We start from the raw sequence: 144,179 nt of genomic DNA, 5'->3' as shown, positions 1-144,179 counted from the left end.
ATTTGAACCTAAACTATTCCAATCGCCACCATGTGGCCATACCATGCCATTACACCATTAAGCGAAACACATAAACGGCTCCGGAATCCCGACGGTGTTACGCATCACTCCCAAAATTAAAGTTTCTTCCTTGGGTCATGTCTGACCTGCCCTGAAAATGTCATCGAAATCCATCCATTAGTTTTTTAGTTATCTTGCTAAAAAACAGAAACAGACAGACAGACAAACAAACAAACAAGACAAACAAACATATGCCGGTCCCCGATGAAAACATAACCTCCTTGGCGGAGGTAATAACATGCAAAGAGCATCAGTGGCCTGCATGCCAATCAACAGCAACTCCCAGAGCATGACACTGTAGACTTTCGTCTTGCCTTTGATGTTCTCAGTGTAGGGCTTTGACTTTTGGCCAAAAATCGTATTCGAAGTTTGTTTGGTTATTAATATCAAACTTCGAATGTATTCGAATATTTGTTAATAATATTTTGACCATTATTTATGCTATTGGAAAAACACGCAGCATTCATTAAGCTGAATTTCCTTTTCCTGCTCTCCCTCCGTCTCTCTCTCTCTCACACAAACATACACACACACACACACACGTACACAGCCCCTCCACTCCGTGCAGACCGCGTCTGTCTCCATGAAAACAAGATCCCTGGAAGCTGCACCGACATAACGCTGTTCAGGTGGAGGCACTATGCATACAACTTTACCAAACAGTATAGCCTATAAGTAGCCTAAACTCATTCTCCATGGCCCGCTTTCTCTAATGGACACCCGTCCCTCGACATGCATCCTAAACATTCACAATCGTGAAAGCAATGACGCATAGAAGACAACAAGCTAAATTATCCGGTTAGCATGATTAGCATGCTGCACAGATTAAAACTCTTGCATTCAAGTTGATTGACCATCTCAATACCAATGTCTTCCAACTCCAAGACTCAATGAGGAAGTTACTATTAGCTTACCTTGAAACGTACACACACGTGGGGAAACTGAATAGGCTAGTCAAACCACTTGCTAACATCACCTACAGGAGCCGAGATGAGTAAGCCTAATAGCCTTGCTAATGAGCTCATGATTCACAACTTTACCAGATGTGAGAAAGCCGCTGAATCTGAAAACAACGTTTGCATGCAAACACATGTACAAAAAAAATAATGTTCATAACAGGTTCGAATATTAAGAGCTGCCTAAAATTCGTTCGAATATCATATATTTTTCAAAAATTCGAATTATATTCGAATAACGAAGTTCGGAGTCAAAGCCCTATCTCAGTGTAATTGATAAGTATGTTGCAGGTTAAACATTGCACATGGTTCCTATTTTTACCAATGAAAGAATCACTGGAGAATTGTGTCAAGACTATCTTGTATAGAATCAAAGTAAAGCACTCCCCAACATTACAAATTCTCAAATTAACAGTCATGTGGCTCTTAATGAAAACATATTTTGGTCTTTGGTATCTATGGCTCTATAGCTATAGCTATAGCTATATATACATATATATCAGGGATGGAAATTAGCCACCCGCCACCCGCCAAATGCGTGCAATTTTGCGTGCTGGCGGGTGAAATATGTCAACACACCCGCCACTGTGGCGGGTAAGCACAGCTACTTCTACTTTAAGTTGTTTATTTCATCAGAATATTAACAGTCGCCACAGATAAGAACACACGCCTTGTATCAATATCCTCAACATCGATAGATAGCATGGACATGACGATCACAACAAACACTCTGGGACGGATAGAAGGTTGGCTCTCATCATTGCGTCAGTATCCATAAGAGCCTAGCCTACGCTTCCAGTTAAGGTGGCAGCTAGATAGCCTACAACCATTCACTGTATAAATTTACAACGAGGCTACCGGTTAATACGTTTAGGTAGGAAATACATTGGATTATATACCAAACTCCGAGTCATGGTACCTAAGTTAAGCACCCAGCCAATTACACATGACCAAGGAAAAAATGATCGGGACAACTCACAAATCCATATCACAGTAGCCTAACCTACCTAAATCATAGAAGTTAACATTGCAAGACACTTATCTTTTCTATGACGCCAGAAATATTTTCCTTGCCCTCTTAGTTTTTTGAACATTCATGTTATTTAATGAAAACATGTATCCTTGAACTACGCGTGACTTAAAACCGGATGAAACCTAATTATGTTCACTTCTTAAAGTGACAGGCACTCAAATAGAACTACACACCACCCCTGTAATATCATTAAAGACAAGTGTAATCAATATGAAGAAGCCTATTCAAATTACTGAATATTCTGAGTAATTATGCAGATCCTAAAATGCTATAAATTGTTAAAATATATAAATTGTATGAATTCAAATATGAAATAGAAACAAGACAAGCCATCTTCTGTGTGTGTGGAGGGTTGAGCAGAGACTAGGATTCCCACTGTCTGAATGATCTGTATCCCGCTTAAGGCAATAAGGTTTTGCCTATATTTTTGTAATGTAATAGACACGGTCACACTTTTTAAAAACTATTTCAGCTTGTGTAGGCCTATCGGTGCTTTCTTAACATATTGAACACAATACCACGATAATACCAAAAACAGGGATAATTTTGGTCACTATAACCATGGGGCTACATTTTCATACCGTTACATCTCTACTTGGCAGTATAATGTATGGAACGGTTGAATATATTTTGGCAGGTAAAAATTTTGAATGGCTGGTAGATTTTAAAATCTACCTGCCACAGTGGCAGATGGACAAAAAAGTTAATATAACACTGCCACTGATCAAGTGCAATGATATACTCAACGTTGGATGGTTTTAACAAGTCAGCTGTTCTCGTGTTCCCGTGTTAAAGTTAGTTTTGTTAGTTCCTTCTCCTTTAACTGAGGCCATGCAAGAAAACGTAATGGAGGGAAAACGTCATACGTTCAAATGTACAAAGTTAACAAACAATAAACAAGCAGGTAATACGCTCCTCACATTAACGAACACGGGACAACATGAGGTTCGAACAGTAACGTTAACGTAACTCAATGAATTAATTTCTGATTGAATAGCCCGTTAAGTTAGCGGTTAGTTTGCTTAAAAAGCCTGTAACGTAAACGCTTATCTAGAGTTTTAGTTTGATTGCTGGTTAATGCAAAGTAAAGTGTTTATCCTCACTAACTGGAATGTCAATTAAATAATGAAGATACAACCGTGTGTTTTCCGCGCCCCACACTGCCAACCATTAGAACTACGTTAGTAGATCTAGCAGTAAGTTAAGCAAGCAGTAACGTTAACGTAGCTGCTATGGTTCTGACATGACAAATGGCGCAGACAATTAATCTTTGCTAACGTTAGCAAATGTAAGTTGAAGGTAACGTTCCACTTTAGAAATTACGTTAACGTTACTGCTAGGAAGACTAAGGAAAATAACTAACTAAGTAAGATGCAAACCATGCTTATCATTAGCGAATATGATTATCCACGCAGCTTTGATAACATTTTCTTCGGTAACGTTAACTAGTGCTACACGTTTACGTTAGGTCAAAATAGTTGGTTGTTAAAACGTTGCCGTTGTACATTTGACACAAATGTGTAGAACATCGTCTCTTATTGTTAAGTTAGCCTGTTTATACCAAAAAGCATGATGAAGAGTGCTATACAACAACCAGTCCCTTTTGTGACCATGATCGTAATCCACGACATTTATTTGCTGCTCTAGCGTTACGCTAACGTCAACTCCCATGTTAACGCTAACAACATGGAGAAGAAATATTCGTGTTACTGTTAACGTAAAACCACCGTCGCTTTCAGTTTTAACAACAATGATATATACATGTTGGACAATTCAACGTGTTCACTAAACAAACATTAATGTGCTTACCTGATGTACACTCTGTAGCTGTAAATAAGTAGAGGGGAAAACGTAACCTTTACACGACAGATTTCATACTCTTATCTTCAATACAACTAACGGTAACGTTCCCCCTTGACAGGGTAAACCTAAACCTACCGGGTTCTGTGATGGCGCGAAGCTCTTTGATTGGCCCTGATACTGGTCATTTTAAATTATGTTTATTCCCTGATTGGTCTATATAGGATTCCAGCTGAGCCGTGATTGGTCTTTATGGGGTGACATCAGGTGAAATACGTCAACGCGTCCGCCATATGTCCGCCATGTTCCTGATGGCCCGTCTCGCAGGGTGCATCTCAACCTCTCTCCTCGATTCTCGGTCCTCCAGGCTCGTTCCCACTGATCTTTAACTAACACTGGATTGACTATCCCATTGTTGCCGCCCCATCATTCTTAATCTAGAGAAGTGGGAACGAGGACCGAGGAAGGAGGGAGGATGTATAAAATGAGGAATGAGAGGCAGTCGCTGGAGTAACTGGTAGGCAGTGTTTTGAGAGGGAAATCCCCCTATATGGTCATCTCACTATCGCCCTCTACTGGTTTCGTTCCTAACGCCTAGCGCAGTGGTCTCAAACTGGCCTGATGGGGTGTGATCTCTTCACCTCACAAATGAAGGAGATGAGAGAGTGTGCAAGGCCCTTTTGTTTTCAGATTATTATATTACTATTACTAGGGCCTACTGAAGGGCGCAAGGCCTTATGGAAGGATTATTATTATTATTATTATTATTATTAACAGAGCGTTTTCCTTTTCTGAGGTGGTAAACATAGTGGAAAAGTCTTAACATTTTGTGCATACTGTACATCAGGTGTCAAATAAAGCAGTTCAGAGCTTGGCCCCGGACATTGCATTAGCCACACCCACAGGAAGTAAGGTAATTGGGATTTTATTTGCATTGTGCATAGGCTATGATTAATCTAAATATATCCTGGTTAGCATAATAGTTTCACCTACACAAACTTGGTAGGTGCTTGTAACTCTCCAGGACGAACAACTTTTATTGTACATTGCATAGCCAAACCCAAAAGGAAGTGAGATATTTGGGATTTTGTGTGTTTTGACACATAAGCATTTCAACATACCTCTCATATAAAAATATGGTATACAGGTTTTCAAGGTGTTGCTGATTCAACATTTTTAAGCTTAATTTGTTGTAATTTGATGAGATGGCGAACATATGAATTTAATACCCTGCCACGTAAACAGTAAATGTGTCATAAATTCACCAGGTATTGATTGCAATGGCTTAAATTTCACAGGTGATTGAATACCATTAGGCTAGTGACAATGCCCCCAATTTTTTTTAGATACCCCTACCGGAGGTAGAACTAAACCCAACAATGTTTTTCCTCATCTCTAAGGTCTCCCATACATTAAATGGATTCTTGGCTAAAAGTATTTTACTGCTAAGATATATATACAGCCCGGAGTGATTATTTGCACCCGGGTGTAAATAGTGGAATGGAGGCATTTTCTTATTTGCACCCAAACCTGAAATCCAACATAGTGGGACCATCTTGGCAGGAGATGGCCAACCTAAATCCTAAATCTAACAAGTTAGGATTATTAAAACAATATTTTAGATGGTAAAGTGGTGCTAAATTTCCATAAACCTTGTTCAGTGAACGGGTAAAGCCGTCCGTTTGTAAGCAAAATCAAGAAATACGATCTTTTAGTTTGTTTACCGTTACCTAGCAACCATAACACGTCATTCAAAGATTAGTAGTATCAGAGAGGGTTAAAGCGGAGCGACCATTTCCGCGTTCTGTTATTGCAAGGGGGTTGGGAGGGAATCCCCCTTTATGCAGACCAGAGTACGCCCTCGCTGCATTAATGTCAATGGGAGACTTGTGGAATGTTATCAATAAATTGGTCATTATGGCTTTCTGGATTTGTTGACGGTATTTTGGAATATTTTGTCATAATCTGTAAGTTTTTCCGATCATTTCAAGCCTAATAGTGTAATTTTTAGTGAATGGGTTTGTTAAGAAAATAACTTAATATCAGACCATGCTGCTGCTGGTTACTCTCTGGTTGCTAGCTAGCTAGCTAGCCGCCTACCTAAGGTAACATCCTTCGGACTCCACGTCCATTGTAATGGACATGATGTTTAATTGGGTCTAAACCAATACAAATCTGTCATTTCACCATTTGAAAGATTATGTGTTACTGATTGGATACTGATGATCCAATCAGAATGCAGTTTTGACCTGTAACTTGATCTGAGAGCACTTCAGACATCAGATAAGACAAGCATGCCACTGAAGCTTGACAGGAGGAGGGGTAAGCGTGTTTTAACCCTCATAATTATGAATTTATGTGTATGCTAGCCTAATAATTTTGGACTCATTATACTTTTAACCATGTTGAGTGATGATATATGAAGTAAATTTGAAAATATTTCATAACAGTGTAGTACAGGATTTTTTTAAAGTTGAATGTCCATTGCAATCAGGTGCTTGGAGATGTTAGCCAACACCTAGTTACCTAGTTGTTTTCGTATGAGTCATTTTCTGTCAAGGATTCCTGGGACACTGAAAGACCAGGGTGCACTAAACTTGGTGGGCATGTAGGCCCACAAGGATAGCATGGAACCATAGTTTTTTGTTTTGATGCGTGGCCCCCCTGCCGGACTGGACCCCCCAAAATGAGGGTAGGGCGGACATGGTTTTCTGTGAATATCTTGAGCCCCGTAGGATGTAGGAGGACCATATTTTTTTACATTTTGGTCTTAAGAGGTCATGTCAAACCATCTCATAACCACTAATTTCATGTATAGGGCAACCTACTTTAAAATGATAAAGCAAAATTGAGATGTTGAATCTGAATGCATGCCAAGGTTCATGGAACTCCGTTCATGGGGGGCCATATAATAAATGAATTTATGTGTACATTTAGTGACTGTACACCAACTGGCCTATATATGGCCAGACACAGTTTTCTGTGAATATCTCCAAAACCATAGGGCCTAGGGGCCATGTCAACCCATCCCATAACAACTAATTTCATGTATAGCGCCACCTAGTCAAAATTGAGAAAGTAAAACGAGGCATTGTAATCGCAGGCACAGTATCTTTGGTTGACAGGTTCCAAATAGCATGAAATTTAACATGTAGGATCATTATGAGACCCTCTGCATGTATGCCAAGTTTGGTGCAATTTGGTTCACGGGGGACCATGTAGTGTGCATGTAGCGACTGCACATTACACACACACACGCATACACACACACACACACACACACACACATATAAAGATACATGCACACACATGTAGGCACACACACACACACACAGATACAGAACCACACATAAACACACACACACACACACACACACACACATACACACACACACACAGACAAGCACAGACACACAGGCACACACACACACACACACACACACACACACACACAGACACACACATACTTGATCACACAGCTATCCTGATTGTTTCCTAAGAAACTACAGGGTCTCAGCTTTCCAAAGAGGTCATTTGATGGGCCAAAGTATGTAGGAGCAGTGTTGGTCATCTTACTTTTAAAAAGTAATTAGTTACCGTTACAAATTACTTCTGCCAAAAAAATAATTGAGTTAGTAACTCAGTTACCACACTGTAAAAGTAATTAGTTACTCAGCAAAGTAACTGACGTGAATTTTATGTTCTATAACGCTATTACATTCTATATCTTTAACGTCAAACATATTTATTATAGCCTAACTGATTGAAGAATAAAAACAATTATTCGGTACAATTAGTGGGTGGAAGTCAGAACGTGCGCATGGCATCCGCCCACGCAGCCCAGGCCCGGGGTGGCTATCGGGAGATGCGGGAGGATTCCCGGTGGGCCGTTAACGTTTTGGGCCGGTCTGATTATTGTGAGCTTAAATATATTGTTTCTGGCGATTTGCTGCGCTCTTGCGGTACTTCAGCAGCCAGGGCTGTGCGGTCGTGGCCCCTTACTCGCAGTTTCCCAAATATTAACAAAGTAGCACTCACAAAACTGTCCGGAAGTCGCAACCAAGTCTATATTTGCAATCTACAGGAGTAAATGAACAACCCCTTCTCCAGGTGAACGGCCCTGACGAAATGTAGGCTATGCAGCAGAGACGTGTAATAGGCTAATAATTAATTTTACTGTAAGGTAACCCCCGATATCAAAAGCCCTCAAAAATAAAATAGGCTATCTTTAAAATGTATAGGGTCCTCCTTTGAAGATAACGTTCAGTTTCAGTGAAGTAGCCCTGTGAGAAACTACAGAAATCCGACAGACAGAGAAAGTGCACATTTACTTGTCACTATTATGCCTATAACCTATCGTGGCAAGTTCGCTACATATGTGCAAATTAAATGGCTTGGATTTGGTGAGTAGCCTATTCAAGTCTTTTTTCCCCTCCTGAAGTTGGAAGTGGGCCTATAACAGGGGTATTCAATTAAAATTCAAAGAGGTCCAGTTACTAAAATGTCCTCCCGGCAAAGGTCCGAATCTTAAATTGTCACTGAAAATAGTGTAGGCTACCCTGAAGTTAATAAAATCAATAACGCATGTACATTTCTAGGCCTATTTAATTTATTGTTACATTTCAAGTGTTTTCAAAGTAATATGCTTGTAACATACCAAAAAGTCTTAACTTGAATGGTACTTGAATGCAAAACAATACTGTAGGCTAGTTGTCTTTAGGCCTACATTTCAAGAAAGACAGACAACAGACACTGAATTTATTCTGAATAGAATAAATATAAAGTGCAAAATAACTTTGAGCAGCCTGAACTTAGGGCCTATTTCAAGCAGCCTAGGCCTAATGTAAAACATTCCGAATCTTTTGAATAAAATAAAAGTGGATCTTTAAGAAAAGAAAAAAAGACCTTTGCATACTGCGTTCTAGTATCCTCTGCTAATAGTTCAGATGTTCTTGAATCTTGTTGTTGAAGCTGACAATGGGATCTGTAAAGTTTCTGCAGCCGCATTAAGCACTCATTCACAGCTGCTGTCCCATCGCTAAATGCTCTCTTGTGTTGCATCAAAATCCACGCCATCTTTAACGAACACTAATTTGCCTGTACATGCATGCGTGATCACACGAGTAGACCTGTCATAGTGTGCTTTCAATTTGATAATTATTATCCTACCTCCGCCGAGGAAAGTAATGTTTTCATCGGGGTTTGCGTTTGTTTGTCTGTTAGCTCTCGGAGTGCTGTTCAAGTTTTACTTGCCCTCACTGCGGACTTCTGCGTGTACCTTTCCTCTAACGACCCGTGTTTGATCTCAGTGACGCACGCTAACGTCGCCACAGTTTCACAGCGCATATTTACAGCAACACGAACGTACACTCTAAAAAATGCTGGGTTATTTTTTCAACCCAACCGCTGGGTTGAGGCTGCTGGGTCATTTTATTGGGTTGTTTTAACTCGTATTGGGTCATTTCTGTAACCCAGCTTGTTGGGTTGATAGTACAGCGCTGCTGGGTTGACCATTTAGGACTGTGCCCCTCTTCTACCCCACCTGATGTGGACCACACTACCCAGCACCTGGGTGACTTTAACACAGCTGCATAGTTATTTGAGAGGTTGAAGAAAAAAATCGGTAGACATAATTATTTCAACCGTCCAGTCCAACAGCTGCTGCCAACAAATGCAATGGAAATCAGGCGATTTTGGAAGGTATGTATCTGTTTTTAACTTCTGCATTTTAAAAAGAAATCCAGACGGATTTTAAAAGTCCACCCAGAGACATACCCTTTGTGATATGAATGAATATTCTGCCTGACGATTTCATTCAGCCTCAAGCATGGCAGCTATATTAGCTAAGCTAAGTTAACATTAACAACAATATCTGTTCATGTGTTAAATCTACAAAAAGACAGACTCATAAAAACACAGTTCTGTGTTCACTGGGTCGCTGAACAGAAACAAAACGAACTTTTACAACGAACTAAAATTAGCATAACAGCTGTAGGTAATGTTAGCAGACAAGTAACACAATTATGCTTTGTGGTGCAGCTGAGGTCTATCAGCTAGCAGCTAATGTTAGCTAATACAGCGAAGTAGTCTCTGCCCAACACACGTAACTGACGGTAATAATCATGGCAAACAACATCTTATTAACTAATTTAGGGTAGCTTCATATTATAGCCATGTTACTTATTGGGTGTATTTTGGTAGTAGCGTTACAAACACCTTGGATCCAATGACTGAATAACGTGCTAACATTGGCTAGCTAACGTTAGCATCGCCACTACTGAAATTACGTTTATTAGCCTGCTTGCCAGCTCATCTCCAAACTCACGTTTTGTATTACCTGTATTAGGTTTAAAACAACGCCATAATATTACGTCTCCTGTGGGGTGTCCTACGAAGCTCGATTAGTGGCTTAGCGAGGTATGTTGCGCTCAAGTTCCTACGTCACAGTCCTCCGCCATATTGGAATTGGGGAAAGAACATCGTCTCCGCCATAGGAACCCATTCAATTTAGCGTCAAAAGGTAGTAGTCAAACTTTTAATTAACGTGTCATTTTTTAACTTTGAGTCATTATCTGGAGAGACTAAGGCCTGATATATACACAAATCGATGTCAGGTTCATGGCCGCAGCCAAATTGAAATGGGGGAAACAAAACATCTACGCCATGCAGCGCCATAGGAACCCATTCATTTTTTAGTGAAGATCCACCGGTCTTCACGTACCTCGTACGGGCATCTCGTATAATCCAAACCTACCTAATTCGATTTGTGTATATATCAGGCCTTAGTCTCTCCAGCTAATGACTCAAATTATAAAAATGACACGTTAATTAAAAGTTTGACTACTACCTTTTGACGCTAAATTGAATGGGTTCCTATGGCGGAGACGATGTTCTTTCCCCAATTCCAATATGGCGGAGGACTGTGACGTAGGAACCTGACATCGAGAATGCTGTCATACGAAAGTGGATTTGTTTTAGCGTCGCTGTATTACCATGGTATCTTATGCTCGCAACCAAACCTGCTCCGGAGCGGGTTATGTGCTTAGTTATAGCTCAAATCGTGAAATATCACCGCCCTCTGACCAATTCTAACCAATCCATTATCTTGAACAACGAAGTTATCTCACGTGTGCTAATCTGTCATCTTTGAACAGGTTCGGCCCCGCCTTTGCAAACAATTTGAATCTCGAAGGCGCTTTTAACTATGTTGTGCGTGCAAATATGTCACTACTATGGACATGCATGCCATACAATATCTGATGACCATCGACTTTTTGATGTTATAGGTTAGACACTAAAAAAGACCACCCTAGATTTCGCTACCGCTCATAAATGCGGAAGTAATCGTTTTTAAACCTAGGCTGTCTTGTGCGTCTCCACGTTTCCCGATTGGTCAAAATCACCCCAACCACGAGAACGCGCACAGATCTGAGCTGAAAGCCTAGTTTGACAAATTTATCACATACCTGCTGTCGTAGGATCACTTAACTTAATACCCGAGTTGAGGCTTTGTGCAGCCTCGATATGTCTAGATAACCTAGATTTGTCTAACTTGCTTCGTAGGACACCCCACTGGTGGATTTTTAATGTTTGTCAACATCATTCATTGATAATGGTTAATGGAAGTCTTGATATAAAGCTCTGTAAATAACTGATTTTTTTTTTTTCTTTGATTGACAGGGCTGACCCCCGAAACGGACCGTGGAATCTGCCTGCCTTCATGGAAGTAGGCTATCAATCACAGACTGTTCAAAAATAAAGAAAAGTATAAAATAAATAATCATGTCTGTTTTATTTCATTGCATGGTTATTCTTGCCCATTTCTCATATAATATATTGTCTGTATCCAAGCTGTCAACAAAATGTGTGACTTTAAGTTTGGCTATTTAAGTGAAGTGTTTTAAAAAATGAACCAGTGGATTTTTTTGGGATTTGGTTTCAAATATAACCCAAACATTATGTAAATTTAACTAAACATTCGTGTCAAAATAACCCAACACATTGGTTAAAATATCAACCCATCCGCTGGGTTAAATGTAATAACCCAATTTGCTGGGTTGAGATAACCCAATGCTATGTTGGACCCCATTTTACTCAGCAGTTGGGTTGAAAATAACTAAATTTGGGTTGTTTTTAACCCAGCATTTTTTAGAGTGTATTGGTCCGTCCGTCCATTCATCTTTAAAAGTTCGGTTTTCACCATAATTTTTGAGCAAGCCATTTTCTCTCATCTCCTCTCTCTCCCGCTAGGCCTATTCTCTGTTGCTGAAAGGTAAACAATCGAGTTGATTGGCTTGGCTACGGACGATGCTCTTTGATAATATTAGGCCGACAATTTCAACGGGTCCGGACAGCACCGTCACTGGGTCCGGACCCGGACCGCGGTCCGCCATTTGGTGATGCCTGGCCTATAATTTCCAGATTCCACTCTGATGTACAGTATCTTGGTAGCTATGCCTAGTCTGTCAAGGGTGATTAGGCTAATATACATTTATTTATTAGCTCAGGGGAGGGTATTCCATCCTATAGGCTATGATCCTATCCAGTGAACGCGCTTCATTCAGCCAAATTGTAGTAATGCGATGCTTCAAATTCTCAGTAACGATAACGGCGTTGCAACGATGAGAAAAGTAATTAATTAGATTACTTCGTTACTGACAAATTAACGCCGTTAGTAACGCCGTTATACTTAAACGCCATATGGGTTCCCTGTCAGCAACGTTGTGCATCAGCACTGACTTACCCCCCGGCAGCGTCCTGTGAGCCGAGATCCAGCCGGTTTTTGATGCTGAAGAAAGTAGTCCGGCAAGTTGCTGGGGTCACGAAAGTAAAGTGTTTTTCTTCTCAAAACCATATGCGTTCAAAAGAGTGATATATTTGCACCACAAAAACGTTGTCCAGGAAAAATTCAAACCTCGTTATCACTTGGCACTATTTTTCTCGATTCCTATCACTGCACGCTACTGACAGCTGGACAACGTTTTTGTGGTGCAAATATATCACTCTTTGGAACGCATATGGTTTTGAGAAGAAAAACACTTTACTTTCGTGACCCCAGCAACTTGCCGGACTACTTTCTTCAGCTTCAAAAACGATCAAAAACCGTCTGGATCTCGGCTCATGACGCTGTCGGGGGTTAAAGGGATATTCCGCCATTTCTGGAAATACGCTCATTTTCCACCTCCCCTCGAGCAAAACAATCGATATTTACCTTGTTCCCATTCATCCAGCCATTCTGTGAGTCTGGCGATACAACTTTTAGCTTCAGCCTAGCATAGATCATTGAATTGGATTAGACCATTAGCTTCTCGCCTGCTAGCTTCATGTTTAAAAGTGACTAAGATTTCTGGTAATTTTCTCATTTGAAACGTGTCTCCTCTCAAGTTAGAAAGTGCAATGAGACCAACTGAAAATGAAACCTGGCGTTTTTCTAGGCTGATTTGACATGGAACTACACTCTCATCTGGCGTAATAATCAAGGCAACTTGCACACTACTGGCACTACTACTGCTTGGTGTCTATGGGGACTATTTTCAGATGCTGCGTACGATATCACTGCGCCTATGGTACGTTTGCAAGTTGCCTCGATTATTACGCCAGATGAGAGTGTAGTTCCATGTCAAATCAGCCTAGAAAAACGCCAGGTTTCATTTTCAGTTGGTCTTATTGCACTTTCTAACTTGAGAGGAGACACGTTTTAAATGGGAAAATTACCAGAAATCTTAGTCACTTTTAAACATGAAGCTAGCAGGCGAGAAGCTAATGGTCTAATCCGATTCAATGATCTATGCTAGGCTGAAGCTAAAAGTTGTATCGCCAGACTCACAGAATGGCTGGATGAACGGGAACAAGGTAAATATCGATTGTTTTGCTCGAGGGGAGGTGGAAAATGAGCGTATTTCCAAAAATGGCGGAATATCCCTTTAAGTCAGTGCTGATGCACAACGTTGCTGACAGGGAACCCATATAACTTTGTGTCTTAAAACCCGAACTATCCCTTTAATTTGGTTAAGTTTAGTGTTTATTTGTAAATGTTAGTTGTCTGTATGGGTCACACCCATGTGGAGAGAAGTCTATCCACAATGAATTGAAGCGAAACAGTTCTGCTCTATTTGTTTCGTATTTCACTGATTCTTGAGAATTTGCCTAAAACGGGTTTTAATTTTGAAAAAAAAAAGTTAGTTAAATTACAAAATCTGAAGGTATGTCATTATAGACCAAGGTCTTAGCTGTTCAGCAATGTACCGGTGCAACCTCCCCTTTTTGTATTTTTTTCATAAAATAGGCATTTTTCCAGTACTTATACAACATTTTTTTAGGCCTAAATAGAAAAAGTATGCTTTTTTAATCCAACAACCATATTTTTGAAATAAAACAGACTATTACTTTAATAACTACACCACTGAAGAAACATATTGTAAGCATATTTATTTAAAACAAATGAAAAATGAATCTGACGGTGTGACACTAATCTGACGGTGTTGACAGTGGTTTCATTACAACATAAAATTCCAAAATGAATACCACTCAAGTCTTGCTTGACAACTTTATTTAACTATTTGGTCCAAAAAGCCTCCGTTGAGGACCATTTGGAGGCTTTTTTCACCACCGTTAAGCAGAAAACCTGACGGAGGGTGACATCTGACGGTGGTGACAAAAATCTACTCTTTCACATGATATGCATGAATTGTTCACATTATCCACCCTGTTTGCATCCTATTGCTGGCTACTTCAAACCTCTTCTTAAAAAGTATACATTTATTTTATAATCTAATCTAATATTTTGTATACAAAAGAGACAGTGTTGACATGTTATGGTTGTGACAGTAGCAGTGTCCAAAAATATGAACAACTTTAAGAGAAAATAGCAAACTAATGGGAGCTTGAGTGATCTTAAAGCATGCAGTACGGCTGAAGGTTTGAAAGTGAGGTCCTCAAGAATGTAGTTGACCTTGTAGTTGCCTGATTTTATTGCCTTTTATAAATATCTGACGGTGGTGACAAAAATGTGGGACACATTTTGAGCAGCCACAAAATAATAGTAAATATTGCTCAAAACGTACTGTTTGGAGTTTCTAATACATAATACAATGTACTCGTTCATGTGGTAAAGATATCATTAAATTAAATGATTGCTTTTAGTGTTTTTAATCAAGTCAAAATGATTATCTCCTATTCGAGGACAACTGATTTTGTAGGGTATGGGCCAGCATATAATCATTAAATTAATACAAAAATAAAATAAACCTTTAAAAGAACCTCACATTTGTGCAAAGGACCCCCTGATTATAACCTTGATTATTTTTGTTCATGGAAATGGCATTAATTTCCAACAGAATCAGCACTTTTCTTAGTGAGACATGTTTTAGGCAAATTCTCAAGAATCAGTGATTTGTTTATTTATTTATTTTTGTAATTCCTTCAATGGATTTATTTGTTCAGGCTACTCTATTATGTCTATGTCCACACTTTCACTTCCATTATTGCTTTACAGTAGTTTGATATGGCCAATGAACAACAATTTTCAATGTAATATGTAGCCTAAAAACAGGGTTTTATTCAGAAAAAGTAAACACAAGGTAAAGCAGAGCCTAAATGTAATGTCCTCATATGAGGACGCAGGGTCTCAGGAGGTTAATGCTGTTCATGGTGCTTTCTGCCCCTTGTTTGCGCGCGCATGTTTTCGAGAAATCTATGTATATATACAGTATAATTCTGTTCCAAATTATTATGCAAATCACATTTTTCTCAGATTTTCCTAAATAGTTGATGCAAAAGCCAGTCAGTCTAATTATACAGTCATCAACCGTTAGAGAAAAAAAAACATATTTTATTGAACAAACCTCCCAATGATAGCAGTGTTTTTAAATAAATAAATAAATAAATAAAAAACTCAAAATACACTGTTCCTAATTATTATGCACAATTATTAGACATTTTACAGATCAGTAATAAGTGGGTAATGTTATGGTAATATATATATGCAATTTCATGGAAATAATATTTTTATTTCTCATTTCTAGACAATTACTGTGTAATTACCAACAGCAATGCAAATAACTTGGGTAAAATAAAATGGTAATAACTGCTATAAATATGTACTTACTGAAGCAATAAATATTTAGGATTTACTTATTGCGACATAATATTTCTGTAATTATACCAACATGATGGTGCTATGAAGGACTAGTAACTTTTAAGTCTTATGGCACAATTACCCAATGGTCAAAGTTTTTGTAGTAGTTAGTTTGATGGTAAAATGTGACCTGTATGATGAAATAAATAAGGTAATTTCACAATAACTATATGATATCAGGGCTGTAAAATACTGTTTTGTCTTTTTGAAAGGATTTCAACAACTCCCCACCATACAGAAAACCTTTGGTAACACTTTACATTACAGATCGGTAATAAGTGGGTAATGTTATGGTAATATGCATGCAATTTAATGGTAATAATATTTTTAAACCACATATTACTAATAATTAATGTGTAATTTCTAGACAATTACTGTGCAATTACAACAACAATGCAAATAACTTGGGTTTAAGGGTAAAATAAAATGGTAATAACTGCTGTAAATATGTACTTTCTGAAGCAATAAATATTTAAGATTTACTTATTGTGACATAATATGTGACCTGTTATCTGTTGTTATGATGAAATAAATGAGGTAATTTCACAATAACTATATGGTATCAGGGCTGTAAAATACTGTTTTGTCTTTTCGAAAGGTTTCTGTACGGTGGGGAGTTGTTGAAATCCTTTCGAAAAGACAAAACAGTATTTTACAGCCCTGATACCATATAGTTATTGTGAAATTACCTTATTTATTTCATCATTATAACAGATAACAGGTCACATTTTACCATCAAACTAACTACCACAAAAATGTCGACCACTGTGTAATTCTGCCATAACACTTAGAAGTTACGTATTATGTCACAATAAGTAAATCCTAAATATTTATTGCTTCGGTAAGTATATTTACAGCAGTTATTACCATTTTATTTGACCCTTAAACCCAAGTTATTTGCATTGTTGTTGTATGGTAATTGCACAGTAATTGTCTAGAAATTACACATTAATTATTTGTAATATGTGGTTTAAAAATATTGTTACCATTTAGTAAATTTCATACATATTACCATAACATTACCCACTTATTACCGATCTGTAATGTAAAGTGATGTAATGTAAAACTAAAAATTAAGTAATTTCAGCATTGCAGGTGATGTAAATTAAATCAAAAGTTATTTCAATCAAAAACATCTTAACAGGACAAGTTCCATTTTATCATAGGACCCCTTCATTGATATCACTTTCACAATTCATGCATCCATTGAACTTGTGAGTTCTTGGAAAGTTTATGCTTTAATGACTTTGCAGAATAGCCTGAGCTGCCTGAATGTCAGAATAGCCTCCCAGAGCTGCTGCTTGGATGTGAACTGCCTCCCACCCTCATAGATCTTTTGCTTGATGATGCTCCAAATGTTCTCAATAGGGTTGAGGTCAGGGGAAGATGGGGGCCACACCATGAGATTCTCTCCTTTTCCTGCCCATAGCAGCCAATGACCCTGAGGTATTCTTTGCAGCATTTGTCATGCATGATTTTGCTACGGAAGGCACGGTTCTTCATTTTGTAACACGGAAGAAAGTGTCAGTCACAAACTCTACTCTCATTTTCACAACATCAGAGACCCCATGATTCCGGCCCAAAACATGACTCCGCCACCTCCTTGCTGATGTCTCAGCCTTGCTGGCACATGGTGGCCATTCACCAACCATCCATAACTCCATCCATCTGAGTTTGCCAGGTAAGCCCAATCAAAGGAAAGCTTCGTAAAAGGTATGTTCCAAATTATTAAGCAAGCCACAGGTTTCAAGCAATATGCGAAAAAAAAGGATATCTCTGCTGCTGAAAACCATGAAATTGTGCACTACCTTGGACAAGGTGAAATCATTGCATATTTCCTGAAAACTTAAGCTTGATCTGTACTGTAAAGAAATCTGTTGCTGATTCATAGCACAGGCAGATTGGTGCAGACAAAGGCATAATAAGGAAGGCTTCTGCCAGACAAATTCATAGGATTAAGAGAGCAACTGCTAAAAATGCCATTGCAAAGCAGCAAACAGGTATTTGCAGAGGTTTGCAAGTGTGCATAAACCCACTATCGCCCACTCCTAAACAATGCTCACAAGCAGAAACAGTTGCAGTGGGCCCAAGAATACATTTCTTAGTCAGATTGAGTTAATTGATTACATGTACACCCTCCAGCATCCATACATCCCACCTTCTTGCGATTCAGCCATTCAGCGCAGGTTTTTTGGAACTTTTGATTGTGTGGCAGCGACATCAAAGAGTAGGATATGGCTCTGGGTATAATGTCTAGGGCATGAGCTGGAGGACAGAGGAAGCATGCCAATAGACATACTGTCAGAGCCCATTTAGGGAAAGCCGGTTCACTCATTAACTCCATTGTAACAGCATTTTACCTGCAATTTGTTACAGTTCCGTGAGGGCCGATTGCGAGTAAAGCCTACCTTACATTGACAGACTTTGCAAAGATTTTGAAAAGATTTTTTGAAAGACTACAGTCTCAGACCCTCTCACATCTAAAGACAATTCATTGAGTTTTTAGTCACAGCCTAGTCACAGGCCAGTCTCAGATTAGGATTTTGCACAGACTGTGGGTCACTATTTACAAGACTGCTTCTAGATTCCTTCAAATTATTTCTATCGTGCACTAGGCTCGACGTCATCATCAACAGGAACTCACATGATAGCCTACTCATATCAAAGTCATTTTTTCGCGTTTCTGCAGCATTGTTTGATGTGTGACATCACTACAGATATAGAGTTGTTCTGTCACGTAGAATAGCCGACTAATAAATTATAAGAAATGAAATAACAAATAATCATATAGGCTACAGCTGTCGCCTATTTTGCCCCTTCCTGTTTCGTGTTCGACCTAGGTCACTATTGGTTTTTAATGTTCACGTCACTATTTGCATGAGCCACGACTGAAAAGACTTCCGATAATATCAAACATGTTTGATATTGTCGTAACGGCAAAACTAGAAAGACTGACTCCGACGGACTTAAAACCGCTAAGATTGGACCGCGATTTTGGAAATTTAGTCGCCGACTGTTAAAACAGACCAAAATCGTGCAATGTAAGCCAGCCTTAAGTGCAAAAACAATGGGGGTCTATGGGGCAACTAAATTGGTCTATTTAACCTCATTGTCACTGAAAAATCGAAGATTGGATTTTAGACCCCGTTTACATAACGACGCAGGGCGTTTTTGTCTTCACCGCTTTCACACCTTTAACGATACCGGTCAAAAAAACATTCGCGTTTAGACACAGAGGTGAAAACGCCAAGTTGCCCAGTGGGGTATAGGCTACTACGAATCTCGATTAGTGGGTTAGCGAGGTATGTTGCGCTCAAAGCCAAAGTCAATCTCGCGTGTGTTAATCTGTCATACTTCGAACAGGTTCAGCCCCGCCTCTGCAAACATTTTGAATCTCGAAAGGCGCTTTTAACTATGTTGCGCGTGCAAATATGTCACTACTATGGACGTGCATAGGCTACCATGCAATATTTGATGACCATCGATTTTTTGTTGTTATGGGTTAGACACTAAAAAAGACCACCCTAGATTTCTCGGCCGCTCATAAATGCGGAAGTAATCGTTGGTTAACCTAGTCTGTCTTGTGCGTCTCCACCATGGAGGTATTATAAGAACTGGAGAAAGTGAACAAGTCCCGCCCCCATTCATTTCAATGAGAATGCTAGGCTAGTGAAAATTGCCAAAATTGAATGATTTTTTCAGGCTTCAACATGGCGTTTCAAGGGGCTTGTTTCCGGTGCCGTTTTACTTGAATGAAGTGCCAGGTTACTGATTGACGTAAGGTACAGAAGGAGAGCTCGTGCCCACACTAAGCTCGTGCATGAGCTGAGAGTGGAACAGCCACCAATCAACATGAGGAAAACGCAGGGAAAACGGCACCGGACATGATGTATTTCTGGAAAATGGCGACGAGGAAGTGCCTTGCTAATCGGCGAAGCTAATCAGTCAAATCCTGACCCCCTGGTCTCCACGTTTCCCGGTCAAAATCACCACAACCACGAGAACGCGCACAGATCTGAGCTGAAAGCCTACAGTAGTTTGATAAATTCATCAGTGAGTGAGTTTCGTAATACCACTCAACTCTGATAGCGACTTTCGTTTTTAGCGATCCAGGTTATCCAAAGAAAGCCTGGTTATGTTCAGCGAGATTCGTAGGCTAGCATACCCCACAGAAGAAGCACGCCAGTGGGTGTTCCCAACAGTAGCTATGCAAATACCTTTCCTCGTCATTCAATGAGCGCGCTCAAAAAAGCGACTCTAATCGGAGCTGTCAAGTGTCACGCTTTGACAGCAACTTTCGCCGGATGGACTCTCACGCTTGCCATGTTATGAAACTTGGCAGCCCTTTATGTCAAGCACACTCTACATCGTGGATGTTTGCACAACCATTGAGAGCTAATGTACAGGATTGCTTTTCAGTTTCTGTCTTGTAATGTTATTGTATATGCCCCCCTAGCAGTGGTGGACAGTAACGAAGTACATGTAATTCGTTACAATACTTAAGTAGCATATTGATGTATCTGTACTTTACTTAAGTATTTATATTTGGTGAGACTTTGTACTTTGACTTCACTACATTTTTAAGTGAAAATTCGTACTTTTACTCCGTTACGTTTATGAAAACCCTCTCGTTCCATTTTGGCAAAGCGAATCACGTGTCCAAACTGCGTCCTGCACGCACTTCAGTGCGGCCCGTCGAGCATGCATTAGTTGTGGTTAACATTACTGCAAACTAACACTCTTCTTAGAGAACGTTTACATTTACAATGTCAATATCAATGTTACATAGAGATGAAAGCCTACTCTTTCAAATCTCTATTGCAGCAAATCTAATTTACGTGTTTGTTACTCATAACGTTACTTATAACGTAATTACATTGCATGTAAATGCAATGTACTGTTATCCCTGTTCTTCTTATAGTTTTTATTCTTCTTCCGACCAAAATCAACGATCAAAGGCTCTAAAACCACTGAACCGTTTGACGTCATTCAAACACTCCTACATAGGTCTTGTAACGGAGATTTGTTCTATGATTTTTCAAATGTGTGAATGTCACGACCACCGGGCTCAAGGTAGCTGTGACATTAAAGATGGGGACACACTGTAGCTAAAGGTTTTAAATAGAGTATATTTTATTATAACATTAAAAGAGTAAAGTCAGTATATGATAAAGAAAAGTGTAATGCAAAGTGTCTAGGGGTGATCAAACAAAGAGTGTAAAACCGCGACGTCTATGTGCAAAGCTGGCAACGGGTTGCGGCTCTCCCCAGAGGAGCAGCCATGGAGCGCAGAGAGCAGGCCCAAGCGAATGAGCAGAGAGCAGCGCCAAGATCAGAGAGCCAGAGAGAACGCGTCCATTCCTCCTTCGTCGTTATATAGCACCACCCATTACTCCAAACACCAATGGGGTCCTTTGCTCTGCAAATCAGGGAATGAGATTCAAGGGGCAGAGCCCACACAGGCATTAGACCAGAGGGCGCAACCCCAGGACTGACCAGCAGGGTCTTAACATTCCCCCTCCCTTAAAGACAGAGACCCACCTAAGTGGGACTCTGTAAAGTACCACCAAACACCCAAGTCAACCTTACTGTGTTAACTGGCGCAACTGTCCTGTGCCACCTAACACAGCTAAACATCACGTTTGAAATATTTCTAAAATTCATCATTTTATTTAAGACTATTAAAAACCATGACTAGCATAACAATGTAACAACATTTGAATTGGCATAATTCTATTAAACCCACAATTCCCATTTTTAGCAGTGTGCAAACCACCAACCACAACCCTCATCCAGCCATAGGTCTTATGGACTGTTATGTCCAATCACACCAACCACCACCAAGTGAAAATGCCCCATCTCAATTTCCCCACCACCCCTCCCAAACCTCTACTCCTGCTCCACCGGCAATCCAGGTACCTTGGAAAGCATATTTAAGGAAAAGATAACAGGAGAAAAGGGAAGAAAAGGAACAGAGGAAATCAAAACAGAACACTACTCGGTGATCCAGGAGTTAACTGGTGTCCACAACAAAGCGGACGCTGGATATTACCATCAGCCTGCTGCAGCACTGCCCCAGCACCCATCTGAAGTTGGACTGGCCTGTCCAGCCAGGGCTGCCGGCACAGGTGCAGTGCTGGAGTGATTTAATGACAAAACCCGTTTCCATTTAACCGCCCTACCCAATCTTACCCCCCCTTCCAGGAGGTTTGTGAGCAGACAAACCAAAAGTACTACAGCACCCAAAACCTTATTTTTATCTGGCCCCACGCGATTGAAATGCTGGCGAAATGGCAAGGCCTCACCACCATATTTGATGAGATCCGTGCACCTCAGCGTGTCTAACAGAACAGAGATAGTCAAAATCAGAGCCTTGAGCTCCTCAACTTGATCTGATGGAAGATGGTTTGTCAAAGTATCCAAGTTTGCCAACACTGCAAACTTATCAAGCCTTGGCTGCAGCACAGAGTCATCAGGGCCACACTCCCCAACCCCTGCTGCCACCAAAGGTTGACAAGAGGGCCCTGTGTCAACGGCAACCACTGCAACAGGTGACCCCTCCCCACCTCCCTGAGTAGGGCTAGGGTTTTGCAAATAGTAAGGCCTCAGCAAAGTAATGCGACACAGTTGGTTTGACGTCTTCCAATCAGGGGCATCTAACAGGTAGTCATAGGCAGACACTCGCCAAGCAACAGAGTAGGTACAGTTCAGTACACTCACATGGGCCTTAACCTCCTCTAACCAGTCCTTTAACAGAAACAAAGGACTACAGACTTCATTCTGTGCTGCCACAATCTCCTCACAGGAAAAAGTAGGTAGTAACAGAGGCAAATTTAAACTGGCACAGTCTTTTACAGACTCCAATTCCTGCTCCCCTCCCTGGGTATGACTTGCACCAGTCACCACACAGGGGGTGAGCACTTCAGGAAAATCAGACTCAGGCAAATCAGATGCTGTATTTACTATAGGAGGCGGTAATCTCTCAGGCCACACACGCCCACCTACCAAGTTATTACCCAAAATCACATCTACACCCTCTATAGGTAGAGACTGACGTACCGCCAAAATAACTTCACCGCTTACAAGTTCTGACTCCAAAACCAGCCGATGCAACGGAACAGAAATGGTGTACATTCCGATACCCCGGATAAGGACACATGTCCCCGTGTCAGACACTTGTGAGAAAGGCAGAAGAGATTTTAAAACAAACGATTCAGATGATCCAGTGTCACGCAGAATGCGCACTGGCACCTTCTGGTCATTTCCAACCAATGACACATAACCAGATGTAATGAAGGGACTATAGCCATCACTGGCACACACTTGTGACTGCTCTAAAGGAAGCTCCTCTATGCAAAGATCAGTGCTCTCACTCACTGAACTCAACGAGAAGTCTTCTCCAGCATTACAATTAGCTATACCCTTTTGACAAACAGAAGGCACAATTCTGGCAGCACAACCCACACTCTTGATTGTACTCTTTCCACATCGCTTCTCCTTTAACTTAGGGCAAGAGTTTTTCCAATGCCCAGACTCCCCACAATAGTTACAAAGATCCTCTGGATCAAGTTGTTTATCAGTAAAAACATGCCCAGTATCATATTTAGTTGCTGAATAGGGTTTTCTTCCCGCACTAGAATCATGCCTAGATGTTCTGGAGTCATATTTAAAAGGATTAAAACGACGGGAACAATAATCTTCATCATTTGCACGGACACTATGCTTATGAGTCAAGATATATTTATCGGCCAACACAGCAGCAGCCGCTGCAGTTCCAACCTCATGCTCATTTATGTAAGTGGTAATATGAGCAGGTAAGATGCTCTTAAATTGTTCTAATAACACCAAGTCACACAATTGAGCAAAGGTTTTGACACCCTCAGCTGCACGCCAGCGATTAAAGAGACTAGACAATTCGCGCACTAGCTCCAAGTGTGTTTGTTTCTCCTGTTTGCGCCAGTTTCGAAATTTCTGTCTATAGGCTTCTGGAATCAATTCATACGCTTTGAGAATTGTCTGTTTCACAATATCATATTTTCTACAGTCTGAATCGTCTAAAGATATATATGCCTGTTGTGCTTTTCCTGTAATTACACTTTGTAGCAATAGAACACAATCTGAATCAGACCATTGATAGTCTCTTGCCAATCTCTCAAAAAGACAGAAAAACAAGTCAGGGTCACGTTCATCAAACTTAGGTAAAAGCTTAACCATGTGTGAAATTTTTGGCTGTGAGGGGGGGCCTCCAGGATTATCGCCCAGTGCTCGTCCCTCTCTCGCCAATTTCAGACGGTCTTCCTCTAGTTCAATTTTTTTGTATTCCAGCTCACGGTCTTTTTCTCGCTGTAGTCGATGTTCTTCTCTCTCTAGCCGTTCACGTTCATGCTCTTTTTCTAGCTCCAACTGTTTGCGTTCACGCTCTATGCGTTCTCGTTCGTGCTCCTTTTCTCGCTCTAACCGTTCTCGTTCGTGCCCCTTTTCTCGCTCTAACCATTCTCGTTCGCGTTCTTTTGCTAAAAACTCATCTCTTTTTTGTTGCATTTCAAGCAATTTCATTTGTTGTTCAAAAGACAAAACTGAACTTTCACTAGGTGATGCTGCCATAGCACCAAGAGTGCCAAGGGGAGTTGACGACTGAGTTGGGCCCTCAACGTCTGGTGCTGGGTCTAAAGAAAAAATCTCTCTTTCACCCAATTTCTCCATAATGAACTGTAACAAATCGTCTTTTGTAATGCTTTTCGAGATAGCGGAATGAATATTATAGTGCTCGGCTACTTTAAAAAGTTGTTTTTTATTTAAAGTTTTTAATCCACCTAATGAAGGTGCAGCCAAAAACGTACTAACATCCATTCAAACACGATACAAATGCTCAACAGCGAAAAATCAGACTAGGCCTACTATTCAATCAAATTATGCCAGAACACATTACCATTTGACTACAAACGCTAAAACAGTCTACTCCATCTAAACACGGTAGACTACAAATTTCGTCAATGTAATGCCAAAACAGTCAGCACGCTACAAACAGTAGGCTACAAATATTTTATACAAAAATCTGGCAATCCAAATGCACTTACCTATTCAAAGGCCTACGTATGTGCCAAACAAAACAGCCTGCTGAAACGGAACAGGTGTAACCAAACAAGCACTCGCTCAAATTCTCTCAGCTACAAACAACAAACATTTGCGTTACGCGCAGATCAGACAATATAACGTGGCTCTCAATGCAACGAAGGGCTAAAATTTAGACCTAGAGCTCCCCGCATCTAAAACCCCCAAAAGAAAAAACCTATGTCCACAACCTAAGTCTTCACGTGTCGTAGCGATTAGGCTTCACAGCCCCCCCGCGTTTGACACGCAAACTTAACAAATAAGCTGTAAAGGAAACAAAAAACTTTTGAGCGGTCTCACCTACGGCAGGGTGTTCACGTTGCTCCAGTTGTCCAAATTGTTCTATTTTTTCTCTTCGCTGCATCAAAAAACCACAAAATTCTCTAATCCACAGAACATGCACTCAAAATGTTTGTCGAAGTTCAAAGCGGAAACGAAGCGCTTTTCAGACGACGCGTCACTACTAAAATTACCCAATAGCTACAGGGATTCCCCCAATTACACCATTAGCTGAGCCTATGCAATGAATGAAACGCTTAGACTCACCAAAATAGCAGCCAATACTGCGTGCGACGGCACAATTGCACAAAGTTAGACTGGCGATATCAATCACGGCGTCTATCACTGAAGTATTCTAGGAAAATCGAACGAAAACTCCTAAATCCAATTTTAAACCGGCGAAAAAACCGGACGAGTCGCCCACATGTCACGACCACCGGGCTCAAGGTAGCTGTGACATTAAAGATGGGGACACACTGTAGCTAAAGGTTTTAAATAGAGTATATTTTATTATAACATTAAAAGAGTAAAGTCAGTATATGATAAAGAAAAGTGTAATGCAAAGTGTCTAGGGGTGATCAAACAAAGAGTGTAAAACCGCGACGTCTATGTGCAAAGCTGGCAACGGGTTGCGGCTCTCCCCAGAGGAGCAGCCATGGAGCGCAGAGAGCAGGCCCAAGCGAATGAGCAGAGAGCAGCGCCAAGATCAGAGAGCCAGAGAGAACGCGTCCATTCCTCCTTCGTCGTTATATAGCACCACCCATTACTCCAAACACCAATGGGGTCCTTTGCTCTGCAAATCAGGGAATGAGATTCAAGGGGCAGAGCCCACACAGGCATTAGACCAGAGGGCGCAACCCCAGGACTGACCAGCAGGGTCTTAACAGTGAACTTTATACTTTTTGAGATATTTACGATAAAAGAAATTAAAATTCCCATAGAGTTTACATTGAGACCCTTTGGCGGCAAAGATTAACTGTTACGTCAGTGCTCAGCTGTCAGTAGCCTAATCAAGGATCTCTGATCCAAAGCCATGCCACCGCCGCTGCGCTGAACCAGGCTAAACGTGAATGTTACGTTACGTCTACTCATTAAGCTGTAACAGCTGCAGCTGTTGTAAACCAGGACGTTATCGTCTTGTCTCCTGTTAGGCCACTCCTTACTTGATTTGTTTATATCGTAACAGTAGCCTCCGGTTTGCTCTCGGTAACGTTATCAACAGCTAAAGACAATCTAACCTAACGTCAACGTAAACACTGTATTTAGCTAACGACAACCAAACTTCCTCCAGGCTAACGTTTAACGTCGGGGTAGGCTGCCAGGCGAACAGGGCTTACACAAGGGCTTTTAGCCATCTCGACAGAGCAGCGTTTTAAGTGAAGTCCAACCAGTTGCACCATTTAGGTTCAAGCCTTCTTCTCAGTCGCTTATTGTACATTCCTATTAGGACAATCACACTCACACACCTGGAAACGGTTTCGAAGAACATACTAGCTCATCCTGTAATATGTGTAGCCTACATAAAATATTCTACTGTAAGCTAACGTTACATTTGCTAGATATCCTACCTGTTGCTGCATCATCGTTGATTGGCGTTGTTTGAGATTGTATTCCGTATTCCAATGGTGTCTATAGCCTACTTTTAACCTGCATTAATGTAGATATGAAGGCTATGTAAGCTATCCTACCAGTCGTTTCACTGTAGGCTACTAAAGTCAGCTCTTGCAACTCGTTTGAAGTTGGCAACTTCATTCAGTCTTTTAAATTCTAATGAAGAGTTAGTTTCCAAAATAGCCTATATCCACAATTTTGATGCATTTTCATAAATCACTTTTTAAATGTGACTTTCCAAGTTGGAATTGCAATTGGGTAATTGTTATTTATCTATTCTTCAGTTTAGCCTAGTTGTCTTTTTAACTATAGGCCTAATATGTTTTACGCAGCTAACAACCTTTTTGCATACATGCAATGGTAATTCCTTCCATGGAATTACATGTTCTAGTTGGGAACGTGTGAGCGCGCATGAAAGGGAAAGAGTGCATTGATAACTGATATCTCCGCTTCATAAACTAGAAGGCAGCCACTGAGTGGAGCCGACAAGTCTTAAAGTGACAGTGTACCATTTATAAATGAATCAAACAGTATCATAGTTCTTAACAAATGTATTTTCTACAACAAAATTACTTTGTCATTATAATGGGAGGGGGGGCTAAGGACACCAATTCTCTTTGTGATTGAAGAATGTATCGTAAATAAATAAATGTTCTTCCTAAATGCTAGGGGGAGGGAAGTATTTGACCCCCTATGTAACCCTATGGGAATTTAACACAGGGGCCGGTAGATTTTTATTTTTAAAGGACAGCTATTTCATGGATCCAGGATATGCATCCTGATAAAGTTCCCTTGGCCGTTGGAATTAAAATAGCCCCACATCATCATACCCTTCACCACAGCTAGAGATTGGCATGGTGCTTTTTCCAGTATAGGCCTATTAGCCTGTTTGATTTGCATTGAGCTCAATGAGCATCAAACAGGCTAATAGGCCTACTGGAAAAAGCACCATGGCAATCTGTTTGTTAGCAGTTTGATTTTTACTCATTTTTTGAATTAAGGCATTAAGATCAATTGTCAAATGATGATTTTATATTTCTCTTTTTAGGCAACTTTAGCGGTATCAAATACATGTTCTCCCCACTGTAGATAGCTTCTAATGCTTTGTGCTTATACTCTTTTAAATAGACAAATGTAAGAAAGTATTTGAAGAGTGGCATTAGTATTTCACCTTATATAAGCTGATTTAGCAGGAGCTTTGATGTGAAAATGATAAATTATAATTATAATTAAGCCATTAGAACCATAATTCATTGAAGTACTTTTACTTTTAATACTTAAGTATATGTGAAGGCAAATATTTTTATACTTCTACTTAAGTAAAAATTCAAAGTGGGTACTTTCACTTTTACTCAAGTAATATTTGACACAAGGTATCTATACTTTCACTTAAGTACATAATCAATGTACTTCGTCCACCACTGCCCCCTAGAATAATATTAAATGTCTATCAGAACTGCCCGCCGCCAAACACATATGGGGAAACATATAAAAACTGACATGCGGTATGGTATCTAACTTAGGATGACTGCATGACATATAGGGTTTCCCCCCAGCGCTTTAGGCGCGGCGTTGACAGTAGCCTACAACACCTCCCGCATTGACTACGTCCCCGGAAAATAAATATATAAAACTGCCCAAAGCCAGCAGTTTTCATAGATATAAGTCCATTCTTCTCTGTCTCATTATTCGCGGACTAAGTGGAACTAAATTAAGTTATTATTTTGCTGTCACTTCGTCTGTTTTATGGCCTAGAAGGTTGTATTTGGTATCTGTGGATAGCTCTAGCTCTCCTCTTTTATCTGACGTGCAAGCCATATCCTTTTGACCACGGTTTCACGAGTAAATCAAACGAAAGTAGCGGTAGCCGAAGCTATATGACATTCTTATTTGTTTGTCACTTTGTCTGTTTTATAACGATAAAGGATCAATATGTTTGGTATCAATGGAAAGCTCTGTTTCTCCTCTTTCATTTGATATGTGTGTCATGTCTGTGTGATGCCTGGTCCCGGAGTAATTCAAGTGAGAGCAGTGGCTGCGTGGGTGAACGCAGAGCAATATAGACTGTAAATATGCTATTATATACTTTGATTTAAATTCATGATTTTATTTTATTTTCATACTTTATCGTACAAACACGTGTCTATCTCGTTAGAAAGCCCCGGTTCTGCTCTTTCATGCAATATAGGTCTCATCTCAATAATCCCGGAGCAATGTAACAGAGAAGAATGGGTGTGTTTTTTGGCGCACTTTGCGTCCGTCGGGTCCGTTAAATTGACTTGGAAAAAATATAGGATTTGTAAACTGTCGGAATGGGGGTACTAAAATGTGTCGGATTGGCAGCATGTCTAAATTGCAGCATGTCGAAATAGAGGCATGTCTAAATGGAAGCATGTCGTAGTGGTGGCATGTCTGAGTGGCAGCATGTAACCCTCCTGCGCAAACAAAATGTGTGCTTGTAGGCTCTGCATTAAGTTGATTACGACTACGTGTTCATGAACTCTTCTAGCAGGGGGAGGTGGTGGATTTAAAAGTAGCCTAGAGACTATTTTGGTGCAGGTTATTGTTAATGCGTTGTCGCTGGTCGTCGAAATCATGCAGAATTGCAACGTTTTGTTCCAGCATTGTCAACAAAATGCAGCAGTGTAGCAGCACACACACGGCTCCGTGATCCAGCATTGTTGTTGTTCTGTCAAGGGTCTAGTCAGGTGAGGTCAAGCGCGGGGGGCTGGACTAGAGGTTCAAGGTGGGGCTATGTCGTCATAAAAACCAGGGGCGCACCTTGCCGACAGGCATGGCAAGCAACTGCTTGGAGCCCCGAGCCGTTAGGGGGCCCCGAGACCTCAGAGCGTTTACTGGTGCCAGGGGCGCACCTTGCCGACAGGCATGGCAAGCAACTGCTTGGAGCCCCGAGCCGTTAGGGGGCCCCGAGACCTCAGAGCGTTTACTGGTGCGACAAGCGAGAATTTCGTCAATAGAGATTGAATGGTGGGTTACGTGATTTTGTGTGCTCCTGTCCTGTCCTGTCTTACAAATAGTAGCCTACATGTATGCTATCGGCTTATAAACAGTGGATCTGTGTCCAAAAGAGTGCAAACAATCCACACATATTGAGCCCGACTAGCGCAAAGTGCATCAAAAAAACACACCCATTCTTCACTGTTAACATTGCTCCGCAATTATTAGTCGCAGCGAGATGAGACCTGTATTGCACGAAAGAGCAGAAGCGGGGCTTTCCAACGAGACTAGGCACTTGTCTGTACGATCAAGTATGAAAGTCATGAAGTTAAATCAAAGTATATCATATTTACAGTCTATATTGCTCTGCATACACCCGCACATCCAGTCTCGCTTGAATTACTGGCAAACCCGGCATCGCACAGAGATGCTACGCATATCAGATGAAAGAGGGGAAACAGAGCTTTCCATTGATACCAAATACATCGATCCTTTTGTGTTATAAAAACAGACGAAGTGACAAACAAATAATAATGTCATATACTAGCTCTCGTTTGATTTACTCGTGAAATCGCGATCAGAAAGATGACACGCATGTCAGATGAAAGAGGAGAGCTAGAGCTATCCACACAGATACCAAATACAACCTTTTAAGTTATAAAACAGACCAAGTGACAGCAAAATAATAACTTCATTTAGCTCCACTTACCCTATGTTTTTGTGTGCGATAATAGCTGTTCATAATCCAACGTTATCATGTGTTTCTCTATGGCAAGGCACGTTCATAATAGCATACGGTTTTGAGATCCTATAGGCTATAGCAAACTCCTGTATGGTAGCCTATCCAATTCAAGACTCATATTGCATCCAAATTTGTTTGACAAATAAACACTTTTTTGCCTTTACTTTGTTCATTGCAATGCAGTAAAATAAATATTATAGAGAATCATCATGTGTGCACGTCATGTGTGCTACAACGCAAACAAGTCAGGTCAGATCAACTTATTTCTGGAAGGTAGGCCTACACACCACATATTTCTGTAAATTGCTCAGACCCGTATCCCTCCATCATGGTTCTTGCCATTTACAGAGCAGTCAGGCCTATACAACCAAGTCATGTCGAGCTGCTTGCTGTGGTGAGATACACGTCAAAATGTAAGAATTTGTATAGTAGCCTGCTTTTTGAATTTGTATTATTTACAAATCTAAAATAAATCAATGCAAGTATTTATGCATGATATTGTGGCAGATCTGGGTAGCCTAGACTGTGCTGAAAAAAAAACAGTATGTAGCATGCAGTGGTGGTTCTAGACTGAATTACTCCCCAGGCGAGATCCTCCACGAGCGCCCCCATGAGTGTTTTTTGACGCACTTTGCGTCAGTCGGGCTCATAGGGTTAAGCGCTCGTGCCGCCCCATACAAGATGCCGCCCCGGGCGACCGCCCGGTTCGCCCGTACCTAAAACCGCCACTGGTAGCATGTGTGAATGGCACTTGCAATGAATGATAAATGCTTGGCATAGGGCTAGCAACATGTTAAAAACAAGTTTTTTTTTTTGGGGGGGGGGGGGGGGGTTGTGTAAGTAGGGCCCCCTAGAATTTTTTGCTTAGGGCCCCCACAGACTCTAGAATCGCCTCTGATAAAAACCCCAGATGTGCCTTTACACGGCAAAACGAAAACAGGGTTTTCAAAAACCTCCACCCTAGAAGCAGTTTTCAAAAACCATCGTTTTCAGCCGCCGAAACGGCGTCGTCGTGTAAACGAAAGGCCTAACTGATGAAAAAAACTCAGTTTTTGAAAAAAACGTTGTCGTGTAAACAGCACCTTAGTCTCTGCTAGCTCAATATGGATTATAGGTTGAAAGTTGAATGAACAAGTTCTTGTGGCCCTTTAGTTTCTTACAGGATTAGGCGTTGCCCATAACACATTAGCATCCTGCTAATGAATGACGTCATTGACACGTTTGAAAGGCTTTTTAGAACAATTAAGTGACTTAAAAAAATCTAAAAATCTATTTTCTTTGACCCCCCCTTTTGCATGCAATATTCCGATTTCAACACAAAAAATGATATCCAGAGAAAAGTGGATTTTAGGAGTACAACTCCATTCACCTCCATTCATTCTCCACTTGCTCGCGATCGCCCTCTCGTTGCAGTACCATCCGGAAGTATTTTGAGAGTGGCGGTTCTCTCCCTATTAAACATTCTCTGATACTGTGTTGTCTCTCATTCCCACCCTAAACTTAAAACCGCACCTCACAATGTTATGTCACTTCCTTCCAATGTTATAACGCCTCATCCTCTCCGAATGCTACAGTATATCAATTAGCAACGTCTTTGTGCATTAATGCTTGGAGGGTAAGGGTGAGGTTGATTGTGCACAGACTACCATCTATTGATTTGTCACAAATTGGCCAGTTATGATGAGCATAAGATTAAGATGCTTGTGAATACAGGCCCTGATATTTAAAGGAGACTTTTGTTCAATGCAACCTACAAAGGCATTGGACATGGGATACAATTGCTTGGAAAGTAACAATAGTAACCACTGTACCATACATATTTATATTTATCATACAGTGCTATTGAGAACAAACCTCAATGTCTCAGTCTCAATGTGATTTTCAGAGCCCAAGGAGAAAGCCCAAGGCCAAACACAGCCTACTGATTCCCTTCTGTTGAAACGTTGGTAATCCATTCACAAACACTGACTGGTGCCATATATTTACTTTGAATCAGTTCCAAAGGAGGGATGTCAAAGGCAGAGAGCCAAGTCTACGAGCCATATCCAGCATATTAACTTTCTGAAACAGTTCTTTCTTTTGCAGATCGGTCTTTTACACTATGATGTAATTTCTTCTCCTTTTGGCACACAAACCACAATTTCGTAGAACCCTGTCATAATTCTCTAGGCACTGTGACATTACAGGGGTGTGTTGCTTCATGATGAATTTGGATAAATTACCAGCCTCAGGGGAAAGATGGTTCCAAAAGAAGAAAACAGTCAAGACATTAGGTTAAGAGCAAGGAAATCAAAGGTCTGAAATAATAGGGTCCGGGCAGGGAATTTGATTAAATAGCCATTTATTAGCTAACTTAGATATCAAAAGTATAATTTCATTGATATCACAGTTCACTGTTGTGGATTATATTTCTTTCCTAGGGTCATGAGGCTCATCACATGGCTGCCCATTTTGGTTCTCTGGGGAATAAATGCAGCTGAAAGCTGTCCTGATAATTGCCGGTGTACTCAGAAAACTAGTCCTGAAAGGTCTGAAGTCAACTGCCACAAGAGAGGATTTTCTACTTTTCCGTCCAATCTCCCTATGGATACATGGGTTTTGAAAATGGGTAAGATAATGTGTTTTATATCATGGTAAATGAGTGATAAAATAAATTAAATGTTAAATAAAATTTAGATGTAAATTAAATCAGACACATTCTTCCATTATTTGTTATAGTCTTAGCCCATTATATGCCTCAAGGAGATGAATACATTATTTGAATGATCTATTTAGGTCTGCCGCAAGTAAAATCTCAGCTTTTGTTTTATTTGTTCCCAAGGGGAAAATCGATTGGAAGATATTCGTCCTAATATTCTTAGTGTGACTCCAAATATTGAGAGTGTAAACCTTGAACGCAATGTGATCAAATCAATACATCCTCAAGCTTTCGCTGGTGGGAGGAAATTGATGCTTCTGAACTTGTATGGAAATCAGATCAGCAAACTGCCATCAAAAGGTTTCAAAGACCTCCTCAGTTTACGCTTCCTTCTTTTGGGACAGAATCAGATAGCTACTATCAAATCAGATATGTTCACTGGTATGAGAAACCTATCAGATCTTGACCTTCCTCTTAACTCTCTAACAACACTCCCCCCAAATGGATTCAAACCGTTAATTGCCCTCAAGGTACTGGACTTGGCTTTGAATAAGATTCAAAAAATGTCCCGCAAAGCTTTTGTTGGCCTCCAAGAGCTACTCTTCCTGAACTTAGACAACAACAACCTGAAGAACATCCCTGTTGGAACTTTCAAGCCATTGACTGGGCTGGAGATGCTAGTTCTGGATAATAATCATCTCACAGCACTCACATCCTCCACATTCGAAGGCCTGCACAATCTGCAAGAGCTGTACCTCAGGAACAACGAGATAGACAAGCTGCCAGCAGATGTGTTTAGACACATACCAAAGCTCATGCAGGTGGCTCTGAGCGGGAACAGGATGCAAACTATTGATGGTAATATGCTAGCCAATCTGCAGGGTAAGTGATGTCTTCAAGGTAGTATACTGTACACTATATTGCCGTTAACACCTATTAGTTCATGGGTTGGTAGGGGGACAAATTCTACACTAACTTCATACTGTTTTTTTTTTTGTCAGGTCTGAAGGAAGTATATCTCCATGATAATCCTTGGATGTGTGACTGCAATATTAATTCTCTGGTACAATGGATAGCTCAAGCAAAGGTCAACCAGTCTCCTTTAGAAAAATTACATTGTGCTGGCCCAGAGGACTTTCGTGAAAAACCACTCCACACTCTGACATCTCAGAGCCTTCACTGTACAGTTTAGAGAACCTATGTGCAGTTTCATAGTTTGCATAACTCCTAAACACAAATATAGAGGTGTTGTGACCTTTGATTTATTACTGGTTACTTTGCTTTATCTGCAATTACCTCCTTTACAATGGGATGTTAGAATGTCATTTACCTTGTTTTTGCTTGTTTGAATTGATTTAGCTATTTTTATATAGTTATATATATACAGTATTTATATATACATATATCACTGTCTCCCTTTGTGTTTTTGTAAAACCTGCTTGAAATTAGTTATATCTATAACATCTGGATCTCTGTATTGGCTTGCTAGTGACATTAGTGAGATGTTATTGTTTGTATTTTTAGGCAGCACTTTAGGACATCTTGACATGACATGACTTTCTTATTATCTAATATCTTGAAGGGAGTGAAGAAGGGGTAACCCATCGTATTCTCCCTGCTGCTTTTTTTTTTTTTTTTTTGGCTTCACAGCATGTAAGGGGAAATATCGCATAGGATTGACAGTACTGAATAAGCTTCCCTTGTAATTCCCTGTCATTCCACCTCTAAATTCCACAAAGGGGAGTAGGTTACTGTGGTGGGTGGTGATTATGTGTTATAAAGAGAGGAGAACCTTTCTACTTGGTTCTAAAATAATATAGAGGTTGATTAAGGCTTTTTCCATGAATACGACCTACAATAGCCTGTTATCAGATAACACTTTTGGACTAATTATTTAGATTCATATAGTTTAGAAATTCAACAGGCAAGACTAGCGAGTGACGATATTTTCCTCAATTTTGTGAAAACATGTTGAGTCCATTTGGTCGTGGCAACAGTAAAAGTAGCCTAACTTGTAATTAAAAACATTATGCATCAAAACATGTTGGCTCATTTAATTTAATGGAGTTATGAACTCCTGATTGGAATAAAAAGCAATGTAAGCACTATCTCCAGAAGTTTCAGTAACATTTATTGTAAATATAATGAAATATACGAACACTGTCGATAATAACATAGCATACTGGAAGACCTGTTATTCTTTGTCTGGGAATAGACTGTTTAATACAACACTTATAAATAGTAAGCAAATTTGTACTTAAAAAATTGTAGTAAACATTGTCCATAATTAAGCCAGGGTTCTAACATGAAACTCCACAAAACACTAATAATCACAAAAAAAAAAATCCATGGCTCCACAGTACCACAGACTACAATTATTCAAAAATGATTTGGCACAAAATAGTCATGGACAAAAGCCATTCATTCACACTCCTGTACTCCACACATGCATATAGGCTACTGTTGGACATGGGTTAGGGTTAGTGCAACATTCGTATTTCAAGTGGGACACATCTACATTGTTTCAACAAGCTGATCATTATCTCCACAAATGGTCAGCATTACAGATGCCATGGCCAATGTGAATGTGTAGTTCTCTAGACAACCAATATTTCTGTGTGAACAACAGTGATAGCAGCACCAGCAACACATAATTAGGCCTCTCTGATTTCTTCATGTAAGTTGCTACTGGGACTATATTCATTATGTTGTGCCAGAGACACAAAGAACTCCAGCCAGTCGTTGTAAATTGTCTTCCTGAAATATTCAAGGTCTTCAGAAAAAAAGGCAATGGCCCTCATTTATCAATCGAGAATAACCTCGTCCTTCAACACATACAGTTGGGAGGACATGTATTTGATACCATGCTAAAGTTGCCTAAAAAGGGGATATAAAATCTCTTTTCATTTGACAATTGATCTTATGCTTATTGAGCTCAATGCCAATCAAACAGGCTAATAGGCCAACTGGAAAAAAACACCATGCCAATCTCTAGCTATGGTGAAGGGTATGTGATGATGTGGGGCTATTTTAATTTCAAAGACCAAGGGAACTTTATCAGGATGCATAACATCCTGGATCCATGAAATAGCTGGCCTTTAAAAATAAAAACATAAAAAATCCTCCTGCTCCAATGGGAATTTAACAGGGGTCAAATACTTATGCCCCGTAGCATTTAAAGAAGAACATTTATCTATTTACGATACATTTTTCACAAAGAAAATTGGTGTCCTTAGCGGTTTGATTTTTACTCATTTTTTTTAATTAAGGCATTAAGATCAAATGTCAACTGATTATTTTATATTCCCCTTTTTAGGCGACTTTAGCATGGTATCAAATACATGTCCTCCCCACTGTATTTCCATATTTTTTGATTGTCTGCAAAAGTACTTTGTAGGTGGACCTAGATTGTTTACTAGATGTTTGTTAAAATAAGCATTACTTGCTGCATTAGTCTGCAATCATTTCACTATACTCTTCATTTAATTTTGAGTTAGCAAATGCAAATGTCATCACAGGCTCACACTTAATAATTACTTGCTGAGTTACTCTTATGTTCCTGCTACATATTAATCAATGTAGTCACTATAACTGTTACCCAAACAAATCAAAGATGCCCAGATATTGCTTTTCCGGTCACATAGCATAACATAATAATAATAATTTGTTGACATGCGATGAATTTGTTCATTCATTTTAAAACAAAAATAGATGGAAAAATATAAAGATTCCAGTTCATCAATCAATCAACAAAAATGGATGTTGTCCATGTCCATGTAGTATTTCCATTGCTTGTACAATACTTGAATTTCAGAAAACAATCCCTGATGTCAAGTTCCTTTGGTGGGGAGTGATTTTCTGTTATGATGGGACCAGAGAGTAGATCATACTGTGAGAAAATAAGAGAAGAATTCATCATCCACAGTGAAGTCTTCTGTCACAGTCTAGAATGAAAATGCAATGTTTGTTACGTACACGTCTAGTTGAAAGTTTGGAATCATGGACAATAAATATTTGAATTAAACATTTTTTTACAGATTAGAAAGACATTGCTGATATTGATAATGTAAATGACTATTACAGCAAAAAAAAGTTCATTTTGAATGGATGATTTAATTCCTATTAGGGCTATATTCAAAATGTGTACTGATTACTGCACATGAAACCCTTTGTGTAGAAGCATAATCTTGGTGTTAATGAAAGTTAGCAGTCTGAGGTTTCTTGTAGACCATTTGGATTGTCTGTCAGATATAGAATGGTTGTGGTTGTGTATCATTATGATACCCTCTGAATGGATGCCAAGTTTTGTGTAATTTGGTTCATAAGGGACCATACATAAATCAATATGCATATAGGGATTGTACACTACGCACACGCATGCACACACACATATAAAGATACATGCACACATGTGCAGACACACACACACACACACACACACACAAACAACACACACACACACACACACACACACACACACACACACACACACACACACACACACACACACACACACACACGGTGTGAAGGATCAAAATGAAAAACAATGGTTCCGTGTCATACTTGCGGGGCTACATGCCCACCAAGTTTCATGCACCTAGGTCTTTCAGTGTCCTGGGAATCCTTGACGGAAAGTTACTGAGGAAAAAAAATAAGAAAAAAACTGACTAAGCTTATTAAGACCACCGCTTCGCTGTGTGGTGGTCATAATAATAAAAAGGAAAAAAAAAAGTTAGATCTTCCATGTGAGGAGGGCACACATTTTAATAACTTTCTATGAGATCTGGGATTATTACAGTACCTAACAGTAGGCCTAAAATGAATAATTATCAGCCTTCACGTCTACCCTGCACACATGCAAGTTCATCAGAGAGGAGAAGGGGTTGCTTGTACTTACCTTAAAGATTGCAAATATAGACTTCCAAACAGTTTTTTTGTGAGTGCTAGCCTACTTTTTTAATATTTGGGAAACTGCAAGTAGGGGCTGCTACAGCCACACACAGCCAAGGCTGATGAAGTGCTGCGAGGGCAACAATATATTTAAAGGAACACTTCACCATTTTTTCATATTAAATGATGTTATTCCCTTAACTAAGACGAGTTGATACATACCTCTCACGTTTCAATGTGTGCACTCACTGGCAGTTCCCTCATCAGTTCTGGAAAGTAGGGTTTACTTAAAGCGTAAGTTTGGCGGAAATTGAAAAAACTTTGTTTTTCTGAATGAAAATACATCAACTAAGCCATGGAAGAAGCATTTTTCGTTGATCAGGCAGTACCGAGCTAGCACGGGCAAGAGCTCCAGCCCAAAATAGCAAACAGAGGGTTAGCATAGGGCCTACAGCCATACGCTTTCAAATTCGCATTTTTAAGCCACTAATATTGCTCAAAACAGCGCCAAACCTCGTCAGCAACTTGCCCTAGGTGTCTACACATAAAAAAGAAGCACCAATCAGTCTGTAGGTGACTAGGCTACTAGGGATTTCTGTTGGCATTTCCGAAAGCTCCGAAATATACTATATGGGCTGGGCCACTTAGAGGTTGCTTCCTGGCCGCCTATTGAATGAGTAGAGCTGGGCTTCAGTATCAATCACACCGCAGCAATGCTACAGCGGACTGTACTGCCACCTCGTGGCGGTAAGTTGTAATGCAGCTGTAATACATTTCACGCAGAGCGTGAATCAGGCAACGCGTGAGGGAAATGGCCATTCTCAAGTAACGCTTACTTATTACTTATTCATCCATCCATCTGTAGGCTACATCTGTCTACAGTTAAATTTTGATTTAATTTCACTTATAGAGTCCCAAAACATTACACATGTCTACATCAAGAAATTCATCCATCCATTCATCTATTTGTCTATCAACATCAGGGGCGCACCTTGGGGGGAATTCTCCCCTTCGCACGTAAATAGCGCTTAAGCTTTTGGTACACGTGGCTGTTGCGCACCAATGTTTTACGCGCATTCTGCCGTCCCAGTTTATGACACACCCACATAGCGTAAATTCCAAATCAAGGTGGCCTTATGAAAGAGGTGTGATTTATTTTAAAAAATAACCAGACTTATCAGCCTAAATTAAGGAGGTGGTAGATATGAAAACGTGGAACGTGGACTTTGTCATTGACCTTCTGAATGCCATTTAAATGCAGAAAGAACACCAACCAGTCTTTGAAAACATATGCAAGGTGAACTGAATAAAGAACTGCCTACAGTAAAATGGTGTCATCACATAGCTTAACAAAGAAATTACTTAACGAAATTTCACTTTTGCTTTGACGTTTGTTTATAGAGTCAAGACGTGCTTGAGCTGTGTAGATTTATAATTCAAAAACTCACGGTTGACAAAAAGGTTTTGCTGACAGCTGCCTCGCATAATATAAATTTATCTATGCTAAGAAATATGTAGACTGATATCTGCAGCTTCGAACACAGTAGAGAGACTGGCATAACGAAAAGACGACAGAATAAACTATGCTGCTCCACTATAGTGCAGACGTCTGTGCAAATGTATGGATGACTTCGGTGAAGTTGGAAAGAAACGGACAGATTCGAACGAAGTATACTATGGGATTATGACTTCTCGTCAAGTTAAAACTGAAGATGCATAATCGGTAAGCTCCAATACTGAAAGTGGGTGATTGTCACGGGAATTTCACTATTCAACAATGTAGCCTATGAAGCCAGTGAAGGTAATGGCGTGAAATATGCCACCGTGTGACACTGTAATGCGGAAAACATGAAGCTGTATCAGCTTATAAGCATCACATTTGATACTTTAATGTCAATTTGTAAATTCCGTGTTGCCTATATGTATTTAGAACTAGGCCTTCTGCCGACATGAGCAATATGCTGTTTCACCTTGTAGTGGCGCTCGACCTTATTCCAGCCCTCCAGAGTGCATAGCAGGAAAAGTTGCTTAAGCCATGGCAGAATGCGCGCAAGAGTTGTATATATAAGAAACGCCCAGATTTTGGGGTTGCTCCACCCAAAACGCGCAACTCTCTCTACCACGCGTAAATGGGCGATTTCAGTGTATGGCAGAATCCGCTTAGAGGGAAATGCGCGTAGTTGCGCGTTTTTTTGGACTTACACACCCTTACGCGCATGGGAGAATTTCCCCCCTTGTCAACAGCCAAGGCAGGCAACTGCTTGGAGCCCCGAGCCACTAGGGGGCCCCGAGACCTCAGAGCGTTTGCCGGTGGGACAAGCGAGAATTTCGTCCATATAGATTGAATGATGGATTACGTGCGCTATGCCCTTATAAACGGCGGATCTGTGTCCAAAAGAGTTCAAACAATCCACACATATTTAGGCTACTGTGGTAAACGTCAATCGAGGGTGCAAAGTGATAACGGATCAACATCGGAGTTTGGCATGGACTCAACAAAGTAATAGGCTGATGTTAATTGGCAGAAAGATTGGTTTGTGACATCTACTGTCCAGTATGTCCTGTATGTCCAGTTAATATGTTTACGAGAAATGTGTTTGTTTATTCTGTGTTCTGGTGAGTCAAAGACAACTTTCCACCCAGGTGGACAATTAAAGACTTATTCTATTCTATTCTATTACAATAAACCTGAACTAGCTAGCGACAGTTAGGCTACAACTAGTTAAGCAAGGAGATGGTTACATTATGATTGTTTTAGGGCTGTCAGCCGTAACGCGATTACCATGGGTCGGCATCAGGCGGCCAAAGCTGACCCACACTGAAATTATTTGGCTCAGCCAAATTATTCTGGCAGTCCAGTTTTTAAAAATCACCAATCAGTGAGTGCTTTAACAAATAAGAGAAAGAACGCCAGAACTCACTGGAGCTGCATATAGCCTTAGCTCTTTATAATATGCCTATTTTCTATTGTTGGTTGGTTTGCTGTTGGCAAAAGTCGTTGTCCTACACCATGGGTCTCCAACACATTGATCTCAAGAAATCGTGCATAACCTAATTTTAAAAAAGAAACTCAATTTAGGTTACTTGGCTACGCAATAGCACACCGCACATAAACGAATGAATGAAAACTGCTTGTCTCGCTATAACAGCTGGTGGTAACCACTCGGTGAATTGCACATTTTTTAAAACGAACGTTTAGGGGTGTTTTAAGGACCGAATCATCTTGGCCCATAGAGAGCAGTGCTGAAGCCATACAGAGAACATTCTAAAGCAGCCAAATTGCAGCAACAGGATCAATCTTCGAGATTTCTGTGTCAACCACTCGTTTGCATCCTAGGCAATACAGAAAATGGGCTTAAAGTGTAAAATACCGAAGTATGCCTTTAATGAGTTCTCAATTTCTGCATAAATGTGAAATAAAAAATAATTCCAAATTATAAGAGAGAACTAGAAATGCAATTCCAAGGAATTACCAGTGCATGAAAATGCAAAAAAAAATAGATATGGTTACTAAGGTGTAGCTAGGGTAAACATGGTGGTTGCATAGTTTAAAGAGAGTTGATAGTGTTAAGGTAGACATTTTAAAGCTTAAACAATCCTGTTCTAACTTAACTAATACTTTCTAAGGTCAAGGTATTCTAAAATGTTAACTATGCTAACAATGCTAACCAGGTTGATAAGTTAACTTAGCTGATGATTTCTAGCAGTAATGCTAAAAATGCTAACTATGCTAACATTGCTAACTATGTTAACAATGCTAACCACATTGATTAGCAAACTTAGCTAATCATTTTAGCAGTTGTGCTAAAAATGCTAAGTATGCTAACAATGCTAACTATGCTAACAATGCTAACCAGCTTGATTAGCTAACTTAGCTAATCATTTTAGCAGTTGTGCTAAAAATGCTAACTATGCTAACAATGCTAACTATGCTAACCATGTTAACAATGCTAACTTGCTAGTGAGGACTTTTATTTTGAAACAGTAGTTGCTAGGGTATCCATGGTGCCCACTATCAGGAATAAAGAAGTTAATGTAGTATAATCATGTTGGTTGCTATGGAAACTGTCAAAAACGCTTAAATTTAATGGTTGCTATATTGGTTGCTAGGTACATGGAGGTTTCATTTAGTTGACTGGAGGCATAGTTGATGATAACTGACAGTTGGAATGGTTGAACAGTTAAATAGTTGAGTAGTTTCAGTGGTTAAATGATTTAATAGTGTATTATTGCAGTGAGGACTTTTATTTGAAACAGTTGTGGAAAGAGGAAACAGTTAACAGGATATGTAGTCTTCACAGAGAGATTGTATGCTTAAAGCCTGAGAGAGAGAGGGCTGCAGCAGCTGGGGCTGGCCACCTGGCATAAGATTCTAATTGCTTAATGATCCGATTGTGATGTCATAGAGGCCAATGTTAAGTCTATGGGGAAATTTGTAATAGTTTTTAATTTATAGTTTAAAAAGTATAAAAGTTACAAAGTTGAAAAATACATAGCAGCCTTCCCCTATTTAAGACCTACGTTGCGACGTTTGAATGAAGTTTCTAAGTTAAACGGTTCAAGCTGAATAGAAAAAATGAATTTGATCAGCGGAATAATAATAAGAAGAAGAAGCCTTGGAAGAACAGTACAGTGCATTTTCATGCACTGTAATAAGGAACCCTCTGCAAAGCAACAGGGGTTCAGAAAACAGGACATGCAGAGTGGGAAGGAAACAGGTTGTCGACAGATTTCCAACATCACTGGGGATAAGGCTAATGTGAAAACATAGCAGGGGAGCACAGTGAAGGCAAATAGTGAAGGCTGTTGTAAGGGGGTGAGCTTGGCTCAGACTGGAGAAAGGTGTCAGAGTAAACAAAATACCTCACTATTACCACTGGAGCATCAAATCACAACTCAGGTCCAGTAAACACTAATAAAACAAATCAATCAATCCATAAATTAAAAACCTGAGTGTGTGGAGACTACACAAGATAGTAAGATAAAAGCTACAATATTTTCTGATTTGGATTCACACATCTATAAAGTTTTATGTGGGACACAAAACACTGGTCATAGAAGACAAAATAAGACCACCCACCAGTATAGATAGTAGAAAAAGGAAAGCACAAAGAAGGACATCTTGCACCATGCCTCTTTTTGGCAAAACTTCAGTGTGTCTCCATTCATGACAGAGGCAGGGTCATAGAGAACTTCTTTTGTGTCCGTTGGACTATGGAAGTACCTGTCAAAGAGGAAAATATACTGAGTACAGTAATTAAAATGGGTAAAGTAATCAAACAAGAACAGAATGCCCGCTGTCACATAATAGCTATAGCCTAGAAATCTAGACGCACCCTAGCGGCCAAAAACATTTTTGCCTAGCGGGATGGTCTAGGGTCGCACCGTTGAGGCCAAGCCTGCGTTCGACTCCAGGCCAGCCTATCCAATCATAACGCTCATCTGTGTACAGAGTCCTTGAGCCCGCCTTAGCATGGTGACGACAGAGCTGCGAGGCACCTTCGGCTTCCGATATTGACGCCAAGGGGCTTGACCATGCGTCCTCGTTCGACGAGTTGGGTGTGAGACCGTGTAGCAACAACCATAGAGAACAACAAAAGATAGATGAGGCTAAGGAAGCGAGCTCATTTGTATCGGCTTGGGAAGAGTTAGACTTGGGCTTTTCTTTTTTAAGGTTGAGCAGAAAGTCATTAGTTTTAAAGAAGGATGTATTTGCCGTTTTGCCGACCGGCTACGATTGGTCACAAGTGCTGGCCTATTACGTGCAGAGTAGTTTGAAAGACACCGGTTCATCCCACCTACAGGCTTCAGCTCTGTGAATAGTCCGACCCCAGACTATACATTTCTGTATAGTTTGGCTTGCTAGGCTATAATAGCTAATAGACAGGTCATTTGCTCAACTTTTTGGACCTAGTTTTCTGTCAAAGTTTTCTCAATGGATTCCTGGTCAGAACCCCTATTGAAACAGATTAAGACTTGGGGCATGTTAAATTTTGTCCATAAATTCAAGATGGCCGCCGTATGGGCAATTCCATATCAGTTGGAACAGGTCCAACACCATGGTCCTAAGTTTTTCCTGATTTTTGGTCAAAATGTTCCTCCATGTCTCATTAGAGGAAAACCAAAATTTTAGCTTGGTGTCTTGTTTAGTTTCTGAGATATGGCTCTTCAAATGTGGATAGACGTGTCCTAAAAAAAGGCTGAAAATGCCTGTATTTAATGAGCACCACTTTTTTTAAAACCCCTCTACCATATTATTTTCTAAAAATTTGAACACTGGGGTAGTACCCTGTTTAGTTGTCCAATATCACAAAGGAATTATAGTCCTTCCCACCATTGAAGACTTATTCATCGAAACAAACCCATATTTTTTTAAAGCAATGAAAAACAAAAAAACTGTTTTTGTTCTCTTATGGTCATGAATGGATAGCACTCACATTTTTAAAACTTTACATATATATAGTCCATGAGTAAGAGAACATGTTGAAAAAAAATTGAAATGGCAAGTTTTCGTATTTCGAGGCTATGGGCCTTCAAAGATGGCCAAAATGGTGTTTTTTCCTAAAAATGCCAATTTCATTGCCTTTTTTCAAGGACAAGATGAAATGCAAATCCAACAGTTCTTTTCTCCTGCAATAGTATGCCACTTTGTAGACCATGTGAATGTGGTAGATCCGACCTGTCCATTTTAATATCCCCTCAGTACATGTCTGAAGTTAGAAAAGATGAAAAATTGTCTTGGCTAAAGGAGGTGTTGGTTCGATTTTTATGAACCTCTTAGAAGGACAATATGGGGTTTAAACCCATTTTTTCTGTTTGAGGGATCGGAATGCCATCCTATAAACAGGATAAAAATGTTATATCCCATTTTTACTCTTTATTGACCCCTTAGAATATGTCCAAAAGTTGTAAAAAATGGCCAAGTGGATCAAGTCACACAAGGCTAAAAATGTAATATAAGACAGATGAGATACTGAGGGAGAACACTGTGAAATGTATAACCCCTGTTATGATGGCTTTTGAACCCACTGTGTTAACTGAGGTTAAGGGCTAAAAACCACCAACCACCGATCTGGTGGTCTCCAACTTTTTCATATCTCTTGATAGAAAATTTGAGACTTGAAACTCATACATGTGTTCATCTCTTCAAAGCGGCTTTTTGAGACCATCTATGACTTCCTGTGATAACCGGAAGTTGGTTTAAAACAGGAAGTACACTTTAAAAAGGCTGTATCTCTGGGGGAAAAAAAACTAAAAAGCTGTTGAGGCCTAAACTTTTAAACCCTAAGGGCGATTTTTTAAATGTCATACAAAGAGGGTACCACTCAACTCCAAATGGTCTGAAACATACTCCTACACAATCTCTCACACCATGATTTTGGCCTCAACACTTTGGCCCCAACTGCTTTTTTTTTTTTTTTTGGCAGTCTCTCAAAAATACGAAACAAAGTGCGTTCCGTATCAGTTCAATACAGAACAAGACTTTTATGTGTCAAATACGGGACGGTTGGCAACCCTAGTCGGTTTCTTCCATAGCATGACAGCTTGGCGACAGCTGCTATCAACTCCATTCCTGAGCTGGGCTTGGCCCCCTTAGTTCCAGTGAAAGGAACTCTGAATGCTTCAGCATCAACCAAGATATTTTGGACAATTCCATTGTCTGGGAATGGCCCCTTCCTATTCCAACATTGCTGTGCATCGGTACACAAAGCAAGGTCCGTAAAGACATGAATGTCAGAGTTTGGTGTGGATGAACTTGAATGGCCTGTACAGAGTCCTGACCTCAACCCCATAGAACACCTTTGGGATGATTTAGAGTGGAGACTGAGAGCCAGTCTCCTCGTCCAACATCAGTGAGTGACCTCACAAATGCACTTCTGAAAGAATGGTCATGAAATCCCATAAACACACTCCTAAACCTGATGGAAAGCCTTCCCAGAAGAGCTGAAGCAGTTAAAGCTTCAAAGGCTGGACCAACATCATATTAAACCCTTTTGGCAATTTAGTGTATTTGAAAAAATATGAGTAAAAACATTTTTGTGTGGCAGGGCACCTTTAATAAAATAAATTAATGGAACTTTTCAACTGAATATAAGCTCCACCCTCACCAAACAAGCCCCGACAACCTCCCCCACTGATCTCCATTTCACCCCTGCATTAAGGATGCAATACAATTCACAGCAGCTTTCAGAAATGTTCATGTCATTATATAGTTTACCTCCATGTATTGTAGAACAAGAGAGGGATATTGAGTCCCACTGTCAGCCACTCCTGAGCACAAAGGAACATGATGCAAAAAAGGCTATGAATGGCAAACTCTGGGAGGACCAGCTGGAACAAACAAGCAAAAAAGCTTTTACTTGGATCCATAAGCAAAAGCAGTAAGACAAGATCCAAATACTTTGAGAACAGTCACTGTCAATGTTACAGGTTTTCATGACTATTATATTTGTACTAATACATTCTGAATGTTACCACTTACAACACAGAGCAATGGTACTGTAGTATCTAGGCTAATGAATGTATGCTGTAAAGGATAGCAGCTGCCGGGGTGTCCCGATACACAGAATAGAGATCGAGAACGGGTCTGAGGGACCTTACATTTATTCCCTATTTCCAAGTGGCGCAACTAGAAGTGAAATTCAGCTGATATTGGTACACTGAACTCTTACCAAAGTGGAAGTACAGCAAATGCATCCTTTTTGTAAATTATTTTTTCAAACGTTGCAACGTTGTGTATTCCAAATTCCAAATGAAATAAATGTCCATAGTTTACCACTGACGACATCAACACAGTCATTGGTTGAGTTGAACAGCACTGATAACTGTACTCTGTCCGTCATCATGCATCATAAGCAGTTTTCATTCCTAGTTCTGAATTTACTGATTCTTAAGTTTTTGGTGAAGGTCTAGACCTACAGAACAATTTCAAATTTGTTACCAGATTTGTCTGGGCTAACCAAGGCTAGAGGCAAAGGAATCCACAACACTTCCGCCAAGATCATTAATTCTGTTTATTGGGACACCTTGAAGGTTGTTATCCTGCTTACACTCTGCCACTCGTGCATGTAAAAATAGGCATGCATGTATAGCACACAAGGAAACCATGGTTTAGTGTGAAAAACATGCTGACCCGTTTAGTTTGTTGTCTTAAGTCACAGACAATGATGATGGGTAGTTTGGTTACAGTACCCAGTAACCAGCTAAAAGGGTAATGATTCCACAAGATCAATAATGTTACAGTGCAAATCACAGAAGCACATTGGCAATATCAGAGAGTTCATTCTCCATAGGATTCTTGTGTAGCATCAAAATTAGTTTAAAGTTGTTATTTAAGGTGATCTAAGCGATGTTGGGCGACGTCACTTCTGTTGACGCTCAAACAAAACAGAGAGCTAGCTTACTACTCCCTCCCCCTCTATCCTGTGCAATGTAAACTCTCCTAAACACGCATCTCACTGCCTATTGGCTGTAACAGTTTGTTATGTTTTTATGGTCCAAGCTGGACCAAGTAGTTTTTGTTGTAATTTTTGGAGCCTGGGCTGTCCAAAGAGACTGTGTTTTTTATAGTGTATTCAGGGCACAAGTAGCTAACGGATGGTGAGGTGATGTTCGCCATATGTGGTAAAAAAAAATGGTTTAGCTTAGAAACCAACATTGCTTAGAGCAACTTTAAAATTTGGAAGTGACCTCCATCAGAGGATTCACATTTTGCATGATTTGGTTCAAAAGAAATACCACTTTATAATAAGGTGTGTTAACAAACCATTTACAATCTATTTCTAAATGGTTAGTTAGATATTGACTATTCATTAGATAATGAAGAGTTTGATTCCAAAATGCTACATCCTCCATTTCAACGAATTTTCATACATATTATTTTTTACATTTTGTTTTCCAGGTAATTTCAGTATCCTGTAATTAAAGTGCATGAAAATGCACTCAACTGGTCTTCGAAGTCTTCTTATTGCATTGAATGTAAAAGCATTTTTTTTTTGACTGGTTAACATTAGTTGTTATGTTAGTAAACACAGTTAATTAAATACATCTCTTCAAATGGTTCTAGTGATCAGTTAGCTGTATCGATTGCTATTTCAAATTAATGTTTGAATTTTTCTGAATAAAATTGATATACCATGAAAGTGTTTACCATGAAAGTGTTACTTTGAGGCCTTATGGCCTGTAAAAACGACACAACTTTTTTGTCTTTCAGGATTATCTTTTATGATTGACCATGTCAGACTAGGCGATCAGAGAAACACAAAATTGTGCAGCGTCGTGGCCGCAAGAGTGGCCACATTACAAGATCATCTATCGTAGCCTTCTCGTCGTGTGTCGTCACAGTACAGTGTCAACACAGGAGTTGTAGGAGATTCCCCAAAAATTCTGACATGCTAGACTTTTGGTCGTAACGTCGTAGAATGTCGCAGACAATAAATCGCGGGTCGTTGAACATGTCGAATTACAAGACGCTTCCTCCTTCGAACGTCGTTCCTGACTTAATATTCGGACCCGACAATGGCAATGTGTCGGCCACGAAACAATCGTGGCAAAATCGGGCTGAAATCGTGTCGTCTGCACAGGCCATTAAAGAGACACATTCATACCAAAAAACACAGTAATAAATATATTACACAGGTGTTTCAAAAAACATGTAATCAATGTGAATAAGTTATTAATCTGTGCAATAATATGTTTTTAACTTTTTAAAACACTTAAATTAATTTGTCACAAAATAATCTAAAGCATAACTCTTGCTAAAATGCATCCTAGGGAGTTTTTGTGAATGTACCTGAATCAAACTTTTGTTTAAAAGCATAATTACATTGGAAGCGCCACTTTTAAGCTTGCATAGTTTACTAAAAAGGACAACTGGACAACTCACTCCTTGACTGGCAAGATGGCGGCAAGCAGAAACACCAACTGAGTTGTTCAAAACTCTGCGTACACAAACAATGTTCTCAATGTTCGAGTTCATGTGTAGAGACACTGATGATACTTTAAATCAAAGTTTCATGTTGTGTCGAACCTTCTTAGTGCTTGCAAATAGTTGATGATTTTTACACAACCATGTATTTAAATAGAAGTGCCCCTTCCATTCCGGACAAAAATGTGTGATTGTTTCTATCTCTGTCATGGGTCAATTTGAATTATAAGCCATCAGGATTATATTTGGTGACTATCCTATAGCTTTTGTGGGCGTTTGCCATCCACCACCTGCCACTCCCGATGCACTCTGTAATTTATGTGAACAGTTGACATCTTTGCTTGGTTCTGAAGCAGTCATCTTATGGCGGCCTTACATGGTACGGTTTTGGTCTGTTTTCACAGACGGTGACTAAATTTCCAAAGTTTGACAGAAATCATGGGAGTTGTACTGGAATCGCAGCATGCTCCTGTCAAATAGATCGATGTTAGATGTAAGATTTAGTGTAGGGTGCCAATCTTAGCGGTTGAAGTCAGTCGAGTCAGTATGTTTCTAGTTTTGTTGTTACAACAATATCAAACAAGTTTGATATTATCACAAGTCTTTTAGTCGTGGCTCATGCAAATTGTGACTTGAACAACATAAAAACCAATAGTGCCACCAAACAGCAAAGGGCAAAGTAGGCGACAGCACAGTAGCCATATGATTATTTGTTATTTAATTTCTTATAAATTATTAGTCGCCTATTTTACGTGACAGAACAACTTTATATCTGTTAGGGATGAAACAATGCTGCAGAAACATGAAAAAACGACTGATATGAGTAGGCTATTGTATGAGTTCCTTTTCATAGTGCACGAAGGAAATAATTTAAAAGAATCTAGTAGCAGTCTTGTAAATAGTGACCCTGCATGATCCCTAGTTCTGTCAGGTCCATACATCAAGAACAACACAGACAATAAATATCTTAGGCAATTTAAATTAATATACTACGAATTAAATTTGGCGGTATGGCTCTGTTCAGAGGAGTACCCAGACCTTTCATGAGCACCATGAAAGAGCAGAGAGTCTGGGGGACAGCAGCAGTATTAGGGGGCGCTCACACAGTTTAAGACTGAGCGAGCTAAACTATTCCCCTATATGAACAGAGCGGCAACTATGACATAAAGCCTATGCCATGTTATACACGACAGGGTGGAGCAGGGGAGGAGGTGGGTTGCATAAAGCGAGCAGCAAGCAGTAAGGAACAACTAAGCAGCTTTAAATAAGGCGCCCTGTTTGGATCTAGCCATTTAGAAGAGAGGGGAGTTGACCAGCTGATGTGCTGATGCCCACAGCGGTTAGCAGCGTCTTGACTACTTGCCTGCCAGAATTGACGCTGACGCTCAATTTGTTGCAAAATCATAGTCTGTGAATGAGCAGACATCTTTGCATGATCTACTGTACTGTACATGCCAGTGATCTTGCAACTTTGATTTTTCAAATGCTGACCTGGCATTAGAGTGTTTCTTGTCTGTCTTCAACATCTTAGCATATAAACACGCTCCACTTCAAAAGTTAAAGATGAAGAACAGATACAACCCCTGGTTTAACTGAGGTAAAAGAGATTACTGTATGTCTCAGAGGAACAAAGCTTGGCCACTTGCTAGATTCACTGATAATGATGGGGATTGGCAAACTTGCAGACATCTTAGAAATGCACACAGTTACATGGTAAAAAAGGGGCTACATCCACTTTTTAAATGGTTAAATAACTTAATCACTCCTTCATCTACACTCCCCAACAGATTATGGTGGATTCTAAAGTTTTAAATTAAACAGATGAAATTTGCAATGCCTTTCATAATCATTTTATCTAATGTAGTACCCTGTTTGATCAACAAAGCAATAGGCCTACGGATGTTACATTAGAGATTGAATCTGAGGAGAGTTTTCATTTTCCAATAGGCCTAACTCTTCCTTTTCATTCAGAGTCAGACCATTAAATCAAGGTCCTCTTTGCACTATACCATTCAAAGTGCATGAAAAGTTCAGTGGGTGCAGATGAGTAAGCGTGCGTTCACACCGCGGGCGACTTGAGCTTCCAAAGATTCCGGAAGTCATTAATTTTCAAAGGAAGCCGGCTTCTCTCAGCTGCCAGCAGCGACCAATCCGTCGGCGTCGCATTTTGGCCGTCTTGAGCGACTAGAGAAAGTTGAAAGTGGCTCAACTTTATGGTAATGAGCTATGACGCGGTTCAGCGACCAAACAACCAGCAACGAACATAGAATGCTACTACGTCAGAGCGGCCAAAGCGGCCAAGCTTCCCACGGCATCCTTGACAGGGCGTCCAGAGCGATTTTGGAAGCTCAAGTCGCTCTCGGTCTGAACACACAGTTAGACCCCCATTTCTGAAAGCTATCTGCCCCTATCATTGCTGAACCTGACTCATATCTTTAAGTTTGGAAAGTCCCTTACATAAAAGGGGAGAAGCAAATGATTTAAACAACTACAGACCCATCTCCAAAGTTCCATGCTTATCAAAATTGTTAGAATCCTTTGCAAATTAATAACTTTGTACCTTTCTTTCCTCTAATTCCATTTTAAATCCACATTTACTGGTTGCACTATAGCAATGATATCTGTGTATCACAAGACCAAAGTCCATTTTTATGCATATGATACAATTCTGTATACTTGTGCAACATCTATAGAGCAAGCAGTATCATGTCTTTAATGTGCTTTTGACCATGTCCAGAACTCCTTGAAAATCCTTAGATTGGTTCTAAAATAATCTAAATCAAGAAAATCAAAAATCAATGTCAGTGGTAGACTATGGTTATGTTTTATATGTGCATGCAGCCCCTTCCACATTGAAATCACTTGATAAGGTTCATCACCGTGCTTTACAATTTTTACTGGTGATGGTTTCAGAACTCATCATTGTATACTTTACCAGAATGTGGGGTGGTCTTCTCTCTATAATAGGAGAAAAAGACACTGTGTCCTTTTTATTTACAGTATAAGGCATTACAAGGGAAACTACCATCATATCTTACCTCACATCTAAAAATGAAACATAGTACTCATAACACACAACTACAGGGTTTTATGTCCTTAGAAACCTCTGTAGTTAAGTCTGAAGTTGGTAAAATAGCCAGTGGCATCATGCCCATTGAAGTAAAGGGGGCACGTGCCCCCTCTGATTTTTCGTCCCTGTTTTTTTTTTTAATCATAACTTTCCGATCATGCTCCATAATAATCAATTCTAGCGCCTATAACGACTCAAATGTATTCTTCTGGATGTGTAATAAACATATAGCTAAAGACCGGCCATCAGCCCTTTTCCTAAAATTGGTTTCTGTAGCATAGCCTACTATGTTCCCGTAGAAACGCACACGCACTTTGAGCGCGCATTGTTGTGTTTATGTTGAACTGTTACAGTTAACGTTAGGCTAATTAACTGCACAGTTTGGACAGCTACAGTCAATGGTGTTGAAGTGGTAAGTAGGCTGGCTATGCAATAAATCAACATTACATTCGGATGATATCAAAAAGTAGCGGAATTATTTGTGGACCTGGAAATGTTGGTGATGATCACAAAGTTCACCAAACGCTCCAAAATCGCATTTAGGGAAGCCGGCTTCTCAGGGAGTGAATGGGCAGTGGGATGTAGCCCGCCAGGACAAACTGGTTGATCTACCACTTCAAACGTGGCTAGAACTCGTTGTGATTGAAAGCTGTCGCGATTGGAGAGGAAAAGTTTCAAGTTCAGGGATGCGTTGACGTTACGTTAGTGTTGGCAGGTGAAGTCAAAGCCAAGGCAAGTTCAAATTCTCGTAGGCTACACTACAGTATATTTGTGAGCAATAGGCCTACAGTCGGTTCCTATTTATCCTAGGCCTACTGTAAATGAAACCGTAATGTGGAATTAGGTTCTACAGAGTTTTTGACTTTTGTTTCAGTTGCGTATAGCTCGCTATATCTAGGCTAACGACTGACAAGGCTATGTTTACTTGAATTTTAAAAGCCATTTGATAGTCTTCCCCAACAGGAGAGATTCAAAATAGAACAGCAAGGCAGGTGAACGTAGTAGCCACAGAGAAATAACTAAAGCCTACCAAATAGCCTATTCTATTCAAAGGTAGCCTATTAGTCTATTCTGGGATTTTGGGATCTTTATACTAATATAGCAAGCTCAATATGTATCTAATAATTGACCCCCCCCCCCCGTCGGAAAATTATTGCAACGTCGCTGATTGTGCCCCCTAAGAATTTTGCCTTGCATGACGCCTCTGTTCAACTTAAAGTGCATTTGAACAGCAAAACACCTTTTCCCTTCATCCCCTCTCTTAAAACCCCAAATAAAGCATTATCTCATAAATCAATCATTGAGTCCGTATCTGAGAGGTGGTCTGATTTCACGGCCCCTAGAGGTCACTCTGGTGGTCCCGCCAGATGGAGTAGGCCGTGCCGGTGTCCTCTGTAAGGTCTCTGGAGCAGTGGGCCCCAGTGATGCTCCGTCATCCCTGGTGACCAGCACAGGTCGTGGACTGTCCACTGGCTGTGGCTGTGGCTGTGGCTCTGCAGGCTCGGTGGTCTCAGGAAGAGCCTGAAGGTGCCTTCTATTGCGCCGCAACACTGCACCATTGGCCATCCGGACCATGTAGGAACGTGGTTCCGCCGCCTCTCCCACCACCTCAGCAGGGGTCTTCCACCCCTTGTCCGTGTCCAGCTTAACTCGCACGGCCTGGCCTGTGAGCAACCCTGGAAGAGGGTGGGCAAAGTGTCGGCGGTTGTAGAAATACTCGTAGGATCTCTTGGCTTTAGAGTCATTCATTCGGACTTGGTCATGGCTTATTGGAGTTGCTTGCAAATTTTCCTCCAATGTGGGGACTGTGGTCCGAATCTGTCGTCCCATCATCAATTGAGCTGGACTGGCCCCTGTTGCAGCAATGGGTGTTGCCTGGTAACACATCAGGGCGAGGTATGGGTCCGGTTGCTTCAGGAACCTTTTAGCAGTCTGGACTGCTCGCTCAGCTGTCCCGTTCGCCTGCGGATAGTGGGGGCTCGAGGTTGTATGTGTGAACCCATACTCACAGCTAAAGTCAGTGAATTCAGCTGAAGAGAACTGTAGGCCATTATCGCTGACTAGTTCCAGAGGGACACCCCATCTGCTGAAGATACCTTTGAGGCGAGTGATGACCTGCAGGCTTGATGTAGAAGGTAAGTGGGCCACTTTGATGTAACGGGAATAGTAGTCCACTACTATCAAATACTTCCCTTCTAACTCGCATAAATCAGCAGCGATTCTCCGCCAGGGCCCCTCTGGCAAGGCCGTAGTGATGAGAGGCTCCCGCCTCTGCTTGGGTTTATGCTCTATGCAGAACCTGCACTGCATCACTGTTGCTTTGATGTCACCACCAATGCCGGGCCACCAGACGGACATTCTGGCTCTCTCACGGCACTTTGTCAGACCCTGGTGACCTGTGTGTATTTTTTTCAGAACATCTGCTCTCAACTGTTTGGGAATCACAATTCTATCCTGAAATAGAACTAGCCCCTTTGCTACGGACAGATGATGCCTGGCGGAGTAGAATGCAGTGAAAGTGGGAAAATCATAAGTCTTACGCCAGCCATTCCGAACACAGGCAATGACCACCTGCAGGTCTGAGTCTGTCAGCGTCACTTCTCTTATCTCCCTGAGCTTGTCTAGTGACATGGGCTTGTTTGCTATGACTGCATCAACGTACACCTTGACATGGCGGTCCGTCTCTGACTCTGTGTCGTGGCTCAGAGGACTCCTGGACAATGCATCAGCCACTAACAGCTGTTTACCTGGAACATGGACAGCAGTCGCATTAAACCGCATAAGGCTCATTAACAGTCTCTGGCACCGCACTGGTGCTTTGTCCAGGTCACATGCATTAATTAATGGGACTAGCGGCTTGTGGTCTGTTTGGAGGCAAAAACTGTCCAGCCCCTGTACATAACGCACAAACCGTTCACAAGACCACACCGCCGCCAAACACTCCTTTTCAATTTGGGAGTATCGTTTCTCAGACTCGGTTAGAGTGCGTGAGCAGAAAGCAACCGGCCTCAGCTCTCCGCTGTGCTCCTGTAGTAGTGTGGCGCCCAGGCCGTAACTACTGGCGTCCACGCTGACAACTGTGCGGCGGTTGGAATCATAGTAGACCAGTGCTGGAGCCGATGAGAGCATGTCTTTGGCTTTCTGTAGCGCTCGTTCTTGGAGGTCACCCCATGCCCACTCACTGTCTTTCTTGAGTAGGTCAGTAACTGGGTGCAGCACAGTTGAGAGGCCTGACAGGAACCTTCCCAAGTAGTTGATCATTCCAAGACTTGGCACAGCTCTCCCACATTAGTTGGGCTGGGCATCTCTGTGATAGCTCTCACCTTGCTTTTGTCCGGTTTTATGCTGTCCGCACTGATTATGTGTCCAAAGTAGCCAATCTCTGTCTTGCTGAAACAACACTTTGCTATGTTTAGTTTTAATCCGGACTGTCTGATTGTCTCTAGGACTGCATTCAATCTTCTGTCGTGTTCCTCCTCAGTTGACCCGTACACCAGCACATCATCCATCACGACGACGACTCCATCGTGACTCCTAAGCAGATCAGTCATCAGTCTCTGGAAAATTTCAGGGGCTGAAGAAATCCCAAATGGGAGCCTCCTGAAGCAGAACCTGCCCATGGGTGTAATGAAGGTGGCCAGTTTTTGGCTGGCGGGGTCAAGGGGAATTTGCCAAAAGCCACTAGAGGCATCTAATGTGGAAAATACTTTGGCTCCAGCTAACTTGGGAGTAATGTCCTCCAGTGTAGGCAGTATGTATCTTTCCCGCTTGACGGCTTTGTTAAGGCGCTTAAGGTCAACGCACACTCTGACCTGATCCTTATTCTTCTTCTCTACTGGCACCATAGGTGCACACCAATCAGTGGCTTCCACCTTGGGCAGGAGGGGGAATGGTACTCGGTGGGGCGTTGTGGTGGCGTAGGGCTCAGCATCGGGCTTTAGTTCTATCCGAACAGGATCACACTTTAAGAGCCCTATTTCCCCAAATATGTCATTAGTGCAGACTGCATTTAGTCTTTTAACTAGGCCCATTCTTTTAGCTACTTCGCCCCCCAGTAGATTCTGTGCAAATTGTCCTTTAATGACCGTCACCCAGAAGGCATACTTTTGTCCCTTGTGCAGACTAGAGGCCAGGAATTTGCCAATACACTCTACTTCACCACCTGGGCTGGTGGCACTGACTGTAGTCTTGGCTAATTGGGGATTACGTGGCAGCTTATTGTATGTTTTCTTAGTCATAACAGTAATGTCTGCCCCAGTGTCTATCTTAAAATCAACTAGACTGCCATTTACTGGTAGTGTGGCATGCCGGTCATCATTAAAATCCGGCTGCTCAATGACTGTGCGGGCATAATTTGTCACTGCTCCAATGAAGAAAGTTTGATCATCATCATCATATATTTCTTCTTGTGTCAAAGCCATTAATTCTTTAGGCATCCTAGTTTTGCATAAAACTTCAAAATGTCCCATTTTATCACACCTGCGACATTGCTTATCGCATGCAGGGCAAGTGTCACCTCTTTCATGTGTTCTTACACACCGCGAGCATCCATTTTGTTTACTGTACTCCTCTCGTTTTTGGCCACGTTGTCCCTGTCGCTGCTGTCTGCCCTTGTCATACTTCCAATCTGACTGTTTCGGATCCTTATGCCTCACAGCATTCACTGAGCACTCGCCTCGTATGTCCACACTCTGCTTTTTGACCTGTTCACTCCGTCAAGCTAGCTGTATTGCTTTCTCCAGTGTAAGGTTAGCCTCCAGCTGCAACTTTTGCGAGACATCTTCGTCTTGTATGCCAATGACGAGTCGGTCTCTTATCTGCTCATCTTTTGTTATGCCAAATTCACAATATTGGGCTAACTCATATAGGCTTCTCACGAAAGATTCTACCGTTTCGCCCGGCTTCTGTACACGTTTGTGGAAGCAAGCTCGGTCATGAATTATGTTGCGTTTAGGCACAAAGTGTTCGTCAAACTTCGCTACAACCATCTTGTAGTCTAATTCTGGATGTTCTGCCTCTTCCGCATACACAAAAGATTCATAAATTGGCTCCGCGTCCTTCCCCATCGAATATAGAAGGGAGTTAACTTGTACCTCACCGCTCTCTCTGTTGAGCTTGGAAGCCACTAGAAACCGGTCAAATCGGTGCTTCCACACTGGCCATTCCGCTGGCTGGGTAAAGTTAAACTGTTCGGGCGGTCCAAACTTTGCCATCTTCGGTTTCGGCGTTCAGTCCTTGACTTCTGACACCATGTCACGTTACACACACACACCGGGTTCTTGATAACGTGGAGTTTTATTAAATCACTCAAGCTGATAACCAACACACGTCACACCTTTTCTACTACGTCATCACTAACATATTGGGCACGTTCGTGCATCTCACTACAAAGGCAAAATAGGCTATTTTGCCTACAGGCAACACCGTACCATAGGGCAGTGTGGACAACGGGAATGACTGCTAATGTGTTGAATATTCACCGGGTTTAACCCTTTGTTGACGAACCACGTAAATATCGTTCCTCCAGGAACGATGACGTTGAGTCTAATAACTCCGCCATACCTCAACTGATTTTATTAATGAAAACTTCCTCATAAACGTCACATCATAAGCTTTACAGTGATATGATTGGTTAAGGGATTTGTGGCGCGAAACTGTTTCACTACTTGAAGAGAAAACAAGAAGTTGAAATGTCCCTCTGCCTGCTGCATCTGAAGGAGCAACGCTAGCTGTCACCATACATCAGACAGGATAACGTCGTTTGAAGGACAAACTGGTGGATGAACTGAGGTAAAACAGTCTTTTTATGTGTTGTTATTGTACCTATCCACGTTATTACTTCAAAATCGTTTTTATTTAGCTATTTTATCAGTAATTGCACCGTGAGTGTGTGACCGTAAGTGTTTAGTTCAGCTCGCAATTTGCGGGTGTTTTAGCAAACTGTTATCTTTAGTAAAATGTTGTTATTTTCAATGATTTTTGGGGGGTAACTATATGTAAAACATGATGAATCAACTACTAGGACTGTCACCTTAGTTATTTATTCAATTTGAACGAAATAGCCTGTCATGTAATGCTACAGCAACTCATAACGTTAGCTGTAAGTTAGGTAGCTAGAGCTTCTCGCTCCAGAAATATTTTGCCCACGACGCGTCCTCCTGTCCTGACCAGTGTCTCTCAAATTCTCTATCTATATCATCTTATGTGAAGGACACCTGATTGGTAGGCTATTTTATTCCCAAATAAACCAGTTATTTCGTCGTTATTATTTAGCCATTTTACTAGTAATTGCACCGTGTGTATATGACCATTTTGCGTGTGTTCACATCAGCTGGTTGCTGGTGTTTTAGCAAACTGTTGTCTTTAGTAAACTGTTACTATTTTCAATGATTTATTGGGGGGTAACATGGAAAACATGGAAAGCTAACTACTAGGACTGTTACTTTAGAGATGTATTCAAGTTTGAACGAAATAGCTTGTCAGGTAATACTACAGCAATCATTACCGTTAGCACGCTAGCTGTACATTTCCAGCTCCAGATATATTTTTGGTTCGACATGCCCGGGACGCGCCCTCCTGTCCTTATCAGTTTCGCTCAAATGCTCTATCTATATCACCTTATGTGAAGGACATCTATTGGTAGGCTATTTTATTCTCAAATAAACCAGTTATTTCGTCGAAATATGTACCACATTTTACAGTTATATGCAGCCAAGTTGGTTAGCTTGCTAGATATGATCTGTCAAACATGAAAGGTACGTGCTAATGTATCCAAAAGTGATGATTGTGCCAGGGGTCTAACGCAAGGATTTCGTTTATTGTCGGCTACTTTTGCATATGAAGACGTGTAGTAAATGTGTCATAGCTATTGCTTAGGTCGTAGACTATAATTTTCTTGATCAAGGTTATGGCGATACTTGCCAACTAACGTTAACATGTTGTGAACTCAAGTGGGTATTTTCTCTACTCCACGTCGAGACGCAATATTTCGTCTTTACGCTGCCACGAAATAACACGGTGTGTGTGTGCATACATGTGCTCTCTAGATGGTTTCTGTCTTATTTTCTTGCTTAGTTGTCTTATATCAGTGTTGGTTTGCAAGCTGGTCTGTAATGTTTAGTCAAGGATTTAATACTAAATTGCTTCAAGTGAGTTCACAGGCTAATGTTATTTCTCCAAATCATCAGTCAGCCTTCCAGTGACTGATGAAAAAGGACATAGTTAGAGGTGATTCAGATTGTATTGTAACAACCAAGTAAATTATTTACAGGCTTATCTTTTTTCTCCTCATTATTTTAGATGGAGGGGGAGAAGAGCCAGTATGCACGGTTGATGGAGTCTCTCAGGGACTGGAGACAACTGATCGCAGAGGAGCTCCAAGTCATCGGTGAGCATCAACTACAGGATCATGAAGGGATGGACACTGAGTACGTGGATAGCCAGCTACTGAGTGAAGAGGATGTGGAAGAAGAGGAGGAGAGTGATCTCCCATCATCCTCAGCTGGGTAACTAAATGTTTGTGTGTGTGTGTTATTTCTCCAAGTCATCAGTCAGCCTTCCAGTGACCGTGTCAGTGAAAAAGGACATAGTTTGAGGTGATTCAGATTGTATTGTAACAACCTAGTAAGTTATTTACAGGCCTATCTTTTTTCTCCTCATTATTTTAGATGGAGGGGGAGAAGAGCCAGTATGCACGGTTGATGGTCTCTCAGGGAAAGGAGACAACTGACTGCTGAGGAGCTCCAGGTCATCAACTACAGGATCATGCAGGGATGGACATGGGGGAGTACCTGGATAGCCAGCTACTGAGTGAAGAGGATGTGGAAGAAGAGGAGGAGGAGGGGAGTGATCTCCCATCATCCTCAGCTGAGTAACAGTGTTTTTGTTTGTGTGTGCGCTTGCGCAACTGCGCATGTGCACAATTTTTATCGTTACAAGAGCATTACTTGTTATAATAATGACAGGAATAGTGGTAATAGTTTCATTACATTTATATTTACATTTCTACTAATTAACATTCTTATGACAATCTATTTTGGGTTTGGTTAGCCATTCCCTGACAGGCCCATGTCAGGTAGAAAGCGTAGACGCTTGTTACAGTGTTGTCTTCTTACTCTTGTAGTTCTAGTACTGCTTGTTTGTAAATGTTTAAGTGTTATACCTGGGTTCTTAAAGATTTAATATAATTTATCCATTTTAAAATAAAATGAACTATATTTTTTCCATTAGAAATCGTGTGTCAGTGTCTTTTCTCTATTCTTGTTTTCGTAACAGAATGATCCATAGAGAGGAGCATTCTCAATCAGCTAGTCTTTACTTCATCTTTAGTCTTTCCTCACTCACAAAGGTTATTGGCTCTTAAGGCAAGGTAAAACATGCCACATTTAGCTATACAACTTAGATGGTTAAATACACTTATATTTATTACATGACCAACATACAGTATATCTGTGTATTTTGGAGTTGAATTTTAAATCAGGGAATGAAAGCATTCTACTTTTAAAAAATTCTACTCGTCACTTCAACTTGCAGTTATGAGTAAATTGATCATAACTTTTGAACCAAAGGTAATACATTGATTCTGTTGCTTTCACTGAAGAGAGCACAACATTGTCTATAACTCACACACTACAGTGGGTACGGGTTGAGAATGCACCTTCTCCCGCGGGACTCCCGAAGAGATCCCGCAGGCCGTCAAGCCGATTTTTTTCGAGGCTAAGGCAATGTACCCAAACAACCACCAGGTGGCAGAAAGTTTCATCCCGCATTTCAAAATGATGAAGATCGCATATCCGTCAATAGTCGACTCCTTAATCTCATTTAATCATTACAATGAAGGTGATGACTGGCGAAATTATTCAAACGACGTTTCAATGAACCATTGTTGAAATGAATGAAAATGGTTATAGAAAATCGCCTACAGCCTAACGCCGACACAGCTGATTCTTTGATTGATTCTAAGCTGTTTTGATGTAGGGGATGGGTAAACTGGCGCGCTACAAACATGCTACCAATCAAATGTAATATTAGTAGGACTAGCCTACTTAGACACTTTAGTCATAGGCAACGTTGCCATGTTAATTTGGGCTAGAAGTGCTTGCTTGTGGTGGCGCTCCTGTCCGCTGCTTCTCCCGAATTGTGTGGCAAATTTGTCAGCAATCAGCTTAAATGTCAAATCATATTTATTTCTCTTTGTCGCCATGGTATTGGGGGAAACGCGGAGAAACGAGATGGTCAGTGTATTTTTTCTTTGCGTTTCGTTATAAGAAATATATAAGTAATAGTTAGTCTTCTTCCGTATTGAACAGATACGGGACGCTCTTTGTTCCGTATTTTAAGGAACTACTCAATGCACACACACTACAATGAAAAACACACAAAGAAATCACTAAACATATAGCCTACAACCTAATGACACTTTAATGCAGCGTTTCTCAAACTATGGGCCGCGAAACGTGGAGACTGCTGCTGGTCCGCGAGACATGGAGTGAAATTAGGTCCGGTGATCTGATAATTTGCTGCGCAATTGACCAAGCGGACCGACAGAAAAAGAAAGCAAACGTTGCTGCGGAAATGCTTGCTAATTTGATGTGTTTAAACATAGAGCCATACAATTAGGTGTGTCTGTTATTATGACAATTTTCGAGCATAACTGCGTGTCCATAGCTCAGTGACAGGTGTTAATAGCCTTGCCATAAGCACTGCTGCAGGTGCTTCTTTTATTATGCGGTTAGAGCATAAGCGCTTACTCATATAGACTATAACTCAGGGACAGGTGCAAAACCACCAACTGGGATGGATCGAAGGGCAAGCAAGCACTGCCACACAACGTGTCAACACTAAACAGAAAGTTTCCTATGGGGAGAAGTGGCCGCAAGGACTGCATCGATAAGATCAACGAATAGGCTACAGTAATGTTTGACATATCCCCACTCGGATGTAGGCAGCTATGTTTAGAGCGAACGTTTCAACTATGTTTGCCATGGTAGACAAAAACACTCAAATAAAACAATAGCCTAACAAATAACTGCATGCGTAATGGACACGGCTCTATATCCTAAATAATTTTCGAGGTTCGCCATTTGGTAATATGACCTATCCTTACTGACAATAATTTAGATTGAGCACAACTAAAGTTGCACGAAGGCAAAATACAGTCCTAAAAGCCTATTCTATATAGCCTGGCCAATATTGTAGATGTGCAAAAGCAGCATTTGCGTGCGTGCTTGCCGGTGAGGTGTAGCCTACAAAAATGAGCATAACATCTGATTATTAAAGTATGGCTATAGGATATAGGCTAGAGAAGAGTTGGTTTAAATTTCAAGTGTAGTAAAAACGTTTGTGCACATCCCCGGTCAAGGTGCAGAACAAGACTAGGCTAAATCATAAAAAAATGGAAAAAGGTTCGCACACTTGAAATCCTTCTTTTTTGATTTGATTTTATTTTCTTTATCACAAAGGAATGACGTTTCGACCGTGTGGTCTTCTTCAGATTAAAATTCAAGTACGTGCGCTATTTAACCCCTCGAGACCGACTGCAGTCTGCTGACACAGCCAGACGACTCTCCCAACCCATTCATTCGTTTTGGCCGATATAACCCATTCATTCGTTTTGTGCGTATATAGATTCCTGCATGCTGCATTACCGTGACCCTTAGCCTACCTTGTGGATGATTTTTTCTCATTGGAATACAGCAGGACAGAATGCCTTTTATCTAACAAACGCAAAAGCTGAGATTGTTGCAAGGACTAGGCTACTCAACAAACTTGTTTTTCGTTTCTGGGAGATCTCGTTATCGTTCATTCGTATCGTATCATTTTTATACTTATTGTTTGGACTTATGGACAATGAACTTTGAGGGGTGGTTGTTAGTGCTTTACAAAGCTTTGTGTTAATAAGTGTCGGTCCTCCTATCCTTCAGCTCACTGCGCGATGCAGTTGCGCATAGTGGCCACGAAGTCATTAACTGTTTATGACACAATACATGATATTTGTGTTTTTCGTTTATTAGATTTAATGCATGTTTGAAATGTAAACAGGCCTTCAGTCCGTTAACTTAAGGCCTTCTTTTGCATGGGGTTGCTCGCATGTAACCTAGGCTATTATGTGCGTAGTGGCTGCATACTCTTTATTATAATAAGAGGCAAATTGTTACAGGACAACTTAAACTGACTTCCCCAATGCTTCCCCGCAGCACATTACATTTTAATATAGGCTAATATAGGATGAACAAAGTCTATGCTTGCTATATTAAATCCAGTAGCCTAATAATTCTATGTGCCACGTCTTTTCACGATTTCGCAAGTGATGTAGTAGGCTTTAAACATCGACAAACGTCTGTGAGACTACCCATTTCATGAAGAGCAATTGTCTTGTGCGATCATTCCCCCTCCCCCACACTTGTCTAACCAGTTCACTAGACATTATAGCCTACCTATATGCGGCATTGAGGACGATTGCCCCCCTTCCCCCTCTCTCTAGACAGACACTTCCTGACACTAGGGCTCGGGATCATGACATCAAAACTTCGCGGGCACAGCCACATTGGCAGCTTCACTCCTTAGTTTACTATGGATTACTATGGATTTACTCCCGCCTTTTAGTGTGTTCCTGTTACTTAGTTTTTGCCTTCTTGGTAGTATGTTGCTGTGTAGTGGGGTGTAACAGTGCAACCCACGATCGCACGAGGAAAAGAATAAATCGCTACTATATTTCTGCTTCTTGTCTTGTGCATCTGAATGAATGGATATTACGTTCAGTGCGCTACCAAATGGCGGCGATAGGCTATTCCTAGAATGCAAGGCGTGTGCCCGAGTCCTATTATGTAGGCTAAATGTAAAATGTGTGTGTGTGTGTGTGTGTGTGTGTGTGTGTGTGTGTGTGTGTGTGTGTGTGTGTGCGCTGAACCACGAATTCACATATTAACTTTTCTTTTCAGCAGACATCGCAATCATAAAAAAATCGCAAAACGTTTTAATAAAATAAAGCCTCTTGTCTTAATGGGTTCCGGAGGTTCGTAGAGCGAGTTTTGAACCCCGGTCGCTGACGTATGATTAAGATGCTTCAACCAGTTACGCCACAGTTCGAGTGTCAATCTCTTCGCACTCAGCCAACAAATATAAAGGATTCAGTCAGTCGAGTTCATTTATTCGCGGCATGCACTTGAAACGCCGATCAAAAGTTCTGACATGTTAAACTGACGTTAGTCATTAATTCACCACATGATAAAATGCTGTTATATTGACGCACAGTAGCCCACGGTAGTCTATGTCTATCTCTGAATCAACATGAACATGCATACCGAGATCCATATATTCTAAGTTGCTAGAAACTTCTTTTGCGGAGCTAGGCCTACTAGTCGATGGTTAATGAATCACCCTCACTGCCCTATCGCATATCTGACCATTGTTACAATGTTGCAAAATGCGCGATCTTCTCCATGCATGTAGCCTACGGTTATAAGTAAAGTGACATGATAGGCATGTAGGCCTATTAAAGATATTTCTGTTAAATACATTTTATTTTCAGTTGTCAAAAGTGGTGGGGACAAAATCTGTGATAAAGTGCTGAGTAGCCTAAGCTACCCAGCGTCGCCGGTTAAAATGAACATGCCTCCGTTTTAAAATAGCCTATAGGCCTACACATTTCTAAGTATTCCTTGCATAAATGTAGCCTAAATGTCTATCTTGTCCATCTCTTTCGTCTTCGCCTTGACAATAATAGCCTATTCACGGAAATGCGGTCTTGTAACCGTAATGAATTAATGAATTAATCTAAGGTTGCCTATATCGAGTCTTTCAGGTTGAATTGAAGGCTTCTAAAACCATTTTCATTAACTTCAACAATGGTTTATTCAAACGTCGTTTGATTATAATTTCGCCAGTCATCACCTTCATTTTAATGATTAAATGAGACGGATATGCGGAGCATTTCTCTCCCTCTCCATTGACCAAAACGTTGCTCTGGCATCTCTGCTGGACTGACTGAGTTATAGGCTACGTCGAGTGAGAGAGCCAGCTGTGCGGTACGCTGTAAAACATTCGAAAACTCTGAAACTGCAATCTGACATGCCGAGCGTGATGTCTCTGTTCTCCGCTTGTCGCCAGCGCGGTGTCTTCGGGTTTTTCCGTGTTTTCCGGTATGAGCCGAACCTTCATTTTATTAAGGCGGTCTTATGTTGCCCCCTTGCGGTTGCAGTTTTAATTAAAGTCCCGATGCTTCGGGAGTCCCGATGTGCGGGAAAGAAAGGAGCATTCTCAACCCGTACCATCTGTATATCTGCGATAGCTATTAGGTAAAACATAAGATTTATCTTGACAAATATATGTTTTTGTGTTTTTTAAGGTTGAATTTGAAGGTATTGTTTAAAAACAATGTATGTTACACTTAAACTTATTAACCATGATGTATACCATTTTAAAGGGCTAGTTCTTCTGATCACAATGATGGATATACTATATCTCTAGCATCTAGCATATCCACACAACAAGCCTTTTTGTGTCACGGGGGCATCAAGTATGAAAAACGGAATGTTTAGTGCCATCTGCAAAGGTCCAATAAATTTATCATAACATTTGAACAAAAGGTGACAGATTGGTTCTGTTTTTTTCAGTGAATAGAGGACAAAATTGTGAATCCTGAACATGCTCTAGGCTCTCCTGAACATGCTCTAGAGGACAAAATTGTGAATCCTGAACATGCTCCTGAACATGCTCTATGCTCTCTAACATTTCTCTACCTACAACAGAAATTGGGGGAAAAATGAGATTAATCTTGACTAATTGATATTTTCGTGTTTTTTGGGGTTGAATTTTGAAGATATATTTTACAAATATGTATGTTCTCTTCAAAGATATTAGCTATATTTTATACCATTTGAAAGCCCTGTTTCTTCTGATTACAGTGGTGGGTATATTGTATCTCTGCCATGTAGCATAATCACACAATACACCTTTTTGTGCCATGAGGCCATTGAGTATGAGAAAATGGAATGTTCGGTGCAGGCAACAAAGGGTTAAAACAGTGAAAACGTATGTTTTTCCGTGAAATTTGTTCACGGTAAGAAACTGTAGACTGTTGAATTATGCAAAAACATGAAATTCAACATTTTAACCTGGAAGTAAGTTTCTTGTGGATTTTCTCAAAATAGCATTGATTGATTTCGCTTTGCAGGGTCACATATACGCTCTATCTGTCAGCCACCTTACTTTATGTTAGCTGGTTAGTTAAGCAATATAGCAGGAGTGGGTTGTTGCTGGATATTCCCACGGGTCTTGTTCGCCCGTAGCCACGAGGCCGGAGGCCGAGGGAACTCCTGTGGGAATCCAGCAACAACCCACGCTCATGAGTGCTATATTGCTTTTATACAACAATTCTACCACTTGTTTTTTTGCGCTAATTTCCCATTATAATGTAAACATTTAAATCGCCAAAACTGTCAGCCAGTCGTTAGTTCCATCTCTCCCGTTGTCAAGCAATGTAGCCTAATAAACGTTAGCGTCTGGTTAGAACATGATTTTAGCTTTGAAACATCACTATTTTACTTAGCCTACATGTCATCCAACTAGCTAAAATCCACCTCCGTCATATACTATGTTCTGAGCGTCTGTATTTTAGCTTGGATGCAACGTGACAGTTCGTTTTACACTTCACAACTTCACATTTTATCGCGGAGTGATTTATTATTAGCTGTGAAAAGTCTGAGTTGATTATCGTGGGATATTTCAACTCATGGAACGTCTCTCAGCCAATCAGAAACAAATAAATAGCTCAGAACCCAATTGTTGTATAACAGCCCAGATAGCAAAACTACACTGGGACGGAACTGGGCCACATCTACCACAACATTCGGCACGGATCTGCATAACGGACCTGATCCGGCGTCCAAACGCACATCGGTCCAAAATAGTTTTGGATCCGTTTTACTGATCTGGTGCTAATAAGGGCTAAGACTTGCCCAGTTCCGTAGATACTCTCGTTACTGACTGACGTCTGCCAGATCTTCTCCCAACAAACAAGATGATTCAGAGCATTTTAAATAACACCGCGACGTTAAAAGAGGAAAAATCTAATATCCACCGTATCTTCCCAACTAGCTTTTGCGCCGTGCAGCTTTTCCCAAGTTGTTCTATCACGAATCGTGTGCCGTTCACTAACTTGGCTATGGGAATTAAACACCTGTTATTAATGCTGAGTTGTAATTAGCCTGCAGCTGAGGAGGTGGTCTCAGGGCGGTTCCTATCGAACCCTGGTGCGGTTCGTTTATGGTGTGAAAGCAGCTCGACCTCGATCCGACCCAGTTGCAGAAATCTACCTTTTTTGGATTTGACGAGCTCCCGTAGTTTTCGCGCATTATGGGATATGTAGGATAGCTCAGTGACACACAACAGCTGTAGCCTACGCAGCAGTAGGCTAACGTTTTTTTTTTTTGCCAATGATTTTGCATCTCCTACCTGTTCCGTCTTCCGTAGGCCTGATGTTGGGCATACATGAGAGCTCTCCTTCTCAGCTGTTTTGCTGCACGTCTTCGTAGTTGCAAAAGTACGAGTATGATATTGTTAAACTCATGTTGCATCAAACGGTCTTGACGCTTGAGCACTTATGCAAAGCTGTAACTGTATTTATAAACTATATTGCTAGGATAATAACGAGTAGCCTACAGTACGCAAAGTTTCCATTGTATTTACGTGGGCCAACTTTGACTTTGGCTTCCTTATTCTTTACCCCGCCTACACGTTTACCGGCCAATGGTTGAACGACCTTGGCACATGTGTATTTGTTTATACATTCTGGTCCGGTTGCAATTAATCACAGTGTGAAAGCGAACCGCACTAAGAAAAAAAAAAGAAAAAAAAAATGGTCCGGACCAAAGCAAGTGAACTAACGGACCTTCCTAGTGTGAATACACCCTAAAACTTTAAACTGGACCCTAAAAAGAACTGGGAGCCAGTGTAAGGAGGCTAGAATGGGCATGATGTGTTCACGCCTCCTGGTACCAGTTATAAGGCGTGCAGCTGAATTTTGGACCAACTGCAGGCGTCTGAGTGAGGATTGGGGTCAAGGAAAAGGGAGTTGCAGTAATCCAGCCGTGCTGTAATAAAGGTGTGGATAACTTTCTCAAGGTCGTTATGAGATAGGAAGGATTTGAGGCGGGAGATCATTCTGATCTAATAAAAACTATTTTTGACTAATTTGACCATTTGGTGCAAAGACATGAAAGGCTATTTTCAGAGGCGTCATGCAAGCCAAAATTCTTAGGGGGCACAATCAGCGACGTTGCAATAATTTTCCGACGGGGGGGGGGGGGGGGTCAATTATTAGATACATATTGAGCTTGCTATATTAGTATAAAGATCCCAAAATCCCAGAATAGACTAATAGGCTACCTTTGAATAGAATAGGCTATTTGGTAGGCTTTAGTTATTTCTCTGTGGCTACTACGTTCACCTGCCTTGCTGTTCTATTTTGAATCTCTCCTGTTGGGGAAGACTATCAAATGGCTTTTAAAATTCAAGTAAACATAGCCTTGTCAGTCGTTAGCCTAGATATAGCGAGCTATACGCAACTGAAACAAAAGTCACAAACTCTGTAGAACCTAATTCCACATTACGGTTTCATTTACAGTAGGCCTAGGATAAATAGGAACCGACTGTAGGCCTATTGCTCACAAATATACTGTAGTGTAGCCTACGAGAATTTGAACTTGCCTTGGCTTTGACTTCACCTGCCAACACTAACGTAACGTCAACGCATCCCTGAACTTGAAACTCTTCCTCTCCAATCGCGACAGCTTTCAATCACAACGAGTTCTAGCCACGTTTAAAGTGGTAGATCAACCAGTTTGTCCTGGCGGGCTACATCCCACTGCCCATTCACTCCCTGAGAAGCCGGCTTCCCTAAATGCGATTTTGGAGCGTTTGGTGAACTTTGTGATCATCACCAACATTTCCAGGTTCACAAATAATTCCGCTACTTTTTAATATCATCCGAATGTAATGTTGATTTATTGCATAGCCAGCCTACTTACCACTTCAACACCATTGACTGTAGCTGTCCAAACTGTGCAGTTAATTAGCCTAACGTTAACTGTAACAGTTCAACATAAACACAACAATGCGCGCTCAAAGTGCGTGTGCGTTTCTACGGGAACATAGTAGGCTATGCTACAGAAACCAATTTTAGGAAAAGGGCTGATGGCCGGTCTTTAGCTATATGTTTATTACACATCCAGAAGAATACATTTGAGTCGTTATAGGCGCTAGAATTGATTATTATGGAGCATGATCGGAAAGTTATGATTAAAAAAAAAAACAGGGACGAAAAATCAGAGGGGGCACGTGCCCCCTTTACTTCAATGGGCATGACGCCACTGAAGTTGAATGTCACAAGTAAAGTGGTATATGTGTTTTATGTACTGTAAGCCACAATGGAGAAAAGGCTTTTGAAAAGGATCTTGTTCAGAATAGGTCTTAGTTTCTACCTTAGTGTACAAGTTTGTATGGTAGCAATAGTAGACAGGAACTGTTTCAAGATGCTCAGAATTAATTGAGTAGATGTTATTCTAGTTTATTGTCTTAAAAGGGGGAGATGTAGTGAGATGCACGAACGTGCCCAATATGTTAGTGATGACGTAGTAGAAAAGGCGACTGGAGAATGAGACAGACATGTGTGTTGGTTATCAGCTTGAGTGATTTAATAAAACTCCATGTTATCAAGAACCCGGTGTGTGTGTGTAACGTGACAGCCTTGTTAATAAAACTAGTGCAGTGCCCGTGCAAACAATGTTTTCCAAGAAACGTGTTGCCCAATGACGTTGATGCAGGTAGATCATGTTAGATGATGATGTAGAATCAGGCCCGTGCAGTTAGAGCTTTGCAAAGTAAAAAAAAGTGAAGGGGAAAGGCGTTTGGGTTGCAGCTAATGGCTATTAGACACATTACATACCCGTGCGTTTTTGCTGTTGTTGGGAAATGATAGCCTAAAGCTAACCGCATGACCATGGCCCGTCTATGCCATGGCCATGCCAGTGCTATGAAGCGCTATAGCAATCGCGGTTGTTGATGAGTAGCCTATGCAACGTCACGCCTGCTTACCAACATGGGTGCATGTGTGTCGGACTCCACCATGTTTATCCAACATGAACAATCTTGAAACGGTCCGTTGTTTACGTGAGACATCGTAATTTCCATGAATGGCAACACGAGAGTTTGTCAGCGAAATTGGCTTTTTTGTTTCTATGCTGGAGTAAGAGAGAATGAGGGGGAGTGGCTTGTGCGGAGAGCCGTAGAATTGTGGGATTGCGGTAGAGTTGTATTTTGTTTAATTTAACAATATCTTGGTCGTTTTTTGTCCAGACGACCAAACTTTGCACTGCACTCACGCATGTCATTAGCAAGACCTGTGTCAAATTTTAGGTCAGTCGGATGAGTGGTTCGAGAGTTATACGTGGCACAGACAGACAGACAGACAGACACACAGACAGACGTTCCTTGCATTAATAGATAGATAAAATGAGACATCCCTTAAGTAAGTAAATACCTCTTTAAGAACTGGACAACTCAATATTATCAATGAAAATAACAATAACAAAAATAATGGTCACATGCCTCACAGGTGGCTATTTTTACCCTTATTTCAGCACATGCATACATTTATCATATTTTCACCCATAGATAAGTGTGAATTTCACTAATTTCCCTCATGTTTACATTCTTCAAAAAATTGTCGACCTTCATTGACAAGCAAAGATGTGTCAATAATGTATATTTTAGAAAATAGCAAAAATCTGCATGTTTCCCACAGGCAACGTTGTACCGTAATGGAATCACACTAGGTCATACTTAATATAATTTAGGGGATGGAAGGTGTTTCTGGTTTAGCTTCTGGTAATTTTAAAATAATATACATGATGATTTGACCATATTATGAGTTGGTTATGATAGTGTTCCACAATGGTACAGTGTTGCCTGTAGGCAATGGGTGAATCCATGTCAAGATTTTTTGCAAACAAATTATAATAATAAAAATATTATGGTGCAAAAGCTACATAATTCTGTTTTCTACTGTAAGTCTTTGGCTAAATAAATATATGTTCGAAACATATATTCCTTATTCTTTTATTTAATAAAACATACATAGTGTAACGTTTTCCATTATGGTACAATGTTGCCTATAGGCAACGGTTTTATTGAAATAAAATAAATTATATGTATTTTAAAATCTTCACTACTTGTGTTTTAGGTACTATTTCTAAGCAGGAAAAACATTACAACATTTTTTTTTTGCTCATTCAGATCATAATGTGTACCATAGAGGGTTAAAAAGGTGCTTTTCTCCTCTTCTGGCATATTGTGATGGGAGAACCATGTCAACCTTGGAAGTGGTTATCTTAGCGATAGCTTTTGTATACCCTCGATATACATACAGTATCTTTGGAAAGCTTAGTTTATGGTCGATCATGTGAGCACAATAACTTAATTTTATACATTTTACCAAAGCGACTGGTTTCACCTTGCAGCGTCACATATGAGCTAAGATGATTTTTTTTTACAAAGGTTTTCAGATTTGATAGTGCTTATGTCTCGCTAACTTTTACAAATATAAGTGCAAAAATCCTGTACGTATTAGTTAATTCAGAAATACTGCTGTCTATAAGTTAGCTCCACCATCGAAGATTATTTTTGCGGGCTAACATCCAAGCGATGTAGTCTACACAAGGGCAGTCTGGTCTGGATGTACCAAAGGCATATAGTATACAATCAAAAATGTTTTCAATACTATGAAGCAGCTGAACACAGGATAAATTCTTTCTGACATTGTATGCCACAATAAACGATTTAAAGTAAAAAAGGAAAGCTGGAAATCATGTAAATTGTTCACATCCACAGGCTGCTTCCATAGACAAGTACAATGTCATGATATTGAGCAGACGCCTGACATTATTATTACAAGAATGCCATTCCTTCATGAAACCGATTTGATCCTCTTTTGTACAGTAATTGTAGGCAAAGGGCCTTCAAGACGTGTAGCCAGAATTTTTGACAAGATCTGATCCACATTAAGAAGAGCTATGGGTCTATACGAGGCACGGTGCCCTACTGTATGTGCAGAATTAATTTTGCCATTATTTTCCTGAAATATTCAAGTAAGCAATGACACACAAGCAGAGACAATGAAGTGAATAGTGATAATGAGTGCAAGGGGAAAAAAAACAAATTTCTATTGAACTCACCTTTCTCAGGAGACTACAGATTCTCTCTATATTCCGGAGCCTTTCACGCTGAAAATAAAGAGCAAACAGAGTGAAAAAGTTAAATATCCCATGATCAAACATATTTAGAGTGGGGAAGTCACAACCAGAGGCTAGTACTTTTGAATGTTAGCATTTCAACACTTGCTGGTTTCCCCAAATCCCTATAAGGGAAATGAATGGGTTTTTTGCAAATGTCATGTGAGCAAAAAATGGCATTAGAGGCATTCAGTTAGGTGAGTTGAAATACGTTTATCATTTGATATTCTGAAACACACCGTTGTCTTGTAAAAATAAAAATTCTGCTCCCAATACGCTAAAGCAAAAAATAGGCGGTAGTGGGACTCGTGGCATTGATGATTACATAACTTTTTACTCACTCTTCTTGGCTTCTCACACAATTTACTTTACAGCCATAGTGACTAGGGATGTTAACCGGTGACTGTTTGACCGATGGTTGACCGTATCCACGTTAGCCGATCAAAGTTGTCGCTAGTCGGTAAAAAAAAAAAAAGATCTCTAAATTAGGCTATTATTATAGACAGAGGACTAAACGCTACTACAGCTAGCCATCTCATTCCAAGGTCTCTTTTGCGTGAAGTTAACAAATTATCCCTCACACTCAATTTGTAATAACTCGCCTGCTTGTAGGCTACTTAATAAACCAATAAAAACATTCGCACGCATGCCTTGGCCGGTGCGTCTTTTGCAATCTGGAGGTCCCCGTTTTATCGTGTTGCAGCAACTTTCCGCATAAAATGGGCTTAGCTTTGGAAACACATTACATCTACAATTCAGGAAAGGTCAGCAATGGTAACAGATAAGGTAATGATGATCATCTTTCTTTATTATTGTTAGTAGGCCTACTTCCTCAAACTATAGCGGCGTTTCCTCGGAGCTGTCATTTTCTTAAGTGAGCCGCGGCAATTTCAGTTTCAAATGAGCTTCTAACGCTAGACAAACGCCTTTATTTGCAACGCGATCACCTTGTACCCAAACCATTTCGAAACGAAGGAGCCATTTGTCCTCCACTTACTTATAAGCTCCTTGGTTTGCGGGACTCATGTTTCGCGCTCTAGGGGATTTAAAAAAAAGTGTCGTGAGTGAAAGTGCGGCGCCGCCGCCGGGGCTGTGTGTGTGAGCGGGGGACAGAGAGATGCGACAGAGTTGCGAAATTGCGTGGCTGTTATTTCAAATAGCGTAGAATATTTTAAACGAATCGGTTAACCGGTTTCAACCGGCTAATGAGGCTCGGTGGTCGGTCAAGAAAATTAGTAGTCTTCGCCATCCCTAATAGTGACTAAATCTTCTGATATAGTCTATCAAACAGATTGGGGTTAGAGTTCTCAACGGGCCGGGTCGGCCCGACAAACCCGACGGGACCCGCGGGTTCGGGCCGGGTTCGGGTCGAAAATAATAAGCAGATGACTCGGGTCGGTCCTCGGGCTAAATATTTTCCACTCAGTGAAAAAAAAAAAAAAAAACATTAGTTAAAGTGGGTAGTTTATACTCAAGTGAACTTGCAACGGTATACAGTTTAAGCGGAGTCTTTCAACTGTTAGTGACCTGGCAGCGCATAGCTCATGGTTACTGCCATTACTGGTCATGGTTACTGCCATTCACTTCCATTGCTTTTTAAGCTAGCGTCCGCTAGCTAGTTAGCTCGGTTCACAGACTAATTAAATTATTCATTCCGTGCCCTATGGAATGATTCATTGGTATCATGCATGATTTTAGACAGAAATACTGTAATCACAATTATGTTTGTATGTTTTGTCAGTTTTGTCTGAGGATGACAGAGTTTTTTCTGATGCTGAGAAAGCTTTGTCTGACGATGAGAGAGGTTTTTCTGACACGGTTTTGTCTGAGGATGACAGAGTTTTTTCTGACGCTGAGAAAGTTTTGTCTGAGGTTGAGAAAGGTTTTTCTGACGCTGAGGCAGTTTTATCTGAGGATGACAGAGGTTTTTCTGAGTCTGACACCTGAGTCTGAGGATGTCCTAAAATGAACACCGTACAGCACAGCTCCCAGCCCGTGCAGGCTGGCATCAGTATACAATCGGAAAGGGATGGTGAAATCAGCGTAGGCCAAGACCGGAGCTCTCAGCAAAGAGTCCTTCAAATCCTGGAAGGCTTGCTCACACTCTGGGGTCCAGTCGACCAACTAGTTCGCCTACAAAAAAGCTACCATCTTTGCCCAAATAAGGAGATCCGGTATCTTGAGATTTTTTCTATGGGAAAATAACATGGGGATTTTCAATTATCGCACCTGTTAAACTCTCGCGGGGATGATGACATTGGAAATGCAGACGTTTTTCGCTACGCAGTTTTGTCCACTGCCGTCTGGTGGATACTGTGATCTTCGGTAGGTGAAGACGGCACACTTTGATCTTTGCTACCCCAGAGCTAACTTACAAAGCAACTTGCCATAAGCAGTTAGCTTCAATTAACTCCCGGATCTCCTTATATGGGCAAAGATGGCAGCTTTGCATCCTTTTAGACCGTGAGCCAGGGCCTCAAATTATGGAAACCGTTACCGAAAAGGTGGCAAAGGCTACCATACCTTTTCTGAAAGCCTGGAATCTCAGCTTTTCAATGATGTATGATGGCCATCTGACAAGAGTAGCTGTTTTGAGTTATGACACATAATGTAAACTAAGGTTAAAGAAATAATGTGTATAAATCAAGCAGAACACTGGAATATTTTATTTTGTTATGTTTGGTATCATTTTAAAGGGGAGACTCTGAGCTTTCATTTAAATCCTTTTGTGGACATTTTGGATAAGTACAGCCAACCCTGGAGCTCTTCAAACCTTTAATCACACACATTTCCCTACCATTTCCCTGCCATTTTTTGTCTTTTAATCCTGTGGCACCTGGGAGCATCAGAGAAACAAAATCCAAACACTGAAATACTGGCATGACCCTAAGGATTCAGGAAATGTATCCTTTACCCATATTATCTGATTTGGAAGGGGTGATTTACAGTCTTGTATCAGAGATGGCATTTTTTTCAAAGACATAAACAGTAGTGTACTATTACCCTTGGCTAATTTGTTGATATGTCGAGTTGAAAGTCGAAAAAGGGAAATGCTTTAAAAACCTGACCAGACAACGTGGTACACTTCTTAAGACCCCAGGCATGGTGTTTAAACAATGTGGTGTCGAAATTTGAAGTATAAACATGCTTTAGGCGTGTAAACAGACCTGCCGTGATTTTTGCAAGCTAAATACAGGAGGTGAATGGACGCATTTTAGTTACGTCTTTTCCAAGGGCTGGGGATCTCTCAAATTTAATCTTTGATCAGACTTCTTGGGTATCTTCCTTACACCATGTAGATATAGTTGCACAGTTTGGAGTTGAAATTCGAAGTGTAAATATCTGGTTTACATGTGTAAACAGGACACCTACGAATATCGATTAGTGCATTAGCGAGGTATGTTGCGCTCAAAGCCAGGGTATGCTGTCATACGAAAGTGGATTTGTTTGAGCGTCGCTGTATCACCATGGTATCTTATGCTCGCAACCAAACCTGGTCGGGAGCAGATTATGTGCTCAGTTATAGCTCAAATCGTAAAAAATCACCGCCTTCTGACTAATCCTACTGACTAGTGACCAATCAATTATCTTGAACAACGAAGTCATCTCACGTGTGAGAATCTGTCATCGCATCTACTGGAGCAGCTCCACCTCTTCAAACATTTTGAAAATCCCAAAACTCTTCTAGATCATCTGGTGTGGCCTCACAGATGTCTGGAGATTTCAGTTTCCGCATGCCAAAGCCTACTCCTTTTTCTCTAATGTACACCATACTTATACCCGCATCGACTATTTCCTGGTCGATAATAGACTGTTGCCTAAAGTTAAGACTATTTCATATAGCAGTATTGTAATCTCTGATCACAGTGCCATTTTACTTGATCTTAATATTCCAAACCGGCCACCCCCTAATAGATTATGGAGACTTAACCCTCTCCTCTTAGCAGATGACCAATTTGTAGAACCCATTTCCAGCCAAATTAAATTCTTCCTGGAGACAAATACCACCCCTGACATCTCATATGCAACCATTTGGGAAACTTTGAAGGTATATACAATAGGTGTTGGATTCAATTGGCCGGCTCACGTGAGATCCTCACGAGACCTCACGTGTGAATCACGTTTATTTTATTGATTTTTCCCTGGTGAAGCTGCAATGACCCAAACAACCACCAGGTGGCACTTGTGAGCAGGCTTAGGAATGTCGGCGTTACGGATCTCGATCATGTTAACTGAGTATAGATAGATAGATAGCTACTTTATTGAAAATTCAAGGATAAACCATAGATAAACAAATAGCACGTCATCACGAGCAGGCAGTCTTATCTCATTTACAGCAGATGTGACTCTGATTCAACAAATAGTCAATCATAAAACCACAAGCCTACTTCTACGCGATACAGAAGTCTGCACGAACATAATATTAGGCTATATGGTATTGACGTGACCGTTAGGGTGCATCAAATTTGAATGGGAAATTTTAATTTAAAAATATCATTTTGGCTGGCATTGCATTTTGTTCCAATCAAGAAAAAAGTGACTTTTGCAAAGTTTTAAGGAATTTCATTGATATTTAGGGGTGCCACCTAACACATGAACTTTGGCGAAATTTCGAAAAATGCGCAATTTCCGTCTAATTGGCAAAAGGTTGACCTGGAAATGTTGAATAGAGTGAACTTTTATACAGTAACATGTTATGTAGGGTTATCAAAGTAAAAGTTGCTTTTACAACTTGGGCATTTCTCAGAATTCAACTTTGAAGAGTCTCTATTCATTTGGAATGAATGTCCTATATGGACAAAATGAATGGAAGTCAATGGGACCTGTTCACATGGCCTTACCCTGAATTTTGTGAAGCAGTGATGGATGTCGGACACACATCCCAACTGAAAAAAAAAAAAACCCAGCAGGAAACCAGCTTATGCTGGTAGCTGGTTTTAGCTGTGTTTTGCTTCTTCCAGCTATTGCTGGTGTAGCTGGTCAGACCACCAGGTAGACATGCTGGCGTGACTGGTCGTGCAGGTGTGACCAACCTGTCGTGTGGGACACAGCTGGTGTAAGATGGTCATTCTGCCCTGCTGAAAAAAACAGCCTGACAGCTTAAGGTGGTTTGCTGGTTGACCAGCTTGTTAACCAGCTTGTTTGACCAACCTATGATGGATGACCAGCTAGACCAGCAAAACTCTTGCGAAAACTAGTAGCATACATACCTTTAGCTGGTTTACCCATCTTACGATGGTAATTCAGCTGGTTTTGATTGTCGTACCACCACCTCAAGCTGGTCATTTTAATTGGTGTTGCTGGTCTACATTGCTGGTTTTTACTGGCCATGCCAGCTTATGTTGGTCATTCCAGAAAACCAGCTTGACCATCTCTGTCAAGCTTGGCAGGCTGGTCACCAGCATGATCATCTTAAACCAGCTGTATCCCACACGACAGGCTGGTCATACCAGCACAACCAGCTTCCTCAGATGGTCACGCCAGCATGTCTAGCTGGTGGCCTAACCAGCTACACCAGCAAAGACCAGTAATAGCTGGAAGAAAACCAGCAAAGACTAGCTAAAACCAGCTACCAGCATAAGCTGGCTTCTACTGTAGCTGTTTTTTTCAGCAGGGCTGCCTGAATTACTGTACCATCATAAGCTGGGTAAACCAGCTGAAGGTATGTCTTCACAAGAGTTTTGCTTGTCTAGCTGTTCAACTACCATAGGGTGGTCAAACAAGCTGGTTGACAAGCTGGTTAACCAGCAAACCATCTTATGCTGGTCAGGCATTTTATTTCCAGCAGGGATATAAAGTTTAATTTACTTTATTGGTATACACATGGGGTGATACTGACACATGTGGTGCCGGCACCCAGACCAAAGCAGCGGTCGGCCCTGTGAGAGCTGTATGGCAATGCAGGCTGCAGTGAGATGGCCGGTGTTTGACGCAGTGGTGTCAAATGCCATGTTGAAAACCTGGTCAATGCAGCACCAGTCCTGCAGCAACTTGCATGTCAACCGGGCAATGATCATTGGGCATGACTCATTCGTCTGCTTCTAATACGCCAGGATACCAAGCAGTTTCAGCCTCTCTGTATCTCCAACTTCCACTGTAGGCTGCAGAAGGACGCTCCTCAAACTGGTACACATTGCTGAGCATCGGTGTTAACTTGCTGTCCCAGTGTAGGATGCACAATGGAGGTGGTGTGGTTAGCAAACTGTTGCTAGTTCACGTTAGCTAGATGTAATGAGCACCAAATACCTATAAATATGACTTGTGATATATAAGTATACAAAGACACAACTAAAGATATGATAGTAGTAATGTAATAATAAGCTATAACTAGAAATGCAATTCCCGAGGAATTACACGAGGGGATGCAATCTGCTGGGTAGACTTTTATTTTGACACACAGGAAACACTTCTATACTATGTGTAGTTCAGGGAGAGCCAGATTGTATGCTTAAAGGCAAAGATTCTATAGTGGAGCTCTGTTCTAGAATCTTTGCTTAAAAGTGACAGTTGGATTCACAGGGCAGTGTTCTAACTAGACTGGGAACTGAGAGTTCTGGCCCATTATGACATCACATTCTCCATTAAAGTCTATGGGGGAAAAATACACTTTTAATTACAAATATCTCAAAAAGTATAAACTTCTCAAAAATGTCAAATAGATTGTCTAGTAGATATTTGGAAGATCTACGGAACGGTGTTTCAACAAAGTTTGTACGTTAAGCGGTTCGGGCTGAATAGCGCGCACAAAAAGGTAAAAAGAATAACTAGAAAAGCATTTCCTGAAGGAAATACCAGTGCATGGAAAGTCATTGCTAGGATTATTAAAGTGATTACTATAGTCTTGCTAGGCTAAATAAAGTGGTTACTATTCTATAAAAAGTGGGTACTAGGTTGGTTGCTAGGGAAATCACGTTGGTTGCTAGGGAAATTAAGTGGGTTGCTAAGGCGGTTGCCAGGGTGTAATTATGGAAGTTGTTGCTAGGTTGTTACTAAGTAATTATAGTGGTTGCTTTGCTATAAAAAGTGTTATTTTAAATATAGTTTTGAAAAGTTATCAAAATTGGGAGAAATAGAGAGAGTGATAGAGAAAGTGAGAGGAAGTGAAGAAAAAGAAGTGAAAGAAAGTGGGGATGACAAGTGAGCTATCCAGTTCAATGGAGAGACACACAAGCTGTGTCTCATTTCAGGGGCTGGATGCTTCGGAGCATTCGTGCTACCTAGCACCGGTCTTCTGTGACCGCATAGACCCGACCTAGCTGGACCAACGGTTTTTTAAACGGGACGGTCTAGCCCAAAAGAACGGCTCTGTTACGTCATGAGTCCGAGCTTGTCCTACTGATCTGTCAAACTCATGCAGGCTACGTGAAAAGCATCCTTTCAACACGACCATGTCATCAAAACATGTTACATTTAACTCATAGGCTACAACAGTACAACATGCTACTACTGACTGAGAACAATCATCTATTCGATGTTTTATTTTTTATTTAGCAGACGCTTAGAATAACATTCAGTGCAGAGGAAACGCTAACAAGGAATTAATGTGGCATAGGCAATGCCAATCTTATTTTATTATAAGACTAGTCAAAACAGTGATAGGAGGATAGCCTATATGGCCATATTCTATGCTTGCCTTGTCCATCTCCAATTTAAAATAATTTGTTAAACCACCGGCTAAAAGCGGCCACACAACTGTCGCATTAGGCTACTTTTCAAGAGATGGCTATTTCTAAGGGAGTTGGATATAGCGTTCATGTGAGTAGCCTTGCCCTTTTTCTTTCTAGCCTGGTTAAAACCAAACTTTACAGGTAGGGTACAGATGGGCATGGCTAGCGTAATTGCTTTCGCTGCTTGACATAATTTCAAAAACATCGGAGGGAATATAACAGGAGTTTAGATAACTGGCGGAATTGCAGGATAACGAGCTGTGATCAGCTGATGTGAACTTATGCTGGTCGTTTGCAGGCTTAAATGCATAACTATTGGACTTTGTCGTTAACTGACCTAGCTTGTAGCAACGTTGACAAACGTCATTGAGGCTCAGCTGATGATCATATCCATGTTATCCATTTAGCAGAAGTTGATCTCTTGCGCAAGTGCTGTTTGTAGGTTTATATCATGTTTAAATAGGCTATCTCTTTTCATATCTCGATCATGCACAAAGCATCACATGCATTTGCCACATAAAATAGATCGACAAAGTAGGTTACTCTATTGGATTGCCCTGAGGAAGACCCGCTCCTGTTGAAGGGCAGTCTCATATAACGGCAGAAGATGCGCTCTCATATAAGTCGAAACGCGCTAACTTTATCCAATGAAATAAAGGATTTTTAAAAAATGTTTTCACTTAATCGGTGTGCCTCGGACCTCTGACTAGCCTACTGCCTTGTACAAACTTTATCACCAAGAAACTTTACATAGGCTATAGGACAGTCGCAGTTTGTTTCAATTCTATTTTTGTCCGTTCCCGAAGAGCTGTTTTTTACTTTAATTAAGCGACCCAACGCAACACTCACTCTCTCTCTCTCTCTCTCTCTCCGTTAGGCATTCTATTATCGCAGGTTTACAATTAGTGCAGGCTTGCTTTCATTAGGCTTAGGCTACTGATTATATAGCCTACACGAAAACTATCTCCAGCGGCATCGTGTGTGCAGGCTGTGGTTAATTCAGGCTACACATTTTCTTTGAACTGATGGAATTGTATTTGCTACTTAATTTGCTAGGGACACATTTGTAATCTATCAAATTTAATCTAGTTTCCATTAGGCTAGATGTCACCAACAAATGCTTTAAGAAACATTTTGGTGGATGTCATTCACCCTTGGACTTTAGCCTACGCAAACGGCCATCAACTAACATTACGATCTTCTAGTGGGAACCAATTATAATAGACTAGCCTAGGCCTACTCACTAGTGATTATCTGAGCATAATGTTAATTGGCATATGACTTGATAAACCATTTGAAAGTGAAAGGCCAATGTTTGAGCTTTATTTAGGAAGATTATTTTGATAGCCTACGGAAATCGGCGACATCGTTTAAGCATAGTTCACATTTCAAAAAGTTATTTTCGAAACTAAGACTTAACTGAAAATATATAATAACTTCATTTAAATATTATTATAACATTTATTAAATGTTTAAACGTGTAGGCTACTCCTCTGCCGACTATCTCGCCAACTCAATGAAACTCAATGAAACGTCATAAACGTATCGAATCTTGGTGGCCAGGTAGGCCGCGAAGCATACATCCGATGCACACTCCGTTTCGGGGAAAAGAAGGGTGGGTTTGTCGGCCGGATTCGAAGGAGCCCACGGAATGGGACAGTACTAGGCGCGCCACTATGACGCAACCGGTCTACGAATCCGGCCTTAGAACCACGCAGCCCCTGGAATGAGACACAGCTACAGATAAGAAGTTCCATTGAAGTTGCTGAAGTCAGTGAGAGAACACTGGCAAAGTTGATTCCATTCTATTTCTTTAAAAGCTAATTATGATGTCACAAAGCCAATGTTAAGTCTATGGCAAAATTAAGTTTAGTTTTTATTTAATATCTCAAAAAGTAAAAGTTGAAGAAATATGAAAAGTAATAGACTGAAAATTTGATGCAAGAGCTACGTGACAAAGTTTGAACCAAGTCCCTACGATAAGTGGTTCAAGTCAAATTAGGGCCTGGAAGAATAATAAAAATAAAAATAATAATAAAAAGAAAAAACGAAGGAATATCAATACAGTGCATTTCCATGCACTGTAATAACTAGAAATGCAATTCCCGAGGAATTACACGAGGGGATGCAATCTGTTGGGTAGACTTTTATTTTGACACACAGGAAACACTTCAATAGGATGTGTAGTTCAGGGAGAGAGAGAGATGCTTAAAGCCAAACATTCTAAAGTGGAACTCTGTTCTAGAATCTTTGATTAAAAGTGACAGTTGGATTCACAGGGCAGTGTTCTAACTAGACTGGGAACTGAGAGTTCTGGCTCATTATGACATCACATTCTCCATTAAAGTCTATGGGGGAAAAATACACTTTTAATTACAAATATCTCAAAAAGTATAAACTTCTCAAAAATGTCAAATAGATTGTCTAGTAGATATTTGGAAGATCTACAGAACGGTGTTTCAACCAAGTTTGTACGTTAAGCGGTTCGGGCTGAATAGCGCGCACAAAAAGGTAAAAAGAATAATAATAAGAAGAAGCGACCGGATTTCAATAGAGGGGATGCATCCCCTCTAATAATAACTAGAAATGCAATTCCAAGGAATTACCAGTGCATGAAAATGCAAAAATATATAGATAGATAATGTAGATATGGTTACTAAGGTGTAGCTAGGGTAAACATGGTGGTTGCATAGTTTAAAGACAGTTGATGTGTGAAGTTAGACAGTTTAAAGCTTAAACATTCCAGTTGTAACTTAACTAATGATTTCTAAAAGGTATGTTAAAATGTTATCTAACTATGTTAACAATGATAACCAGGTTGATTGGTTTACTTAGCTAATGATTTATAACAGTTATGGTAAAAATGCTAACAATAATAACAATGTTAACTATGTTAACCAGGTTGATTAGCTAACCTAGCTAATGATTTCTATCAGTTATGCTAAAAATGCTAACTATGCTAACAATGCTAACTATGCAAACCAGGTTGATTAGCTAACTTAGCTAATCATTTCTAACAGTTATGCTAGCATCGTGACTATGATAACAATGCTAACTATGTAAACAATGCTAACTAGGTTGATTAGCTAACTTAGCTAATCATTTCTAGCAGCTATGTTAAAAATGCTAACTATGCTAACTATGCTAACTAGGTTGATTAGCTAACTTAGCTAATCATTTCTAGCAGCTATGCTAAAAATGCTAAATATGCTAACAATGCTAACTATGCCAACCATGCTAACTAGCTAACTTGCTACTGAGGACTTCTATTTTGAAACATTTGTTGATAGGGTATCCATGGCTGCCACTATCGGGAATAAAGAAGTTACTGTAGTAAAATCATGTTGGTTGCTATGGAAACGGTCATAAACGCTTGATTTTAATGGTTGCTATGTTGGTTGCTAGGTACATGGAGGTCTCATGTAGTTGACTGGAGGCATAGTTGATGATAACTGACAGTTGGAATGGTTGAACAGTTAAATAGTTGAGTAGTTTCAATGGTTAAATGATTTAATAGTGTATTATTGCAGTGAGAACTTTTATTTTGAAACAGTTGTGGAAAGAGGAAACAGTTAACAGGATATGTAGTCTTCACAGAGAGATTGTATGCTTAAAGCCTGAGAGAGAGAGAGAGAGCTGCTGCAGGTGGGGCTGGCCACCTGGCATAAGATTCTAATTGCTTAACGATCCGACTGTGATGTCATAGAGGCCAATGTTAAGTCTATGGGGAAATTTTTAATAGTTTTTAATTTTTAGTTTAAAAAGTATAAAAGTTACAAAGTTGAAAAATACATAGCAGCATGCCCCTGTTGAAGACCTACGTTGCAACGTTTGAATGAAGTTTCTAGGTTAAACGGTTCAAGCTGAATAGAAAAAATGAATTTGATCAGCGGAATAATAATAAGAAGAAGTTTTGGAAGAACAGTACAGTGCATTTTCATGCACTGTAATAAGAAGCGACCGGATTTCAATAGAGGGGATGCATCCCCTCTAACTAGAGAAAGTAATTCCAGGGAATTACGAGTGCATGAAAATGCAAACATTTCTGCTTAGGACGCACAGGAAACAGAGAGAGAGGGAGAGAGAGTTCTAGCATAGGATTCTAATTGCCATTGCTAATTGCCATTGTGATGTCTATGGGGAAATTTTAATAGTTTTTATTTAATTCGGTTTTTAAGTGATGATGTAACAATGGGATAATAAATATATGTCCGGGTCCAACGGCTTTCAAACTCACATGTTATTCTCCATAGACAGTCAAATAAACTATTAATTTCCGCTAATCTTACTAGCTTTTAAGAAAATTGTCATCTTAAACGGACTTGTTGCCTCAACCCAATCAAATCTATATTTTTCGCGGAAGCCTAGTCGTTACCCATTAATATATAATATGGATGCATAGCTACAGTGATTATTTTGTTAAAGATTAGCGATTTTGTTTTAAAACTGCTAAAACGAAGGTGGTGATGACATAGTTTACAAGTCACAAAAAACATCTGGCTGCGCTAATAAACGTCTTTTCACAAAATAGCTGTTGGGCCTGTGACGTCGGACTTAAAAACCGAATAGTTGAAAAATACATAGCTGAAGTCACCTAAGAAAGACCTACGCAGCGCAGTTTGAATGAAGTTTCTACGTTAAACGTTATATATCTATCTCTACCAACGTCGTGCACACAGTGTTCTTTTTTCAGAGCCTATTTGGAAAATCTAATTAAGCATTAAACGAAGCGATAAAAGCAGCAATTTCGACACTGATTGGCTGTAGGAATCCTGCAATGTGATTGGCTCTCAGAATCCTGCAATCTGATTGGCTGTAGGAATCCTGCAATTTGATTGGCTCCCAGAATCCTGCAATCTGATTGGCTCCCAGAATCCTATAATTTGATTGGCTCCCAGAATCCTGCAATCTGATTGGCTGTAGGAATCCTGCAATTTGATTGGCTCCCAGAATCCTGCAATTTGATTGGCTGTTAGAATCCTGCAATCTGATTGGCTACCAGAACCCTGCAATCTGATTGGCTCCCAGAACCCTGCAATCTGATTGGCCCCCAGAATCCAGCGATCTGATTGGCTCCCAGAATCCTGCGATTTGATTGGCTCCCAGAATCCTGCAATCTGATTGGCTCCCAGAATCCAGCGATCTGATTGGCTCCCAGAACCCTGCAATCTGATTGGCTCCCAGAATCCTGCAATCTGATTGGCCCCCAGAATCCAGCGATCTGATTGGCTCCCAGAATCATGCGATTTGATTGGCTCCCAGAACCCTGCAATCTGATTGGCTCCCAGAATCCAGCGATCTGATTGGCTCCCAGAATCCTGCGATTTGATTGGCTGTTGGAATCCTGCAATCTGATTGGCTGTTGGAATCCAGCAATCTGATTGGCTGTTGGAATCCTGCAATCTGATTGGCTCCCAGAATCCTGCAATTTGATTGGCTGTTGGAATCCTGCAATCTGATTGGCTGTTGGAATCCCGCAATCTGATTGGCTGTTGGAATCCCGCAATCTGATTGGCTCCCAGAACCCTGCAATTTGATTGGCTCCCGGAATCCTGCAATCTGATTGGCTCCCAGAACCCTGCAATTTGATTGGCTCCCAGAACCCTGCAATCTGATTGGCTCCCAGAATCCAGCGATCTGATTGGCTCCCAGAATCCTGCGATTTGATTGGCTGTTGGAATCCTGCAATCTGATTGGCTGTTGGAATCCCGCAATCTGATTGGCTGTTGGAATCCTGCAATCTGATTGGCCCCCAGAATCCTGCAATCTGATTGGCTCCCAGAACCCTGCAATTTGATTGGCTCCCGGAATCCTGCAATCTGATTGGCTCCCAGAATCCTGCAATCTGATTGGCTGTTGGAATCCTGCAATCTGATTGGCTCCCAGAACCCTGCAATCTGATTGGCTCCCAGAATCCAGCGATCTGATTGGCTCCCAGAATCCTGCGATTTGATTGGCTGTTGGAATCCTGCAATCTGATTGGCTGTTGGAATCCTGCAATCTGATTGGCCCCCAGAATCCTGCAATCTGATTGGCTCCCAGAACCCTGCAATCTGATTGGCTGTTGGAATCCTGCAATCTGATTGGCTGTTGGAATCCCGCAATCTGATTGGCTGTTGGAATCCCGCAATCTGATTGGCTCCCGGAATCCTGCAATCTGATTGGCTCCCAGAACCCTGCAATCTGATTGGCTCCCAGAACCCTGCAATCTGATTGGCTCCCAGAACCCTGCAATCTGATTGGCTCCCAGAATCCAGCGATCTGATTGGCTCCCAGAATCCTGCGATTTGATTGGCTGTTGGAATCCTGCAATCTGATTGGCTGTTGGAATCCTGCAATCTGATTGGCTGTTGGAATCCCGCAATCTGATTGGCTGTTGGAATCCTGCAATCTGATTGGCCCCCAGAATCCTGCAATCTGATTGGCTCCCAGAACCCTGCAATTTGATTGGCTCCCGGAATCCTGAAATCTGATTGGCTCCCAGAATCCTGCAATCTGATTGGCTGTTGGAATCCTGCAATCTGATTGGCTGTTGGAATCCCGCAATCTGATTGGCCCCCAGAATCCTGCAATCTGATTGGCTCCCAGAACCCTGCAATTTGATTGGCTCCCGGAATCCTGCAATCTGATTGGCTCCCAGAACCCTGCAATCTGATTGGCTCCCAGAATCCAGCGATCTGATTGGCTCCCAGAATCCTGCGATTTGATTGGCTGTTGGAATCCTGCAATCTGATTGGCTGTTGGAATCCTGCAATCTGATTGGCTGTTGGAATCCCGCAATCTGATTGGCTGTTGGAATCCTGCAATCTGATTGGCCCCCAGAATCCTGCAATCTGATTGGCTCCCAGAACCCTGCAATTTGATTGGCTCCCGGAATCCTGCAATCTGATTGGCTCCCAGAATCCTGCAATCTGATTGGCTGCTGGAATCCTGCAATCTGATTGGCTCCCAGAACCCTGCAATCTGATTGGCTCCCAGAATCCAGCGATCTGATTGGCTCCCGGAATCCTGCGATTTGATTGGCTGTTGGAATCCTGCAATCTGATTGGCTCCCGGAATCCTGCGATTTGATTGGCTGTTGGAATCCTGCAATCTGATTGGCTGTTGGAATCCTGCAATCTGATTGGCTCCCAGAATCCTGCAATTTGATTGGCTCCCAGAATCCTGCAATCTGATTGGCTGTTGGAATCCTGCAATCTGATTGGCTCCCAGAATCCTGCAATCTGATTGGGCCCCAGAATCCAGCGATCTGATTGGCTCCCAGAATCCTGCGATTTGATTGGCTCCCAGAATCCTGCAATCTGATTGGCTGTTGGAATCCTGCAATCTGATTGGCTCCCGGAATCCTGCAATTTGATTGGCTGTTGGAATCCCGCAATTTGATTGGCTCCCAGAATCCTGCAATCTGATTGGCTGTTGGAATCCTGCAATTTGATTGGCTCCCGGAATCCTGCAATCTGATTGGCTGTTGGAATCCTGCAATCTGATTGGCCTCCAGAATCCTGCAATCTGATTGGCTGTTGGAATCCTGCTATCTGCTCAGAACTCAGGTTTCAGTCTTTCGGAATTAACCCTTATAAACGACCCTGTTGTGTCAAATGGGCTTTGGTTTGCCTCAGACTCACTCACTATGAGGCTGCGCAGCTAATGCTAGTCATAGCTATGCTAGTTAGCCAAGGACTAGCGTACCATGCCCGTGATGTAGCTGGTTGTTGGTATCCAACATGGCGGCGTAATGTTAAGTCTATGGAGAAATTTGTAATAGTTTTCAAAGTTGAAAAATACATAGCTGAAGTCACATAAGTAAGATCTACGCGACACAGTTTGAATGAAGTTTCTACGTTAAACGGTTGAGGCTGAATTAGATGCACAAATTCGTTAGAAGAAAGATAACAAGAAGATATCGGATAACAGTAGAGTGCACTCTAATAAAAACTATAATAAGAAGATATCGGATAACAGTAGAGTGCATTTTCATGCACTCTAATTACCATTGCATGTAAATGCAAAAAGGTTACTGACTGTGTAAAACATTGTATTAGGCCTATAGTTAAAAAGACAACTAGGCTACACAGATGAACAGATAAATAACAATAACCAGTAGTCGAGTTGAGGGGGGATGAGGAGGGATGGCATCCCCCTTTGGAATTGATATGGTCAAAATCATCCCCCCTCTGAAACAGCCATCCCCCTCCCCATCCCCTGTAATTTTTCAAAGAGTGTGGAAATATCACCACTATTTCATTTTCAACATTTAGCTTTTGCGCACATCGAGGCTAAAATACTGTGGATGAGGGGCATGCTCCTCCTATTGTCACGGCAATCAGCGAAGCATGCAGCATTCTTTTACTGTCTACACGCACGACAGGTGATTTCATTCAGCAGCATCATGGCCAAGCGACAAGCAAAGTTTGATCTAAGGGACGTCGGCTTTATTAAGAGGACAAAACGTTGATGAATTAGAAAGAGTACATTTATACTCAAACCTGAAACGCCCAGTCTCCCTTGTTTGCTAAAGTGAAGGTTCCTAGCCCGCTAGCGAGAGCTGTTCACTCCAGCTGTTTTTGAACAAACTTGCCATAATGTAATTGGAAAGGATAGGCTACCGTAGCGGCTCATGGCGAACGCAATGTTGTTCAACTTTTTAGGTAATCTTATTGAGAGTGATGTATGAATGCATCCTCACTCACACGAAAGAACAGTTTTGTAGTGTGCGGTTCTGCAAATAGACAATGTCACGAGGTGGCTGAAGAGACAAATGTCTGAGCATCTGTTCATCTTTAGAATTATTATTCCGCTGTGCAGGTAGCCTAGGCACAAAGCTTTTGTTTTGCATTTTTAAAGGTAAAACGTAAGACTGAGACTGAGCTACAAAGTATCCCACCAACAATTAAAGTTTCTGTTCTAGGCTACTGTAGCCTATGGTGGTAGAATTCCAGAGTGAAAGCAAAAAGTCTCAACTTTTTTTGTTGGTTCCATTTAACTTGGCTAGATTGGTAATTATAACAAGTCATCGTTGAATGCATTACAATTGATGTCTGGTTCACTAATTCAGATCTGATAGATATTTAGTATATTTAAGTGATAATGTTACTCTGAACTGGGATCAATTTTAGCAACTCAATGTAGACATGATCTAAAATGTTAGTGACACATAAAATGTACATGAATTGGAAGAAATTTAGAATTTGCCAATGTCCAGCAGGTCACACTAGCCTATAAATGGACTAGAATACAGGAAATTGCATCTTAAAAATTAAAAGTGTTCTGGGGGAGGAAACCCCCATACCCCCCGCAAGACTAATACCCAGGTGTGCATTTTAAAATCCACCATCCCCCCTGCCATTTTTTAACAACTCGACTACTGACAATAACCCAATTATAATTCCACTGAAATTACTTGGAAAGTCACATTTAAAAGGTGATTTATGAAAATGCATCAACATTGTGGATATAGTCTATTTTAGAGAATAACTCTTCATTTATTAGAATTTAAAAGACTGAAATGAAGTTGCCAACTTCAAACGAGTTGCAAGACACTTTAGTAGCCTACAGTGAAACGACTGGTAGGATAGCTTAGCCTTCATATCTACACTAATGCAGGTTAAAAGTAGGCCATAGGCTAGACTTAGACACCATTGGAATACGGGATACAATCTCAAATAACGCCAATCAACGATGATGCAGCAACAGGTAGGATATCTAGCAAATGTAACGTTAGCTTAGGACAATAGGATATTTTATGTAGGCTACACATATTACAGGATGAGCTAGTATGTTCTTCGAAGTGTTTCCAGGTGTGTGATTGTCCTAATAGGAATGTACAATAAGCTTAGATTTTTAATTTGTGAATGATACCGAAAGCTTTAAATGATTGCCTGGCTGGCAAGTCCCTATAGCTGAAACGACTAGCTTGCTAAGCCCTGTTCGCCTTGCAGCCTACCCCGACGTTAAACGTTAGCCTGGAGCAAGTTTGGTTGTCGTTAGCTAAATACAGTGTTTACATTGACGTTAGGTTAGATTGTCTTAAGCTTTTGATAACGTTACCGAGAGCAAACCGGTTAGGCTACTGTAACGAGTAGCCAGCTGTGGCATGGTAGAATGTTTTCACAGCTGTTACAGCTTACTGTAACAGGAACTAAAGTCCGAAAAAAATTATTGATGTCGGAATTTTAATTGCAGCGTTAACAAAAAAAACCTGTTCATGTTCGAGACGAGCGCAGTAAAATTGAAGGATATCTTGGCTATCTGTCCGACGACACAATTGCTGTTCTGCGATCTCGAAGAACAACTGCTTGACAAACGCAAACACTCATGTTTTGCCTTGCAAGTGGACAAGGCCACTGACAGTTACAAAGGTGATTTAGTTATTGCTTATGTCCGCTTTGTTAACTTGACAGCGAACGAAGATATTCTATTCTGTGAGTATGCCAAAAGTAGGGCCACTGCAGATGAGCTATTCAACATTGATCTCAACAATTAGTCTACCTGGCAGAACAGGACATCAAATGGGAAAACTGTGAGGGACTTTGCTCGGTTGGCGCACAGATGATAGCAGGTAAAAGAAATGCTATCGTCGTGATAAAGACGGTGCCCGATGCGCAACAGACGGACTGTTTCATTCAGGGAAGCGCTCGCGTCAAGGCTTGACCTGAATAAGATTTTGAACGAGGTCGTGAGATTGTTGAACTTCATTTACAACACAATGGTAGCATATAGTTGGCCCTTTTGCTGTATTTTTTAAGCAAGGATTGACACCTTGTCAATGACAAAAAACTGACGTTATTGGTCATTGATTTAGATTTTTATTTTCTCTATTTTTGCACTGATATTTATCTGTAGTAGCCTAACTGTTATTTGTTACTGATGTATGCCTATATTTAGCAAGTGACGTTATAAATGTGACAATTTTGAGCTTGACCTATACTTTCTTAGAGCGATGATGGACAGGTGGAGCTCGAGAAAGCCCCCTTGATCAAAGTGGGGAATGAAAGAAAAAGTTTGAGAACCACTGCTTTATGCAGACGATCTGCTTCTATGTCTGACCCAGCTTTATCACTTCCTCATGTTTTAGATGTTCTGAAACTACAGCGGCCCTCCCCTCTGACCTGTTCCCCTTTAAAAGGGTCCGGGATGGCTTCAAATACTTGGGCATTGAAGTCACTCTCAATCTTTCAACTACCTTCAAAAAGAATTTCATTGTTTTGCTAAATAAACAAGATATGTCCCGCTGGGCCTCTTTACCATTGTCATTATCTAGACAAATCAGCCTGATTAAAATGATAGTACTACCAAAGTTTTTATATCTATCTATTAAAAAATCCTTCTTTAAAAAATTAGACCAAAATATTACGCCTTTTATATGGGGAAATAAATCATGTCGGATTAGCAAGTCCCAACTTCAGAGACCTAAAAGCTCTGGTGGAATGGCTTTGCCTAATTTTCTTTTCTATTACTGGTCATGCAACGTCCAGAAAATAATTCACTGGGTGGAAGACATACCTATTGAGGAAAAATCTGATTGGGTACAGTTGGAGATCTCATCAAGCCCAAACAATCTGACCTCAATAGTGTGTGCAGGCTTACCACTGCTTAGCAGTAAACATAGTCCGAATGTTATAGTTAATAACTCCATAAGAATATGGGCTCAATTTAGAAGACATTTTGGGCTTCAAAGCGCATCCACCCTTTCCCCAGTTCAGTCAAATCATATGTTCACTCCCTCCTCCACTGATTTTGCATGACCATGCATTTGCTGCATGGTCTAGCAAAGGGATTAGGACAATTCAAAACCTGTTTATTGAAGACGTGTTTGCCTCTTTCCTTCAGATTTCACAAACCTATGCCCTACCCAAGACTCATTTCTTTCGTTATTTACAGATCAGGAGCTTTGTACAAAAAAGCTTTGGCTCATTTCCAGATAAGCCCACAGACACACACTACGATTGTATCCTTGAGCTCAATTCAGACTGTAAAGGACTAATATCCCAGGTCTATAATTGTATAGGTAAAATTTACCCATGTACAACTGCACATTTGAAGCAAGCTTGGGACACAGATTTAGGGGTAGTCTTGACAGAGGACCAATGGGAATCTATCTTAAGGCTGGCTTACATTGCACGATTTTGGCCTGTTTTAACAGTCGGCGACTAAATTTCCAAAATCTTGGAAGTTGTACTAGAATCGCAGCGCGCTCCCGTCATCTAAATCGTTTAGTGTAAGGTGCCAATCTTAGCGGTTTTAAGTCCGTCGAAGGCAGTCTTTTTCTAGTTTTGTCGTTACGACAATATCAAACATGTTTGATATTATCGGAAGTCTTTTCAGTCGTGGCTCATGCAAATAGTGACGTGAACATTAAAAACCAATAGTAACCTCTCGCGAACACGAAAACAGGAAGGGGCAAAATAGGCGACAGCTGTAGCCTATGATTATTTGTTATTTCATTTCTTATAATTTATTAGTCGGCTATTCTATGACACAGAACAACTCTATATCTGTAAGTGATGTCACACATCAAACAATGCTGCAGAAACGCGAAAAAATTACTTTGATATGAGTAGGCTATCATGTGAGTTCCTGTTAATGATGACGTGTAGCCTATTGCATGAGGGAAATAATTTGAAGGAATCTAGCAGCAGTCTTGTAAATAGTGACCCACAGTCTTTGCAAAATCCTAATCTGAGACTGGCCTGTGACTAGACTGTGACTAAAAACTCAATGAATTGTCTTTAGATGTGAGAGGGTCTGAGACTGTAGTCTTTCAAAAATCTTTTCCAAATCTTTGCAAAGTCTGTCAATGTAAGGTAGGCTTTAGGGCGTATTCACACCAGGAAGGTCCGTTAGGTCACTTATTTGGTCCGGACCAATTTTTTTAGTGCGGTTCGCTTTCACACTGTGATGAATTGCAACTGGACCAGAATTTATAAACAAAAACACATGTGCTACGGTCGTTCAACCATTGGCTGGTAAATGTGTAGGCGGGGTGAAGAATAGGAAGCCAAAGTCAAAGTTGGCCCACGTAAATTCTATGGAGACTTTGCGTACTGTACTCGTTATTATCCTAGCAATATAATTATTATACAGTTACAGCTTTGCAGAAGTGCTCGAGCGTCAAGACCGTTTGATGCAACATGAGTTTAACAATATCATGCTCGTAATTTTGCAACGACGAAGGCGTGCAGTAAAACAGCTGAGAAGGAAAGCTCTCGTGTGTCCAACATGCTACACTAAGCAGGCCTACGGAAGACGGAACAGGTAGGAGATGCAAAATCATTGCCAAAAAAGCATTACCCTACTGCTTCATACAGAGCTTGTGTGTGACTAAGCAATCCTACATTTCCCATAATGCACGAAAACTACGGGAGCTTGTCAAATCCAAAACAGGTAGATTTCTGCAACTGGGTCGGATCGAGGTCGGGCTGCTTTCACACCATAAACGAACCGCACCAGGGTTCGATAGGAACCGCTCCGAGACCACCTCCTCAGCTGGGTCTCGGTCAGCTCGTTTGGTCCGCACCAGAGTTCGAGTGATTGTATTCACACCAGTCAAAAAGGTCCGAACCAAGCAAAAAACGAACTTGAGTTCGTTTTAATCTAACTTAACAAGGCAGGTGCGAATACACCTTTAGACTTGACACACACATCATCCACATCTGCTCTGCATGGCTTGATGCAGATGAAAGTGGTACACAGAGCTCATTTATCCAATGCTAGACTGGCAAGGATTTATCCATGTATTGAACCGTTATGTCCACGATGCAGGGGCCAACCAGCTGACTTAATACACATGTTCTGACTTTGCCCAAACCTCTCATCCTTTTGGGTGAATATCTTTAATGCGTTTAGTGAAATGTTTGGAACACGATTTGACCCTAACCCTGTTTGCGCCCTTTTCGGTTTAACTCCCGAGCAATCCTGTGATAGCCTACCGAATAAAGCTTACGTAGTCATTGGCTTTACCACACTCCTTGCAAGGCGCCTGATTCTTCAAAATTGGAAACAACGCATACCACCTTCATTTTCCAAATGGATCAAGGATGTTCTATTTCTTGTTATTAGAGAAAATCAAGTTTACACTTAAGGGGTCTGCACAAACCTTTAGTAAGGTTTGGAAGCCCTTTTTGGACTTCTACGACTCATTACAAGAACCCCTTGATGCAGATTAAGTCACATCCCCATAGCAGAGAGCAACCCCCCCCCTCCCCCTGAACACAAGTTTTGTTGTTTGTTTTGTTTTGTGTTTTACTTACTTATTATGTGTAGTTGTTGTCAAAGTTTTTTTTTTTTTTTCCGTCATAGATTCAGAATTTTTGGCCAACGATTCCCGGGACACCGTAACACCGGGAACATGAAACTTGGTGGGCATGTAGCCCCAGTAGACTTCTGCTGAAAAATTTCATTTCGTCCCCGGGGGTCACCCCCCCCACCCCCCGCGTGCCCCCGCCCGAAGCCCATGCAGGAACACACACACACACACACACACATATAAATACACACACAGACACATACCTACACACACACGCACCAGCACATACACACATGTACATAAAAAAGTATGTGCATGTGTGCGCATGTGTGAGTGTGCCTTTGTATGTGTGTGTGCACGCGCGCATGTGTGTGAGTTTGTGCCTGTGTGTGTGTGTCTGCTTGTGTTCATTATGTTCACTGTGTTTTCTGCCGTCACTGTCACTCCAATATCAGATCACTCACACACACACACACACACTCATAGACAGAGAAGCACTCATACACAAAAGCAAGCGCACACATGCACACACTCATTTACATACATAAAAGTTGCAGTAAGGGATGGAGTTGGCGATGGAAACAAAAGCGTGATTGTGCAGGACGGAGCGGCGGTCATATTGTGTATCGCTTTGCGGTACATCTAGTTTATTTTCTAATTTTCAATCATTTTTCAGTATGCTGGGTTTTTGTTAGCTTGTTTGTTTGTAACTTTAATGTCTTTTATTTTCTGTTGTAGTCCTGTGTAGGTCAATGGAGTGGGGTGGGAGGGCCCTGGGGTTTCAAATTTGTTTCTGTATGATGATAATTATGATTTTGTACCAATGGGATGGAATCCTGAATGTTAATATGTCCTGTATTATTGTGGGATAAAAAAAACTTTGAAAATCAATAAATAAATTGTTAAAAGAACACTGTATAACAGCCATATAATCTACTATACCCTTGTATTGATATACATCAGCCATAAACATTCCAGATAGATAGAACGTTTTATTTAAGTGCCTACATTGCCAAAGGACATCTGCACAAACCTGCTTTTTACCAGTTCATCAGCCACATAAGACATCTTGTAAAAGCTGCACAAAATGTTAGGTTGAAATATCTGACGCTGAAAGACAAGCGTTAGCTTTAGACCATGATTTTTGTTCGGTCCTTTGCTAATAAAATATTGATTTGGTAACTCATATTTTAAATGCTGAATGAATTTGAGGCAGTTTCTTGAAAGCATGCCAAGAAGTAAATTTTTAATGTTTTGTATTCACCCTTTGTTTGACTGTGTGTGTGTGTGTGTGTGTGTGTGTGACTCTACACTGGAATAAGGTATGGATAAACACTCTCTGTTGCACAAAGTAATAAGGCTCAGTCCTATTCAGCCATTTCATGAAACCTGTAACAATTCCTGACCATGCATATTTGAGTGTCCTTTTATTAAAAACCTTAACCAGAGCAGATTTAAGTTAAGTTAGTGCATTATTCATACTGGTAATCTCTGTTCTTTTGCTTTGCCTGTAAATAATGCACTGTGATGTGAGGTAGCACCATAAAAGGAAATCCTACTAAGAGCACTGTAAAAATACTCCAAAATGCCCTCACAGATTAACCTAATTTGTTGTTTTTAAATCAATGTACATAAAAAGACAGGACCACAGAACCAGAAATACTATGAAAAATGTTTGTGTGTACATGTAGATTTTAGCATGTGTGAATTTCACATATAATTAAATGGAATTACAACTGAGGTTGGGGGTGGGGACACAAACATAAAAACCAAAGCACTCAACCACAAGAATTTGTGGCTTGAGGGAATTTATTTATTTATGAATAGGGATTTAAAAATATTATTTCTTGCATTTCTACACCATCTTGGATTATGCCAAGAAACATTTACCTTCAAGAAATGGATTGGCTAGATTATGGGTGTCATCAAGATCAAGAACAGCATAATTGCTTACTTGTAATAGAATAGACTAAAATGAGGGGTGTAATGGTACGATACTGGACCATCTTCGGCTCAGTGCAGATGTGTATAGAATGAAAAATTAAACTCAGTCCCTCCAGGATTTTGTGAATCAACAAATCCCTGCAAATTCAGGGCGTTTTATCAATTTTGTCCAACCATTGCGACTTTTCCATATCTGATCCATATCACAATAGCTCCCTGAGATATTTCACCGACCACAGCAGTCGGTGAACCAGACATTGTCACACTCATTTCCTACTGATGTACAGCCCCTCGACTGATTTTCAAGGTGCCCGTCAATGGCAGTCATCAGATCAGCGTGATTTAGGCCTGCTACTGGCTCTGTCATGCCGTCTAACCATAATCTCATCTGCCAAAGATCTGCCCCTTGCGATTGCAAGTTGAACATAAACAAAAAGGCACTTCTAAACAGGTCACAGAATAGCAACTATTGCTGGTGAGCTAGTCTTGTCTGATGTTGGAGACCATCCTTAGGGTATGCATGCTATATAAGACTTGTCACATAATTTTAAGGCATGTTAAGGGCTTGGTTTTGTTCATGTAAATAGGATACTTGCCAAAGATGGACATTCTAAAAATGTGGGTTAATAACTCTGACATCACTTTTCAGGAATATTTGTTTCTCTTCTGTTACACTTATTAAGTTGCAATTAATAGAGTAGGCCTATTTCACAATGACTGGATCATGACTAGGGTTGGGTACCTATCGCATTTGAACCGATATCGGCACCGGTGCCGGTGCCTGAGGTTCGGTGTCGGTATTCAACGGTATTTTTTTCGGTACCTTACCCTTACTGAATCTGTAACACCTTGTTTGTATCAACTACAAGTTCCACAAAATCAAATTTATACATTGAGAATGTTTTTAACCCAATACAAACCCCTCTCATTTCTTAAGTAGCCTATGAACATGAACAATGGATAGTGGAAGTTTTTTTAAACAGACTCCATCAAACCCAAACATAGAACAAATAATTAGTCCATTGGGTTATATGATGATTTAGCTAGTTTTAGGCCATGTTCATGAAAAAAGCAATCCTTCCATCTTTGTTTTGTGCAATTTAACAGTAGCCTAGGTCAGCGGTATGCCAGGCATCATGTTTAATAAACCGCCCCTTTTTAATGAAAACATAGCCTACTATAGAGTTTACAAATGGTTTAGAAGTTATTCATTTATTCATTAATTAATTACAAAATGTTTTAAAAGTTCGTTTTTTAACACCTCTCCGCCATAGCCCTTTTCATCTCGCATAGGCTATCTCCTAGAAGCAGGTGGTATGCGTTCCACAGTTTGGGAATCCCTGGCGGATCCGGGCCAAATACATTTTGCTGGGTAGATTATTATCCACTCCTTACCAGTTCTGTTGTTTAAATTACTTCGATTCAGTCAGTTTCTAACGTGAGTAGTAGGCTGGTGAGTTTGGTCGTTCGGTTATCCTTTGACTAATAAAACATTCCATCGTGAATTATTATAGCTCGTCTTGATGCAGCGCAATGTTCCACCTTGAAACGCTACGCATAGTCTGTCTGTCAGGTTAACTGTACGTGTAGGCTAACCAGCAAACTGTTGCGTGGGCCTACAACGTGTATAATTAAATTATAGCATTGCATCGGGGGGAGTGAATCCGTTAAATATGCCGTTTTAATGAGTCATATTTCTCATTCAAAATAACAGAGCAAAGCGAGCGACAGAGAGAAAATAGAAACCGTAGTATGCCAACAACAAAAGTTCTCTCAAAACATTGCGTTGCTCGCGTTGCTTGCTGTCACAATTGACAGCAATGAAATTAAACGAATTGTATCGTTAATGTTTGCTCGCATCGCGGTTAGGACATAGTTTCTATTTTTTTATGACCATCTGCTGACTGCTTGGAGCAGCGCAGCAAAAGCAAAGGCTACGGTCAATATCCTTAGAGCAAGTTGTCACGACAAATACAGCGAGTATTTGGCAAATAGCCTATATATTATTAATGCTGTTAACATTATCATCTAGCCATGATACATTTCAATAGCATTCAAACATTTCTGTCACATATGCTTTGAACTATTTAAAGTCCTGTTTTACCGTTTTGAATGGATCCAGCTCACTCGCGATTCAGAAGATGGGTGCATTTCATTGCACTCCGTCAACTAGGGTTGGGTATCGAGAATCGAGAATCGATCGGAACCGGAACCGGCTTTCCAATATACCCGGAATCGTTCAAAAGTTGAAATTTCAATACCTAGTATCGATTCTCAGTACGCTGACCGGAAGATGAAACCGCTGAACACCAACAAAGAAGCATCCACCGGAAGTGTTCGCAACTGTAACTATATAGCCAATGGACCTTGCCCAAAACTTGTGACAATAGGCCTTACCCTCATAAGTTGCTTTTTATTGTTTATTTGCTATTCTGCACCAGGTTAGCCGAGTGGGAGCAAGACAACATGTTTAAGTATCTGCGGCATCATACACACATGTGTAGCCTAAATGTGTTTTCATGAGGTTTCATTACATTATAATATTTATATTCAAGTTCATAGATTTGCTATTTATATTGTAGTTCAAAACAGTCCTGTGAGAAAGTCATAGTAAAGTTAAAATTGATGGAGAAGGTCAGACTATTTCATTCAGAAAGACCGTTAGCTAGCTTATTAAAATACTGGTGTCCTAAACTTTTTGACCCTGCCTCTTAAAAGAATCGGAATCGAGAATCGTTAGGAACCGGAATCGAAACAACAAATCGGAATCGGAACCGGAATCGTTCAAATTCAAACGATACCCAACCCTACCGTCAACTCTCAGTTTTATTTTAAGTTCTTACCAGGGATAGGCCTACTATTTTGATTCATTTATGCCTGCTCTTGGTGCAATACATGCAGGCTTAAATGGTGCATATTAAGTTAGCCTATTCACTTTAGTTTTTGAGACCGACATAATGTTAGCCTACACTCAGACATGACGTCAGATGGCGCACTCCGCTCCTGATGCACATGAAAGTACCGACATTTAGCACCGTTCAATTTCACGTGAAGCAATACCCGGTAATACCGACGTGATTCGGTCGGTACCGGTAAAAGTACAGGGGTCGGTACCCAACCCTAATCATGACACCATCACAATCATGGGCAAAACTGTGTTGTAGCTGGAAGTACACCAGAATCCTATGTAATTATTCTTGCCTCACTAATTGCTGCAAAGTGTCCTCCTTTTTTTGTGTTATGGATATAGCCACCCTTGTGATCATTGTTCGGTGGGCTGCAGATGGTGGAATGAAAAGATCAGTACGTAAGAGATAATAACAAATTGAGAATGAGAAAATGAGAAATTGATAAGCAGGTATTTTACATAATCTACTGTACATGTCAGTGACCTTCTTTAGGCTAGATCTTATCCCAGATGTCGAACTAGCATAGGAATACTTCCAGACTATCTCAGACACCTAGCAGATAAACTTACCCTTTTTAACCCATTGGTTCTCAAAACAAATTTTCAAGTTTTTAACCTGAAATTGCAAAGTGCCTGCTTCAGAGGCAATTGTTCCCATCTACAGTGCTGGTCATATAATTAGAATATCATGAATATCATGAAAAAGTTTATTTATTTCAGAAATTCCATTCAAAAAACTTGTATATACATTCCACAAACTGATATGATTTATATGATCTGATATGACAGATATATTTCAAATGCAATTCCAAGTAATTACCAATGCAAGAAAATGCAAAAATGTATAGATGGATTATAGTTAGTTATAAATTACAATTACCCTGACGTCATTGTACTGTAATTTCAGAAACTTGGTTGAATGTCAAAGTTAATAACTATTTCCCTTGATGGTTATAATATTTGCAGAGCTGATAGAGTTGAACGGGGTGGTGGCGTAGCTATATATGTTAAAAACCGTTTAAGCTTCTCTATAAGTCTATCCACCTCTGTCCCGGGTCAGTTTAATTTATTAGCCATTAGAGTAAAACTCAGTGGCCCTCATTTATCAACCGAGCGTAGAAACCAGCGTATATCTGAGCGCAGAAACCATCTTACGACGAGGCTCACGTGTGATTCATCAAACTTTCGTATCACTCCAATTCTAGCTTAAGAATAAACGTGTGTTGATAAATGTGGCGGCTGGAAACAACAAATTTAAATATCACGTCCCTATATATGCTCGTTTCAATGGCCTCGCCCCTAGAATTTACGACATGAAGGTGCATTATACGTCCAAAAGAGATCATTAGTGATCTCGAGCCACAGTGACGTCCAGCTGAACCAGGTTAGTTTTGACAGCTAGAAGCTGTCATCAAGGAAGGCGGGAAACTAGAGCGATTTAAGCAGAACAGACTTTATTTTCGCAGAGAGAACGCATCATACTATAAATACATTCATTACAAAACCATACGACACTGAAATTTGCCCTTTGAAAATAATGTAAAATATATAGGGCTGGGACTCGATAAAAAAAATTAATCTAATTAATTAGAGGCTTTGTAATTAATTAATCGAAATTAATCGCATTTTAATTGTATATAAATATATGACCTGAGAACAGTGAGAAGTATTTTTTTTTCACATGGATTTTTAGTATAGCCTACTATTGGATAATGACTGAATACATAGGCCTAAGCTTAAGCAACAAAAATATTGTTTATTAATAAGTCCAACAGACCAGTGCAATTTTTGCCATAAAGTGTAGCAATACCATATTTAGAAATAGTACATTTTCAGAAATTCATGTAGCCTATAGATAGGTAGACCTTCTGTAAACTATAATACTGTGATATCCTGTTAATTGTGTCACCTGTTACCTTGAGTTGAGTTCATGAAATTGTTGTGTCCCTTTAAGGGGAACTGGGGGGCGGAGTTTACGTGTGTGCGTGTGTGCTTGTATGCGGTTCTGAGTGGGAAGTTTCTTTTAGGTCTATGAAAGTTGGACATGGAATTAGGTGCGGTGGATTACTGTTATAAGCGTGAGTTGTGGCTGTAATAGCAACTCGGTTGCTATTTGTTTAATAAATAAAGCTCAGAGGTTTCCCTCAAGTGTCTGGAGTATCACAATACTTTGTCCACGCTAGCAGCTAGCTGCTTTATGTTTTGCACTGAGGTGATACCTGCGGTGATACGTCCTTGTTGCATAGGTTGCACACAACCATGCTCTTATCTACGCTTCCATCCGTTCGTTTTTTGTAACAACATTTCCCATCCACGGGGCCAACCAACGCGGTCACATCAGCTTCTTTGTTCATGTTCACTGTGTCACTGTGATTTGTTTTGTCTGAACCGAACTCCTGCGCGTTACTTGGTGCTCCAGTATAATCGGTCCGTCTGAAACTCATCCAGTGAGAAACGTTCCGCGGTGCAAAAATAAATAGGCATACGATTAAAATGCGTACATTTTTTTAACACATTAATGTTTGTGTAATTAATTAATCGTAATTAACGCGCTAAAGTCCCGGCCCTAAAAATATATAATTCATAAATGTTGCGTTCACCAAAGAGAAAGTATAATCATCTCCTATGGCTATTCTAAGCCATCAAATGTGTCAATATAATATATTATGCTACATTACAGCAAATAGGCTGCGCATGTACAGGAAAGGTGTTATGTCCGAGATAGTCCATAAATTCAACTCTGTAATCCACCCGCGATTTACTGCTGAGTGCTATGCCGCCTGAAAAACTTGGGTACGTGAGTTCAGACTAGACGTGAGATTTGAGCGTATTGAGGTTTCCTAGCTGATGTCACAGACGCGAGAATTCTAGGTTTCGCCCCCGTTTCGCCATGACGGGAGTCAACTATTCGTTTGTGCCACCTGGCGTCACAGTAATTTTGCTGCCATTTTGCCAACCGATTCGAGTCGCTCACTAGGCGGCGCCATTCACGCATACGTGGGCACTTGAATAACAGAGACTTTTCCCTTCATTTGTGCCTTTAATTTACACGCAAGCGGCGATTTCGCCTCTGAATACGATTCTTTCTAAACAAAACTCGGGCAAAAGTGGAGATTTGGAAACTCATTTTGCGCTGTATTTAAACTGAGAAAAGCGAAGAAAAACAGAGTGGCTACAATACAGTGTGACCACGGAGCAAGCGGCTCGAGGGAAATAATTAACGTAAAACCTAGTGAATAAACCCACGTAAAACCTAGTGAAACTATATTTTCCAAAATAGAAACATGATTTAAATGGGAAAACTTACCGTTCTTGCTATAAAAAAGGTAGAATCATCTACAGAGCATATTTCAATAACCGCTTCATACACGCTTCATGATGAGTTGTTAGCTATTCACGAAGACGTATAGCCCAGCAACAATAGGGCTCGGGATCATGACGTGAAAACTTCGCGGGCGCAGCCATATTGGTAGCTTCACTCCTTAGTTTACTATGGATTACTATGGATTTACTCCCGCCTATTAGTGTGTTCCTGTTACTTAGTTTTTGCCTTCTTGGTCGTATGTTGCTGTGTAGTGGGGTGTAACTGCGCCACCCATGATCGCAAGAGGAAAAGAATCGCTAATACTACATTTCTGCTTCTTGTCTTCTGCATCTGAATGAATAGATATTACGTTCGGTGCGCTACCAATATGGCGGCAATATTCCTAGAATGCAAGGCTTGTTCCCGAGCCCTATAGGCTACTGCCATTTTATTTTGTTCAAGGAGACAGCTTCTTAGAACTTGCACAGGAACTCATAAATGTTGGTGCAACACATGACAGAGCTGCCGCAAGCTCTGTCCTTCCATCTCCCAACACAGTAGCGTCACGTTTGCCCCCGCTCCATGATTGCATGCACCTTGCATGCAGCAGACTTCCTTTACGATAGATAGATAGATTGGTCCCCATAGAGAAATTCATGATGATTCGCGGTAAACATCAGCGATGATTAATAAATGTTTTTTGTTTTTTTCACTGAGTGGAAAATATTTAGCCCGAGGACCGACCCGACCCGAGTCATCTGCTTATTATTTTCGACCCATACCTGCGGGTCCCGTCGGGCCGACCCGGCCCGTTGAGAACTCAGCAAATTTCTCATTCATTTCTCCCATTGACTTCTGGAAAAATCCGAAAGAGTTTTAGACCATGCCTTAGGCTAATCAGCTACGATGTGACTCATAAGCATATAACTTATAATTTCGAGTGAAAAAATGAACAGAAAATGTAAAAAAAGCGAAAGGTACAAGACTGTGTACATATCTTAAATTCCGAGTTAGAGAACTCAAATCCCTTGATGCTTTGCAAACGTACACACATTTCCAACATTTGCAGCCTAACGATAGTTTAACATGGTTCCATATTAATCTGAGAAAAGAAGATGATTACTTCCTACTGTTTCCATTGAGTAAATTCAACCTTCAAGATGAGAAAACCGTTCTTTTTCGGAAGACCACACATCGGTCCTGACAGCCCTGCAGCCATTTTTAAGTTTTGAAGTTCCAGCGAGACGATAGCCGGACGTAGCTTGACTCTCGCCAGACCCTTGTAGTTCCGCCATGCTCCACCAGAGGCGTTTCGCTGAGCTCCACACAAGGGTCTGGACGCGAGGGCAATCCAAACCCCTGCCAGTGATCAAAAAATGAGCAACCAATCAGGAGCGCCGAAGCGAGTGTTTGATTCAAATAACAATGGCGGCACGCAGCGAGGAGTCTTGTGCTGACATTGATTCTGCTATTTCAACTGTTTTGTCAAATCTATCGAGTATTCATTCTTTAAAAGATTAACAGAGAATAGTTTTGAAGACATTTATTGGTGGCAAGGATGTTTTTACTCTTCTTCCGACCGGGTTTGGCAAGAGCTTGAAGAGGCCTAGCACGTCATTCAAGATAACAGGCAAGTGGTTTATCAAATCACATGCGACGATGTTTTACAAGGACCCGCCTTCATAAATACATCTCCTATCGAGAAGTCCCAGATCCTTGTGTGAAGCAGACAGCGAACTACAGGATCTGGCGAAAGTCAGGTTAAGCTGGACGATAGGCGCGGGAAAAGTTGAGTACAGTTTGTTTGGGATTGCCATGGCAACGGCGATCTCTACCAATCAAAGGCTCTGCTTTCACCAGTTGTACACGGTAGGGTGTTGGGTAGTGTAGTACTCTCTCGTTAAATCGTGAATAAAACATTGTTTTCTCAAAAGACGGTTGATGCCCTGTTAACTTTTGACATCTATATGAGCAGGTATAATCACTTAGTCACATCGTAGCTGGTTTTAAGTCTACCATGGACGGTTACGATTTTATGGCTTATTCTCCAGTTGTCAATGGAGAAATTGTATTGGATTTTTACTTCCGGGCAAGGCTGTGGGCGGGACTGTGGAGCTCTATTAGTTGTTCGGTTGTTCATTGATAAAGAAGAAGTTTGCGTTTTCGTTATGAGACAGTCAGATGCACTCATGTAGCCTAATCTGCCTCAATGCGCAAATCTCATACATTTAATTTAAAAATCAATCGGGAGGACGCATAGACGTGCATAGCACAATAAATGCATGTGTGTAGAGTGAGATGTGTGCATTTGCGCTGTCGTTCTGAAACAGTCAGACGTGCACTTAGATCAGGGGTGTCCAAACTACGGCCCGCGGGCCAAATGCGGCCCGCCGAGCATGTATTAATTTATTATAGATATTAACCGTATTTCTTAACAAATTTATTTTCTACAACAAAATAACTTTGTCACTATTATCATTGAAACAATTATATATAATATGTATACTGCATTGTGTACATATCCAGGGGTGGGGGTGGCCCTTGAGCCAAAAAGTTTGGACACCCCTGACTTGGATAGAGTAATGCATGGGCATCGCTGTAACTTTAATTTGAAGACCCCTTGCTGTTTCGGTTCGTTTTTTGTTTCGTAGGCTATAACCAAATCAGAACTGCTTCCATCGAGCGCAAAACATAATTTCTCCTAAATTCAGCATCCAATTGCGCCATGCGTGACTGACTGAAAAAAGTCAATCGCGCATATGTTATTTTATGGACATGTAGCGTATTGATCTGGGATATGGAAGGTTGTGCACAAAGCGAGAACACCTTGCTTCTGTCATATGCACGAATAAACAGCTGTGCTCATGCAAAATGTGTTTATGCTTGACAGTGTTTCACGCAAAAGTAGCCTATGAAGTTGCAAGGGGAAATATTAATGGAAAATCGTTATGTTCATGAAGATGATTTAACACTAGCTATGTCTAGGCTGCAGATTCCAATTATGAATGGCGTGGACGAGCGCAGATTGTAAAAATGACCGATCATTTTAACCACTGTTGTCCTCACGTGGGACAATTAGACTTATTAGGCAACGAAAGACGTTAGGTGGGTTTTTTTCCTTTCCTCGGGTCGGGTCGGGTCGGATTTGGGTCACGATTCGAACATATTTTTGCGGGTTGGGCGAGGCGGTTTGGATCTCCTGAAGAGTCGGGTTGGGTGCGGGTTTAAAAAAAAAGCCCACCCGCGCAACACTAGTGTTCACGTTGTTACTGAGAGGGAGGGGGAGAGGTTACGATGGATAGGGACACAGCTCTGCACAGAACGGCAGTGTTGCCGCCATAAACAGTAAAAGGTTGCCACTTGCAAAAATGACGAAAATGGTGAAATACTCGATATTTGCGATATGACAAAAAATGTATCTCCCGTACTGTAAACTGCGATATATCGAGTATATTTGGTATATCGCCCAGCCCTACCCCTTGCTAGTTTTCATGTAGCCCAGCGGGTGCGGCGACAGTCTTGAGGCAGAGGTATGGTGTCATCAAAATGCGATCTAGTAGAGTTGTAGTTTGTGCTGTTTCTGTAATGTAGTCTATCTACTTGTATTGTGGTCATTGTATACACTGGCTACGTTGTTTTTATATCTTGCCAATGTTCAGTGCACAAATGTATTCATGCTGCACCTGGCTGCAGATATTATGGAGTAAGCTAGTTTGCAGAGCGTGCGGTATGTGGCTGCTTTCGGTGTGAATGAGAGAGGCTGTATACAGAAATCGATGCGTCTTGCGTGATGCATGCCTGATTGCTATTTTTATTTTTTTGTGCTTCAGACAGAGCAATAAACAGCAAATTTAAGGTTACACCGTGTTGTTTGGTTTTATGTAATAAAGACAGCCTGTAGCCGGCTACTTCAGCAAAACCCAGTTTCGATTTTAAAAACGCAATGGCATGAGAGGGAGAATGCCTCTTTGCGGCTATTTATTTAATTTATTTGTGGTACTAACATGAGCTTGCTAGCTGTTAGCCACTTAACTAACAACGTTACCTAGTCAGTAAGCTACCACTAAAATCATGTTTTTATTATAGGCCTAGGCCTACGTACATTTCCCATGCTGATAATGACAGGCATAGGTGGCATCGGTGCGCCAGTCTCGTTTCCTGGCGCCCCCGATTTTGGTTGCTTGTCCCCGGGGAAAATACAGAAAAACTACCTATCCCCCCGTTTTTTGAAGACAAAACTTGTATGTATTTCAATCGGATTGAGAGTCAAACTGAAAATGTCCCCGTTTTTATCCCACATTTTTGGAATTATCTTAAACACCGAACATCGTCACCTTATCTTAAAATAGCCAAATTAACACCACTGTATGAGGGGTAAACTAGATAAATGTATGCTATGGAAAGCTAATTGGAGCAAACTTGGGGCAGATAATAAGGGATAAAGGAAAACTGGGGGTAACAAATAAAGATCGGAGCCTAAAATTGAACATTTCTCTAGATCTTTCTCTTTCTCTTCCATTCAAACGGGCAGTGTGGGCAGCCATATTGGACGAAATTGGTCGTAAATATGGCGGCGTTCTACTTGATAGTGACGTAGGTGGCACAAATGAATAGCATTATTGTAATTTAACACCAAGGATAGCGTCCAAGGTCTCACTCTCAATTAACTTTGTTTAGCCTAAGTCTTCAAGTCTTTATTTTTCAACTGATTTCATTTAAATATGCCGTATACCAACATCGTGCGCACAGTGTTTTTCTTTCAGAGCCTATAATTTAGCATTAAACGAAGCTATAAAAGCCGCAATTTCGACACGAAGGTAGGCTTTCACAATTTTGTCTGTGAAATGTCTTCGTGTTAGAAGGCGTAGACCCTAGGCTACTTTCAAGTTATGGGTTTTTAAATGTTCCTCATAGAAAGTCTTTCTGAAGTCCAAATAAAAGAAAATGTTGCTGCAGTTGCAACGATAGACTGTTTGACCCTATTGCGATGTACCTACGGACAGCAAATGTCGGGGTGTTTAGAGGTAGCCTATCAGGCTACAGTAGGTTATGTATGCGTAGGCCTAAAATATAGCCTAATTAAACTAGGCTATGCTAGGCTAAATGACAGACAGAAGATTAAATTCAAAAACGTTTTAAGTCTACCCAAAGCATGCTTGCAAATGTATGCAAAGGGATATTTGTGTTCATATTTCTGTTCATACCATCTTAAATCGTTTCACCATCATACCATCTTAAATCGTTTCAAAAACTAGGATTAGGCAGTCTGCCTATGCTGCATGGGTATAGTTGCAGGAATCAATCGTATGTTAAATATCGTTGCTTAGCTTCGTATGGTTTCACTTAACAGGGACCACACACACATTACACGACTGCTCATGAATCGGTGGCACGACTGGCACCATTTCCAAATTGGGGAAACGTTTAGTTTATTTTGAATAGATACGTACGTTCACTCAATCTAAAGGCAAATGATAACCACCACTGAATAACAATATCCTGCCCTTTGCTAGCACTGGAGGGAAAAGTTCTTACCTTGCTTGAAAGCTATAGCCAGCTAAGCTGACGGCCAGTTCTAGCTGTTCTGTCATCTTTCTTCTCTCCTGCTTTCTAGTTGTCCATGGAGAAAAATCCTCAGATATCCAGTAAACGTCATGCTGTCTTTCAGAGTTAATCCAAGTGTGCTGTAAATTTAGTTAAGATAACGTAGCCTATGCCTAATTTAGAAACACAGTGGGCTAATTACTATGACTCCTGCTAACTAGCGTCTCGACCAGGGGTGCGTTTCCCAAAAGTATAGTTGCTAACTCACATAGTTGAAACTATGTAAGTACGACAACTGTTTCCCAAAACGTTAGTCTGAACTATGGTGGTGGAACTTACATAGTACGATGCATGGTTGAGCTACGTGGGTGTTTCCCAAAAGCATAGTAGCAACGAACGTTCGTGACCACCATCGTAAAGTTGTGTAGTTCCAACTACACCTCTCAACCTGTGGTAAGTCGGCCCTAGTGGTTAGTTTCTGTACTTCAGGATATATTGCCGGAGGCTATTCACCCCTTGCCAATGATGTCATAAAAGTTCGCGCCACAGCAAAATAGCTAACTGGACGGCAAGAAGACGAGTCGAATCAATGGGTTCTGATGGGACGTATAGCGCTAGCTCAAAGATTATATTGAAATTGTACCTTCATAATGTCCTTCCACCACTGTTAGCATATTGTCTGTAATGAATCAACATCCGATTACTTGAAACAGATATATTTTGCTTTGTTTTCTTGAGTGTTTCGGGAGTATTTCAACCACGATTGCACTGTCATCTGGTCCGTCTACTTAGCTCAGCAAGGGTTGTTATAGCAACCATAAACTCTGAATGGGACGGCACGTTTAACGAGTTCAGTGCTAGGATAAACGTAAGCTAGGTTAGCTAATAATAGTGTTCAATGACCGCTAACGTTATTTCATATACTGATATGTTATGTTTTGACTATGTTTCATCTGTTAAGAGCATTACAAATAAAGTGGCCAAATCGGTTTGAAATATTTTAGCCCAGAAATACTTAATATGGGTGTTAATATACAGTAGGCTAATATTAGCAGTAGACTACGATCTAGCAGCCCTATGTTAGTGCTGTTATCACTAGTTTAATAACTATGTAAATTTGCGATCACAACCCATTTCACCTTACAACACATCTGGCATGTTTATTTGACTACCAGACGCTTACCAAAGTAATACATTGAACTACAAAAGATGTTAAAGTGAAGGTGTTCACTTCTTCATAATGTCATTTGCCGTACATCTCCTATTCTCGATGTCAGGTTCCTACGTCACAGTCCTCCGCCATATTGGAATTGGGGAAAGAACATCGTCTCCGCCATAGGAACCCATGCAATTTAGCGTCAAAAGGTAGTAGTCAAACTTTTAATTAACGTGTCATTTTTATAATTTGAGTCATTAGCTGGAGAGACTAAGGCCTGATATATACACAAATCGAATTAGGTAGGTTTGAATTATACGAGATGCCCGTACGAGGTACGTGAAGACCGGTGGATCTTCACTAAAAAATGAATGGGTTCCTATGGCGCTGCACGGCGGAGATGTTTTGTTTCCCCCATTTCAATTTGGCTGCGGCCATGAACCTGACATCGATTTGTGTATATATCAGGCCTTAGTCTCTCCAGATAATGACTCAAAGTTAAAAAATGACACGTTAATTAAAAGTTTGACTACTACCTTTTGACGCTAAATTGCATGGGTTCCTATGGCGGAGACGATGTTCTTTCCCCAATTCCAGTATGGCGGAGGACTGTGACGTAGGAACCTGACATCGAGAATTCTCGATGTCAGGTTCCTACGTCACAGTCCTCCGCCATATTGGAATTGGGGAAAGAACATCGTCTCCGCCATAGGAACCCATTCAATTTAGCGTCAAAAGGTAGTAGTCAAACTTTTAATTAACGTGTCATTTTTTAACTTTGAGTCATTATCTGGAGAGACTAAGGCCTGATATATACACAAATCGATGTCAGGTTCATGGCCGCAGCCAAATTGAAATGGGGGAAACAAAACATCTCCGCCATGCAGCGCCATAGGAACCCATTCATTTTTTAGTGAAGATCCACCGGTCTTCACGTACCTCGTACGGGCATCTCGTATAATTCAAACCTACCTAATTCGATTTGTGTATATATCAGGCCTTACCCAGATAGCAAACTTCATTGATTTAAAGTTGAAAATTGGTCAGATTGGTTGAAGTTAAAAAGTCAACATCAATTCAATGTTTAAGTGTAATCATAATTTCAACGTTGAAAAACTGGCATTTCATCAACATTGTTTCAATGTCAATGTTCCGAAGGTATGGGCCGAAGATTCTAGAATAGAGCTTTGGTACGCGCTTTAATCAACCATCCAATCAGCAAGCAGCAGATTTTATTTGAATTTTCTCCCAGAGGAGCTGGATCCTCTCGCTGCACTGCACACGTTAGAGAAGAAGAAATAGAGGTATCAGCACAACATTTGTAAAGGTAAGTTCGACATTTCTCATTTTTTATCGGTCACTATTGAGAAACTAAACTAGAAAAAGTTGTTAAATGGGTTATTGCAAGATGTAGTTCGACCGTGTTGGTGAAATAACTGAATTTGTTGTTCGTTAGTGCTAACATCATTATGCTAGTGAGTTAGCAGCTAGATTAGCTATTATGTTAATATTCGTTTTTAGACTTGAAGTTGGATTCACGGTTAAATTGTTATCGATACGTGGATGGTTAGTCTAGTGTTGGTTGGTTGGTTACCATTAGCAGGTAGCAGCTACATCCATTTTGAAGATTGGAGCACCAGAACTAACTGCTAACCGTTAGCTTATTAGCTTGCAGAGCTCCAGCCCTGGCCGTGACCCAGCTTTAGCTGCTAGCTGCTACCGAAGGAAGCTCTCGACACCTGGGACCGTTGATCCGCTGAGCTCGGTAGCGAGAGAGCTATGAATATTACCGACACACGTAAAAGAATGATCTGCATATGCGTTGGCGACTCTGGTCGTAGGTGTGACCCACTGTTTCACTGACTAATCAGAAAACTATCAAATATTGCCTTTCAAACAATTTCAAACCATTTACTCGTCAGCCAGCGCTTTTGCTGCCCAAACTTCTAAAACTTAGGCAATCATTTTTCACTGCTAGCAATGCAATCCTAGTGGGTCGTGGTGGGCTCGTCAGTCAGCTCTTCCCATATGGAAAATATAGAAAAAACGTATATGCCAGCAATGTGTTTTATATACAAAACTTGTATGATTTACTCTTGAAAGTGGCCCCTTTCTCGTTTTCCTCATACAACGTCATACAGTCCTTACAGCTTACAATGTTTTATATGTTTCAGGTTACACAGATTTAGCAAGGATCTTATAATGGTTTCACTGGCATATAAAAACCTGATAGATTAAGAGTAAATCATAAACGTTTTGTATATAAAACACATTGCTGGCATACAAGTTTTTCTATGTCTTTTCCGTATGGGTTTTGCTGCTCAAACCTAACAATTCTCATTTTGGTAGATTTTGGTCGTCTTAAATATCCATATAATGTCATGTCTCATGACAGGTCTCATTAACAGTGGTCTTCTGTCACCACTGTATCCCCAAATTATTGTTTCTATCTTTTTGTTGCATAGCTTTAGCTCACTTCATCATCCTAGGTATGCCACAGCTATCCCCCCCCCCTCCTCTCCATCTCTCCATTTGAAACTCCAAATATATGCCTAAAGTGTCCCCTCTTCTTTCTCCTTATGCAGATGTCCTGGCTCTCAACAAAGGCACCAGGCAGGATTGTTTTTTCTCTTGCATTCCCATAAGCCTGACTTCCTGATGTCCACTACACTCTGTTCTCAATCTTCTCCAGTCTTTTGCAAACTTTGGTAAGTATCCCCAAATTCTTGTTTCTATCTTTTTGTTATATAACTTCTACATATCACCTCACCTCATCATCCTAGGTCTGCCACAGTGATATCTTTCTCCCTCTCTCTATTTGAAACTCCACATGTATGCCAAAAGTGTTCCCTCTTCTTTTTCCTTATGCAGATGTTCAGATGTCCTATAAGCCTGACTTCCTGATGTCCACTACACTCCGTTCTCAACCTTCTCCGGTATTCTGCAAACTGTGGTAAGTATCCCTTCATTTGTTGCACAACTTCATCAAACTTTATTCTTTCTAGCTCATTCCTTTTTTTTTTTTTTTTTTGAAAGACATCTCTGCCCGAGTACTTTTCCTTTTTATTTTACTTTGTTACTGCTCTTACTCCTCCCATCCGTTTGTCCATGGAAGTAATTATTTGACTTAGAAACTCTCTAAATCTCATTACTTGACCCGTGTGTTTTCTGTGCTCTCTCCTTTTAATAATCAGAATGCCTCCTTGTGTTGGATTCATGATGTTCACCATACTGCACGGCCTACTTTTTTTCTTCGCAAGCTATGGAAAGAAACTCTGTTCAGCTCATGAAACGGACTGTTCACATTTTTTGACATTTGTGGAGGAAGCAGGGTATCCTGGTAATTTTATTTTGCAGCTACTATGCTCTCGTCATAGATACCTTGCATCCTACTCAGTGAGTACATTATACGATTTTGATTTCCAGTATCTGATGGACATTTTGACTCCCATGTTGAAATATGATTATTTTATCATATTTTCTCATTACAACCTACAATTTGTATATATAGGCCCAACAAAGAGAGAAATCTGAACTGACAAAGCTGCTCTATATGCATCACAGGTCGATATTGTTGACCTTCACAAATGACTTCAGTCAGTCAGTTTCAGTTGTACATTTAGATAATTCCAAACATTGATGTCAACACACTGCTGTTCTTGTACCTAATAATAACTTTGAGTTAGTCATGGCAAAATGTGTGCAAAATATGTGATGGTTGACTTCAGAGTAAACACTCATTTTTGACAAAACCCTTCACATTGAACTTGTAGTAGAGTTGTTTGCATTAATTGAACAGGCCATCTTTGTTTTTTTGTATGTGAAGGTCATTAACAAGGAATAAAATGATTGTTTTCATATTAAACACCTTTGTTATTCATTTTGCTTAGTAAGACTTGAGACAAATGTTAAGCCAACTTGAATTCATGGTTATTATGGCAATGGTATGTTTGGTGAACTGTGCTTTTTTAAATTCATTTTTACTGTTCAAAGTGCAGTTTGTTGCACTGTATTTATTACGGACATGTTATGCCAGCCGATACAACCAGATTGTATTTATCCGTATTCATAGAGTGCATGAGTGAGTGTCACGTTGTCCCGGTAACGCGGTTTTCTGTTAACAAACGACCTGCATGTGGCATTTTCTATCGCCTCACCGTGTTGTTTATTTCAAAATTAAAATAAATGAATTTGAAACGGTAAAAATCACTACCATGTCGAGGCGCTTATGTATGCTTCTGGTGTACTAAAAGGAGACGTTCACGCTAGCATTAGCTAACTTAATGTAATCATAGATTAGCCCAGCTTGCCGTTACATTATACACTTTCCCCCCCATGCTAGCGTGAACATTAGCCTACACCAGAAGCATACATACACGCCTCGACATGGTAGTGACTTTTACCGCTTAAAATTCATTTTTCATTTTGAAATAAACAACACGGTGAGGAAATAGAAAATGCCACCCCAGATAGCAAAACCACTCTGGCGTGGACCTGGCCCACACCTATCATGCGATCCGGCCCGGATCCGTCTCACGGACACGGTCCAGCGTCCAAACGCACAGCGGGCCGATAGTGGTCAGGATTCGTTTTATGGCTCTGCACCGGAGATGGGTCGGCGCTGGCCCATTCCCGTACCAAAACAGTAAAACTACACTGGGGTGGATCTGGCCCACACCTACCGTTCTATCCGCATCTGATCCGTTTAACGGACACGGCCCAGCGCCCAAACGCACATCGGCCACGAAGTGGTCAGGATCCGTTGCACGGCTCTGAACTGGAACTGGAACAGCGCTGGCCCAGTCCCGTATAGATGCGGCATGGAACCGCGTACCGGATCGATGCCAGCTATGCCTTATTTTCGGCATTTATAGTTAGGCTACATGATGTTTAGTCTATGATGTGTTTGGGCTACCTTATATTTAATTACCCTACAGTCAGAAGCAACAATCATAGGCCTACATCCGCATAAAGTAGCCTACATTTAACAATCTAACATTCTCGCTTGGTGTCTTTAAAACAAGGCTAAGAAAATTACCCAGCGACTAACATAGTCCAATACCCCAATAACCCTAATCAGAATCGAAGAAAATGTTTACTTTTTTTTTCAAAAAAACTTTATTCAAAACATGATGATCATCAATGAATCTAGCTTGCTCCTTCACACTGGCGTTTGCGACGTCCCCCCCTCTCGGTCATGCGCCAGCACATTGGTGAATGTCGGTATCCGTTGCCTGGGCTGTCACTGGACACTTGCGTACCGCTCCTATGGAAAAAGATTAAAGAAAATACGTTATATTAGTGTGCTACTAAATTATATGGGCAGGCTCGCACTGATGCACCTGCCGCTGCTCGGGTGGAAGGAGTTTTCCTTGTAGACAATGCATGCAACTTTACCAAACTGTAGCCGTTTTCAGACAGACGTGTATTTCCACAATGTCCACGGTGTGTACGGTAGGGTTGTCTTTGCTGTGATGTCTGAATTCATATATCCGTATACTATCTACTTTCCTGTAGCTGACCTGGTAATTTCGCCGTAATGTTGCCGCCACAACTGTCCTGTGAATCCAGTCACGGAAACATTCAAAGGCTAGTGAAAACGACTCTCTTCCGCGGTCAGGCATTAACGGCGCGGCCGCATTTGACAGAACTTCTAAAGAAGACGTGAACAACAGGTGGCCGTATACATTCCGCATATCATGTCTGAATGGCCCGATTTCTCTCGCTCTCTCTCTCTCTCGTGCACACTCAATGGACACCAGCCCCTAGACAAGCACATGCAATCCAGATAAAACATTCACATCGTGAAAACAATGATGCATAGAAGACGACTAGCTGAATTAGCGTATTATAAAATCCGGTTAGCAAGCGGCGCACATTTGATTAAAACTCTTGCATTCAAGTTGACTGATCATCTCAATACCAATGTTTTCAACTCAAAAGACTCAAAAGCGCCTCTCTCAAGGACACAAGTATTACTCTACTTTTAAACTTAAACACACATGGGGAAACTGAACAGTCCAACCAGTAGACTATGACAAAGCTAGCCAACTATGTTACTTTGTTTACAATATTTTGAGGCTTCAATCAGACAGCTGAATTAAAGAGGTGGAGTTGTAATGTGAATATAATCTGCATGAATTGTGCGGTCATGAATATCAGACATTTCAGCATGTAGAATAAAGAATTGTATATACATATAGGCTATATGTATTTTATGTTGAATGTATCTCAATTCATCCTTACCTAGAGACAGCAGTTGCAGAGGCCTGTAGTTATTTCTCTTCTGAAATAAAAAAAATATGTGCATTCCATTAGCTTTTGAGGCATAAGGTGAATTTTTATTACAGCAGACAAAGGGATTCATGTATGTTGACATGTACCTTCAATTCATCCTGAACTGGTAACACCACTTACAAAGGCATATCATATGGTTATTTGTATTATTCATGTGTGGACCAAAAGTCAAATAGATCAAATGCAAAACTGTATAGCCTACTTTGTGTGGGTGGCAGGACAGGATGAGCTAGGGTAGACCCCCCAAACCAGACTGGAGCCACTTGTGACTTGTGACAATGACCTGTAACACAGATACATGAAGATGCATTACTTTCATCATCAGAAAGAAATAGCCAAATATTTATCAATACCATTATTACACCCCATTAGAAAATAGCATTATTTTGGGATCCAGAGAATATTTTCATTTTAGCTTCCCTTCCCATATATTCTAAACATTGAAAACAGTCTGGTCTATGACAAGGCAAAGCGAATATATGCATCAAGTCAACTACTGCCTCTTCTATATTGCCCCTTTTCAGTCAAATCTTACTCCAAGAAACTTTCAACATCATTAAATGAACTTGTAGACGGCAGTATTTCTGCATAAAACAAATGGCTTCGGGATTTGTGCCCTTACACTTTATAAAAGTTAGGGAGGAATCTCTACTATTCAGTCTAAAAAGTCACTTGGAAACAAGACTTCTTAGATTGAATAGTAGGCCAGTTAGCGGGTTTCTCACTAGCGTGTACAAAATATAAGGGCACGAATCCCGAAGCTTTGATCCTTACCTGGAAAAAGCAGTTACAGAGGCCTGTAGTTATTTCTCTTCTGAAATAAAAAAATAAATAAATATGTACATTTCATTAGAGAGCTTTTGAGGTATAAGGTGGGTTTTTATTTCAGCAGACAAAGGCAGTCATGTATTTTGACATGTGCCTTCAATTCATCCTGAACTGGTAACACCACTTACAAAGGCATATGGTTATTTGTGTTATTAATGTGTGGACCGAAAGTCAAATAGATCAAATGTAAAACTGTATAGCTTACTTTACTTGGGTGGCAGGACAGGATGAGCAAGGGTAGACCCCCAAACCAGACTGGAGCCACTTGTGAATGACCTGTAATACAGATACATAAATATGCATTACTTTCATAATCAGAAAGAAATAGCCAAATATTTATCAATACAAATATTAGACCCCATTCTAAACATTGAAAACAGTCTGGTCTGTGACAAGGCAAAGCAAGGATATACATCAAGTCAACTAACTGCCTCTTCTAAAATGTCCCTTTTCAGTCAAATCTTACTCCAAGAAACTTTCAACATCATTAAATGAACTTGTAGACAGCAGTATTTCTGCATTAAACAAATGGCTTCGGGATTTGTGCCCTTACACTTTATAAAAGTTAGGGAGGAATCTCTACTATTCAGTCTAAAGAGTCACTTGGAAACAAGACTTTTTAGATTGAATAGTAGGCCCGTTAGCCGGTTTCTCACTAATGTGTACAAAATATAAGGGCACGAATCCCAAAGCTTTGATCCTTACCTGGAAACAGCAGTTGCAGAGGCCTGTGGTTATTTCTCTTCTGAAAAAAAAAATATATATATGTTCATTTCTTTAGAGAGCTTTTGAGGTATTAGGTGGATTTTTATTTCAGCAGACAAAGGCAGTCATGTATTTTGACATGTACCTTCAATTCATCCTGAACTGGTAACACCACTTACAAAGGCATATGGTTATTTGTGTTATTAATGTCTGGACCAAAAGTCAAATAGATCAAATGTAAAACTGTATAGCTTACTTTACTTGGGTGGCAGGCCAGGATGAGCAAGGGTAGACCCCCAAACCAGACTTGTGAATGACCTGTAATACAGATACAAATGCATTACTCTCATCATCAGAAAGAAATAGCCAAATATTTATCAATACTTAATACTACACCCCATTCTAAACATTGAAAACAGTCTGGTCTGTGACAAGGCAAAGCAAGGATATACATCAAGTCAACTACTGCCTCTTCTATAATTGTCCCTTTTCAGTCAAATCTTACTCCAAGAAACTTTCAACATCATTAAATGAACTCGTAGACGGCAGTATTTCTACATAAAACAAATGGCTTCGGAATTTGTGCCCTTACTTAATAAAAGTTAGGGAGGAATCTCTACTATTTAGATTGAATAGTAGGCCAGTTAGTTGGTTTCTCACTAACGTGTACAAAATATAAGGGCATGAATCCCGAAGCTGTTTTGTTCCTGCCTTCTAAAAGTGTCAACAATGTCTGAGCATGAGGGTGACAGGGCGCATAGCTTCTGCCTAGCAGCTAATTAGTTTACGTTTTGGAACCAGCCGCTAACGTCGTTCATAATTTAAAATCAGCATTTCAAATCAGGACAGGGAAACAATGTGAAATCAGCCTCCCTCCCAGAATGAAATGAGGTTTAAACACATACGAAATAGCCTAAGTTTTCTCTCGGGAGAAAAGACTCCCGAGTCCAACATCTAAGCTTTCATAACGATAACAAAAAACTATTATGTTTGTGTAACAACTTCAAGTTATCGTTGGCCAACAAGCTAGCCTGCTAATGCTAGCTCACGCAAGGCAACTTTTGTTGTTCACGGGCAAACACATAAGGTTACCGTCAAATCAAGTTGCGCTCATTTTAAATTCAGTATTGAGTTAATTATAAATTTTTTAAAAAGTTCATAAAGTTGGACAGGACTAAGTGAGCTAAATTAGCTTGCGCAAGCTACACGTTAGCAGCTAGCTGGTATGTAAATGTGAGCTACCATCAGCCGGCCATATAGCACATTTTCGGATCGATCAGCAAACAAAGCTAGATAAGTAGGTAACTTGTGTTATGGAAGTACGTTTTCACTGGATAGACTAGGTAATTGCATAAATAAAGCATATAGGAGCATACTTACAGTGAGCCTTCAGACGCCACCGTTTTGTCTCACACTCGGCAGCACTCCATCAGCGAGAAAACTGATGAAATAAACCGTTAGGGCGCGTTCGGTGTATGCATCCGTACAGGATCCGTCGCGGACCCGGTGAATGAAGGCGCGCTGGCGAGGCGGATCGGGTCCGGTGCCCGTAGCCAAAACGGAGGTAGACTGTCAGGCGGATGTGGCCTTATATGGACCTTATATGCTGTATATATTTTTAAGAATGTGTTATATTTGTAAAGCAGTTGTCTAGTTGTCAATAGTCCAGGTAGGCGTGCGATCAGCAAGCAGGTGGCCTTTTCATGGAAAATTGCTGCCCAAACAAACCAACAACAACAACAATAACAACAACAACAATAAAAACTTTACTTGCACCCCCAAAAAATGTTAGCTGGATATGATTTTGAAATCATATCTAGGGTGATTTTTTACCAGAATATCTGGAAATAAGCGAGGATCAGTTATACGTTTTATTGTAAGCTATTTGGCTGTGATTGGCCTCGTTGAATAGTTTGAAGGTGGTCTAGGTCCGTATTACAGATGTGGGCCACATCAGTGAACTGTCTTTGAGGAAGCTTTGGTTCCGATGTGGTAAGTGGATCTGGGCCAGATCTGCTGATCGTAAGAAAAACAGCACTGCAGTTAAAGCTGAAAAGTCTAACCGGCCCAGATCTGGTCCTTAGCCAGAAACCGTGTGTAAGCTACGTCCGGATCTAGAGGCTTTTATGCGGGTCCGGCCCAAAGGGGTTTGCTATCTGGGACTTGCAGGTCGTTTGTTTATAACAGGAAATCGCGTTACTGGGACAACGTGACACTTTAACTTACGCAGTGAGGTTCTGGAACCAGCTGCCGGTAAAGCATGTTTATGACACGTTTTCAATGTTGAATCAACCAAATTTCAATATTAGTACCATTGAATGAGCACTGAATCAGTGTTGAATCAACGTTTGATTATCATTGAAATTTCAATGTAATTTCAACGGCAATCACATCTGGTTGAATCAACGTTGAATCCACGTTTTAGATGATTGAAATGGTGATGTTGTTTCAACGGCAATCTCATCGAGCGCTTTCAATGTCGAAACAACTTCGGAGTTCAATGCAGATTCAACGAATCCTTTCAACGTTGATTCAATGCCATTTTGCTATCTGGGTAGTCTCTCCAGCTAATGACTCAAATTATAAAAATGACACGTTAATTAAAAGTTTGACTACTACCTTTTGACGCTAAATTGCATGGGTTCCTATGGCGGAGACGATGTTCTTTCCCCAATTCCAATATGGCGGAGGACTGTGACGTAGGAACCTGACATCGAGAATCTCTCTGCCGTCCGTCATGGTGCCGTCCGGCACTGTCACGTCACTTTGTGACGTTTCAGCAAGGGGTGAATAAGCGCACAACATTACTGGAGAACATTATGTGGTACAGCGGAAAGTGAAATGTTGTGGAGTTACAGACCAGGGATGCGTTTCCCGATAACGATGGATAGACGCACTTATTTTGAGACAAAACATAAACATCCACCTCCATTAATAATTTATTTTAAGGCCCCTCACCTGAGCCACAATAAAGAAAAAAGAAATATACATTAACAAATGCATTGCGGATATATTGAAAACATGTTAAATAAAAAATGTCCAATAGTTTTTTTTTTCAAGCCCTGCTTTTAGTGTAGTAAGGGATGCAATTGTTCGAAATTGCATCGAGGTTCATATCTGATGATTGTTTTGTTGACATTAATATAGGCCTACTGTCATGAATGATAGTGACAGATATTACATTAAAAATTGAATATATTATTTTTGTTTGTTATTAAAATTTGTTTGGGGGTCTATTTCATGTGGATAAGATCCTTTTTATTTTTATTTTATTGTACTGAATTGGTAGCCTACTTTATCACTGTAACGGTTAAACTTGACTAATTCAAGTGCAAAATATAAATAAAAGTATACAGTAAATGATACAAATGTATCATTTGATACATTTTAAAGTTTTAGTACATTTTCTTCCTGAAATCCACCTTGAAATCCTACCCCTTGCTAGGATCAGGGTAATCCTGTTTTTTTGGATCAAAGTTATCCAAATCCTGCTGAAAAGTTTTGAACAACACAAACTGAAGGTTTGATCCATTTCCAAACTAGCATTGGATTACATGATGTGATCCAAATTCAGAATCCTTCTTTCCCTTTTGAACAACCCATTTTCCAGATTTGATCCAATCCGATAACCAAAATCCGATCAGATTACCTTTGACCAACTGGCCCAAACAGACAAACAGACAAACATACAAACATACAAACAAACAAACAAACCCCGATGAAAAATATAACCTCCTTGGCGGAGATAATAATTTTACTATTTAAACTTATCCAACTATGACTCCTGCCAACTTTTTCCTCTGCTCACAACTGTTTCAAAATAAAAGTCATCTCTACAATAATTCACTATTAAATACTTCAGCCATTTCAACTATCCAACTGTAGAAAGTGGCAGAAAATGTGAACCGTGGAAAAGTCAAAAGATATGAGATAGTTCACTAGATAGAAGTCTAATATTAATGCTTAATTCCAGCTTGCTCTAAACCAAATAAAAATGTGCAAATGCGGCAATGATAGATAACTTGTGTGAAAAGAATAGTTACTTAGACTAGAAGTGTGTTTTTACTAAAAAGCTTAAAGTGTGGTTTTGTTTAGCTTTAGAATGTGTTTTTGCTTAATCCTTTAGAGCACAATTGTTTAGCCCTTAAAGTGTTTTAGTCAGGCTTATAGAGTAATGCTGTGTTAGAGTTGTAAGTTTGGTAGTTCCTGCTTAGGCCCATATATGGGTTACATCCGAATGCTGTGTTAGAGTTAAGTTTAATAGTTTCAGCGTAGAGCCATGTATGGGCAACATCAGTGTGCTGTGTCAGTATTTTAAGTATGAAGAGTTGAGGGTAGCTACCAGAAAGAGGAACAACAAATAGCCAATCAGCTGACTGTAATACCAGTGATACTGTAGATTCAGGTTCAGCTGGGCAAATATAAAAAGTGTCCCGGGACCGGGGCAGGAAAACACGCAGCGCTCTCCATCACCTCTTCTGGACTTCGCCGACTGAGAGCAAGAAGTTTTTATTTTTATTATTTTATCTTTATTAAAGTCAGAACCCTAACCCTTGGTTAGGGATTCTGTTAAAAGGCAGCAGAGTCCTTTTGAGTTTTCTTTGCCTCCCCTGTGTCAACGAGAATGCTGAACTTCTTGCAAGAGGCGCACGCCTACAGAGGAGACCAGGCGGGAAGCTGGTAAGATTGTCCGTTTGAGGGCTTACTTTCTAAGACACTGTTAATGGGCAAACACTTACTGCGCAATGCACTGACATACACTGGAGTAGCGAACTCAGCTGTGTATTTAGGAAGGAAGGTCCTATGCACCGATGCGGTCACAAAACCAACCGGACTTTATTTAGCGGGCGTGTTTCTGTAAAGAATAAGGTTCGGGGGCCTTTACAAGGTCCAAATGCACATCATACAAGCAAAGATACGGAAATCTGTTTTTAGTAACTAATGTATGTAAAAATGGAGTACAAATTATCACTTAGATCTGTTATATGCCATGAGTGCTATACAGATTTGTCCTAGAAAAGCCCATATTGAATCACTTGGCCTTGTCAATAGAATTAGATTAAGTTTGTTGCATGTTTCCGGTGGGATAAGAGAAACTGTTTCCCCCAGCCGTGTTACACAACTTACAATTAGGAACCTAGGACCCCCTTAACCCCAACTATTCACCCTCGTCACAAGGAGGAAAATATTATCTGAATTCCCAATCCCAAATTAGATTTACTATAGTTGTCTTCTATATCATAGAAGTCTGTCACTAGAACAGTTATATATGAATCTTTCTGTGACCATGAGGAATAGGTCCCCTTTGTCACTCCATTGACAGGCGACAGCCTTTGTAACAGGAGGAAGACTTTTAGAAATCATTGTCACAGATTAGTTTATGCAGTAAATATCCCAGTCCCACTATAACAAGAGAATCACATAATTACAAGCACGATTGCAGGTAATAGGGTTAACATGAAATGGATATATGGAGAGCCTCCTGTATAATATTTACTTGTTGACCCTAGTGTTAATTTTGTCACCTATTTTTAATTTAGTCATAGTCTTAGTCTTGTGACGAAATGTTCTTTTTAGTCTTAGTCATATTTAGTCGTTCAAATATCATTTTTGTCAGTCTAGTTTTAGTTGACTAAAAGTCTCATAATTTTAGTCTCGTTTTAGTCAAAACATTTTAGTCTTTTTTATATAACAAGATACTTTTGAATAGGCTATTTCAGTCAAATAGTGTTTCAGCTATGTTTCACACATCTCAATTTCCCCCCAATAATGTCCAGAGCAGACCCAAAGTAGCCCTACGAATGTTTTACTCCGCTACACTAGATAGCACTATGCGCCTAAACGCAGTCCCATATAGGGATGGGTATTGATAAGTTTTCATCAATATCGATGGCATTATCGATTCTGCCTATCAATCCAATTCCTTATCAATTCTCTTATTGATTCCCAAAAAATGTAGGTGCACCCACATTTTTCATTGCATCGCCTTTAACACCAAAAGGTCACCTTTTATCGCTCTCCTTTCATATAGGTAAGGTAAGGTAACTTTATATAATGTGAATGATTTTACAATAAGGCGAAGAAAAAGCTTGTCTTTATTTAAAACACAACAAATATACATATTCTTTATAAAGAATTATAAAGATGTATATATAGCCTACAGTATATATATAATATAATATAATTCTTTATATTCTAATCTATACTACTGACATTTCTGATTTTCATGACATTCATGACTATTCATATTACAACTCTGCCTCTTTAATTCAGCTGTCGGCTTGAAGCCTCAAATTGTAAACAAAGTAGCATAGTTGGCTAGCTTATTATAGTCTACTGGTTGGACTGTGCAGTTTCCCCACGTGTGCTTAAGTTGCAAGGTAGGCTAATACTTTTTCTCCTTGGGACAGGCCGAGTCTTAGTTGGAAAACATTGAGATGATCAGTCAACTTGAATGCAAGAGTTTGAATCAAATTTGTGCAGTAGCCTACGCTATGATGCTAACCGAAATTAAATAATGTAGTTAGCTAGTTGTCTTCTATGCGTCATTGCTTTCACGATTGTGAATGTGCATGTCGAGTGGCGGGTGTCCATTGAGTGCGCACGAGAGAGGGAGAGGGAGAGAGAGCGGGCCAAGGGGGTTGCAGTTTGGCAAAGTTGCACGCATAGTCTACAATTAAAACTTGTGAAGGAAACGTATGCTTTCACCCGAGCAGCGTCAGGTGCACCAGTGCGACCTAGAATTATTTTCAGGCACACTCTTAAACATTTTGGGCGCATATGCACTCTGCAGCCCTAGACCGGGCAACGTTAGCACCCCTCCGTAGGCTGTCGAACACATGACACTCTTGGAGCTTAATCCCATGCTTCACGGACAAATGTATTGCTGGTATTACTACCCTTACACGATAACAATATATATACTACACTCACTGGTTGCAGACGGCAGAATTTTCATCACGTTTAGTGAAATGGAGCCAGGCTTTGGATCTCTTCCTCTCGGGGTTGACTTGTAGTATGAGTCGTCGCAGCCACAGGGTTACAGCAACAGCACGTAGCTAGCCTACAGGAAAGCTGCTGCCCATGAATTAATTTGGACTATTCTGAATGCTTAACAGGTAGCATAGATATTCTGTCTTCTCATTTTGTAGATGAAAACGAAGAGAGATTTTATCTTAGTTTTTCAATCATGCAAAATATTTTAGTCTCGTCTTTTTTCGTCAACAGTAATGCATTTAATTATAGTCTTAGTCAGCGTTTCAGGACATTGGTTCAGTCTCGTCATCGTCTCGTCTTAGTCTCGAAAAAAAAGGTCGTTGACGAACATATTTACTCTCGTCTCGTCTGACGAAATTAACACTAGTTGACCCTGAACTCCTGATTAAGGATTTTGATTCATGTATCAGTCCTTTCGTGCATCCTAAACCCATTGAAAAGGGGCCTCGACACTGATAAATACTTCCTCTTTGTTCGCAAGCGAGAGCCTCGCAGAGTCGAAAAGGGGAAGCTAGTCTTTAGCAAGGTGAGAGCCTCGCCTGGTCTAAAGACGGTGGCACCCACACCCCCCTCTTAGCAAAGTGAGAGCCTCACAGTCTAAAAGGATATATGCACACACCCTGAGTAGCGATCTCAGCTGTGATTATAGGAGCCCTGTAATCATCAGAAGGATACAAAACGCAACACAACTATTTAACCCTCTAGGCGCCACGGTCGACTCAAAGGAGTACGCCACCCCCAGGTGAAATTGGGCACCACTGCCAGGCACAAAGACACCACGCAGCACCTGAAAACCCTCAACTTCTGTCAATACAGTTATAACTTTAGCAATGTATAACCTAAGGAAGGATATAAATTATACTTACTGGCATGGATGATGAACACTACGGAAGAGCAATAGGGCCACGGAGTAAAATATTTATTCTAAATCTCTGAGAAATAAAGTCAAAAGTTTTGAGAAAAAAAGTCAAAATTTTCGAGAAAAAAAGTCAAAATTTTCGAGAAAAAAGTCAGAAATCTGTAGAAGGCGGTAAAGGTTATAATTAAGATATTGTATAGCAAATTGTACAGTGACAAGTGGCGTAACGCTAGAGCATGCGTCTTTCACCCAGGGGGCCCGGGTTCGAGTCCCGTCATGATCTAGGATCTGCAGTTTACATATTGACATATTTCCATGGCCATTTTCCGTTAATGGTTTTTAATAATAAACAGATTAATAGACAAACATTTTGAAATAAAGACAAATAAGCAGTCCAACAGATTGTCACAAACGATCGGGCAGGCAAATCTCCCCTCTTCCTGCTACTATTACGCGCGTGCGCAGAACAGATCACAGTCCCAGAATGGACTAGTCCTTGTCAAGCCTCGCCTTCCATGTCGCCTTCCCGCGGGCCGGAGCGAGCTGTACTTGAACGATATCCCTGCATCTGTCCGCATGCAGTTTCTCCTGCACGAAGGCATTGTCTATGTTCGACTGATTTCGCCTCCTACAGTCCAAGTTCACGACACCGCCTCTTCAAGGTCCGGATAGACCTTGGGGCCTAGCCTACTGTAATTCTGTGCTAAGACTGCAGATCTCTTTGTTAGTTAATCCAATCTCGAAATAAAATGTAATTATGTTGTCCATTACAGCAGCACTATGGCAAGAGACGAAGTCTCTGTCAGCTCCAGCTCTGAATGACTTGTTCCTGGTAAGCTAAAAACAACTTATTAGCCCACGCTACAAAATTCCGCCTAAGGTAGGAAGTGAACCCCGGTCGAATGATTACTAGACGAGAGAGCTAGCGCTGTGCCACATGATACTGTCAACTCTAGCAGACAATATCCCTAATTGGAACTTTGTAGCCACCTTCTACAGATTTCTGACTTTTTTTCTCGAAAATTTTGACTTTTTTCTCGAAAGTTTTGACTTTTTTTCTCAGAGATTTAGAATAAATATTTCACTCCGTGGCCCTATTGCTCTTCCGTAGAACACTGTTCTGCCTCTGTACTGAAAATAGATGGGACGGCCGTATCCTTCAGATGTAACAGCATCTTTCTCGTAGCATACTGCATTTTCTCTTCGAAGTCCTGCGGTTTGAAATGCTCATCGCAAACACAATATTGATTGATTTTATTGTTGCAGGGATGACGAGGGCAGCAAGCCAAAGATTTCTTTGTTCCACTGGTTTTGGAATTATGTGAAACATTATGTGCGTGTATGTCCTCTGCTTGTTATTGCAGCTCTTCACACAGCAAATAACCATTTTTCCTCAGTAGATGTGAAACTAACTTCAAACTACTAACGTAACAACCTTACTGCAACTTCTCCTTCTCTTACTGCAACTACATACAGTTAACACTGATGTACTGAAGTTGTGGTGCTGCGTGGTGTCAAAGCCCACCTGTCACTGTCAGCCTAGTAGCAGAAAGCGTTGTACTCACGCTGGTGTATTGACGGAAGTTGAGGGTTTTCAGATGCTGCGTGGTGTCTTTGCACCTGGCAGCGGTGCTTTGCCGGTGCTATGATCCGGATGGCCACCACCATATGACGTCATTATGACGTCATAATATGCAAATTAGTTGGATACATTTAATTCCTACATAAACTTTGGGCCATCCTTAATATTTCTCTAATTTACAGAAAGTCTCTATCTCTTATCACTTTCAACTATGACTCCCACCAACTGTTTCCTCTATCCACAACTGTTTCAAAATAAATGACAAAAATAACTGAAGAGTTCTTCTCCAAAACGCTATATCCACCATTTTAATAACATTTTCATAAATAATTGTTTTACATTTTGTTTTCCAAGTAATTTCAGTGGAGCTGTAAAGGGCTTATGTTTAGTTGATTTATCTTTACTCGAATAAAACCAAACAATTGCATTTTTATTGATATTACCTGAAATGCAACACAACAGCGTTTCGGAAAAGAGCTCTTCAACTATTAAATAATTGAACAATTTAAACTATCCATCTATTTATCTGTTCAGCCATTGCAATTGACAGTTGTCATCAACTATGACTCCTGCCAACTGTTTCCTCTTCTAACAACTTTTTCAAAATAAAAGTCCTCACTACAATAATTTGCTATCAAATAATTTAACTATTCAAACTATCCAACTATTTAACTGCTCAACAATTCCAACTGTCAGTTATCATCAACTATGCCTCCAGCCAACTATATGAAACATCCACATACCTCGCAAACAACATAGCAACCTTCTAAACCTTTCAAATTAAGCATTTATGTATTTGTGTTTCCATAGCAACCAACATGTTTATACAACAGTAACGTATTTATTCCTGATAATGGCCACCATGGATACCCTAGCAACAGCCTAGTAAAGAGGAGATGCAGCCTGACCTCTACTATGAGAGTGCGAGGAGAGTGGTCCAATGGGCTGAACAGAATGCCCTCACTCTGAATGCCATGAAAACAGAGGAGGTCATTTTTGGCACAGTTCAACACACACCCGCACCAGTTATAATTCAGGACAGACCCATAACACAGTCAGCATCCTTCAAATATCTAGGGGTATATGTGGATAGTGTCTTCTCTTGGTCACAGCATGTAGACTTCATTTGCAATAAAGTTCAACAGAGAATATACTTTCTGAGAAGATTAAGATCTTTTGGAGCCAGCAATGACATCCTACATCAATTCTTCACATCTACAATACAAAGCGTTCTACAGTATGGGGGGGCAGTTTGGTTCTGTGGCCTCTCAGTCCAGTTAAAGAACAGGGTACTTAAACTTTTGAACATTTGCTCAAAGTTGGTGGGCCACACTTTGGAGGGGAATTTCTTGGACAGCTGCACTAAACACACTCTCAGGATGGCTGACAAGATTGCTCTGGACCCCTCACACGTGTTACATCAGGATTATGAGCTCCTCCCATCTGGAAGACGTTTTAGAATGCCTAGCTGCCGGAGAAACAAATACAAAAACTCTTTTCTCCCTCATTCTATATCACTGCTCAACCAAAGAAAAATAAAATAGGCCAGATCCCAGAGACATTAATGGATTAACTCATTGGACTGTAAATCGCCCTGACTGTCTAAGGACTCTCTAATTGTATGTTTGTATGTGCTGTTTTTCAATGTGTGCTGTTTTTTTAATGGCTTGTATGGATTGTGGAAAGGTAAAATGCAAGACAAATTTCTGTGCAAACAGACATTAAAGTTTTATCTTATCTTATCTTATCTTATCTTATCTTAACCACATTCACGGTTAAAACTTAGCAACTAACAGAGCAATCAACATGATTAACCTAGCAAGCAGCATATCAACATCCATAACTACCCTAGCAACAGCCTAGCAACCACCTCAAATACCCTAGCAACATGGTCTAACAACCATTTCCACTATTAAAACCTAGCATCCGACATAGCAACCGACATGATTAACCTAGCAACCAGCATAGCAACTGCCACAACTAGCCTAGCAACAGCGTAACAACCACCTCAAGTACCTTAGCAATCACTTCCCCTGTTAAAACCTAGCAACCAGCATAGCAACCAACATGATTAGCATGGTTAACATTGTTACCATAGTAAGCATTGTTAGCATAGTTAATATAACCAAACATTAGCTTGGGCAGCTGTGGCCTACTGGTTAGGGCTTTGAGCTTGTAACCGTAGGGTTGCCGGTTTGATCCCCAACCAGTCCATGGCTGATGTGCCCTTGAGCCCTCGCCGCTCCCCGAGCGCCGCTGTTGGGCAGGCAGCTCACTGCTCTGGCTTAGTGTGTGCTTCACCTCACTGTATATTCACTGTGTGCTGTGTGTGTTCACTAATTCACAAATTGAGATAAATGCAGAGACGGAATTTCCCTCACGGGATCAAAAAAGTATATGAAGAGTTCAGATGCAAAAGCCTCTAAACGCCATCTCCGTCAAAAATGAGATAACGATGTTGAGTGAATGGTTACCCCACGTACTATATGTAAATAAAATCATTTTGCCTCCAAAAACACTAAATCCTTCTTTCCACCTCGTCTAAAATATCGATTTGGGAGCAGAAACCTCTAAACGCCACTTCCCTTTTGCAACAAAAGCCGCTACGTTCCGAAAACCAATCAGAACGCAAGATCGAATCATGTGACTTCTAGTATTCTCAAGATGGCGCCGCGCTGAGGAGCCGGCTTTTTTGTAAACAGTGCTGTGGTAAATTAGAGTAGACTGAGGTTTAACTCGAAAATGGAGAATGAAATGGATGAACCTGTCCTTCTAGCAGCAAATGGACGGAGAAAACGTCGTCGTCCTCAAAACTCTGCCCGTTACAAGGCTAAAGAAAATAAATATAGCGGGAATGAATCGGTCGGAAGTATAGCTTGTACTCATAACTGTCTATCGTGTGCAGCGGTTACGTTGACGGAATCGGACTTGTCGTACATCAAACAGCAGCTTTATTGCTCATGTGACAAGGTAAGACAAGATGCCATCCTTCTGTCGCATATGGACATCATGCCGGTCAAAAGAAGGAGGCCACAGGTCGAGGCTGTAGAAAAAAGACGACAAAGAGACGTGACGATCAAGTATACAGTTCTAAAAGAAGATCAAAGAAAAGTTCCTGTCTGTCAGACCTCATTCCTCAGCATTTTCTGTAAGTACATCAGTTTACAGTTGGTGTCTCTGTTTAATAAAGTGAACTGGATGTTGAACTAAAGGAGTGATTATTGGAGAACACAACAAACAATGTTTTTATCTGACGAAAATCCTAGCCTATGCTGATCATGCCATTTTATAAAGGGCAGCATACTGAAATATTGTCATTGGTGGTAACAGAGTAGCCTAGCCCATGTTTGAGTTTAAACATGTGCAGACATTTGAAAAAGAATAATAACTAGTCATGTTGTGAAAGAAGGTGTGTTAATGAATTAAATCTTAAATACTGATGATTCAGAGGGTGGTGGGCAGTGTGTTGTATGTAGCCTATGTGGCTTAATAAGTTGCTGGTAATGGACAGTGTGCTGTGTGTGGATCAGTGGCATATTGATGATTCAGAGGGTGGTGGGCAGTGTGTTGTATGTAGCCTATGTGGCTTAATAAGTTGCTGGTAATGGACAGTGTGCTGTGTGTGGATCAGTGGCATATTGATGATTCAGAGGGTGGTGGGCAGTGTGTTGTATGTAGCCTATGTGGCTTAATAAGTTGCTGGTAATGGACAGTGTGCTGTGTGTGGATCAGTGGCATATTGATGATTCAGAGGGTGGTGGGCAGTGTGTTGTATGTAGCCTATGTGGCTTAATAAGTTGCTGGTAATGGACAGTGTGCTGTGTGTGGGGGAGTGGCATACTGATGATGCAGAGGGTAGTGGGCAGTGTGTTGTATGTAGGTGGCTTAATAAGATGCTGGTAAGGGGCAGTGTGTGTGATGATGATGATGGTCATGGTTATGGTTTGCTTAACAGACTCCTTTGTCCAAAGCGAGTGGAATGATACAGTGGGTTGGTGGGCTGTATGTTGTCTGTAATGTGGCTTTCTATGATGCAGTGAAGTGGGGGAGTTAGGTTAAGGTAGGGTAGAAGGGCAGTCAGGTGTGTGTGTGTGTGTGTGTGTGTGTGTGTGTGTGTGTGTGTGTGTGTGTGTGTGTGTGTGTGTGTGTGTGTGTGTGTGTGTGTTAAAGTTGAGAAGTCTGAGTGTTGTGGAGTGCATGAAGAAATGTGGTATATATAAAGTGCTGCAGTCAGGTGTGTGTGTGTGTGTGTGTGTACACATGTGTGTGAAAAAGTTGAGAAGTATTGTGAGTGTTGTAGAGTGTGGAGTGCATGGAGTAGTGTGGTTTATATGAAGTGCTGCAATTAGGTGTATGTCTGTCTTTCTTGGCACCTACATTGACAATTAATATTCTCCTATTAGTTGTCATTGTAGGTGTCAAGAAAGACAGAGTGCAAAACATCGCTAAGTACTGGCTTCAGACTGGCAAGGCACGCCCAGAAAATCGTGGAGGTTCCAGAGAAAATGATGAGCTGACTGCAAAGAAGCAGATGGTTCGAGGTCACATTCAATCTTTTTCATGTAGAGCAAGCCATTACGCTAGACGTGGTGCTCCTGGAAGAAAGTTCCTTCCAAGTGAATTGAGTGTGGCGCAAATGCATCGAATGTTTCTTGAGCAGAATCACCAACAAGTCTCCTATTCACTCTATTGGAGCATCTTCGTTTACGACTTCAATCTGGCTTTCGGACATCCTGCCAAAGATGTGTGCTCTTCATGTGTGAAATTCCGCGTGGCAATCAATGATCCTGACTTGCCTCCAGAAGAGAAGCGGAATAAGCTTATTCTCTACTCTGTCCATCGACGCCGTGCCCGCCAGTTTTATGATACGATGAATGACGTGGGTGATACATTCACCGTATGCTTTGACATCATGGAGAACTTGGTTCTTCCCAAGTCTGCTATCGGCCAAACATATTACTCACGCCAGTTGTATTTTTATGTATTTGGTGTGGTGCATCATCATGGTAGAGGAGAAGCCCAGAGCCGGAATGACATCCATCTCTACACCTGGCTAGAGTATGAGAACTCAAAGGATAGCAACGTTGTTGCTTCAGCTCTCCAGCACTTCTTAGCAACAGTAGCTCGAGTCAACCTGCGCCAATCTCAGAGCCTGCGCCTGTTCTCTGACTCCTGCTACGGCCAGAACAAGAACATTAATGTTCTTTCAATGTTGTTTGCCCTCCGTTCTCAGCTGTTCCCTCAGCTCAACATCACCTACTTCTTTCCTGTACGGGGGCACAGCTTCCTCCCTGCCGACAGAGCGTTTGGAAGAATAGAGCAGGAAATTCGAAAGCACAATACTATTCTTCTACCAGATGAGTACCGTGAGATCCTGCAGAGACATGGCACTGTCCATCAATATGGGAAGGATTGGCAGTGCTATGACTTCAAAAAAGAAGCAGCCACATTCACAAAAGCTCAGAGATCCTTCAAAATCAGTGAAGCAAGAGTGCTTCAGATCTCAGGAGAGAAGCTGGGGTTTAAGCCCACATTTGCTGGTGAATTTAGCCAGCACTCTGTGCTAAAGCGGGGCAAGAAGTGGTCTCAGTTCAAGCCAGGGCCTCTTCCCAATGTGAACTGTGTCAAGGAGGCAAAGAAGACAGATGTGCTGAAGCTACTGGGTGAGTTGGGCGTGTCAACAGCCGTGCATGATTTTTACACGGATGTCCTGTCAACTGCTGGTGACGTGGACATTGAGCAGGATCTTGAGGATGGAGAGGGTGAATAGATTGGGTGGTTCTTCTGTGTGCACAGCAGCATGTGTCTTCTAGTCCTATATCTGAGTGCATCACTCAATACTGTTTGAATCTAATGAGCTACTTGTACTACACTTTGTGTGTCAAATTTATGACCGCAAATCAGTTGGCACTATTTATCCTAGATCTTTAAAATATTTTTATCAGGATGTTTTGCACTGTTCTCTCAGAGATTTTAATGTAAGCTAAACTATTTGAATGGGTCACAGTTATTATGAATATTGAATTAATATTGTTTATTGACCTTTTAGCCTGTGACGAATGTTTTATTTGTGTATTGTCTCTTCTGGTGTCATGTTTATGACCGCTAATCAGTTGGCACATTTATCCTTGATCTTTAAAAGATGTTTATCTGAATGTTTTGCACTGTTCTCTCAAAGAGATTTGATTATAAGCTAAACTATTTGAATCTGTTTTTTACATGGGTGACCGTTACGATTGTAGTGAGCATGGGGAATATGAATATTGTTGATTATTTAGACCTTTCAGCCTGTGACGAATGTTTTATTTGTGTATGGTCTCGTCTGGTGTCATGTTTATGACAGCTTATCAGTTGGCACATTTATCTAGATCTTTTTTTTTAAAAAATGATCAGAATATTTTGCACTGTTCTCTCAAAGAGATTGTATTGTAAGCTAAACTATTTGAATCTGTTCTTTTTATTTAAAGGTGACGGTTATGATTGTAGTGGGCATGGGGAATATGAATATTGTTTATTGACCTTTTCGCCCGTGACAAATGTTTTATTTGTGTATGATCTCCTCTGGGGTCATGTTTATGGCAGCTAATTAGTTGGCACATTTATCCTATATCTTTAAAATATTTTTATATGAATGTTTTGCACTGTTCTCTCAAAGAGATTTGAATGTAGCTAAATGTAGCTAAACTATTTGAATGCATCTGAAGTTATGATGAATATTGAAGGAATATTGTTTATTGACCTTTTAGCCTGTGGCAAATGTTTTGTTTGTGTATTGTCTCTTCTGGTGTTTCAATAAATGTACTGCCATGGGTTATACTGTGTGAATTTTATATATTTAGGCATTTTGCTTTCATTTGTCCTTCATTTGACTGCAGAGAAATGGTAGGATTAGCTCATGAACACAGATTCCGATCAAAAATGAGAGAATGTATACAGTATGAATGAACTTACACCACCCCCCACTCCACCCCCCATAACCACCCATCCACCCCACACCCCTTTGCTTATATATGCCATCATCATTTTCAGTGTTTCCAGTTTCATTTTTGGTGATTTAGCAACTCTTTCCTGTGTCTGTCTGGAAGAAGTGGATTTAGAGGTTTTTGCCAAAAAAGAACTTGTGGATTTAGCTGGTTTTGACGCAAAACAAAAGATATTTCTTTAAAAGCAGTAAATTGGTTGAAGTAGCATTTCTGAAAAGAATGTTGTTTTTTCACCAACTAATAACCTTACTTTTGTCTGTAAAATCAAGTTGCTGAGGTTGAACATAAAAGCCTCATAAGAAATGCTCTTTTAAAAGAGAAGTGGTCAGGCGGATTTAGAGGCTTTTGCATCTGAACTCTTCATATATACTTATATACTATATAGTAGTGCTGTCAATCGATTAAAATAATTAATCGCGATTAATCTCATGAATGTCCTAGTTAACTCGTGATAAATCTCATATTAATCAAACATTTTTATTTGTTCAAAATGTCCCATCATTTTACTACTCAAAGTAAAGTGGATAGGCTTGCTTTGTGCAAATGTTTTTTTTTTTTGCAAACCACAGTATGTTACAGCCATTCATGTCTGTAGTATTACTGTCAATAAGTAGGCTATTGGGACAGATGACACAATGCTGGCAGCACCACTGAGCAAGAAACAAACATCTCTCCTCCTAGAAGTTCAGATACTGCAATGACATAAAAAAAGCTCTTCATTGTTGTAGCCTAATTCAAGCCAAATTCAAACATAATTCTTCTCTCTCTCTCTCTCTCTCACACACACACACACACACACACTCACCGAATGTGCACGAATGCACACTCACTCACACACACACAAACACAGAATGTGCATGAACGCGTGCGCACACACACACACACACACGCAGGCACGCACGCAGGCACAAGACCGATAACGTTAGCCTAAAGATACAGTAGGAAGGGGAGAGAAGCGCCAGAGGGATGTCGCACACAGACAAACACATACACTCACATTAACGTTACCCCGAGATAGTTAGAAAAGCTCTGAATTGTTGTAGTCTAATTCAAGCCTAATTCAAACATAGTTCTTCTCTCTCTCTCTCACACACACACACACACACACCGAATGTGCATGAACGTGTGCGCGCACACACACGCACACAGGCACTAGACAGATAACGCAGCAGTAGGAAGGGCAGAGAAGAGCCAGAGGGATGTCGCACACAGACACACAAATACAGTAGGCGTTACTTTGTGATGGCCGTTTACCGTTAATGCCACGGGGCAAACATGTATTTCTTAGCGTCTTGAAACTTTCTTCTGTGAACTGAAAGTCTGATCAAACTTCACTCAAAGGCAGTCCATAATTCAAATGAAATTGTTTCCTAATGAAAAAGTCCTAACTTTTATAATAGGCCTAGGCCCTAATAATAGAATATTTAAATAGGCAAGATGTGACCCCAGCCGTGGCGCGACTGGCTGGGGCACCTGCACCGCACGCCGGCGACCCGGGTTCGATTCCCGCCCCGTGGTCCTTTCCGGATCCCACCCCTACTCTCTCTCCTGCTCGTTTCCTGTCATACTCTCTACTGTCCTGTCCAATTAAAGGCATAAAAAGCCAAAAAAATTATCTTTAAATAGGCAAGATGTTTGTGGTGCGTCGGAAAATGGGACATTTTATTTTTAATTGTTTCCCGCCTGATCAAAACCATTCAGGAATTATTTATGCAAAAGTGAAACGTTCGTAACTCATTCTCCCTCCTTCGCTTTCGGTTCGGAATGAAACAGCATAAGAGAGCATAAACCATAGTTTCTCCTGTAGGCCTATTTTATTTTACATTTCAAATAAACATATAGGCCTAGCCTAATGTAGGTGCGTCGGAAAATGGGACATTTTATGTTTTTAATTGTTTCTCGCATTTAGAATGAAGAATAACATTCGTAAACCATTTTGTTTTGTTGCCAGCATAAAAACAAGCGTACCATCTGCCTATCCGCACATTTGAAATAAAATGTATGAATTGACCCAAAAACGAGAACACAAGTTGCGCTTCGGACATATGCTTATGCTTTTAGTGGAAACTGGCCTTGTGACCTCATGAAACCATCAGTGACAGCAAAACAAACCAAAACGAAACAGCCAGATGCGTCTTCATAAAATAGGCTAACAGAAGACACCTTCATAAACAATAACAAGTTTTATCGTGAGACTAGGCTATTAAAAGCAGAAAAGATGTTCAGCTTGCTTCGGGATTTAATTCACTTTGTTTGGCTAGTGGTAAATGCCGACATTCCTAACCCTGCTCACAAGTGCCACCTGGTGGTTGTTTGGGTCACTGCAGCTTCACTTGGGAAAAATAAATAAAATACATGTGATTCACGTGTGAGGTCTCATGAGAATCTCACGTGAAAGCGGCCAATGTAAAGCAACGCCCACTGTACACTCACATTAATGTTACCTCGAGATACAGTAGCTCTCATTACCAAGTCCAGTAGGCTAATCTCCCGTTAGCGCAACTGCGTCTGCCCCTACGCCTGCTCTATGGTCTTCTAAGTTCCGTGCAAATTCTCAATGCGGCTAATAATAACTAGTCGTACTACGATGGTAACTAAGTTCACATCGACAGTACAAGCAGATAACTTTGCTCTTATCAATTGACCCTGGCCATGTTTTAAAACTAAACTTTCCATTTATTAGTTTGTTAGTAGCCCATTTTAACGTCTTCAGCTGGACATCTAAACAATGGCATTGTGGGGCGTACTTACTGTTTTGCTTCTGGTTTACAGCCGGGTCCTGTAGTTTGTCTAACGTGGCCACAGCAGTTTATGAAAAAACTTCTCACAGGTCAGGAAGAGCGCTAATCTTGCGATAAAAAAATGAACGCTGTTAAAATTGTTTAGCGTTAACGCGTTAATAACGCGATATCTTTGACATCACTACTATATAGCTAAGTTAATTAAGCCACCATGGTTAGCATTGGTAACATAACTGCTAGCAAACATTAGTTAAACAATCCACAGGACTCATATTCAACTGTTTAAAATTTCTACTTTTACATCATCAACTTTTTTTACTTTTATATCAACTTTTGTGAACTATGCAACCACCATGTATATCCATGTATCCATGCACTAGTTATTCCTTGGAATTGCATTTCTAGTTATCTAATTTAATTACTATTAACTACCAGGGGCGCGTGCAGGAATTAATGCTATGGTACGCACACCAATCAACACCCCCCCCCCCCCAGAAAATATTTTTTGATATTGTACAATATTTGTCCTTTTCTCGGTTTTAGGTTTGTGCATTGGTCAGCAAAAAAAAGTAGTCTACATAGCATAACATCCACATGCAATATTTATACAACAAAATGTCTAACAGTGATCTACTCAGTTACTGCTAAGTAGTTTAGTTTAGTTCTAGCGTACCGTTAACGTCTGGTTTTAAACAGTCTACCTTGTTATTGCCCATCTGGAATAACTCCTCTTTGCTGCCTGTCTGCCTCCATCTTCCATTCTTTCTCTTTTCGTTGTTTAAAAGAACTTGCGATATCCATGATGAGTATTGAGTTAGTGATTTAGCTTCACATTGTGTGCGGATAACCATATATAGATAGCCGAGTAAAAGAAAACAACAAGTAGCCTAGTGGCGCCCCTGCGTGCGTAATCTCTCCTGCTCAAACAAAATATGTGCGCGTGGATATAAAGTAGCTCTGCATTAAGTTAACAGGTTGACTAACTTCATATAGAAAATTGTAAATAGCCTGATGGCATGCCACATGCAGCTAATGGGATACTGTGCATAGTTGGGAAGTTATGGTTGGCCAATTTGCTGTGAATACACACACAAGTGTAATTTTCTCTCCTTGATAGTCTCATGGTACGCACAGTGCGTAGGGACGTACGCCTGCAGGCGCCACTGTTAACTACTATTATTGATCTTTTATCTGTTCTATTAATATTCTTTTCTATTTTGTCAAAGAGTTAACCAGCTTTACATTTCACTACCAGTTGTAACTGTGTATGTGACAAATACATCTCTGAATTACTGCTGTTGCAGGTAAGGTTTCTTTTCATTATGGCATATTCTTGTATTTCACACTAGTAAATGTTACAATGTTTAGAATGTTTAGAGTGTGATAGTCTACAACTTGTCTTGCAAGAGGATTCAGCATTCATCCATAAATTGCACACACGGTTCATCCCCATATCATTCCTACCGCATGTAGTGGATTGCCCTGGTCAATGGGGACTTTGAAATCTGATTGCAGCTCATCAAAGGCTGTTATCTAGAAAAAAAAAGAGATTAGGATTGCATGAGTGTTGAAGAACAACATTGCCATTCTTAACAACATAAAAACTAACTAGTTCATTCAACATTAAACCGAACAGGTCTTTTATCAGATTGTTTCCCCCACAAGGGATTTGACTTGGTGAAATGGTGCAGGACACCATAAGAATTATATAGGCCTATATCTGTGTGTGTGAGGGTGTGTGTGATTTTTTTCAGATTTTTTTCAGGGAGGGTCACCTGCCAAATTTTGCTGAAATTAGGTGATGAGTCACTCCGTATGAAATTACCCAATTTCAGCATAATTTGGCAAAAAAAAAAAAATCTCCAAACAAATCTGAACAAATTCACAGGTCGTTTTAGACCAAACATATGTATAAATATTAAATGGTAAAGTAATTTTATGTACTGTGGTGAACAATCCTTTTTGCAACTTGCAACATTATTGACTCGTTTGGTATCACACACATTAGTAAAACTATGTGAACAGAGGCACATTGTCCTGTTGAATTAAAAACTCTAATCAGATCAGTATCTTGTGTAATTTCTCCTCTGCAAAGCTCTGAAAATGGCTATAAATTCATTTTGTGAAAAGATATCATTTCCATTATTTGAGGGCTCCTCATTTAGAAAGTGTATGACACAAATTCATCAGATTTTTTCCCACTCATATGGACTATAAGGTCATGTCCATGCATTAACTTTGGTTGTTATCATTATCATATTTTTTATATTGGGCTCGATTTTCAAAAAGCCTGTTTTCATCCTCTCATTTCACCATGTGGACAGTTAACAGAATTTTCTTTAATTTACCATATATCAATCTGTATCTGAGGATCATTCGTCCAAATTTGGGCTTGTTGCTGAGTTTCCTTATTGAGATATGCTTTGTAAAAGTAGTCAAGCTGCGTAGCCTATTTCTGAAATGTCATTAAACCCGACAATATGCCTAAATGAACTAATGTCCATAGCCTAGGTAGCAACACAAACTTGAGAGGTGCATTTCAGCAAATCAACTTAACATTAGTGTGTGGCTCCTATTATTTGTTGATTTGCGATCACAGCTTCACACACATGACAGCTGCAGGTTGAAAGCTGTGGGTGTGTGTGTGTGTGTGTGTGTGTGTGTGTGTGTACTGTATGTGAGGAGAAAAGACACATAGGCTATGGTACGCATTAGTAGCATGCTTTGCACACACCAACATGAAATATGTATCTTATTGCAAAATATCACCGTCATTCTTAATGGATATAATTGCCGGAATTTCCCACAAATCCGCTTCAACCCTCTCTGGTGCAACACTAGACCATAGACTGATAAAGAAAACATTGACTGTGAAGACTGGGAGTTTGGAGTTTGAGCGGGCTTCTGTGAAAGTTCTTCCGACAAGTCTGTTTTCTGCACTGCAGTTTACACTAAGGTTTTGTCTTGTTGGATCAGACAGTCAATGAGTTGTGTTAATGAAGTTTCAGTGGTTGTTGATACAATTAAATCACACTTTGAATGTGAAATCCAGGTATACAGTATTGCGGTCATTAGTGTCAAAATTCAACATTTTCAACATTAATGACTCCTTGACTCCTTAAAGACTCGGTCTCGACTCAGACTTGCCTCCTAAAAGACTCGGTCATTGTGACTCTGTCTCGGCTGCAGTTAAAGCAACGGTCTTGAACCCCTTTTATGTGTTGAAAGCGGACGAAAATGGCCTACAAACAAGTTATGAAACGAGAGGTTGCCTGAAAAGTTTGCCATTATCTTTGTGTAGCCTTTGTGTAGGCTATCTTTTATTAGGCCTATAGGGTAAAAACAGATAAAGGCACAGTTATTTTTTAGTCTGTGCTGCGTCAAAATCTAAGCCTATAGGCTATGTTATTTTAGCCTACACATTTCCTATTTTCTTATCAACCTCTTTCTTCAAACGTCTGCTTAAGTGACACCTCGAAACATTATTGCACAGGCAGCACACCGTGCTCTCACAAGTAGGTTAGCAAAGAACTGGCATGAACGATATAGGGGTAAGTTAGCCTAAGCCTAATATGTTACATATATTCCAAGAAACATAAAAACGGGGCAACAATCTAATGTTAAATAATAACAATTATGTATGCCTGCGTGTGGTATATCCTACTTGGGATGCTTGCATGCAGATGTCAAAGGTTTTCTTTTTTCGTATTGATGCTAATTAATGCACTGTATAGATCCGAAATTCAGACGGTAGGCCTAGCTGTGACGTGCAGTCACCTGACATCACCATCAAATTAGGGGAAATTTCAGAACTTTTAACATGGACAGCTCCCCTTAAAGAGAAACTATCCAGGATTGGCAATTTCATCTCCGGTTTCAGTCAGAAAAAACAAACAAACAATCTTAAAGGTACATTATGTAGGATTTTAAGTGTTTTAGTACCTCAAGTCAACGTCTGCATTCATAAATAGATCCTCTTTGGTGTAAAATAACCTATGCCAATGATCTGACTTGTCCTGCTGGGCGAAAAATCACTTCTCTGCATTTACATAGAAAGGGACGGTCACAGGAAGGCTTCCATGTCTTTCCGGTGTATAGAACAATGAACTGCCGAGAGGGACACACTACCTGTTAATACCGCTGGGGAAAAACGCGTTTCACGTTACACAGAGAAGCAGCGTGAAGACGGCCATTTCTATACAAACTAAGACTGCAGATTCGTAAAGAAACGCAAGCACCCACATCATAAGTGTATCTAAATTAGCAGGGGCGGCGCCAGAGATTTGTTTCTGCCGGTGCTATGCGGGAGCTATGCTTTTCACAGAGGGTGCTATGAATATAGCCTACTGTAGCATAGTCTGGAGTGTCTGATACATTAAAAACATTGAAGGTGGTTGGCTGCTCATTGTCTGTATCTTTAGAAAACAATGTGTGTAGCATACTCAGTCGAATTGATAGTAGCCTGAGCTAATTTTCATTCATCGTTGACATGGAGGCTCAGGCAGCTGGAACCTGATGAACATGCCGCTAAAAAGCACAAGTTGCAGCCATGAGGACAGGGAACGTGGAGGCAGCCACGAAAAGTGATTGGTCATATGAAAGTTGCTGATGTCTCGGTCACACAAAGTTACAACAACACATGCATTATGTTTTCTTAATGACCCACAGTTTAGTTTAGGCTATAGGCTTAAATAATAATAATAAAGTTGATGCCTATAGTGTTACAACAAGTGTTACGGAAAGATCTGACTACACGCACTGTTAAAGCACACACATACACACGCACACACACAGTAATATATTTTATTTGAAAAAAGCAAAGTAATTTGATAGTACTCAATCAGTCATACAGTAATGTCTGTCTTTGGCAAAATCAGCTTTTTCAAAACTCCATGTACATCTGGTGGTCATTGTATTTGGCTTCTTTTTTCTTGTTAGTTGTAAAGTGATAGAATACTTTATTCACAACAGCATATTATTTGGGGGAAATCACTATTTTCGCTTTCAATATTGTTTGTTTACTGTGTCTTTCAGCTTCTCTCTGTAGATGAATTTTACTCTTGTAGCCTATGGAAATATGCATACGCCTATGAGAGACAGAAGAGCTTTAGGTTTTGAGTAACAGTATGTGGGCTACATGATGCATTCAAAATGTCATATAATGACAAATGTGTTGATAATGTGAGGGGAATGTTTGCTTTAGAGATGTGTTTCTGACATTTTGAATATTGTGTCATTTTGCTGGATAGCCTATTGGAGGCATTTTGCATTTAATCGTGGGTTTTGTGTGCAGTTATATATATATATATATTATAAATATGGACAAACAGTTGTACAAAATTCGAACTATATAGTTTATTCCATAGGACAATTAGAACTGACAAGCTGTAGCCTACTATGTTTCAACAATTGTTAAGCAACAGAGCAACAGATTTTAATCTTCAGTGAACCTTTAGGGAACGTTTCTACGTGTTTGATGGGGCAACTCTGTAGGCTGCTATTTAACAGAATCTCCAACCAGCTAACTTTAATAGACTGCTGCATGTTCCAGCAGGCTTCAGCATTTTGAGATGATGCAAAATAAAGCAATAACGCATCAGTTTGTTGACCGTCTTGCGCAATCATAAGTCCGTAAAACAAAGGCGACTGCAATTTCACAGAGCAATTAGGAAGTTTCTGATGCGCAACGACAGTCCGACACTGCATGATCGGCTAAATGATTTTCCAGAAGGCTCCTATTTAAACATTTACTTTCAATAACCTAAACAATTGCAGAATATCCTTTACAGTCACTGGAGTCAGTGCAGGCTAATGGTTAATTAGTTGAAAGACATCGTGTCAGCATCTACCATATCTAGTCTGGCCATTTAGGCTACATTATTTAGCTGATATATTACGTGCGTAGACTGCACCGACTGCATCTGGTTTGCCACTGAACAAAGTTAACAGAATAAATACTTACGTGCCAAATGGCGAAGAAGATCAAGGAAGCGCAGAGGACCAAGGAGAGCATGTAGCAGAAGGCAGCGAAAGTGAACATCATTGTCAAAACGATATTGTCTTCCCAAAATTCAGACAGGCCAAAATTAAACGCTGTAGAAAGGGGGGAAAGCGAAACCAAGCCTTAGATTGTTATTGATGACGGTCAAATCTTCATTCCTGAACAGTAGGCTATCCAACGAATATGGGATCGTTTTGACATACGTGTAATCCTATTGGATAGTATGGGCTATGGTGATGACCGGTTCGACGATATGAAGTAAACTCAAATGCACAGCCTAAAAACGAAAACAGAATTTAAAAATATTTGCACATCACATAGGCATGAACATGTCCATGTGGGGTTTTCACTCAGGGGCTTGTATGAGGAATACTGCCAGTTGCGGTAGGATAAATATAGCGCATGGGTAGGCCTACCCTGGTATCTCCCAAGACGTGGATGGTGAGATCAGAAGCTGCAGCCAATTAGCCTGCTATGGCAGTAAATAGTCGAAAAACGTGTAGCCTCCTCCGGTTCTAAATAGGGCAGACCTCTTCACAGGTGTGGTGCACTCCTCTCTCTCTCTCTCTCTCTCTCTCTCTCTCTCTCTCTCTCTCTCTCTCTCTCTCTCTCTCTCTCTCTCTCTCCCCCCTCCCCCTCTCTCTCCCCCCCATCCCCCTCTCTCTCTCTCTCTCCCTCTCTCTCTCCCTCTCTCCCTCTCTCTCTCCCTCTCAATTCAATTCAATTCAATTCAAATTAGCTTTATTGGCATGACAAAGAAACATTGTGTTGCCAAAGCTTACACATGTGACATAACTGTACACATTCAAATAATAATAATAATAACAATAACATACTAAAATAAAATAAATAATAGAAAAAAAAGTGTATATTAATTGGGCAAAATAATACTATGGAGTGAAGGAGGGAAAAGGACTCACTTTCTCAAAATAAAAGTGTATATTAATTAGGCAAAATAATACTGTGGAAGGAGGAAAAGGACTCACTTTCTCAGTTTTTGACACTCTGTCAGGAATTCTACTGCTATCCTTTCACAGTTGTGCCCTCCCAACAAATAGGGAAGCTTATCTTCATTTGATAGCATGGGGAATTGGGGAGCGATTTTGGCAATGTTGTCAAAGATTTTATTCCTGATCAGGGTGTAATTTTTGCACTCTGTGAGGAAGTGTAGCTCATCCTCTACGACGCTTTCCTGGCATTGCAGACATAGCCTTTCGTCTCTGGGTTTCCAAGTCTGTCGGTGTCTACCCCTCTCGATTTCTAGAGTGTGCTCACTAATTCTGAAGGAAGTTAAAAGTTTCCTTTTCTTATATTCTTTGATATTTGTTAAGTATGGTTCCAATTCATAATTTGTTTTTACTTTTTGATAATAGTTCAATTTGTTGGATTTTTTAATTTTGTCTAGGCAATAGTTGTGATATTCATCTTTTGTTAATTTTTCGATATTTTTTAACTTTGTCTGAAACGTGTCGATTGTATTCAAATTCAAATTGTGTTAAGCTATCAGGTAGTCAAAATTTTCTCTGGGTTGGTTCTCCTCTGTAGAAGGGCAATGTGATTACACTCCTCTGGTTTTGAGGACAGCACATGGTAGTAAAATTTGGATGCTCTTTTTTGGATGTCGACCAATAGTGGATATCGTCCCAGTTCTGCCCTACATGCGATATTTGTTGCATTCCTGTGTACCCCCAAGATGTTCTTGCAGAATTCCAGGTGTAGTGTTTCTGCTGGGCTTTTGTCCCATAGTTCATAATTATTTTGGTGTTTAATGCCCCAAATTTCACTGCCATATAAAATTATTGGCTTGATGACCGAATCAAAGATCTTTTGCCACAATTTGACAGGGGCGTTATATTGGTAGAGAGATTTTCTAATACAATAATAAGCTCTTCGTGCTTTGTCGACTAGGTCTTTTATTGC

At 40.6% G+C, this 144,179-nt stretch overlaps 3 protein-coding genes and 1 long non-coding RNA gene across 4 annotated transcripts in view; 2 read left to right on the top strand and 2 right to left on the bottom strand.

Annotated features, from left to right (window-relative positions):
• lbr (lamin B receptor) overlaps positions 1–4,009 on the bottom strand; it is a gene marked incomplete in the record, with an annotated part of 40,253 nt that extends 36,244 nt beyond the window's left edge. Inside the window, 1 exon segment of the mRNA XM_062550923.1 lies at positions 3,859–4,009.
• A 29,659-nt stretch (positions 4,010–33,668) lies between these two features.
• On the top strand, positions 33,669–34,516 carry si:dkey-1j5.4 (leucine-rich repeat-containing protein 15). The gene is made up of 2 exons (XM_062551281.1): positions 33,669–34,206; positions 34,326–34,516. The coding sequence occupies exons 1-2, from the start codon at positions 33,756–33,758 to the stop codon at positions 34,514–34,516; spliced, it is 642 nt and encodes a 213-aa protein (XP_062407265.1). The 5' UTR covers positions 33,669–33,755.
• Positions 34,517–35,492: 976 nt separating this feature from the next.
• Positions 35,493–142,387, bottom strand: cnih3 (cornichon family AMPA receptor auxiliary protein 3). The gene is made up of 6 exons (XM_062550841.1): positions 142,221–142,387; positions 137,723–137,791; positions 72,443–72,490; positions 46,433–46,545; positions 43,295–43,438; positions 35,493–37,213 (listed from the first exon to the last, which is right to left on the bottom strand). The coding sequence occupies exons 1-6, from the start codon at positions 142,299–142,301 to the stop codon at positions 37,186–37,188; spliced, it is 483 nt and encodes a 160-aa protein (XP_062406825.1). The 5' UTR covers positions 142,302–142,387; the 3' UTR covers positions 35,493–37,185.
• Positions 110,543–113,132, top strand: LOC134098068 (uncharacterized). Its single transcript, XR_009941000.1, has 4 exons — positions 110,543–110,594; positions 111,853–111,975; positions 112,139–112,220; positions 112,462–113,132. It is a non-coding gene; the product is annotated as an uncharacterized LOC134098068 (long non-coding RNA).
• Positions 142,388–144,179: the final 1,792 nt, after the last annotated feature.

This window comes from Sardina pilchardus, chromosome 12 (assembly GCF_963854185.1).
Source record: "Sardina pilchardus chromosome 12, fSarPil1.1, whole genome shotgun sequence".
NCBI lineage: Eukaryota > Metazoa > Chordata > Actinopteri > Clupeiformes > Clupeidae > Sardina > Sardina pilchardus.
Note: the sequence above shows the minus strand (reverse complement) of the source record. Positions and strands in the feature narration are given on the sequence as shown.

Excerpts from the sequence above, each read along its gene's own strand:
- si:dkey-1j5.4 (XM_062551281.1), top strand. The coding sequence starts at position 33,756 with ATGTTCACTGGTATGAGAAACCTATCAGATCTTGACCTTCCTCTTAAC. Across the intron at positions 34,207-34,325 it reads TATGCTAGCCAATCTGCAGG|GTCTGAAGGAAGTATATCTC; the intron begins GTAAGTGATGTC and ends TTTTTTTGTCAG.
- cnih3 (XM_062550841.1), bottom strand. The coding sequence starts at position 142,301 with ATGATGTTCACTTTCGCTGCCTTCTGCTACATGCTCTCCTTGGTCCTC. Across the intron at positions 46,546-72,442 it reads TCTGTAGTCTCCTGAGAAAG|CTGGTCCTCCCAGAGTTTGC; the intron begins GTGAGTTCAATA and ends TGTTTGTTCCAG. Across the intron at positions 43,439-46,432 it reads TTGTTCTACAATACATGGAG|GTACTTCCATAGTCCAACGG; the intron begins GTAAACTATATA and ends CCTCTTTGACAG.